Source organism: Amblyomma americanum, chromosome 11 (genome assembly GCF_052857255.1).
Source record: "Amblyomma americanum isolate KBUSLIRL-KWMA chromosome 11, ASM5285725v1, whole genome shotgun sequence".
Classification (NCBI taxonomy): Eukaryota; Metazoa; Arthropoda; class Arachnida; order Ixodida; family Ixodidae; genus Amblyomma; species Amblyomma americanum.
In genome coordinates this window covers 56,990,766-57,116,069 of record NC_135507.1, presented here as the reverse complement: position 1 = coordinate 57,116,069, position 125,304 = coordinate 56,990,766, and the positions used below count along the sequence as shown (strand labels likewise).

Below are 125,304 nucleotides of genomic sequence, written 5' to 3'. Positions count from 1 at the left end.
GTTCTTAATGCGACAAGCCTTTTCGAAATGCCCAAACTTCTGGCAGTAAAAGCATTTTTTGCTGTTTCGCTGGACAACTAGTTCCCGGGTGCGTTTAACCTGCTCAATAATTGCAACTTTTTGGAGAAGCGTGCTTCGGGCGACACGCAGCTGTAACATTTCCTTCTCTTTTCTGTTTTCTTCCTCTTCTTCATCACTGCTGGCACGTATGCTTTGGCACTCGTACCTTCACGCCCTATCAAGTCTGCTTGCTGCCGCTTTACTGTTTCGCTTGTTCTGCCTTTCGCTAGTGCGGTGGCCAGTGTTAGCTTGGGATCCATTTGAAGCTCTTCCGACAGTGCTTCGTCCAGAAGGTTAACTACAAAGCGAACCCTAATTAAACGATTCTTCATGATACTTAATTTGCATCGTTCTGCTAACTTGTGGAGCTCGGTTGCAAACTCGGGTACAGTTTCCCCTGGCTGTTAAAGATATTGACTAAAACTGGAGCTCTCATGAACGGTATTCTTTGTGTGCACGAAATAGGCTTCAAACTGAGGGTTTATGATCATGAAGGACTTCAGGTTTTCGTCTCTGACAGCTAGGCGACCGAAGAACTTCTCTTGCCTTCCGGCCTATTGTGTAAAGAAGGTTCCTTACTTGAATTTCTTCGGTTTCCTCGCGGAGGCCGGATGCGAAGCTGTAGTCCTAGAATTCCTCAATCCATGTGGGCCAGTCTTCGGCATTGTGGAAATCAAATGGCTGCCGAGGCTTTATCCCCCCCCCATGGTGATTTGATGCTTGCTGCTGCCGGTACTTCCGTTAAGACTTGCACCGCATAGAAGCTGCTGCTCCGCCCCGCCGGAATGCATATGCCACTGACGGTCTATCTCGGGAGCGAGCCTCCCACTTCTGACAACATTTCCGACAGGCATCGTTGGACGGTGGTAAAGAACTGCCTTTTCGTTTAATACATGACCATTTTTGTGAAAGACCTGTTTGTTGTTTTACATGGTGGGAATTATGTGTGCTTTGTTGATTAGTTCTAGTACTGTTTTCCTTGAAGTATTAAGTGTTTGTTGTAATGCTCCTTTATTATTTCTTTGTGTAATGTTCTTATAGTGCTGTATTTGTAGTTGCTGCAATGGAATTCTCTAGGTTCGATGTCTGTATTTTTTTTATCTGAAAAAATGCAGTTTCCGAACAAAGAAAGGGTACAGGGACCTAGTCAGGTACACAGTACCTTTTGTCCCTGATCCTTTAGCTTTCTGTACGCAGAAAGGTAAGAACAAATGAAATGAAATGCTTAATATATACAGAAGCGCTGGTCACACGACTTCTGTGATAACGCTAATGTCAGAGCGAAAGAAGCGTGCTCATTCTTATGAACAGGCTGACGTCACAACGATCAGAAAGTGATACCGAGGGATCGCTAACGCATACTTTCGTTTTTTTTTGTGCGCTAGCTCTTATAGTGGCCATTCCCAACATTTAGACGTTGTGTGTTTGTCTGTCTGAAGCCGATTTTTGTGGCATTCTGATCACGTGCCCACGAGGCCTTGTGCAACCTGCTCACCGTGTCGGGAACAAGGAGCCCATTTAATCGTGGGATTCTGCTTGGAAAGAGCAACCTGGGTCGCTTCCAAACGCAAGCAACCCAAGTCACATGAAAACACCTGCCATAGCACCTGCCCTGCGCCACTGTGCCACTGGTCACCTGCCCACCGGGTGGCTTACGTGTCAAGGTGTAGCCGGTGGCAACCAGGCGACAACCTGAAGTGCTAATCAGGCGGCACCGCCCCTAAGCGCAGAGAGCTAAGCGGAATGAGCAGCAGCGGTTAGGAGGAGAACTTGATTCGAATGATGCTTGTATACACTAGCTAAACGGAAGAAATTGGGGTAGTAATTAGGTGGTAACCTGTCACCACCTAGTAGGTGGTAGCTGCAACCTACAATTGACGTCATGCTAGCCCACGTATCCGCATTTGGCCCAATTACCCGAATCGACTCGCATTATTTTTATTTATGACATACCACCCGAACACTTCCTATGTACGACAGCTTTAATTCCGGTATAAAACCTTGGTTTTATCGGAGAGCGGGACGTACAACCTAAGGACGACGCGATGGAAGGCCGATTCTAAATATATTCCCTCAAACCAATGTTAACAGAGAGCCTTGCGTGACCGACACAAAGGCACCGGCACGAGAAAGGAAATTCGTACACGACAGCGCACAGTGTCCAGATATTCGCATGGAGCACAGCGTACATCTGTACAATTAGCCTCGGCGCGTGGCTTAATCCTGGCCCTCCCTTCGTCGCCGCAAATAAGGTTCGCAGCCCGTTGAACGATGCCACGCTGCAGGATGTACCCGGCAGGTGGTTCTATGCTGTGTCGCGACAGACTTCCCAAGGTAATCAGTTTCCCTCTCACGCGGTAGCGTATACAGCGCCTTCGGCCGAAAAGCTGTTGGCGTGGTATAGTAGTCAACACCGGGTGTCGGAAATAATCGGGGGGCTGCGTAACAAAAATCGTATCACGGTAATTTGTGGTTCTAGCGATTGATGATTGTCTAGTGGGTGATAGTTGATGGCGAATTAATGATATTGTAACCAATCGATTAATTAAAGAAATAAAATAATTGAAAAAGGCGGGTTCAAAGCTGTCGGAATGCTAAAAATGAAAAGGCAATGCTTGATGATGCTAAATAAGAAAATTTACAGACTTTAACTAATCAATTAATTAATGGAAACAATAGTAAAAAATGAAAAATGCGTTGAAAGGTGCCAAACTGTTCATAATGGAAAGCCAATGTGATGCTAAGGATCGGTGTATATCGTCGTCCTAATAAAGGAATCTTGAAAAAACAAGTTCTGAAGAGTTGCATCAGCTTCAGATGGCGCACCAAACAGCGCAAACTATAGCGTCAACTCATGAGCGCAGCATGGGAGTCCTCCTTCGTTTTTTCTAATCTCTTCGCTGCATGTGGGTCACCGGGTGTGAGCTATACTTTACCGGCACTGGTTCCATGTGCAGTTCACTGCCCGTTCCCGCAGCATTGCCCGATGGCTCAAGTATTCTGACACTGTGTTTGGTGTGCTCGACAATATCGAGCTCCCGTTGTGTAGTTTCACAGGCCAAACGAGCGGAAAACGAAAGCGAACGCTGCTGTCGCGATCGGGTTCGAACCCGACCGCGGAGGCCGCGTGTTGACGGAGGCGAAACGCTAAGGCGCCCGTGTGCTGTGCGATGTCAGTGCACGTTAAAGATCCCCATAGTGGTCGAAATTATTCCGGAGCCCTCCACCACGGCACCTTTCTTCCTTTCTTGTTTCACTCCCTCCTTTATCCCTTCCCTTACGGCGCGGTTCAGGTGTCCGCCGATATGAGACGGATACCGCGCCATTTAATTTCCCCAGAAACCAATTATTAATTATTATCACACGCACTGAAACTGTTCACCTTTTTCTGATACGGACCTCTACACTTCTGCGTTTTACATTCTTCTCTAGGGCAAGAATTTTGTAGCGATAGTTATATTACGATAGCATTTCGAGCCTTCAGCGTGGCAGCGCCGCCACACTGTCACGTGGTACGGAGCACCTGCCGGCGGTGCGGCGCAGTGGCTGATCACGTGGTTCTTCACGTGGCTGGTCATCAGCCACGTGGTGCGGAGCAGCTGCTGCTGCCGGCGGCTGGCACTCGGCGAGCTGTAGCTATCGCGTTACTCCAGGTTTAACCAGAGCTAAACCACCGCTAATTTTTTATTAACGTCGCACAAAAACTATTCCGGAGGTTTGCCAAGGAATACGCAGAATGAAAAATAGGTACGTTATCGTTAACTTCTCAAGGAGTAGTTATAACCTTTCATTAGTGATACCTATTGTCAACTGCAATAGTGACTTGTTCTGTGTCGTACATACAGAAAAGATACCGTTACTGCAAGTAAGGTGGTGGAGGACGGTGTAGAACCGTCCTGTGCTCGTCTTTCTTTGTCCCGTCTTAACGCTACGTTTTTGTTAAGAGCGGCCGATGAAAGGGGATAGTCCTCTCCCCGCATTGTCACGCCAGCCGGGCCACGAGAATTGGCCAACACCAATGGCTAGAAGGGAGTACTTTGAATTACCCGCCGCGGTGGCTCAGTGGTTAGAGCGCTCGGCTACTGATCCGGAGTTCCCGGGTTCGAACCCGACCGCGGCGACTGCGTTTCGGAGGCGAAACGCAAAAGGCGCCCGTGTGCTGTGCGATGCCAGTGCACGTTAAAGATCCCCAGGCGGTCGAAATTATTCCCGAGCCCTCCACTACGGCACCTCTTTCTTCCTTTCTTCTTTCACTCCCTCCTTCAACCCTTCCCTCAGGGCGCGGTTCACGTGTCCGCCGATATGTGAGACAGATACTGCGTCATTTCCTATCCCCCAAAACCAATTATTATTATTATTAGTAGTAGTAGTACTTTGAAAGGGAAAAGCCGTTGTGCGCCTTTTTTAGAAATGCGTAACCGAGACAGAGAGCTAGCTTCGTTCAGTATATGATTGTTGCAAATTTCTTAAGTCAAAAGCGTTTAAGGTTTTTCGAGTTCGTTCTTCATGCTGCTATGAATTTCAGCGCGCACAACAGAGAGGGCATCAAAACAAATTTTCATGTTATGTCTGTTGTATGCCACGCAGCTGGCAATTCTACTTCTGCATGGCTCGCCGCCGTACCCCTTCTGATTTGCTCCGCTTTAAGTGCAGGACGCGATAGCTAATGGGTTAATGCCGACACATGCACAATTGATGTTTTTTTTACTTAACAATAATACATCTACTACTCCTGGCGCAGTTGTGCAGGCGTTAAGCCATGCGGCACTGCTCTGGGATGGCAGGTGCTGCCGCCAGTGGAATTTGTGCGCTACAGGTTGCTCTTCCCGAACAGCCTCGCGCGACCAATAATTAATTTAACCGCCACCTGCCAGGTTGCATGACGACGCCATTTTTTTCGAAGCGAAAGCTTCACTACGCCATGTCTTCACAAGAGGGTACCGTCAGTGCATCCTTGAACAACTTGGGTCGCAGAATATCTAGTGTGGCTGTGGTAGCAGCAGCCATTTGCCACTCAGTGGCGCATTACTTAACCGTTGGCCCACTGGCTGGCAGTGGCATGAGGACTGGCCGCCATTTTTGAATATTAAGTGGAGAATTAGCAACTCTGCGAATATGGAAATAAACCGCAAAATACATCGCGCCACGCCCTTAAGGCGGAGCTTAAGTGTCTCCTGCAATTGAAGAATCACCACCTGCTTTCGCACGTCTGCTCAGTTTAACTAATTTAAACCCCTACCTATTTGTATGGGTACCATTCAGTCTTAACACACACATACAAAGGGGTTCTCGCTCAATGGGGCAAGTAATGATGACGGCTTAATACTCTATTCTTGATTAACCATTTTTTCTGCATAGCCTGTCAGTTCCGTATTTTTTGTGAAATTTAGTTATGGCTGGACATCGCTGCGCTTAATCCCCTCATTGAGACTGGGACGCAAAGCAGAAGTACACAGGAATGTCTCGGCGCTATATTCTATGGCTGCGCCCGATTTTTGCCCTCAAAACCTCAAAAAAAGGTTTGGCAGCCGTGGTGATGGTGCTTGCACTGATCAGTGAAGCTGCTTTCCAGTTTTGAAATGGGTCGAAGCATAGTTCCGTACTGGAACCATCTGCTAGCAATCGGTGCTAGCTTCTGACCTATAGCAGACGATGCGCTTGGGAAGCAAAACAAGCGGTTGACGACGGCACACATTGGATGCACCGGCATAATCTACAAAGTTATCATATAAGCGGTAGCAAAAAAATCGCAACCTACAAAACTACCAACTAAGCTTGACACACTTCAATCGCTCTTTTTCTTCGCTCGTTCATTGTGTCCTTTGCGCTGTTGTGCATAGCTTAATGCTGTTTAATTCAAAGCGGTTGCCTATCTGGCACGCGATACCGCTCTCATAGCACGTTTTCGCGTCTCAGTATCCTAGAACTTTAACAGAAATCGATGATTACACCTCTAGAAGCTTTGGACAGTGTTGTTGTGGCTGTTGTTGTGGCAGCCAGGGATTGTCACACGGGCTGTGCACATTTATCCACCTCCACTGCAGGACGCGTGCCTGGCTGTGTCGTTACTTTTAACAATGCTCTTGCGAATTTCTTCAATATGCGCCTACTACAGTTCACAATGTAGTGGATATCCTCGCTCCACATCATATTCTAAGGACTGCGGGGTCATGTACACTTCGTCTGGAATTTATGCTTCGACCGTTGATTTATACCATTCCTTCCTACCAGGCTACGTTATGCGGCGAAGTAAAAATTCTAATAAAAACTTTCATAATCGGTAGTCGAGGCTTTCATGCTACTTCCAGAGGAGTTAGCTCCCACCAAACTATACTCTTCTCTGGCCACTGTGGATTCGGTCCTTTGATTACCTGTGACGTTTCGTCGCAAGCAGCAACTTGCTCGTCGAGCTAATTGGGCGAATATTAACGCAGCAGCGTTAAAAGGAGCTTGTCTCGTAGAAAGTCCGGCGTCGTCGCCGCTTTAGTTGGCAGTGAGCGAATATAGATAGACAAAGTTAATGAAACGAAGGCAAAGACATTGGCCAGAAAGACTGAAATTTGGCCTAGGAGGCAGGGCGGGCCCACGATTTGTGAGCAAGCTTACTACCTTGGCAGGTGGCAGTTAAATTGATGATTCAATTGAATTCATTTTATTTTACCGGAAGTTTGGAAGGATATCTGGGCTAAAAGCTTTGAATCACAGCTTGACATGGCCCAGACAACCTCTACAAGACAGTGCCGACATAGTTTTTAACAATAGTTACGAAAGCCAATGGATAGATCTAGAATAGCAGATACTATTGATCGCGATAGATTGATCGCGAGAGATCACTCAGGAAAATCAACCTGGGTCGCGAAGCCCGTTGACAGCCCCTCCCACTGCAGGGCAGTTGCGCATCACTAACCGCTGCACCACTGCGCCAAGAATGGTACCAGGAATCCCAGAAACCTATTAGTGTTAAGTAGAGAATGATTAATTCTGTATATATGGGCATTACCATGCTAAGCCTATCACGTCATACCCTTAAAGCGGAGCTTAAGCGTTCCTTCCAATTTTTTTTATTGATTTGTCTGGTCTCGGGGAGTCTTCACCTCTCCTCATTCGTGGATAGTCGATTACCAAACTTCTGCAGCATTTCTCTGATACCTCCTATAGCGCCATTCGCTGCATCGTCAAGCAGGTATATTGTCAAGTGGTGGAAACAACATTGCGAACATCAGACGAGTGGACTGAGGTGTCATTGAAACGAACTTTCTTTATTGGGCTCACTTGCGCCTACAATAATAATAATTGGTTTTTGGGGAAGGAAAGAGCGCAGTATCTGTCTCATCTATCGTTGGACACCTGAACTGCGCCGTAAGGGAAGGTATGAAGGATAGAGTGAAAGGAGAAAAGAAGAGAGAGGTGCCATAGTGGAGGGCTCCGGAATAATTTCGACAACCTGGGGATCTTTAACGTGCGCTGACATCGCACAGCACACGGGCGCCTTAGCGTTTTGCCTCCATAAAAACGCAGCCGCCGCGGTCGGGTTCGAGCCCGGGAACTCCGGATCAGTAGCCGAGCGCCTAACCACTGAGCCACCGCGGCGGGTTCGAAATTAATGCGGCTGCGGCGATAGGAAGAAACGCGCTGGACGGTTGTCGAAGAACGGGACCCCTGCCACTGCCGGCTGCGCTAAGTTTTAAGTAGAAAAGAAGCCTTCTAGACAAGGCAGAAAAGTAACTACGACAGTCCAGAACCACTTACAGCTGCGCGTGGCTGGCATCACACGAGACAACTGTCGTTACATGTAGCCTCACAAAGTTATTAAGCCGAGCGCCACTGGCTTTGAACATGAACGGAAAACATTCCCCTCTCGAAGATGCATCGGCTAGATGCTTTAACGAAAAGAGCGATGAGTAAAAATGAACACAGAAAAGTAAAAATGAAAAGGCAAAAGGCAGAAAAAGCAAAAGGCTGCCATTGCCCTAGCGGCGGCAGAGGGCTACCGTGCTCAAAGGTCCTTAATAATTCTAACAGGCTCGCAAACAGCGTGCAGAAACTACATGAATGGCAAAATATGGACGCAGCGCTCCACATCCTAAAGACAGGCAAATTACCGCCGAAGGAAAAATAATTGCAACACATAATAATGTGGGCACCGTTACACACAGGCATCGCGGGGAATGCCGAGGCGGATAGGAGAGCTCGACAGCTTAAAAACCGAGCCTCCAACCAAACCAGCCTCGAGCAACCCGAGGCGGAACCAGTACCCTTAAGATACTCAGAAATTCTGAATTACTATAAGGGGGTCAGGATTAGATGTCCCCCACTTCACTAAAATCTCTACCAGCAGGAAGCGGTCGATTGGAGACAGCTACAAACGGGAACTTTCCCGAACCTAAACATGCTAAGCACGATCCACCCAGGGCTATACAGCAGCAAATGCCCGTGGTGCGAGGACAAAGCCACGTTAATTCATACAATGTGGTGTGAAAAGAGAACAAATGCGGCTTCAATAAACAGAATCCCGAGTGCGGAGCAGTGGGAGAGGATGCTTTCCAGCGAGGATCCGGCGCTCCAGGCAGAACTGGTCCGGAAAGCCTACCTGGCGGCAAGACTCAGTGGGGCCCTGGGCTAAGGGCTCCAATCCTGCCACAAGAGCCACAGACCACGGCAGAAGATGTGAAGAGTGGCTCGAAACCGAGACCCACCCATATATTTCTATGAATAAAGTTACTACCCCCACCCCGAACTTCCTCGGCAAATGGAGGAATTTTTTTCACTATCCGATGGATGGAGGAGGAAGACGAGAAACTTTTATTTCGGCCAGCAAACAGTATGCAATTGACTACAGTCCGCTTCCAACGGTTCATGCAACTGCAATCCTTGACTCACGAGCCTCTCCTTGCTGCAGCGGGCTTTCAGCATTTGGCTTTCTCTTTGAGTGTGCGCATATGTTGTTCACGGACATGCGAGGTGTCTGTGTCCCTCTTGCGGTGTACAATTCCACGACTAAATCTATATTTGTTCCTATCGGGGTTCTCCCTGTCGAACCTTTGTGCAGCATGCGGTGAAATCGAAACACTAGGTCGTTTTCTTCTCTCCTGTCGATCGTTTGCTAATCTGCAATTCCCGTGGCTCGATTAGGGCTTCCCTTTCCTAGTCCGGTTCTTCTCTTCTTTGGGGCAAGCGCCACGGGATCTGGGAGACTCATTTCTTAATTATAGTTCACAATTTTTTCCCAAGCCCAAATTTCAACCTTAACAACCCAAAATGAGTCTAAATTATTTGACTGTACAAGACACCCTGGTCAATCACCAAAAGTGGGTATGCGCCACTACAATAGAGTACAACGAAGCCCCGATGAAATGAGCGCTTGCTCCGCCAAGGCGCGCTGATAATCTGCAGTGCCCGAATGAAGCCAAGCACTCCAGCAAGGAGAGGAAGGCTAAGGAAAATAAGGAGAGGTAAGGAGAGGTAACGGCATTGTTACATTAGTAGCGCGTACTCCATGGGACTCTGGGTTCGCCGGCTTCTTTACTGGCTTCGCGGGATGGCTGAAGTGCTTTTTAGTGGATTCCAGCAAAAGGCGAGATCTCTAGAACCTGGACTTCCATGGCTTGTCCAGAAGCAAGTCCCGGTCAGGCACCGAGCTCGTAAAAATCGAAAACTAGCAAGCAGTGGTCAGGCCTTTACGGACCGTTAGGAAGAAACCACTGCATATCCGCTGTACACTTTTTTCGCCGCCCCGGAAGCAGCGTTCGCACGTGCCGTGCAATGACCATCGCACAGCACGCGGGCCTCTGGAATTTCGCCTCCATCGAAATTCGACCGCCGCAACCGGGACCGAACCCGCGTCTTTCGGGTCAGCAGCCAAGCGCCACAACCACTTAGCCACCGCGGCAGCAACTACTAGCTATTGAAGAACGCCGGCTGTTCCTTAGAAAGAAAAAATCGCCTGCTGCTGAAAGTGGACCGCTTTGCACATGCAGGCGTGGTAGGAGCGGCGCCCGTCCAATATTAAGACCGAAGATAAGTGCCTTTGAACTTTGTGAAAAGCAGCGAGAGTGGTACCACGATTACGTGACGGGAGGTAGAAATATTACCGAGCGGTAATCGCTTTTATTCACACCGTCATTATGTAGCAACGATGGAAATAAATGCCATTGAAATTTTTTGCACATCACACTCCTTTGCAATAGCTTTAATTGGAAGGCCAATAAAATCTTCTCATTGCATTCCCTACAATGTCTTTAAAATTGAACTCTGCCAAAAATCTCCCACCAACCTAAGTTACAAGCGCTCGGTGACTAAGAAAAAAAATGAATGTTACACAGTTCCTTCGGAGAGAAGCGACTTTACCAGTTACCTGTTTGCTCCATTATGATAATTCAAACCGATTTCTTTCAAATGGTATCATGCCAATATTTTAGAATTTATAGAGTACACTATCCAATAAATGCTATTTATTTGTAGATTGCTTCCTCTGAAGGAAGGAACTCTCCTAAAGGGTCGAAAGCTCCCCTTCGCGTATCTAGATACGCACCAGGACAAACTCACTATCTTGAATTCATTTACATTAAATTCTTTACCATCTTCTCTCGACTATTTCGGTTATTTGGGTCAAAGGTTATTCATGGAAGGGAATATTGCTGTCAACCATACTGACAGAAAAAAAAATGCTTCAAAAAGCGCGGTGTTGGTTCTTTGCCTACCTTCATTTTTTTTTCAAGAAATTGAAAAAACGCTGGAGGACACTTATGCTGTGCTTATGAGTTGACGCGACAGCCTACGCCGCTCGGTGCGTCATCTGATGCTGCTGCGACTCTCTAGATTTGTTTTTCTTTGAAGCGATAGCTTCACTACGTCATGTAAAGCCAAGGTCACTGGGCCGAGCCGGAGCCGTTAATGCGCATGCGCCTAGCAGGAGGCGCGCCGCACGTGACGGTATTCGACTCCGCAGCCTCGCTGCGCGCGTCACGCATGCGCAGTAGCTAGAGGTACGCTGCGCATGCGCAGTTGGGCAACAGATGCGCGGCAGTGCTCGGCCACTTTACAAACAGAGGGTGCGAAGCGCTCGTTCTTCAGATGAGACATGAGTGAAGAAGCGGAAAGTTAGCGTGTATACTGCAACCTTCATCGACGGCGACTGCGGGAAGCCGCGTCGACGGATCCCGAAGCTGTGGCGTGGTATAGGGCGAGTCGACAACGAGCCCAAGAAGCCAGGAATGCCAAGCCGAGACAACGATAGGAACGGCTCGCCAAAACGACGCCGTCAAGAAGCGAAGAAAAGACATCGACATGCCGCGAGCGAAGCTACGTCAGCTTCGTGTCAGATATCGCGTACGCACTAGGTTTAACAGGAGCTAGACCATCAGCATTTTTTACAAGATTATTTTAAGGCGAAGGCCTTTAATGGCTCGTGCTCACGCCCGTCCGTTCGCTACGCTCTTCAACACGATAAGAAAAAAAAATCCTTATGCACCGCGTGATTCGAACCACTATCCCTCTGTTCTGCAGCCGAGCGTGCTAACGACTACGCTCCTTCCTGCCGAAGCATATGTAGTTCTCCTTGTCTAGGATGCTGGAGAGTGTTTGCAGAAAGGCGTCGAATCAGACGGATGCCTCCCAGAAGCCCTCCAGTGTCTCCAGCATTCAAGATTCACAAACAATTAACATCTTAACCACACATCAGTGGCACAAGCAGCAACACCGCACTAAAGTTTTTGGCCTCACCGCACTTTAGGTCAACGAAGTCCCCCCTGAATTTTTTTAGGACGACGATATACACCAATAGTTAGCATCAGAAAACATTGGCTTTCTATTCTGAGCAGTTTGACACTTTTGAACGCATTTTTAATTTTTCGCTTCCTTCAATCGATCACTTACGCACTAAATTTTAATTCGCATCATCAAGCACTGGCTTTTCATTCTTAGCATTTTGCGACCTTTGAACCCCCTTTTTCCGATTTTTTCCTTCATTTATTTATTCAACTAATGAGAATTTCATTCAGTCGTCATCGCCTGTCACACATCAATTTATCATCACTAGAGTCACAAATTACCATACAATGTTTTACACAGCCCCCGATTACTTCAGACACGCAGTGCATACTACGCCGACGGTTTTTCGACCAAACAAGCTGTACACGCTATCAGGTGAAATCTTAAAAAAATTCAGCATCAATAGGCAATATGCACTGGGTGCCTAGATGTCCGCGCCCCCGCGCAAGGTGCTATCATTCTTTGAAGAGCCCCACGCCGCCTCGGCCAGCTGTGACCCATAGCAACCACCATTGCACACCCCAAGCTCCTAGACAGCAACAAGCCGCTGGTCGCTGGGGACGCGTGCATTGATTCTTATGGGGCAAGATGACGATGGTAATGTGTGTCGCATTGAACGAACTGCTCCTTTATTAGCTAAAGGATGTGTAGTTTCCCAGCACAACCCAAAGGTGCGAATGCACTGGCTGTTGACGTCAAACGTCTGAATCTGCAGACACATGTTAGGCCTTGGGTGCGAAGAGCAATCTATACGTGTTACGTTAATTTACATTGAATTCGCGGGTATATGACCTAAAATTTACCTGTATACGTATTCTCGATTGCTAGGTGCATAAGCGTGCGTCCGGCGTTGCTTTTTAGAGGGAGTAGCTACTACAGAGATGGCCTCCGTAGCTTAATTGTAGCCCCGGCCCAACGCTCCCAAACAATACTCAGACTCAACATCCAAGGTCAAACTTCACAGTACGCTACTGCCAACGTGACAGCTTAAAAAAAAGCAATGTCAACTGCCCGCTGGGACATGTCCATTCCAGGTCGCATCACCGGGGAGACCTGGAATAGAGGGGGCACAATTATCGACCAGGCCCTGTCTCAGCGATGGTCTGGAGCAGTGGTGCCTCCATGTCTGTGTCCTTGCATTGCTTGCGGGGGTCATCGTCCAGGAATACGTCGAACACCGCCACGGGTGCCTCGCCAAAGCCTTCACCGTACGACCTCAGCATGCGACGCTTCAGCTCTTGAGGTCCCGCCAGAGCCGCCACCTGCAACCACACAGCAGTCCATCAAAGACAGCGTGCGCTGGACAGAAACATGCAGCGAAAAAGTGTATCCGTCCATTCATGACACATATTTCGGCAACGTGTAGTTGCGAGCGTAGTTAAGCTGCGAGTTCCTGAAGATCTGACTTTGCTGAAATGCAAGCCGTGCGGTAAGCCTAAACATCGTGTAGCACTGAGCAGCGTAACACCCAGGCTACAAGGAACTTGCCTACGTGTTTTTCTCAAAAGGCTACTTTCATGCTCGTTGTTAACCCTCAAACAAAATTACAACTTAAGGCGCTTGTAAGAAGTTCTTGGTAGTGAAGAACCGAAGAGCTTCGCGGGTGTTTTTTGTCACGATTAGTAGGGACTCCGGAACTTTTTTTGAGTTGGGTGGGGGGCAAGACTTCGAGCTTATTTTATTATTTATTTAATGCTCATTTACATATTATTTTATATTTTCATTATTTAAGCTGCCGTGGTGGCTCAGTGGTTATGGCGCTCGGCTGCAGACCCGAAATAATGGTAATTTAGGAATGTTTTTCATCACCGGAAAAATTCAGATCTGACTTCGGTTCGCCTTATTTAATTCGAAGGGCGAACATATTTAGGCAAAGGAAGAGCCATAAAATATACATACTGTTCGGCCAGGGCGCCCCATTGAGCCCAAGAAGGGGACGGGACAAGAACTTGGAAGCAAGCCCTGCCCACGCCAGCTGTACACCCCAAATATAACTCTCTATGGCGTAACGCACGGTAGTCCATAACACAAGGTTAATAAAAGCAGCCAGGAAAAAAGGAAAGAACCAAGACCGGAGGATAAACAGGACAGCTGTAAGAAAGGCTCAAGTCTGGCTACAGGTATTCAAGAACGTCTAACGAGTATATAAAACAAATGAAAACGAGTGAATTACATGCCGCAGCTGGCCTGCGGACATGGGCTATGACGTGATGGAATCTTTCATAGCAGCCAGGGCTGAAGGCATTCACTCTGAGCATCACCCACCTCCTCAAGAATGCCGTCTATTCGGCTGAAAGTGCTCCGGCCCTTCACGACCCGACACTCTCCATCGGCGTCTTGATCCTCGGTCAACAGCTCACACACGTCCTTGTAGCTTGTCTTCCCCCACATAATTTCTCTCCCGTTGAATACTGAGGAGATGCGCAAAATTGGCGCTAGGTATCTAACTTCCGTCTCGTGGGCCAGATGGTAGATGTCTGCGCCCACCTGGAAAGGGAACAATTCTCAGCAAGTGTAATCTCGCGAGCATGGAACAGCGGCACCTTAAGTGTTCTTTTTTCGACTAATCAGCGATCTCAATGCTAGAGATTATAGATTTGACATGCATTGCAACCTTTGCTGCTTATCACCCTCTGAATGATACTAATATAGCAATATATAATACTTATATAAAGCATTCTAGTAACCACCTATAGTGCCAGTCTAGCCTTCGGTGTAGGATTGTACTGGACAGCTAATATATCTGCTGTATTTCGAGGCCTATTTGAGCGCACTAACTGATATGGCTATTACTGACAGCCAGCTACAAATCTAACTGCAATGAAGCGCCTAAATCTAAGAGTTAAAAAGTTGATTATTGAAAATAAGTGCTGCGTTTTTATGGAGCCAAAACGCCAATGCGCCCGGGTGCTGTGCGATGTCAGTGCACGTTAAAGATCCCCAGGTGGTCGAAATTATTCCGGAGCCCTCCACTACGGCGCCTCTTTCTTCCTTTCTACTTCCGCTCCCTCCTTTATCTCTTAACTTACGGCACGGTTCATGTGTCCAACGAGATATGAGACAGATACTGCGTCATTTCCTTTCCCCAAAACCAATTATTATTATTATTATTGAAAATTAGTGAACCAGCTTGGTTAAGGCGCTCGTCTACTGAGCTGGAGTACCCGGGTTCGAAGCCGACCGAGGCCGCCGCGTTTCGATGGAGGCGAAACGCAAAAGGCGGCCGTGTGCTGCGATGTCGGTGCACGTTAAAGATCCCCAGGTGGTCGAAATTATTCCAGAGCCCTGCACTACGGCACCTATTCCTTCCCTTCTCTCAGTCCTTCCTTTATTTCTTCCCTTACGGCGCGGTTCGGGTGTCCACCAAGGTATGTGAGACAGTTACTGCGTCATTTCCTTCAATTCTAAAATTTTCAAATTTTAAGCCTGGAACTCAGCAAAAAGGGAGGACGATTGCTAAACGTATGAGGCTCGTCGATGGAAAAATGAAATTAGTTGTTGGGGAAAGGAAATGGCTCTGTATCTGTCACATATCGGCCGACATCTGAACCTCACCACACGAGAAGGAATAAAGGAGGGACTGAGTCAGGGGAAGAAAGGTGCCGTAGTGGAGGGCTCCGGAATTATTTCGACCACCTTAGCATCTTTAACGTGCACCGACATCGCATAGAACACGGGTGCCGTTGCGTTTCGCGACCATCGAAACGCGGCCGCTGCGGTCGGGTTCGAATCCGGGTACTCCGGATCAGTAGCCGACCACACTAACCCCTGAGCTACCGCGGCGGGTGAGCTTTGGTTGAAAAATTGGTTTTTCGAGAAAGGACACGGCGCAGTATCTGTCTTACATATAGGCGGACACCTGAACCGCACCGCAAGAGAAGGGATAAAAGCGGGCTGAGAGAAGGGAATAAATAGGTGCCGTAGCGGACTCCGGAATAATTTCGACCACATGGGGATATTTACCGTGCATTACCATCGCACAGCACACCGGTGCCTTTGCGTTTCGCCTCCATCGAATAGCAGCCGCTGCGGTCGGGTTCGAACCCGGGAACTCCAGATCAATAGCCGAGCGCTCTGACCACTGAGCCAGCGCGGAGGGTCCATGGCAGTAGCCAAGTTAAGCCGCTGCCAATTTTTTATTTTTCAATGATATGATTGAAATGACAAAAGGGAGCCCCTATACCCCAGCCCCGTAAGGCCAGGAAGCTACACCAGTCTTGCAGGCCAACCCATCCTTCATGGGTTTTCAGCACCTTTCTGGTGTTCGTGAGAACCCTAAGACCAAAGGCTGCTCAGGAACACCCTTAAAGTGTTGAACACAGTCGAAGGATGCTAGCCCTGGGACAAGACCGATGCGCCTTTAAGACTTTATGGTGTTAGGATGTTCATGAACACCTTAAAGTTTATAAATCTAAGTGTGTTAGCCCTAGCACACTCTTGTACACATTTTTTACACTTTTAACAAGTGTAGGAAAGTACATGTAGTTTCCTGCACAGAAGCTTCCATGGAAAATTCTAACTTCCAAAAAGGTGATTGAGCTAATCTGAAAAACTGAAAATTGATCATTTGTTTTTTTTTGCGAAACGATAAGGCGCCCATGTGCTGTGCAATGTCAATGCACGTTAATGATCTCCAGGAGGTCGAAATTATGCCGGAGCCCTCCACTACTAAACCTCTTTCTGCCTTCTCTGTTTTTGTTTTCCCCGCCGCGGTGGCTCAGTGGTTAGGGCGCTCGACTACTGATCCGGAGTTCCCGGGTTCGAACCCGACCGCTGCGGCTGCGTTTTTATGGAGGAAAAACGCTAAGGCGCCCATGTGCTGTGCGATGTCAGTGCACGTTAGATCCCCAGGTGGTCTAAATTATGCCGAAGCCCTCCACTACGGCACCTATTCTTCCTTCCTTCTTTCACTCCCTCCTTTATCCCTACCCTTACGGCGCGGTTCAGGTGTCCAAAGATATATGAGTCAGATACTGCGCTATTTCCTTTCCCCAAAAAACCAATCATTATTATTATCCTTCTCTGTTTCTCCTTTACCCCTTCCCTGACTGCGCTGTTCGGGTTCCCACCGAGGTGTGAGGCAGATACTTCGTCATTTCCTTTCCCCAAAAACCAATTCTTCCTCAATTTTTCGCTCGCCGCGGTGGCTTAGTGTTAAGGGCGCCCGGCTACTGATCCGGAGTTCCCGGGTTCGTACCACACCGCGGCGGCTGCGTTTTTAAGGAGGCTAAACGCCAAGGCGCCCGTGTGCTGAGCGATGTCAGTGCACGTTAAAGATCCCCAGGTGGTCGAAATTATTCCGGAGCTCTCGACTACCGCACCTCTTCCTTCCTTTCTTCTTTCACTCCTTCCTTCATCCCTTCCCCTATGGCGCGGGTCAGGTGTCCAACCATATATGAGACAGATACTGCGCCATTTCCTTTGGCCCAAAACCAATTAATATTATTATTATTATTATTATTATCAATTTGTCTTTGAGGGAAGGAAATGACGAAGTAATGGTCCCACATCTCGGTGGACACCAGCACCGCGCTGTAAGAGAAGGCAGGAAGGTGGAAGTGAAAGAGGAATGATGGGGTGCCGTAGTGGAGGGCTCCGGAATAATTTCCACCACATAGGTATCGTTAACCTGCACAGACGTCGCACAGCACACGGGCGCCTTTGCGTTTCGCCTCCACCCCTTCCGACTAAAACCCGCCGCGGTGGCTCAGTAGTTAGGGCGCTGGGCTAGTGATGCGGAGTTCCCGGGTTCGAACACGACAGCGGCGGCCACGCTTTTATGGAGGCAAAACGCTAAGGCGCCCGTGTGGTGTGGGATATCAGTGCACGTCAATAATCCCCAGGTGGTCGAAATTATTCCGGAGCCCTCCACCACGGAATTATTATTATTATTACTTCACTCCCTACCCCGCCGCGGTGGCTCAGTGGTTAGGCGTTCGACTACTGCTCCGAAGTTCCCGGGTTCGAACCCGACCGCGGCGGCTACGTTTTTATGGAGGAAAAACGGTAAGGCCCCCGTGTGCTGTGCGATGTCAGTGCACGTTAAAGATCCCCAGGTGGTCGAAATTATTCCGGAGCCCTCCACTACGGCACCGCTCTCTTCCTTTCTTCTCTCACTCCGTCTTTTATCCCTTCCCTTACGGCGCGGTTCAGGTGTCCAACAATATATGAGACAGATACTGCGCCATTTCCCTTCCCCCCAAAAACAAAAAAAAAACCAATTATCCTCTCTCTCCTTAAGCCTTTCCCTTAGGGCGCGGTTCAGGTTTCCGCCGATATGAGACAAATATTGCTCCATTTACTTTTCCCAAAAACAAATTATTATTATTATTAGTTCCGACTAAGATGAACAAGGAAAACCATAATGGTCGATGCCTGTCGCGGGCGAATGCCCTGTACCACCACTATGGCTGAAAGAAACACTTTACGTGCACATTGCAGGCCCCTACCACTTCAGGGGGAATGGTACACGGCTGCAGTCACACACGAAAGAAAACAGGTAGACGGCCTCACGTTCAGAGCGCCCAACTCAACGCATGCGGAGGAGGTAGCGATCGCCCTCGAAGCCTTCCATGAAATGAAAATTAAAATGGCTGTTGGGGAAATGAAATGGCGTAGTATGTCTCACATATCGGCTGACACCTGGATCGCGCAGCAAGGGAAGGGATAAAGAAGGGAAAGAAAGAAGGAAGTAAGAGATGCCGTAGTGGAAGGCTCCGGAATAATTTCGACTACCTGGGACCTTTAACGTGCACTTACATCGCACAACACACGGGCGCCTTAGCGTTTCGCCTCTATCGAAGCGCAACCGCCACGGTCGGGTTCGAACCCGGGAACTCCGGATCATCAGTAGCCGAGCAAGCTAACCACTGGGCCACTGCCGACTCTAAATTCATCCTCACAGTCTCCCACGGAGCCTGTCGTAACCTTGAGCTCGGTTGGAACGCTCCCCTTGCTCACCAAATCCTTCGCCACAGTACTCGCGACTGCGACTATCGCTCAATCACATGGGCCCCTGGCCACCAATGCATGCCAGACAACGAAGTCGCCCATGAGGCAGTCCGAGGACTCACCGGGCACTAGGCATTCCTTGGGAGGACCTTAACCCAGATCACAGCCCCCTCCTTTCAATATTACTAAGCACTATCGTGCCGAACACCGGCGCGACCCTGCTCCTATGAAGAAAAATCCTTTTCTCCCCCTCAACGCCCCTTCCCCTAGCCGAGAGGACTGGGAGGCGGCCCTGCTGGGCTGCCGGGAAATACCGCCCCAACAGGCCTTGGTTAGGTGGACTAGTCAGGACCAACGGGATCCCGGAATGCGGACTATTGTAAGTGGCGAGACCCACTAGAGGCCTCTCCCCGAGCACGTCTCTGTAAATATAGTAAAAAAATTTGCAGTGGCTTAACTTGGCTAACCCTGGAGTTCTGCGAAAAGCAAGCCCGTTTAATAATCATCTGAGGCTCGCCCATGGCAGCTCCCCTGCATGCTCGCGACAGCCGTTCTATATATATATATATATATATATATATATATATATATATATATATATATATATATATATATATATATATATATATATATATATATATATAACTACACGACCACGTGGCTATGACGTGGTATCACATGGGCTTACGACAGTCTTATCGGATGTTATCACGTGGCTCCACATCAGCCTATCGGATATTCTTAAGGTAAAAAGAATAACCCAAAGGTAACCCAATGTTAAGGGTCAAAGGTGAACTCAAGGTCAGAGGTCAACTGAAGGTTATGGGTCATGGGCAGACATCAAGGATTCGACCCCATAACTGTGCCACATATGGTCATACACGGCTAACGTGGCTGGGCTGAAGGTCGTTCAAGGTCATTCTCCGGCCTACGCGACCACTGCTTTGCCTGGCGTAGTGAAGCTTTTCGCTTCGATAAACGCTTTTCACCACCACCACCACCGAAACGCGGCCGGTGAAACTGGGAGTCGGAACGCTGAAAATGCGTAATGAGCCCGAGACTACTCGGCAGAAACAAATTCCTTGGACACAGAAGCGTTACATGCGCGGAGTACATGTGCTACGACGCACCGATATGCTGTAGGCAAACTTTCGGAGCGTCTCGATGTCGTCTCTCGATTTGACGAACTGGTCCCTGATCTTGCGGAAGGCCACCGCTGCCAGGGCCCGTTCGCCGGTGCACGTGACCACTCCTGGCCGCCGGAGCTTGTGCGTCGCCACGACCACGTACTGCAATTTTGGCAGCACAATCGACAAGTTGTAAGCTTCTATGAATTCGGGCAGCGGCGGCACCGTGAACATTATCTTGTACTGCTTCACTGATGAAACAAAGTCGATCAGTGATTGGCTCCTTTGGAGCGAGTTTCCGTGTCCGACGCATGCGTCTCCCGGCCTGTTCCAGTCGAGATTGATGCCCTGCGATAGGGGAGACAACAGAACAGATGGCAGTGGGCTCACGCTGAAAGCGGTGGACAATCAGTTGCTACCATCCTATCAGTTTATATGCGGTATAATTGAAAGTCCCGATATTAGACAGCTTAAGTATCACGTACAGGGTCGGTAAAAAGTTCCCAGGCCAAAGGGTCTGCTCTTGAGCAGTACAGTAAGCCAGTTGCGACTCCCCTGCAGCTCAAAATCTGTAGAGGATAGAGGTTGTGTCGGTACAACATCTCATAACCTTGACAGCTTTCGTCATCATTTATTTTGTGAACCAATACATCAAATCTTTATTGAACCCACAGGCAGCTCGGCTAGTGAACGGTCCAAATACAAGATATTTACTGCCAGGATATACCAGCGAAAAGCAAACCCTTTGGCCTGAGATTTTTTGACCAACCCTGCACGTAGAAGCTTCGCGTACGTAGCGCTCTTACGTATGACCATTGCGCATGCGCAGAATGCAAATGGACTGCGTAAGTCTCACGCACGTACGTGAGAAATGGATTTTTACCTTGCGGTCACGGGACAAGCTCACTGTTACACCGTGGTTGCGGTATTTGCGTTGCTTCCGTACGTAGCCTTGACATCATGGCGGCGCCCCACCCGCCCGCTTCATAGTGATTATAACAGCTTCGTTGATAATTCTTCGACTCGATTTCGGCATTTTAACTGTTGTATTCGCCCTCAATTTGCCCATTCTTACGCACGCATAAAGCTTCAAGCGACGAATGGCTTTTGTTCTTCCAGACAGAAGGGCGAATTCTCAGCTGTGAAGCCTGGCGAAGTACCGTTTGTAGTCGTCATAGCAATGCTCCGACGCAGTTCGACAAACTTGGTTTTGACTCGTCTTGTATTAGACTGGCTACAGCAGTGCCTGTATCGTTTAGTGTATATTACTAGGAACACGCGGCGTGCGTTGCGTACGTATAACTGTAAGGGATTCAAATGACATGCGTGTAGCCTACGTAGAAAATTAAAAATCGGTTTTGGGCGATCGCCCCGCCGCGGTGGCTCAGTGGTTAGGGCGCTCGACTACTGATCCGGAGTTCCCGGGTTCGAACCCGACCGCGGCGGCTGCGCTTTTATGGAGGAAAAACGCTAAGGCGCCCGTGTGCTGTGCGATATCAGTGCAAGTTAAAGGTCCCAAGGTGGTCGAAATTATTCCGGAGCCCTCCACTATGGAACCTATTTCTTCTTTCACTCCCACCTTTATCCCTTCCCTTACAGCGCGGTTCAGCTGTCCAACGATATATGAGACAGGTACTGCGCCATTTCCTTTCCCCAAAAACCAATTATTATTATTATTATTATGAGGGGATGGAAATGGCGGAGTATCTGCCTCACGTCTCGGCGGACACCTGAACCGCGCCGTAATGGAGTGGATAAAAAGGACTGAGAGAAGAAGGACAGAAAGAAAGGAAGAAAGAAAGAAGGAAAGAAAGGAAGACGGCCCGTAGTGGAGAGCTCCGGAATAATTTCCGCCACCTGGGGATCTTTAACGTGCACTGACATCGCACAGCACACGGGCGCCTTTTGCGTTTCGCCTCCATCGAAACGCGACCGCCGTGGACGGGTTCAAACCCGGGTACTCTGGCTTAGTAGACGGGCGCCCTAACCACTGAGCCACCGCGGCGGGTCCATTGCAAGGCGCACATCTATGACTAGCATTTAAGGTACGATGAGCTAAGGCATCATTCATTGACAGGCTTCAGGCACTCCTGAGGGTTTCAAACAGCCCATGTATTGCGAAGGCTTTAAAAGTTAACAATTACAGGGTGTGTCACCTGATATGTTCTGAAATTAAAAAAAAAATATGTGTCTTGCTATAGAAGAGCACTTTTTAAACATAGCATTTTTTAGCTTTTTAAACATAGCTACAGCCAAAATGTGGTAAATAGCAGGCTGGTTGACTAATATTGAGTAGTGAACTTTTATCTCGTACTGTTAGTCGCCTTAGTTGTTGAGGGGTGCATATTTGAAAATAAGTAACTAGCCATATCAGTCTTTAGAATTTCGATAACGCAGTTACAATCGGCACTGTGGCCCAACAAATTCTGGTTAAACTGTGCCAAAATAGATGCACTTTCGAAAAAGCTTTGCAGGCAAAGCAACTCTTCCAGTGCACGTAACTCATGGAAACATCCAAAACTTGTTGGGCCACAGTGCGAAAGGTAACTGCGTTTTCGAATTTCTGAAAACTGATATGGATATTGCGGTGCTATATACGTCTCTCGATAATTAAGGAGGCTGACAGCAATATCATAAGTACTCAATATTAGTTAACCAACCTACTAATAAACAAGTCTTAGATGTATTCTGATGCGCTATATCGCTGACAATGCTAAGGCGGAAAAGCCGGCCTTGTAACTCAAAAAGCGTACTTTTAGAACTTGCAGAATAAGAAAAGATACGGTATATCGCTTGTCACAGATTGGTTGGTTTATGAAGAAAGGAAATAAAAGTATCTGTCTCATATATCGTTGGACACCTGAACCGCGCCGTAAGGGAAGGGATGAAGGAGGGAGTGAAAGAAGAGAGAAACAGGTGCCGTATTGGAGGGCTTCGGAATGATTTCGACCAAGTGGGGATCTTTAACGTGCACTAACATCGCACGGTACATGGGCGCCTTTTGCGTTTCGCCTCCATCGAAACCTGGCCGCCGCGGTCGGGTTCCAACCCGGGTACTTCGAATCAGAAGCCGAGCGCCTTAACCACTGAGCACCGCGGCAGGCGCAGTGCTAATACTCCTTAGTCTAACTACTGACAGCCGTGAGATCGGATTGTCAGAAATTTCGTAGCAACCAGTTGGTGATTGACAAGAAGGTTGGGCGTTGTGCAGAACAGATATAGCGGTCAGCCGATGTCACATGCGCCCGGCTAATGCGAACATAGCTGGACTCCAAAACAACGGTGCAAAGTGGCCGCCGATTTCATCAGCTGTCGAGGGGTGCCCACCGCAAAACTGCACGCCACTTGCCTGAACACCTTGAGCGCCAGGAAGAAGTTCAATGGACGTATGCAACATGTTCGCCTTCAATGCTTCAGAGATTCCCGTGCTGTCATTCCGCGATCCGCCGACGGTCAAGTAGACGGGAATGCTCTGATTGCGGTGGCTGCGTCTGGCTGAGTACACGAGCTCCTCGAGGGCATCTTTGGCTCGATTCCTATCCAGTTTGTACTGAGCATGGTATCCGTGTGAAATGCCCACAGAGTAGTAGACCATCGCTGTGCAGTAACGATTGGGGATGGCCTTAAGGCTGTAGTGGAAGCCGTTGCTGGATTGTCGACTGAAGATGTACCTGCGGCAGCAAGAAGAGAAAACGCGTGTCATATAGATCGAGCCCATAGACCGCGATCATTACTGCAAGAAGGTCGTAGTGAAACACGAATTTATGCCTGCGTTTACACACATTTCAAGATTTACCAGAGAAGCGCGCGAAAATTGTAGGTGGCGACGAGGCTTATGGCTGCATTAGTGCGATGGCACTTAATATATATATATATATATATATATATATATATATATATATATATATATATATATATATATATATATATATATATATAAACTGACACACGCTTAAAAAGTAAGAAGGATTTAGTGACGCTTCGACTGGTGACCAGCCTTCTTCAGAGTCGACTCGTCCGCAAACCATTGTTATGCTTTAAAGCGTGTGTGAGTCTAATGTGTAAGTCTATAACTTCTGGTTCATAGTGCCTTCCTTTCCTCACAACCATATATATATATATATATATATATATATATATATATATATATATATATATATATATATATATATATATATATATAGCCTTCTTTAGAGTCGAAACGTCCGTAAACCATTGTTATATGTTTTAGAGTGTGTGAGTCCACTGTATAATTGTATAACTTCTGGTTCATAATTCCCTCCTAACAATATATATATATATATATATATATATATATATATATATATATATATATATATATATATATATATATATATATATATATATATATATATATATATATATATATATATAAAGAGCACCGGACGCGATATTCGGAGGTCGTGGGTTCGGATCCCACAGGCGGCATTGTTGTTTGTTCTGCTGCTTTATAAGTATTTTCTTTAAGCGATAGATTAATAGAAGTAATATCCCTCAGATCATCACTACACATTAAAAAAAATTAAACATTCCCCTTTGCATCTTGGTTTCGGTGACTGTTGGCTTCCGTCATGTATTTGTCAAAAGAGCCCCTCATTTCCCTTAACTTGTCTGCTAATAGCTTAACAAGGGTCTCGGTTATGACAGTCTTGATGCCATAGGTAGCATAAGAGGGCTCTCGCACAGTGTCCGCCCTCGCCGTTAGATGACGTTCCACGGCACATTTGCGATAATACAGGACGTGCCACGTCCGCCGCTATGGACGAGGGTGGCGCTGGCGAACACTCCCAAGGTTCGCTTACACGCAATAAACATAAATACCCACGAGAACAGCAGATTGGACGGCCGTCGCCGTAGCTCAGTTGGTAGGATCACCGGACGCGATATTGGGAGGTCGTGGGTTCGGATCCCATCGGCGGCATGGTCGTTTTTTCTGCTGCTTTATAAGTAGTTTTCTTTAAATCAAAGCCTAAATGAAGTATTTTTCTCCCACTAATCCGCACAATAAATTAAAGAAAAAAAGAAAACATTCCCCAATGCACCTTGGTTTCGGTGACTATTGGCTTCCTTCATGTATTTGTCAAACGAGCCCCTCATTTGTCTTAACTTGTCTGCTAATAGCTTAACGAGAGTCTCGGTTCTGGCAGTCTTGGTGCCATAGGTAGCATAAGAAGCCTCTCGCAGTGTCCGCCCTCGCCGTCAGATGACGTTCCACGTCACGTTCGCAGTAATACAGGACGTGCCACGTCCGCCGCTATGGACGAGTGTGTCGCTGGTGAACAGTCTCAAGGTTCGCTTGCACGCAATAAACATAAATACCCACGAGAGCAGCAGATTGGACGGCCGTCGCCGTAGCACTGTTGGCAGAAGCACCGGACGCGATATTCGGAGGTCGTTGGTTCGGATCCCACCGGCGGCATGGTTCTTTTTTCTGCTGCTTTATAAGCAATTTTCTTTAAGCAATAGATTAATCGACGTAAATTGTCCCACTGATCACACTAAAAAAAGAATTAAACATTCCCCTTTGCACCTTGGTTTCGGTGACTGTTGGTTCCCTTTATAAGTTTGTCAAACGAGCCCGTCATTTCCTTATATATATATATATATATATATATATATATATATATATATATATATATATATATATATATATATATAGTATAGAAAGATAAACGTATTTGGTTGCTAGAGGCAAAAATTCAAAGTTGAAAACGCTTCATTTAGCCATAGATTTATTTTGAGTCGACGTTTCGGACAGAGCCTGTCCTTTCTCAAGACTGAAGTTACAGGGGTCTTCTTCCTCTTCTTAAGGAGTTGGCACTGGCACACATGTACGAGACATGAACAAAAGAAACAAACGGTGGCAAAGAATACTAGAAAAGATACAGATAGAAAGGGAAAAAAGGGGGAACAAATAAAAAAGAAAAAAGAAAAACGTGTTGTACCCCGCCGCCCACCCCGAAGCCGCGGGGAGCCGACCCCGGACGAGGGAAACAAAAAAAAAGGAAAACACGGAGCGGGAGAGGATAATGGCTACCCATCAAGGCAACAGAGCGGCGGCGTGTAAGGTGGACAGGAGCAGACGGTGGCGGGATCGCCCTACACACAAAAGTTAAAGACGCGTGCACTCGCGTGCCCCGTACACAAAGAGTAAACAAATAAACAGAATAAAATGCAGACAGGGTCGGAGCTTCCGTCATCTTGAACCACTTCGGCAGCCAGAGCCAAGGCCGAATCAGCGGCGCCGTGAGCTTAACTAAACACACGTGCACTGTGCATGAAAGCACCCAGACACACAGCAGTAAAACATCCGAGCTCATGCCAGTGTCGTGTGGCGGCTAAATGACAATGGCGGGAGCATTTAAGCGAGTAAGGTGTACAGAAACAGATGGTGGCGGAATTGTCCAACATATATAAATTGGAGATGCTTGCACTCGCGTGACCTGGCCAGAAAAAGTAAACAAATAAACAAAACAAAATGCAGACAGGACAGGAGACTTCCGTCATCTGGAACCATTTCCGCAGCCCGAGTCAAGGTAGAATCAGGGCGCCGTGAGCTTAACTACACGCACGTGCACTGTGCCTGAAAACACCCACAAAAGAAAAAAAGTGGAAAAACATCCGAGTTCGGCCAAGTGTGGTGTGGGACGTAAATGTGAATGGCGTGAGCAATTAGGCAAGGGTTCTTCAATTGCACCCCGTCGTCAAGGTAATCGAACTGGGAAGATAGGGGCAGGATGGGGTAGGGAATGAAGAAATTTGTGTGAGCTTGAAAAAGATGTCGCTGGCAAGAAACGACCGAGGTATGTCAAGCTGGCTCTCGTAATGTCAGCAACGGCCCTGCAAGGGGCGGATGGAGGACAATACACCTGGACTTTCATTAATGCCGTGAGGAATTGTTTCAAATTTGTAAATGAAGTACGACTCGCGTTGTTCTCTTTCCCGGGTGTTGTGGAACCCACCCTGTAGGACTGTTAACTTAATTGCATCAAATGGGTGGTTTCGCTCATTAATGTGTTTTGACAAGGGAAGGTTGGGTAGGGATAAGATATGCGCGCGGTGGTTATTAAACCGAATTCGTAGAGGGTTGACGGTCTGTCCAATGTACTGCATACTGCACACACTGCATTCTAGGAGGTATATTACGTTGCAGGAATCACAATCAAAGTTGCCATTAATTTCCCATTTGAAGCCTGAAGCTGTGCTTACTGCACAGCTTGATGTTTGTATGTGTTTGCAGACCTGGCATCTACTTTTTCCACAGGGCCGGCACCCCAAAACCGGCTGGTTATTTGTTTTTGAGTGTACAAGAATATTTTTAATGTTTTTTGGTCGTCTGTAGATCACGTGAGGGGGAGCAGTGAAAATTTTGGTGAGGCGCTCGCTTTGTTCGAGGATGTTGAAATGTTTTCTGAGGATTTTGTTTACGTTAGGCGGGTTACTGGTGAAGGTAAGTACGAGATTGGCCCGGTGGTCTGTTTCGTCGTTGTAGCGACATCCCTCCAGTATTTGCTCTCGGTTGAGTTTAGATGCCTTTTCAATGGCATCGTCGACAATGGCGGGGGGGTATCGTTGCTTAATGAGGACTTCTCGCATGCGTTTGGAATTTTTTACGAAGTCCTCGTCTTGGGAACATATTCTTTTAAATCGATGTGCCTGAGAGTATGGGATGCTTGTTTTAGAGTGACGAGGATGGCAGCTTTGGAAGTGTAGGTATTGTTGGCGGTCCGTCGGTTTTCTATATACACCGGTGGTAAGTGAGCCTTTGTTTACCGAAATCTCAACATCTAGAAAGTTAATTTTGGTGTTGGAGTACGTGTAAGTGAAAGATATGTTGGGGTGGACGAGGTTGAAGTTTTCAATAAAACGTACGAGTTCTTGCTCTGTGTCAGTCCATATTAAAAAGATGTCATCCAAGTAGCGTTTGTATAGGGTGGGCTTAATGGGGCAATCTTTCAGAAATTTGGATTCAATACTATGCATGAAGATATTGGCGTAGGTTGGTGCCATCCTTGTACCCATGGCTGTGCCATTAATTTGCAAATAGTGTTCATTGTTAAATTCGAAGTTGTTATATTCGAGTACGATTTTTGCCAGTATTTCTAAAACACGTGGGGTAGGGGTTTCCTCCTTTCTGTTTTGTTCATACGCTTCGATCAGAGATTTAATGCCATCGGAATGAGGAATGTTTGTGTAGAGAGAGACTACATCTAGTGTTGCCAGGAAGGCTCCTTCCGGGAGTTTGAGACCTGCTATTGCGCGAAGGAAATGGTTTGTGTCGCGTATGTATGATGCGTGTGTTGTTGGAATATGTCTAATTAGTGTGTCAATGTAACTGGAAATTGGTTCTGTAATCGTGCCAATGCCAGATACTATAGGGCGGCCAGGATTATTCTTTTTGTGGATTTTCGGTAACATGTAGAATCGGCCCGGCGACGGGTGTGGTGCGGTGAGGGCTTTAGATAACCGTAGGGATATGTCCCCATTCTTCGCAAGTTGACCCAGGGTCTCCGCTACAAAATGTTGGTATTGCGCAGTTGGGTCTGCTTCAAGACGTTGATAGAAACTAATGTTAGAGAGTTGTCTCAAGCCTTCTTCAATGCATTTTTCGCTGTCCATGACAACTATACCACCTCCCTTATCCGCTGGTTTTATGATTATATCTGTCCTTCTGCTCAGAGCCTTCAATGCATCCCGTTCGTTTTTAGACAAGTTCTGCCTCCCTGGAGTTTGGTTCTTGTAGGCGTAAATAATGTCTTTCTGGACGGCGTTAATGTACATGTCCAAGTGTTTGTCCCTTCCTATACTAGGAGTCCAGTGGTGGTTAGTAACGACGAGTTCTCTGCTATCCGCGGTAACCCGCGCCCGATCGAAGAAGTATTCCCGGAGTCGCAACATTCGTGCAAAGTTGTCCAAATCTTTTAACACCGAGAATTCGCTGTATTTACCGGTGGTAGGGCAGAATGTAAGGCCTCGAGAAAGGACGGATATTTCCTCTGTCGTTAAGGCCCTGGTTGATAGATTAATAATATTGTGCTGGAAAGCAAAGTCGGCGCTTGGAACCGCAAGATTATTATTAGTAGATGCTGTCATTTCAGATCGTTCTACGCGTGTTTCTTGAACTGTTGACGTTTGTGTCGTTCTACTGGATTTGTTGGAGTTTATTATAAAAGTGGGGTTAATATTTGTAGCTGCCTCCGTTCTTGATTCTTTTTCGCTTGTTATTGATTTTGACCACACGTGTTCTGGAACCCCGTCTCGAATAAATTTTTTGTGTTTGGTCTTGCGTACCTCAGTCGCTCTCTTTTCTTCAAAGAACATAAGCTCTGTGGCCTCCAGCGCGGTAAGGGTAATTTGTTGATGAGCACGACTCTCTTCCATTCTCAGAGCCACCAACGCCTTCTCAAAGTGGCCAATGGTAACTACAAGCAAATTTAAAGAGGCAGATTGTAGTATACGATTCCAATTAGCCTTCTCCTCTTCACACAGGTCACCCATTGATGGTGTTAGCGACACTTGTAAACCTTTTGGTACGATTTTTGATTCCAGATAGGCCTTTAGGCTATGAATATGTAGTTCATGCCTAATTCGTTTATCCACAATTTTTCTTAATTTTAAAAATTTAGAGTTATTTGAGGAAGGCTGTAGGTAGGATGAGTGAGAGAGAGTCGGCGTACTCACGCGGCCTGAATGTCACTGTTGACGAACCCGTTGTGCCGAACCGCAGCGCTTTCGAAGATCGTAGCGTGATAGAGGGGTGCTGGGAAGCTCTTCTTTCCGGCTGGATATCGTATCAACCTGGCCCTCCACCGTGGAAGCCAGTTGACGCTGCGCTGCACTAGAATGGCCTGATGCTCCGCCTGGGCTTGCTGGAGTACTGGCGCCGCTCGCTCCGGATTTCGGTGTTGTGCTGGGAGTGGTGGGGGTATGTACATGGTTGGCCTTAGATGGTGGTTGTTGTCGGTGGGTTCCAGCGGATAAGCTGGTTGCTGAGGTGGATCTCTCGGCGGTGCTGTCTCGTGTGGTGTCCCTGGGCGACTTCGGGATAGCAGGAACAACTTTACTCTCCAATTTGCGAAGATGTGGTGGCCGCGTTGGTGTTGGCAGTAGAGCCCTGCGTTGGGTCACGGTTCATCTTGCACCGGCCATCTCGGAGAAGAGCCCTGAGTTTTCTTGCGGTTTTTTGGGGCGGCACCCTTGTAGGACCCCTGTTTTACCCTCCTCTTCCTGTCGCTGCGTCTCCGCGATGGTCGGGAACCGTTGGTCTCCGGCTTGCATGTATTCTTCCTGGTGGCTCTTGAGAACCTCTGAGTAGGTGCGAGGCACCTGGGTGTGACATTGCACGGGGAACCGGCTGAAATCGTCTCCTGCCGGCAGGTGGTCTTGCCATTCTATCAGGAAATGTCGCTGGTAGTCAAGGAGCAGGTTATAAATATGCCATGACAAGATGGAAACTCCACCAAAACTTGGATGAACTCCATCTGCTGCGAGGACACTGGATGGTGGATAGGTCTCCAGCGAATGGTTGAGGAAAAACGCTTTCGTTTCTCGTCGACAAAGTTCAGAAAGCTGGTAGTTGAACCTCTCAGCCCGGCGATTGAATTTATCAACGAATCGCCAGTTACTGGACCGTCGCCGGCGGTTAGGGGCGCGGGGTAGTACCAGCGTTGCATATATTACTTGAATTTTGGGTCGCTCAGTGCGGATGATGTTGAAGGCTTCTGCGTACCTTTCGATCGTGGTCTGGATGTCGTCGCTGCTGAGATCATTTGTTCCCAAATGCAGAATCACACCGATCACACTTGAAGGAACGAAGTCCAGTAGATTCTTGAGGTCGCTGATCTTGGCTCCAGGTTGGGTAATGAAGGCCGGGGAGCACCGACTCGCGGCGTCAAAGTGGTTGAAGAGGTGCTTAGTCTGTGAATCTCCAATTACTGCCCATTTTGGCGGATGAAGAGGAAATTTCCAAAAAACTGTTTTAGAAGCGTTACTAGCAGCCATCGATGAAATGCAGTATAGAAAGATAAACGTATTTGGTTGCTAGAGGCAAAAATTCAAAGTTGAAAACGCTTCATTTAGCCATAGATTTATTTTGAGTCGACGTTTCGGACAGAGCCTGTCCTTTCTCAAGACTGAAGTTACAGGGGTCTTCTTCCTCTTCTTAAGGAGTTGGCACTGGCACACATGTACGACACATGAACAAAAGAAACAAACGGTGGCAAAGAATACTCGAAAAGATACAGATAGAAAGGGAAAAAAGGGGGAACAAATAAAAAAGAAAAAAGAAAAACGTGTTGTACCCCGCCGCCCACCCCGAAGCCGCGGGGAGCCGACCCCGGACGAGGGAAACAAAAAAAAGGAAAACACGGAGCGGGAGAGGATAATGGCTACCCATCAAGGCAACAGAGCGGCGGCGTGTAAGGTGGACAGGAGCAGACGGTGGCGGGATCGCCCTACACACAAAAGTTAAAGACGCGTGCACTCGCGTGCCCCGTACACAAAGAGTAAACAAATAAACAGAATAAAATGCAGACAGGGTCGGAGCTTCCGTCATATTGAACCACTTCGGCAGCCAGAGCCAAGGCCGAATCAGCGGCGCCGTGAGCTTAACTAAACACACGTGCACTGTGCATGAAAGCACCCAGACACACAGCAGTAAAACATCCGAGCTCATGCCAGTGTCGTGTGGCGGCTAAATGACAATGGCGGGAGCATTTAAGCGAGTAAGGTGTACAGAAACAGACGGTGGCGGAATTGTCCAACATATATAAATTGGAGATGCTTGCACTCGCGTGACCTGGCCAGAAAAAGTAAACAAATAAACAAAATAAAATGCAGACAGGACAGGAGACTTCCGTCATCTGGAACCATTTCCGCAGCCCGAGTCAAGGTAGAATCAGGGCGCCGTGAGCTTAACTCCAACACCAAAATTAACTTTCTAGATGTTGAGATTTCGGTAAACAAAGGCTCACTTACCACCGGTGTATATAGAAAACCGACGGACCGCCAACAATACCTACACTTCCAAAGCTGCCATCCTCGTCACTCTAAAACAAGCATCCCATACTCTCAGGCACATCGATTTAAAAGAATATGTTCCCAAGACGAGGACTTCGTAAAAAATTCCAAACGCATGCGAGAAGTCCTCATTAAGCAACGATACCCCCCCGCCATTGTCGACGATGCCATTGAAAAGGCATCTAAACTCAACCGAGAGCAAATACTGGAGGGATGTCGCTACAACGACGAAACAGACCACCGGGCCAATCTCGTACTTACCTTCACCAGTAACCCGCCTAACGTAAACAAAATCCTCAGAAAACATTTCAACATCCTCGAACAAAGCGAGCGCCTCACCAAAATTTTCACTGCTCCCCCTCACGTGATCTACAGACGACCAAAAAACATTAAAAATATTCTTGTACACTCAAAAACAAATAACCAGCCGGTTTTGGGGTGCCGGCCCTGTGGAAAAAGTAGATGCCAGGTCTGCAAACACATACAAACATCAAGCTGTGCAGTAAGCACAGCTTCAGGCTTCAAATGGGAAATTAATGGCAACTTTGATTGTGATTCCTGCAACGTAATATACCTCCTAGAATGCAGTGTGTGCAGTATGCAGTACATTGGACAGACCGTCAACCCTCTACGAATTCGGTTTAATAACCACCGCGCGCATATCTTATCCCTACCCAACCTTCCCTTGTCAAAACACATTAATGAGCGAAACCACCCATTTGATGCAATTAAGTTAACAGTCCTACAGGGTGGGTTCCACAACACCCGGGAAAGAGAACAACGCGAGTCGTACTTCATTTACAAAATTGAAACAATTCCTCACGGCATTAATGAAAGTCCAGGTGTATTGTCCTCCATCCGCCCCTTGCAGGGCCGTTGCTGACATTACGAGAGCCAGCTTGACATACCTCGGTCGTTTCTTGCCAGCGACATCTTTTTCAAGCTCACACAAATTTCTTCATTCCCTACCCCATCCTGCCCCTATCTTCCCAGTTCGATTACCTTGACGACGGAGTGCAATTGAAGAACCCTTGCCTAATTGCTCACGCCATTCACATTTACGTCCCACACCACACTTGGCCGAACTCGGATGTTTTTCCACTTTTTTTCTTTTGTGGGTGTTTTCAGGCACAGTGCACGTGCGTGTAGTTAAGCTCACGGCGCCCTGATTCTACCTTGACTCGGGCTGCGGAAATGGTTCCAGATGACGGAAGTCTCCTCTCCTGTCTGCATTTTATTTTGTTTATTTGTTTACTTTTTCTGGCCAGGTCACGCGAGTGCAAGCATCTCCAATTTATATATGTTGGACAATTCCGCCACCGTCTGTTTCTGTACACCTTACTCGCTTAAATGCTCCCGCCATTGTCATTTAGCCGCCACACGACACTGGCATGAGCTCGGATGTTTTACTGCTGTGTGTCTGGGTGCTTTCATGCACAGTGCACGTGTGTTTAGTTAAGCTCACGGCGCCGCTGATTCGGCCTTGGCTCTGGCTGCCGAAGTGGTTCAAGATGACGGAAGCTCCGACCCTGTCTGCATTTTATTCTGTTTATTTGTTTACTCTTTGTGTACGGGGCACGCGAGTGCACGCGTCTTTAACTTTTGTGTGTAGGGCGATCCCGCCACCGTCTGCTCCTGTCCACCTTACACGCCGCCGCTCTGTTGCCTTGATGGGTAGCCATTATCCTCTCCCGCTCCGTGTTTTCCTTTTTTTTGTTTCCCTCGTCCGGGGTCGGCTCCCCGCGGCTTCGGGGTGGGCGGCGGGGTACAACACGTTTTTCTTTTTTCTTTTTTATTTGTTCCCCCTTTTTTCCCTTTCTATCTGTATCTTTTCTAGTATTCTTTGCCACCGTTTGTTTCTTTTGTTCATGTCTCGTACATGTGTGCCAGTGCCAACTCCTTAAGAAGAGGAAGAAGACCCCTGTAACTTCAGTCTTGAGAAAGGACAGGCTCTGTCCGAAACGTCGACTCAAAATAAATCTATGGCTAAATGAAGCGTTTTCAACTTTGAATTTTTGCCTCTAGCAACCAAATACGTTTATCTTTCTATACTGCATTTCATCGATGGCTGCTAGTAACGCTTCTAAAACAGTTTTTTGGAAATTTCCTCTTCATCCGCCAAAATGGGCAGTAATTGGAGATTCACAGACTAAGCACCTCTTCAACCACTTTGACGCCGCGAGTCGGTGCTCCCCGGCCTTCATTACCCAACCTGGAGCCAAGATCAGCGACCTCAAGAATCTACTGGACTTCGTTCCTTCAAGTGTGATCGGTGTGATTCTGCATTTGGGAACAAATGATCTCAGCAGCGACGACATCCAGACCACGATCGAAAGGTACGCAGAAGCCTTCAACATCATCCGCACTGAGCGACCCAAAATTCAAGTAATATATGCAACGCTGGTACTACCCCGCGCCCCTAACCGCCGGCGACGGTCCAGTAACTGGCGATTCGTTGATAAATTCAATCGCCGGGCTGAGAGGTTCAACTACCAGCTTTCTGAACTTTGTCGACGAGAAACGAAAGCGTTTTTCCTCAACCATTCGCTGGAGACCTATCCACCATCCAGTGTCCTCGCAGCAGATGGAGTTCATCCAAGTTTTGGTGGAGTTTCCATCTTGTCATGGCATATTTATAACCTGCTCCTTGACTACCAGCGACATTTCCTGATAGAATGGCAAGACCACCTGCCGGCAGGAGACGATTTCAGCCGGTTCCCCGTGCAATGTCACACCCAGGTGCCTCGCACCTACTCAGAGGTTCTCAAGAGCCACCAGGAAGAATACATGCAAGCCGGAGACCAACGGTTCCCGACCATCGCGGAGACGCAGCGACAGGAAGAGGAGGGTAAAACAGGGGTCCTACAAGGGTGCCGCCCCAAAAAACCGCAAGAAAACTCAGGGCTCTTCTCCGAGATGGCCGGTGCAAGATCAACCGTGACCCAACGCAGGGCTCTACTGCCAACACCAACGCGGCCACCACATCTTCGCAAATTGGAGAGTAAAGTTGTTCCTGCTATCCCGAAGTCGCCCAGGGACACCACACGAGACAGCACCGCCGAGAGATCCACCTCAGCAACCAGCTTATCCGCTGGAACCCACCGACAACAACCACCATCTAAGGCCAACCATGTACATACCCCCACCACTCCCAGCACAACACCGAAATCCGGAGCGAGCGGCGCCAGTACTCCAGCAAGCCCAGGCGGAGCATCAGGCCATTCTAGTGCAGCGCAGCGTCAACTGGCTTCCACGGTGGAGGGCCAGGTTGATACGATATCCAGCCGGAAAGAAGAGCTTCCCAGCACCCCTCTATCACGCTACGATCTTCGAAAGCGCTGCGGTTCGGCACAACGGGTTCGTCAACAGTGACATTCAGGCCGCGTGAGTACGCCGACTCTCTCTCACTCATCCTACCTACAGCCTTCCTCAAATAACTCTAAATTTTTAAAATTAAGAAAAATTGTGGATAAACGAATTAGGCATGAACTACATATTCATAGCCTAAAGGCCTATCTGGAATCAAAAATCGTACCAAAAGGTTTACAAGTGTCGCTAACACCATCAATGGGTGACCTGTGTGAAGAGGAGAAGGCTAATTGGAATCGTATACTACAATCTGCCTCTTTAAATTTGCTTGTAGTTACCATTGGCCACTTTGAGAAGGCGTTGGTGGCTCTGAGAATGGAAGAGAGTCGTGCTCATCAACAAATTACCCTTACCGCGCTGGAGGCCACAGAGCTTATGTTCTTTGAAGAAAAGAGAGCGACTGAGGTACGCAAGACCAAACACAAAAAATTTATTCGAGACGGGGTTCCAGAACACGTGTGGTCAAAATCAATAACAAGCGAAAAAGAATCAAGAACGGAGGCAGCTACAAATATTAACCCCACTTTTATAATAAACTCCAACAAATCCAGTAGAACGACACAAACGTCAACAGTTCAAGAAACACGCGTAGAACGATCTGAAATGACAGCATCTACTAATAATAATCTTGCGGTTCCAAGCGCCGACTTTGCTTTCCAGCACAATATTATTAATCTATCAACCAGGGCCTTAACGACAGAGGAAATATCCGTCCTTTCTCGAGGCCTTACATTCTGCCCTACCACCGGTAAATACAGCGAATTCTCGGTGTTAAAAGATTTGGACAACTTTGCACGAATGTTGCGACTCCGGGAATACTTCTTCGATCGGGCGCGGGTTACCGCGGATAGCAGAGAACTCGTCGTTACTAACCACCACTGGACTCCTAGTATAGGAAGGGACAAACACTTGGACATGTACATTAACGCCGTCCAGAAAGACATTATTTACGCCTACAAGAACCAAACTCCAGGGAGGCAGAACTTGTCTAAAAACGAACGGGATGCATTGAAGGCTCTGAGCAGAAGGACAGATATAATCATAAAACCAGCGGATAAGGGAGGTGGTATAGTTGTCATGGACAGCGAAAAATACATTGAAGAAGGCTTGAGACAACTCTCTAACATTAGTTTCTATCAACGTCTTGAAGCAGACCCAACTGCGCAATACCAACATTTTGTAGCGGAGACCCTGGGTCAACTTGCGAAGAATGGGGACATATCCCTACGGTTATCTAAAGCCCTCACCGCACCACACCCGTCGCCGGGCCGATTCTACATGTTACCGAAAATCCACAAAAAGAATAATCCTGGCCGCCCTATAGTATCTGGCATTGGCACGATTACAGAACCAACTTCCAGTTACATTGACACACTAATTAGACATATTCCAACAACACACGCATCATACATACGCGACACAAACCATTTCCTTCGCGCAATAGCAGGTCTCAAACTCCCGGAAGGAGCCTTCCTGGCAACACTAGATGTAGTCTCTCTCTACACAAACATTCCTCATTCCGATGGCATTAAATCTCTGATCGAAGCGTATGAACAAAACAGAAAGGAGGAAACCCCTACCCCACGTGTTTTAGAAATACTGGCAAAAATCGTACTCGAATATAACAACTTCGAATTTAACAATGAACACTATTTGCAAATTAATGGCACAGCCATGGGTACAAGGATGGCACCAACCTACGCCAATATCTTCATGCATAGTATTGAATCCAAATTTCTGAAAGATTGCCCCATTAAGCCCACCCTATACAAACGCTACTTGGATGACATCTTTTTAATATGGACTGACACAGAGCAAGAACTCGTACGTTTTATTGAAAACTTCAACCTCGTCCACCCCAACATATCTTTCACTTACACGTACTCCAACACCAAAATTAACTTTCTAGATGTTGAGATTTCGGTAAACAAAGGCTCACTTACCACCGGTGTATATAGAAAACCGACGGACCGCCAACAATACCTACACTTCCAAAGCTGCCATCCTCGTCACTCTAAAACAAGCATCCCATACTCTCAGGCACATCGATTTAAAAGAATATGTTCCCAAGACGAGGACTTCGTAAAAAATTCCAAACGCATGCGAGAAGTCCTCATTAAGCAACGATACCCCCCCGCCATTGTCGACGATGCCATTGAAAAGGCATCTAAACTCAACCGAGAGCAAATACTGGAGGGATGTCGCTACAACGACGAAACAGACCACCGGGCCAATCTCGTACTTACCTTCACCAGTAACCCGCCTAACGTAAACAAAATCCTCAGAAAACATTTCAACATCCTCGAACAAAGCGAGCGCCTCACCAAAATTTTCACTGCTCCCCCTCACGTGATCTACAGACGACCAAAAAACATTAAAAATATTCTTGTACACTCAAAAACAAATAACCAGCCGGTTTTGGGGTGCCGGCCCTGTGGAAAAAGTAGATGCCAGGTCTGCAAACACATACAAACATCAAGCTGTGCAGTAAGCACAGCTTCAGGCTTCAAATGGGAAATTAATGGCAACTTTGATTGTGATTCCTGCAACGTAATATACCTCCTAGAATGCAGTGTGTGCAGTACATTGGACAGACCGTCAACCCTCTACGAATTCGGTTTAATAACCACCGCGCGCATATCTTATCCCTACCCAACCTTCCCTTGTCAAAACACATTAATGAGCGAAACCACCCATTTGATGCAATTAAGTTAACAGTCCTACAGGGTGGGTTCCACAACACCCGGGAAAGAGAACAACGCGAGTCGTACTTCATTTACAAATTTGAAACAATTCCTCACGGCATTAATGAAAGTCCAGGTGTATTGTCCTCCATCCGCCCCTTGCAGGGCCGTTGCTGACATTACGAGAGCCAGCTTGACATACCTCGGTCGTTTCTTGCCAGCGACATCTTTTTCAAGCTCACACAAATTTCTTCATTCCCTACCCCATCCTGCCCCTATCTTCCCAGTTCGATTACCTTGACGACGGGGTGCAATTGAAGAACCCTTGCCTAATTGCTCACGCCATTCACATTTACGTCCCACACCACACTTGGCCGAACTCGGATGTTTTTCCACTTTTTTTCTTTTGTGGGTGTTTTCAGGCACAGTGCACGTGCGTGTAGTTAAGCTCACGGCGCCCTGATTCTACCTTGACTCGGGCTGCGGAAATGGTTCCAGATGACGGAAGTCTCCTGTCCTGTCTGCATTTTATTTTGTTTATTTGTTTCCTTTTTCTGGCCAGGTCACGCGAGTGCAAGCATCTCCAATTTATATATGTTGGACAATTCCGCCACCGTCTGTTTCTGTACACCTTACTCGCTTAAATGCTCCCGCCATTGTCATTTAGCCGCCACACGACACTGGCATGAGCTCGGATGTTTTACTGCTGTGTGTCTGGGTGCTTTCATGCACAGTGCACGTGTGTTTAGTTAAGCTCACGGCGCCGCTGATTCGGCCTTGGCTCTGGCTGCCGAAGTGGTTCAAGATGACGGAAGCTCCGACCCTGTCTGCATTTTATTCTGTTTTTGTTTACTCTTTGTGTACGGGGCACGCGAGTGCACGCGTCTTTAACTTTTGTGTGTAGGGCGATCCCGCCACCGTCTGCTCCTGTCCACCTTACACGCCGCCGCTCTGTTGCCTTGATGGGTAGCCATTATCCTCTCCCGCTCCGTGTTTTCCTTTTTTTTGTTTCCCTCGTCCGGGGTCGGCTCCCCGCGGCTTCGGGGTGGGCGGCGGGGTACAACACGTTTTTCTTTTTTCTTTTTTATTTGTTCCCCCTTTTTTCCCTTTCTATCTGTATCTTTTCGAGTATTCTTTGCCACCGTTTGTTTCTTTTGTTCATGTGTCGTACATGTGTGCCAGTGCCAACTCCTTAAGAAGAGGAAGAAGACCCCTGTAACTTCAGTCTTGAGAAAGGACAGGCTCTGTCCGAAACGTCGACTCAAAATAATTATATATATATATATATGTATATATATATATATATATATATATATATATATATATATATATATATATATATATATATATATATATATATATATATATATGAACCAGAAGTTATACACTTATACAGTAGACTCGCACACGCTTAAAAACATAACAAGGGTTTACGGATGTTTCAACTCTGAAGAAGGCTGGTCCCCAGTCGAAACTTCACTAAATCCTTCTTAGAATTTTAGCGTGTGTCAGTTTACTAGGCAAAGGAAATGAAGGGCTCGTTTTTGATAAGCATTTGAAGGAAGCCAACAGTCACTTAAACCGAGGTGCACAAGGAATGTTTCTATTTTTTCAACTTTTAGTGTTGATCAAAGGGAGAAAAATACTTCGATTAATCAGGTTCTTAAAGAAAATTGCTTACAAAGCAGGAGAAAAAACAACCATGCCGCCGGTGGGATCCGAACCCACCACCTCCGAATATCGCGTCCGGTGCTCTACCTACTGAGCTACGGCAACGACCATCTAATCTGGTGCTCTCGTGGGTTTTTATGTTTTGCGTGTAAGCGAACCATGAGATTCTTTAACGGCGCCACCCTTGTCCATAGCAGCGGACTTAGCGCGTCCTGTACAGAACATGTCGAACGAAATACGTTACTCCCACACTGCCTCAGGTGTGCCTCAAGTTCATTTTGCGCAGTGATCCCGGGTAGCTTTCTGCTGTGCTGTTGCCGGTTTGTTTTCATCTTGATGGCTACCTAGCGACTTTAGGAGGCTGCGCTAGAACAGAAGATGCTTCCGCAAGCCTAGTGCGAGCCTCTGCATGCTTACTAGGCAATCGCGTAAAGTGCGAGACCCAATCCAGGCCGCTGTAACCGACATAAATCCAAGCAGCATTGCTGCGTAATGTCAGCTGCGTAATGTCAGGGCAGAAGAAAGAATCTCAGGCAGTCAAAATAATCAGGATTCCTCTACTAAGGATTCTCTCGCGGCCTACCCACGGTGCTGGACGTTAAATCCCATGCACTTCTCCATGATCAAGGTAAAGGCGCTGTTGTGGGCTGCCTGTCCACAACACGTGCTCTTCTTTTTTATCATTTGCCACTCCCTTGGTATCGCCCGAAGAGCGGTAGGTCGTCTGGGTTAACCTGGCACCACCAGTCTTGCACAAGAGCATTTACTGATCATATGACCATTTCATTTATGGATAATAAGTGGTCACTCGTATCGTCCATCAAATTACAGCATATGCGGAGAAGCGATAGGACATGCACCATCATACAAATACCTAAGAATCAGCCGAACACAGGATCTAACTTGGACGCCCACATTATGAATATAACAGCATATATATACCTACCTGAAATGCAACATACGGCTTACCGCAGCCTTTTACCTCACGGCAACCTGAACATGCATCAGCTGTTGGGGACTCCATTAAGTGAATCTTAACAAAGCCCTGGAATCCATCCAGAATCGCGCGCCGAATTTCTTATATTCGTAATTATGTTTTTAAAGCGATGTTTATTGCCTGGGGGAGTAAAAGGGTAGGTAATGATAGATGACGAGGATGCTTAAATAAATAAAAAGGTTCGCCGATCTAATGAAGTCGAGGGGGTGAACGATGAGGTATATGAATCAGGATTGTTCGACGAGAGACCCAGTGCTGTCGGGTGCGAAAATCTCGTCGGCTTCAACACCGGGAAAACCCACAGCAGGTGGTGAATATCGGCCTCAGTATTTCTGGTCTTGCAGACTGGACACCAGGGGCGAGGTTATAAACCTTGAAATTGCGGCAACTTTCGTGTCACGGCGGGAGTTAGGGCAACCCCGACCGGGATCTTCCGAAGCGAAATCTTCTGTGTACGGGTAAGATGGCGAGGGAGGGTTACCGCACACGGAGGGATTAGAGCACGTGTGCGACGCCAGAGGTGTTCCTTTATTGCTAAAAGGAGGGCGGTGTCATCCAGAGCGAGGACTCGACGCAAAGACGAGGTCAAGGCGGGTTGCAGAATCTGCACGGCTTTGTGAGCACAGTGCGTCAAGTGGGAACCACTCAATTATGATTCGCTGCGGGATGCGTGCTGCTAGACGATGGACGCTTTTGCAAGTATCTGGGGTGCAACTGACACGTCGTAGTAGGCGTGTGACGTGAAGGGCGTCGGTGCGAATGACAATGCGGGCTGTAGGTAGCACGGGAATGGCGGCCACAGGGCAAAGTGCCTCTTGAACCACAAGCATCTCCGCACGAGCGGAGGAAGGATATTCTGGGAGGCGAAACCTGGACGTTCTGTTCAGGGCAGGCTTGCAAGGGCTAAAAACTGCAGTTGTTTCGCAGGCCTGGACGCTCGCGTCAATGTACATAACGATGGAGCCATGCGGCAGATTGGCGTCTTGCTCTATAATTCGGTCGCGAATCGACGACGCCGCGGTGATACCGCCGACGTATATCGTTGGTTTTTTTTGTCGCTTAGCTCCAAAAACGGCAGGGAAAGAGAACTGAGAATGAAGTGCGTTGAAGCATATGCCCTGAGTGCACACGTTCTGTGTGTAAGGCTTGACTTTAGGCAGCGAGCATCGCGTCGTTGCTGCACCAGGTCATCTAGCGGATTCCGCTGCGCCTGTTCTCGCAGCACCACGATCGGGGTGATGCGGGGAAGGCAAGCGATTGTCCTCATTGCCTCGATTAGCAGCTTCAAGGCGATCCCATTGAGCCCTAGTCAAATGCTGGAATCGGGTTTGGTAAAGAAGGCGTGGTTGCACAACCTCTCGCACCAACTGCCAGCAGTTGGCCACCGCAGCGGTGGCGGAGTGGTTGAGCAACCGCCTCGCATGCGGGAGGTGCGTGTTTCGATACCCAGTAGCGTCGGGTAGCCGCCGGTAATACAACGGGTACAGGCGTTCCCCTGGTCTGGTGCTCGGTTTCTTTAGAGTGAAATTCTTGGGAAATGGGTCTTTGACCCCTCCTTGAGCAGTCGAAAATATATTGTGCCATGGCGCTCCTTGGCCACAGATGCCCTTGCGCCATAAAAATCCATCAGCAACTGTCCTGCAACATGAGAGCGGGCGCGACCTGTTTTAGTAGCAATGCGTCTAATCAGACGCAAATGCCTGAATCTATTACTTTTTAGCTCAAGAAAGCCAAGCAGACCCTGTTCCTGATTCTTGCATTGTGAAGCCCACTATTTTTTTTTCGATTGAACTTTCTTGAAGTGGGGTTCAGGGAAGGTAGAGACAAATTAGTGTCGCAGAATGTTTACGAAACCGCCAGCGGTTGGCGACTGTGGGGTTTGAATTGGGGAGATAAGTACGTTCTCCCCACTCAATCGCGGCCGACACGGTTGAAAGCCGCCCGGACCCCACCCCGTGATCGCGTACGCTACCGAGCGCACGCCAACCACGGGGGGCCTTGCTCTGAGGGAACAAAGGAACGACACATTGGCTGACACAAACAGCCATTTATTGCTACAGAAACAATAACGCCAGCTAGCAACAAGGTGCGCTAATGAATCGAGGTCGTCTGACTCACCAGCAAGGTTCCGAGCGAATGTTCGCCCGCGCTAGGGCAAGGGATAAATACTCCGAAGGCCGGACGGGACGAGTACGGGAGCCTGTCTCCCCGTCGCTTCCTCGCCCCGCCGGCGAAGAGCGGAGCCGCGAGCGACGCGTCCGCTTGCGCCGACGATCCCTGCCGAAGCCCCTCTGCCCCCTCTCCCGCGCGTGGGCTTTGGCAGTCTCCGGCAGCGATGCTGGCGCCCCCTTTTGCCAGTGAATGGAACTCACAAGGGAATGCGCTCAGCCTCGAGGTGAGACCGCCGCTGCACGGTGCCTCGCGGGAAAGCAAACTCAGGGGGCTGCAGGGCAGGTCCCCACATCCTCCAACCTTAAATAGACCCACGCGCCTGAAAGTACATGCTATGGAGGAGTCTCCTGGTCTTCATGTCCTTCAGGCACGTCTTGCAGCGGAGGTCACGCCGACAGCATCCACGCAGACTTCTGCTGTATTCCGAAGGCGGCGTGAAGGTCTCCACTGGGACGACCCTCATGGCCCACGGACTACCGTGTCCGCAGGCCCGCGAATCGAAGGCCGCTGGGAAAACTGCAGGCCAGGATCCTGCAGTAGTCGCCACTGCAGCAGCAGCCGGAGGTGACTGCTGACTGGTCTCGCCACTGCTGCCCCGGATGGATGCGGCGAACAGGATACAGGCCGCTCCGAAGCAGCAGGTGGCAGCGAGACGATGTGCACCGGACAGCAAGCCTGGGTGGCTCCACCGAGTCTGCAAAATTGCCGAAACACTCTCGGCGTGCCTTTAACGTAGGTCACGGGAGGGCAAACGGCATCTGCAAGGGCCTCGTGGCACAATGCCTTACTCGCTAGCAAAACGTGTCGGCGGCCGTGCAAACGCAAAGTTCGAGTGAACAAAGCCCTTTCTTGAGTTGAACAAGACTGCTCAGTTCGTGAGAGGTTACAAAAAAAACGGGCGGGCAGCAAGTGCGCCCCCTCTCAACGACATGGTCCGGTGGCCATGTCTCTTTTAACGTGGTGCAGGCAGCTCCGAAAAGCCTCAGGCCTAACTACCACTCCGACAACGACCGTGACCACAACAAAGACCCGAAACGGGTTATGTGCGCGCAGCGGCGAGTTGACGTCAGCTTTGTGGGGTGGTCCTACCCCGCTCACTGCACAAAGCAGCTTCTGAGCGGTCGGCGCCCTACGTATCGGACGGTGTCGGAGCGCCCGGTGCCGAGCTGCAATACCAGCGAGCTCGTAGCGGCACCCGTGGCCCCAGGCCACCCGGCTCCCGTAGCCGCGGCTCCCAGAACCGAAAAAGAGGCAGTAGAGAAAATATATACAGAAACTCGGACCACCCATGCGGCTTCCGTACTCACTCGCTTCGGGCTCGGCGACTCCGCGGGCGCTAGGCCTCGCTCTCCCTCGATGCGGACCGATTCTCACGAAGAAACTCCAGGGAAAAAAAATGTGCTGAGCATGCCGAAAAGTTCAAACATGCTGCAGCGCAATAATACACCTCGCACTCAAGAAAGCATGCCGCAGGTCTTAGCGATCAAAATTCATTCTAGGCCTAGCACTTGTCAAGTCCGGACAAAGAGCGTTCCTCGAACCGAACCGACAGTCCAATGTTCCAAGAGCAGGCCCCACGTTGGGCGCCAGATGTGGGGTTTGAATTGGGGAGATAAGAACGTTCTCCCCACTCAATCGTGGCTGACACGGTTGAAAGCCGCCCGGACCCCACCACGTGATCGCGTACGCTACCGAGCGCACGCCAACCACGGCGGGCCTTGCTCTGAGGGAACAAAGGAACGACACATTGGCTGACACAAACAGCCATTTATTGCTACAGAAACAATAACGCCAGCTAGCAACAAGGTACGCTAATGAATCGAGGTCGTCCGACTCACCAGCAAGGTTCCGAGCGAATGTTCGCCCGCGCTAGGGCAAGGGATAAATACTCCGAAGGCCGGACGGGACGAGTACGGGAGCCTGTCTCCCCGTCGCTTCCTCGTCCCGCCGGTGAAGAGCGGAGCCGCGAGCGACGCGTCCGCTTGCGCCGACGATCCCAGCCGAAGCCCCCCTGCCCCCTCTCCCGCGCGCCGGCTTTGGCAGTCTCCGCGCAGCGATGCTGGCGCCCTCTCTTGCCAGTTAATGTAACTCACAAGGGAATGCGCTCAGCCTCGAGGTGAGACCGCCGCTGCACGGTGCCTCGCGGGAAAGCAAACTCAGCGGGCTGCAGGGCAGGTCCCCACATCCCCCCAACCTTAAATAGACCCACGCGCCTGAATGTACATGCTATGGAGGAGTCTCCTGGTCTTCATGTCCTTCAGGCACGTCTTGCAGCGGAGGTCACGCCGACAGCATCCACGCAGACTTCTGCGGTATTCCGAAGGCGGCATGAAGGTCTCCGCTGGGACGACTCGCATGGCCCGCAGACTACCGTGTCCGCAGGCCCGCGAATCGAAAGCCGCTGGGAAAACTGCAGGCCAGGATCCTGCAGTAGTCGCCAGGGCAGCAGCAGCAGCCGCAGGTGACTGCTGACTGGTCTCGCCACAGCTGCCCCGGATGGATGCGGCGAACAGGATACAGGCCGCTCCGTCGCAGAAGGTGGCAGCGAGACGATGTGCACCGGACAGCAAGCCTGGGTGGCTCCGGCCCCTGAAGCCACCTGACCCAGTACCTCAGGGGCACAGCCATGGACCTGGCCTCCAAGCCATCGCAGCCGGCGCCAGGGAGGCGGTCGATCGAATTCACCGGAACGGCGCAGCCGCGCGCACTCGGAAGACTGTGACAGGGAGCAAGATGCCAAGCTTCATCGTGCGGGAGGCCAAGCCCTCGGAGCGAAGCAGCTGATCGGCGGGGGCGTGGCGCGGCCGTCAACCGATGCACCTGCGGGAGCTGAAGAACTTCGATCCCAGGATGGCGGAGAAGATCAAGTAATGTTGCCCCTGTTTCTGTGTTCGGGAGGCTTCTTAAGGAGGGGAGGAGGATGTGGGATACACAGGTATCCCCTCCTCGTCCCCTGCGCCAGCGGCGACCGTGACTTACACGGGTGCGCTGGCCACCAGGAATGTGGGGAGAAGGCACCCCCGCGACTCTGCTCATTTCCGCCCCAGCACTGACGTGACGTCACGACAGCGCGCTGCCTTCTGCGGAGAGGGTAGCACGCCTAAGCTTCATGGCAACGATTTACTGCCAGGGAGGAAATGCCCGAAGGGATAAAAGGGGGGAACGCGCGGCGGGAAGGGACTCTCGCTGCCGGACCTTACCTAAGTGCCCCACGGACCCCTTCCGCTGCCCGCCGGCCCCCGAACACCAACGCCGGTCGACGTCAACGACTTGGTGAGCTACTGAACATCAATTTTACGGATAGAACATTGTTCTGCAGTGTGCTTTACCTCGCGTTAGGATAATAAACTGTTTCCTAGCGTGCCCTGCCGTTGCCTATTTCGTCCGGACCTGCCGTGGCTGTGACTCTGCGCCACGGGTTGGGGAAACGTTTTGCTTACTTGAATAACGCCTGCGTGTAGCTTGCACGGAAGCTCGCCTTTCTGGCCGGCTGGACGCAGAGTGACCCCATACGACTCACTCGTATGCAGTTTAGCACACTGAGAACTGAAGACGAATTGAGGAAGCATAAGTCGACGTAATATTCTCACGGTGTTGGTGACGAGACAGGGACCCGGCAAGAGAGGGCTCGGTAGCACGTCCTTCGGTGCGAGAAAATGGCAAACTTCAACGTCCTTCAATCCGCGCGACCAGGTCCGAGCGCCGTCGTCTAGACTGAAGTAGAGGTTCACGGGCTGGGCGGCGTCATCCCACTGGTTAAACGCGGAAACTCGCTCGTAGTGCTGCAACCAGTTTTCCACGTCCTCAAAGATGTCGACGTGGAGGGACTTCGTGATGCGGGAGTTCTGGAGCGTGAAGCAGGGTGTGGTCGCGCCAAGCATTGGGGGGGGGGGGGGGAGTCGCGGCAGGCATTGAGGCGGCGCCAAAGTTGTTCCAAGGACATACCCGATGGTTCAGGCTCAGGTGGTAAGCCTCGAATCCGGCGGTGAGCACGGTGGACGGGCGTCTTGACGGGTATAGGACTGTAGCGCCGGCTAAACGTTGGGGTATGGGACACGAGATCGATCTCACCTCCACCAGAATATCTTTGACTGACTGTAGGGCGGCGGCTTGAGTCAGCAGGTCGTGGTCAGTGCTCCACACCGTGATATTCAGATTATTCGTACCACTCTAGCTTTGCATCACTAAAATATCAAGTTAACCTCTCTTGCCTTGAATCTCGCTGCATTATAACCAGACTTTGCCTTTGTCATAAATTCTACCATTCAGCCCTGAGCACTTCCGTCATCTCCCCAGTCCACCGTGATTCACGCCGTATTAACCACCCGAAATTTGTGCATCCACCTCTGCCCATCTCAAGTCATTCTTAAGCCAGACTGCCAGAGAATGGAACAGCTTACCAATGGAAACTGTGCCATACAGTGCCCACGATTGGTTCGAGGCACCACTACAGGAACTAATTACTTAATGCTGATGTAGGCCTACCCCTCATGTGATGCCCTTGAGGCAAAAATAAAATAGAGTGCAATTATACTCCGACTAATTGAAATACTAGCGATAATTCGCGCAGCAAAACAGGTGAAAGGCCAATGAACCAGGGTCGTTTACTCACATGGCATCCACAACACATATAACCGGCCTGTACTGGGGCTTAAATGTGCTGGTGGTGGTAGTGGAGGGCTCGGGCGGCATCGTTAAACTTGCATCGCTGGGTGCAATCTCGGCATATGTGCATGCAGGCAGAAGTCCCGTCTCGTCCTCGTTGTAAGCGTCTTCCTGCAGTGTGAAAATTGACGCACCAACAATATGCACACAGTAAGAAGCTCGCACGTAAAAAGCGCACCCTATATGAGCAACTATTGGTACTGCGCAATTATAGTACTATAGTTGCGCAGACTATAAAGTATTGTGCATTTTTATCGTGAAGATTTTCAAAAGTTTCCCCGCCTCAGCCGGTGGCTCAATTGAGATGAAACTGCACACAGGGCTTGCGTATTATGGTAACTTTTGTATCGTAGCAAGATTGACAACGGTACTTACTTAGTTGAGCCGTGCATGATGCGAAAACGTAATCGTCTACGTAGAGATCGGCGAACTAAAACCCGCAGACGACGTTTTTCGCTGAATGGCGGCAGCGGCGCCACCTGTTTTTGCAGTAGAAAATTTCACAGGGCCGCCGAGGCGAACATTGCAAGAAGCGCGGGCTGTTTGATTATGCCGTTCCGGCCGTTTCGTCTGCTTCAACTGAAGCGCTTAGAACATTTTGGGCGAATTGAGCGGGAAAAAAATATTAGAACGACTGCTTTCACCTTCAAAGAGTATTGTTCGCAATGCTCGCCTCTGTGGCCTTGTCGTAACGTTTTCCACTGCAAAAACAGATGGCGCCACTGCCGCTCTTCAGCGAAAAAACGTCGTCTGCGGGCTTTGGTTCGCCGACCTCTACGTAGACGATTACGTTTTCGCCTCATGCACGGCTCAACTAAGTAAGTACCGTTGTCAAACTTGCTACGATACAAAAGTTACCATCTGCGTGCAGTTTCACCGCGAATGAGCCAGCGGTTGAGCCGGGGAAATTTTTGAAAATCTTCACGATAAAAATGCACAGTACTGTACATGCGCCTTCCTACGTGACCTGGCATACGAATACTGATGTCGCATTTTAATGTAATAAAAACGCTGTCTAAGAAGTTGAAGCAGTGCAGTTGTAGATGCATTGGAGAAATGGAAAAGCATTTGCGTTTCGACGTCAGAAATGTTTTTAGAAGTCATCTTTGACACGTGACACTTACCACGTGACCCTTGGATGATGTCAGCAATTTTTCTACGTCATCGTTGTCACGTGACACTTATCACGCCACCCTTGATCATCGTTGTCTAAAATCAGTACACATACATTACACTGTGATACACACTACAACGCGTCCACTTCGTCCCCCTCTAACGAGCTTGAACCAACGACCCTTCGTGGCACACGCGAGAACGCAGAAGGCCTGGGTTTGAACCCGAAATAATAATAATAATTGTTTTTTGGGGAAAGGAAATGGCGCAGTATCATTCTCATATATCGTTGGACACCTGAACCGCGCCGATAGGGAAGGGATAAAGGAGGGAGTGAAAGAAGAAATAGGTTCCATAGTGGAGGGCTCCGGAATAATTTCGACCACCTGGGGATCTTACACGTGCACTGACATCGCACAGCACACGGGCGCCTTAGCGTTTTTCCTCCATAAAAACGCAGCCGCCGCGGTCGGGTTCGAACCTGGGAACTCCGGATCAGTAGTCGAGCGCCCTGACCACTAAGCCACCGCGGCGGGTAAACCCGAAAGCCGGCGAATTTCTTTTTTCGAATTAGGTCACGTGAGAGCTAGGTACCACTTCCTGTCGACACGTTTTGTACCCACATTTTTCGGACAACTTCCTGTGACAGTTTTCCTTCACATGAGGCATATATTACTTTCGCATTGGTGACAGCCGCACGATCCTTAAATATTAGATTTGAGGTAAACAACACTTGACGCTGACGAATGGCGGTGATATTATCCTGCATTAAGTTTAAATTTTTATAGCGTTGAACTGCACTGAAATTTTTGTTGGTCGCTGCCAGAAAAAATTTTTTTCCAATGCTGAGAAAAGAAGCCGAGCTGCGCTATATTGGTGTGTTCCTCTCTAAGTGCTATGTACAGTTACATGTATTAATTCACCCACACGAAATTTACGGCCGCGCAATAATCACGTTAAAGCCGTTCTTCTGCTGCGGCCTTCAGGGACGTACGTTGAAGCAGAGAAATAAAACCTTCATTAGCTAAGAGCATGGTCCGCTCGCTGGTGGACCATGATTTAGGACATCCTTGTATTTCGACTTTTGGCCTATAAATAAATAAACTGTATTCCTGTTTCAACAGCTGGTAAATAGGGGCATCAGTCATAGAGGTACAAACAACATGAAAGCAACGCGAACGAAATGAAAGCAGTAGCCAAATGCCACCTCAAGCTTCAGCAGATTTCATGCGTTAGTTTCTTGCGCTCAATAACCTCCGCTAAGGAATGCCTGGTATACAAACACAGAAAAGGTGCGCAAAATGTCGAAGTCCTCACGCCTTAGAAGGAAAAATGGAAAAATGAAGCATGAAGACATAAATCTACTCGATTTAGAAAACATTATGCATACATAAACGTGACTGCTTGTGTTGTGGAAAGAGTGGACACTGCGACTGACTAATCTGGTCAACAAGACTCGGCGCAGTCTTACCGCACATCCAACGGAAGCCGCCTGCACCGAGAGCACAGCAATTCCCCTTCCAATCTCAACCACCAGTAGTAATTATTAAGTCAGAGCCAAATTTTCGCGTTTTTTTAGAGCGAGAGCTCCACTCTTCCGATACGAAGCTGAAGGTCATGTGGCTATGAAATTTGACCTTCAAACCAGGGGGAGTAGAGGCTTGGCTCTGACGTCGTGCCACGTAACTCAGCACAGCTGCGCGCGTTGAGCCGACAGCGCTCGATCTCCTCGCAACTCGCTGAATCACGTGAATCGCTGCGCCTAGCCACAGCTGCGTATGCGGAGCCGACGGCACTCTCGCAACTGCCAGAAATGGAGTGACGCGCCGTTCGCTATGTGGAAGCGTGTGGCGTGTGCTGCGACTTCGACTCCGGCGACTCTATACTCTCTTTCTCCCCTTCCTCTCCTCCTCTACCTATTCTCCTCCTCCCTATCTGCACGCTGGCAGTGGTGGTAGTGGTGACGACACATCAGTCACAGACCCGTGCATTTTTTCTTTCCTCTTCTATTCAACTAGTTACTACCACTACTACTACTACTACTACTACTACTACTACTACTACTACTACTACTACTACTGCTTACCTTCACAAAAAGCCATGCGTGAGCAACGTGCCGGAACTAGTGCTTCGACGATTTATCGTCGCCATCAAGTGAAAGCTGATGACCTTTACAATAAAGAAAGGCGTCAGGTTGGACAACCTTCGTTCGTCCTCTTAGGTTCAGCCGGGTTGAACCACGGTTAATTTTTTTAAAGGAATGTTAGTAACGTCATGCGGTCGTCATCAAGCACATGAAAACAGTTTCGAAATATGTTCTGTAAATAAAAGAGCTGCTCTTGATGGCAACAGCACTAGCCCAGAAATTGGGAAAATGAAATGTGCAATCTGGTGACAAATATTCGAGAAATTTAGGTCAACGCCTCTTTCAATGCCAGTAGAAAAGGCAAGGAAAGGAAGAGGGTGTAGAAAGAGAGAACATATAAGACCATGTGATGAGACTGGCAACACAAATAGCACAGGAACGAACAGCAGTAGAATAAATTGCGAACTCTGGAACCGAAAAGTGACCCTTGGAGCTCTTACATACCCAGCAATTCTAGACAAAAGCATCTTTGAGCGGAAAACCATTAATGAATGGATTTTTTTCCTGTAATGTAAGATTTCACTTTAGCAATCAATATATCTGCAGATCACCCGACGGCAGTATTGAATTATTTTTTCAATTAACGTTTTGCTCTCGTGAATAGAATTCCCCTTTGGCTCTCTACGGCAGTCATGACTTTTTGATGCGACAGGTGGAAACACTTTAAAAGAAAGATTTCGCTACATATCAGAAGAAAGGACCATTATGTTCAATATTGCCGCAAAAGTACGTCAAAATTTTACAATTTTCAAAATTATTTTCCGAAATTGGTGGACTAGAATTGAGGAAAACAGAGTTGAATGTTTTCTAATCTTTTTTAAAATGTGGTCTTAATCGATAGCCGAAAGACAATTTCTTAGGAAGTAAAGTAAAAAAAAGAACACTTAAAGAAAAGCAATATATATATATATATATATATATATATATATATATATATATATATATATATATATATATATATATATATATATATATATATATATATATATATAAAGATAAACGTATTTGGTAGCTAGAGGCAAAATGCAAAGTTCGAAACGCTTCATTTAGCCATAGATTTGAGTCTACGTTTCGGACACAGCCTGTCCTTTCTCAAGACTGCGGTTACAGGGATCTTCTTCCTCTTAGGAGTTGGCACTGGCACACATGTACGACACATGAACAAAACAAACAGACGGAGGCAAAGAATACAAGAAAAAAAAGAGAGAGAAATGAAAAAAAGGGGAACAATTAAAAAAGAAAAACGCGCTGTCCCCCGCCGCCCACCCCGCAGCCGCAGGGAGCCGACGCGGGACGAGAAAAAAAAAGAAAAACAAGGAGCGTAAGAGGATAATGGCCACCCCTCAAGGCAACAGAGCGGCGGCGAGTAAGGTGCACAGGAACAGACGGTGGCGGGATCGCCCAACACAGAAAAGTTAAGAGACGCGTGCACTCGCGTGCCCCAGCCATAAAGAGCAAACAAATAAACAGAATAAAATGCAGACAGGGCCGGAGCTTCCGTCATCTGGAACCACTTCGGCAGCCGGAGCCAAGGCCGAATCAGCGGCGCCGTGAGCTTAACTAGACACACGTGCACTGTGCATGAAAACACCCAGACACACAATGGTAAAACATCCGAGCTCATGCCAGTGTCGTGTGGGGGCTAAATAACAATGGCGGGAGCATTTAAGCGGGTAAGGTGTACAGAAAGAGATGGTGGTGGAATTTTCTAACAAATAAAAATTAGAGATGCGTGCACTCGCGTGCCCCGGCCAGAAAGAGTAAGCAAATAAACAGAATAAAACGCAGACAGGACAGGAGGCTTCCGTCATCTGGAACCATTTCGGCAGACCGAGTCAAGGCGGAAACTTGGAGTTCATCCAAGTTTTGGTAGAGTTTCCATCTTGTCATGGCATATTTATAACCTCCTCCTTGACTACGAGCGACATTTCCTGACAGAATGGCAAGACCGCCTGCCGACAAGAGACGATTACAGCCGGTTCCCCGTCCAGTGGCACACCCAAGTAGCTCGCACCTACTGAGAGGTTCTCAAGAGCCACCAGGAAGAATACATACAAGCCGGAGACCCACAGTTCCCGACCATCGCGGAGACGCAGCGACAGGTTGAGGAGGGTAAAACACGGGTCCTACAAGGGTGCCGCCCCAAACAACCGCAAGAAACCTCAGGGCTCTTCTCCGAGATGGCTGGTGCAAGATCAACCGTGACCCAACGCAGAGCTCTACTGCCGACACCAACGCGGCCACCACATCTTCGCAAATTGGAGAGTAAAGTTCCCTCTATCCCGAAGTCGCCCAGGGACACCACACGAGACAGCACCGCCGAGAGACCCACCTCAGCAACAAGCTTATCCGCTGGAACCCACCGACAGCAACCCCCATCTAAGGCCAACCATGTGTACACCCCCACCACTCCCAGCAAACACCGAAATCCAGAGCGAGCAGCGCCAGCACTGCAGCAAGCCCAGGCGGAGCATCAGGCCCTTCTAGTGCAGCGCAGCGTCAGCTGACTTCCACGGTGGAGGGCCAGGTTGATACGGTATCCAGCCAGAAAGAAGAACTTCCCAGCACCCCTCTATCACGCTACGATCTTCGAAAGCGCTGCGGTTCGGCACAACGGGTTCGTCAACAGTGATATTCAGGCCGCGTGAGTACGCCGACTCTCTCTCGCTCATCCTACCGACAGCCTTCCTCAAATAACTCCAAATTTTTAAAATTAAGAAAAACTTTGGATAAACGAATTAGGCATGAACTGCATATTCATAGCCTAAAGGCCTATCTTGAATCAAAAGTCGTACCAAAAGGTTTACAAGTGTCGTTAACACCATAAATGAGTGACCTGTGTAAAGAGAAGGATAATTGGAATCGTATACTACAATCTGCCTCTTTAAATTTTCTTGCAGTTACCATTGCCCACTTTGAGAAGGCATTGGTGGCTCTGAGAATGGAGGAGTCGTGCTCATCAACAAATTACCCTTACCGCGCCGGAGGCCACACAGCTTATGTTTTTTGAGGAAAAGAGAGCGACTGAGGTACGCGAGACCAAACGCAAAAAATTCATTGGAGACGGGGTTTCACACCACGCGTGGTCAAATTCAATAACAAGCGAAAAAGAATCAAGAACGGAGGCAGCTACAAATATTAACCCCACTATTATAATAAGCTCCAAGAACAAATCCAATAGAACGACACAAACATCAGCCGTTCAAAAAACACGCGTAGAACGATCTGAAATGACAGCATCTACTAATAATAATCCTGCGGTTCCAAGCGCCTACTTTGCTTTCCAGCATAATATTATTAATCTATCAACCAGGGCCTTAACGACAGTGGAAAGATCCGTCCTTTCTCGATACCTTACATTCTGCCCTACCACCGGTAAATACAACGAATTCTCGGTGTTAAAAGATTTGGACAACTTTGCACGAATGTTGCGACTCCGTGAATACTTCTTTGATCGGGCGCGGGTTACCGCGGATAGCAGAGAATTCGTCGTTACTAACCATCACTGGACTCCTAATATAGGAAGGGACAAACACTTGGACATGTACATTAACGCCGTCAAGAAAGACATTATCTACGCCTACAAGAACCACACTCCAGAGAGACAGAATTTGTATAAACGAACTGGATGCATTGAAGGCTCTGAGCAGGACAGATATAATCATAAAGCCAGCTGATAAGGGAGGTGGTATAGTTGTCATGGACAGCGAAAAATATATTGAAGAAGGCTTGAGACAGCTCTCCAACATTGGTTTCTATCAACGCCTTGAAGCAGACCCAACTCCGCAATACCAACATTTTGTAGCGGAGACCCTGGGTCAACTTGCGAAGAATGGGGACATATCCCTACGGTTATCTAAAGCCCTCACCGCACCACACGCGTCGCCAGGCCGATTCTACATGTTACCGAAAATCCACAAAAAGAATAATCCTGGCCGCCCTATAGTATCCGAAATCGGCACGGTTACAAACAAATTTCCAGTTACATTGACACATTATTAGACATATTCCAACAACACACGCATCATACATACGCGACACAAACCATTTCCTTCGCGCTATAGCAGGTCTCAAACTCCCGGAAGGAGCCTTCCTTGCAACACTAGATGTAGTCTCTCTCGACACAAACATTCCTCATTCCGATGGCTTTAAATCTCTGATCGAAGCGCTATGAACAAAACAGAAAGGAGGAATCCCCTACCCCACGTGTTTTAGAAATACTGGCGAAAATCGTACTCGAATGTAAAAACATCGAATTTAACAATGAACACTGTTTGCAAATTAATGGCACAGTCATGGGTACAAGGATGGCACCCACCTACGCCAATATCTTCATGCATAGAATTTCTGAAAGATTGCCCCATTAAGCCCACCCTATACAAACGCTACTTGGATGAAATCTTTTTAATATGGACTGACACAGAGCAAGGACTCATACGTTTTATTGAAAACTTCAACCTCGTCCACCCCAACATATATTTCGTTTATACGTACTCCAACACCACAATTAACTTTCTAGATGTTGAAATTTCGGCAAACGAAGGCTCATTTACCACCGGTGTATATTGAAAACCGACGGACCGCCAACAATATCTACACTTCCAAAGCTGCCATCCTCGTCACTCTAAAACAAGCATCCCATACTCTCAGGCACATCGATTTAAAAGAATATGTTCCCAAGACAAGAACTTCGTAAAAAATTCCAAACGCATGCGAGAAGTCCTAATTAAGCAATGATACCCCCCGCCATTGTCGACGATGCCATTGAAAAGGCATCTGAACTCAACGAGGAAACAGATCACCGGGCAAATCTCGTACTTACCTTCACCAGTAACCCGCCTAACGTAAACAAAATCCTCAGAAAACATTTCAACATTCTCGAACAAAGCGAGCGCCTCACCAAAATTTTCACTGCTCCCCCTCACGCGGTCTACAGACGACCAAAAACATTCAAAATATTCTAGTACACTCCAAAACAAATAACCAGCAGGTTTTGGGGTGCCGGCCCTGTGTAAAAAGTAGATGCCAGGTCTGCAAACACATACAAACATCAAGCACAGCTTCAGGCTTTAAATGGGAAATTAATGGCAACTTTGACTGTGATTCCTGCAATGTAATATACCTCCTAGAATGCAGTGTGTGCAGTATGCAGTACATTGGACAGACCGTCAACCCTCTGCGAATTCGCTTTAATAACCACCGCGCGCATATCTTATCCCTACCCAACCTTCCCTTGTCAAAACACATTAATGAGCGAAACCATTCATTTGATGCAATTAAGTTAACAGTCCTACAGGGTGGGTTCCACAACACTCGGGAAAGAGAACGACGCGAGTCGTATTTTATTTACAAATTTGAAACATTTCCTCACGGCATTAATAAAATTCCCGGTGTATTGTTCTCCATCCGCCCCTTGCAGGGCCGTTGCTGACATTACGAGAGCCAGTTTGACATACCACGGTCGTTTCTTGCCAGCGAAATCTTTTCCAAGCTCACAATAATTTCTTCATCCCCCGCCCCATCCCGCCCCTATCTCCACAGTTTGATTACCTTGCCGAGCGGGGTGCAATTCAAGAACCCTTACCTAAGTGCTCATGCCATTCACATTTACCTCCCACACGACACTTAACCGAACTCGGATGTTTTGCCACTCTTTTTTCTTTTGTGTGTGTCTGGGTGTTTTCAGGCACAGTGCACGTGTGTGTAGTTAAGCTCACGGCGCCGCTGATTCTGCCTTGACTCGGGCTGCCGAAATGGTTTCAGATGATGGAAGCCTCCTGTCCTGTCTGCGTTTTATTCTGTTTATTTGCTTACTCTTTCTGGCCGGGGCACGCGAGTGCACGCATCTCTAATTTTTATTTGTTGGAAAATTCCGCCACCATCTCTTTCTGTACACCTTACCCGCTTAAATGCTCCCGCCATTGTTATTTAGCCCCCACACGACACTGGCATGAGCTCGGATGTTTTACCATTGTGTGTCTGGGTGTTTTCATGCACAGTGCACGTGTGTTTAGTTAAGCTCACGGCGCCGCTGATTCGGCCTTGGCTCCGGCTGCCGAAGTGGTTCCAGATGACGGAAGCTCAGGCCCTGTCTGCATTTTATTCTGTTTATTTGTTTGCTCTTTATGGCCGGGGCACGCCAGTGCACGTGTCTCTTAACTTTTCTGTGTTGGGCGATCCCGCCACCGTCTGTTCCTGTGCACCTTACTCGCCGCCGCTCTGTTGCCTTGAGGGGTGGCCATTATCCCCTCCCGCTCCTTGTTTTTCTTTTTTATTTTTCTCGTCCCGGGTCGGCTCCCTGCGGCTACGGGGTGGGCGGCGGGGGGCAGCGCGTTTATCTTTTTTAATTGTTCCCATTTTTTTTACTTTCTCTTTCTTTTCTAGTATTCTTTGCCTCCGTTTGTTTCTTTTGTTCATGTGTCGTACATGTGTGCCAGTGCCAACTCCTTAAGAAGAGGAATGAGATCCCTGTATCCGCAGTCATGAGAAAGGACAGGCTGTGTCCGAAACGTCGACTCAAAATAAATCTATGGCTAAGTGAAGCGTTTTCAACTTTGAATATATATATGTATATATATATATATATATATATATATATATATATATATATATATATATATATATATATATGCCCATCGTACAAGATACTACGATGTAGCAAACAGTCCCGAGGGGGAAAAACATGCCCACGATTGTTGTGTGAAAGATTTCAATGGGACAGATGATGTGAGCATCCTCGACTACTTAGAATTAAATTTGGATTGTTTTAGTGCTGAAGAAAATGTAAATGCATTGTGGTGAAAGTTAAAAATAATTGCCATCATTGTATTGCCATGCTTGTTCCCGAAAGAGTTAAGAAAAGAAAACATAATGCCTGGGTTTCGAGACACATAATTCACAGGAAACGAAAGCATTAGAGAATGAGGCGCTCAGGTCGGCCTCGGTATTCTGTTATGAACACGCTAAGTACCGCGCTGAAAACGGAGATGAGAAAAGCTAAGGACACCTTTTCCACCGTCACTTTAGGCAATTTTCTTAAAGAAGCGCCAGATAAATTTTGGAGGCGCTTAAGCGGCAATAGATCTAGCAGTATTTCATTATTGGTTAACGGCTCACAGGTTTCAGATGCTATGCTAAAACAGGTACCGATGAATTGAACAAGTACTTTCAATCCGTATACGATTCGAAAGATAACAGTGCTATTACTGATCCAGAAGAGTTTTTGTCTCCCATGTCTGATGTTGTTTCCCAGGAATGTATTTTTAACTTACTTCTTGATCTTGATGCTAAAAAAGCAGATGGCATTGATAAGATACCCGCAGTTATCTGCGCCGCTATGCTGAATGGATTTCGCACTATTTGTTGATAATATATAAGGCCTCGCTAGAGCAGTGCTCTGTTCCGTCAGACTGGAGGAATGCCAGCGTCATTCCCATATACAAATCAACCGATCGCAGGTCCGTTTCCAACTACTGCCCGATTTCCTTGACTTCGACAAACTGTAAAATACTAGAACACCGTTATCTTCCGCCACTTGACTGCATTTCTGGAGGAAAATAATCTCTTATCAGACGCTCAGCACGGGTTTCGACATGGCTTGTCGACTGTGACACAAATATATGTATTTGCATTCACACAACTATTAATTGCGACACAACTGTTAACTTGCATTCACAGTACCTCCGGTGTTCGTGATTTGAGTTGCACTCGGCGGACCTGTTGGCAAGTTAATCCACCTCTTACGCTTTGTAATAAATGTGCTGCTACCAAAAAGCACTTTTTATACCTTCATAGACCCTGCGTCTTTGCCCTATATAAAAACACTGAGATACCTGCGTAGCAAGCAGGTGACGAGATAGTTATGCAGCTAAACAGAACTGGTTGACCGTCTGTTCTAATGCTTAATTTGGTTTTCATTTTATTTGGTCGTCCAATGTTCGGGTGACGTACGCCGCGAAGTTTGACTTCACCTTGGTCATGGCAAAATCTTGACCCCCATGCCACTGAACACAATAAACGCTCCATCGCCCTCGCAGAACTGACGGATAAGCACCGACGACTGACGGAACGCGCCGACATATTTTAGACGTCGGACCTGCTTTTTGTGCCCGCCGCGGTGACTCAGTGATTATGGCGCTCGGCTGCTGACCCGAAAGACGCGGCTTCGATCCCGGCTACGGCGGTCAAATTTCGATGGAGGCAAAATTCTGGAGGGCCATGTACTGTGCGATGCCAGTGCACGTTAAAGAACCCCATATGGTCGAATTTTCCGGAAACCTTCACTATGGCGTCCCTGATAGCCTCAGTCGCTTTGGGACGTAAAATACAATAAACCAAACCTGCTTTTTCTGAATGAATGAATGAATGAATGAATGAATGAATGAATGAATGAATGAATGAATGAATGAATGAATGAATGAATACTATTGTCCACCGAGAAGGAGCCCCCGAATCCCCGGTCCCGGCACGCAGGCCTGGGACGCGGGTAGGGGATGCTTAGGGACAAGTGAAGATGCATTGCTTCTTCACGGTCTCAGCTGCCAGGCGGGTGGCTTGCTGCTCGATGGCGGGGTCCTCGCTCTGCAGGGAAACTTCCCAGGCTTCTCTACTGATGATGTTTAAGCCGGCGCCCGGAAAATCGACGAATTCCCAAATTATGTGATGAAGAGTGCCCCCTTTCACGGCAATTTTTACATTTTGAATCTCTTTCATCCCCGGTCTGTGTCAGGTAGACGCAGACTGGGCAGATGTAATTTCCAGATTGTAACCGCCTCCAAATGCGCGCCTCATTATTGGAGAGAGACCGATCCGGGGGTGCAACTATCCTTCTATGTAATTTGAAGTGTTCGGTAAGTTCGTGGTATGTAACGATGCCATCTTTGATACCCTTGCATCCGGGCTACTTTTGTCTGAGGCCTTTCCGTTCATGGAAGCAGACTAAACTTTGGTTTTGGGACGAATCTGCAAAGCATAGTTCCTGCGACAAGGCCACACTGGAACCACCGGCCATGAATGTGATCGGCCATTTGTTGTCCCCACCTCATGTTGGTTTCGTCACGACATATAACTACCATGTGAAAAGGATACGGAACGAACAGTTTCCAAACACAATCCTGCTTGATTACTGTATCAGGGTGCACTAGTTTGTTGATCCCCTGGTGATCAAGGAAACCTCCACATGGCTGTCATATCGTCTCACCAGAGGGATCATGGGCGCTCGTGGCTTGTGAGGCGTCACTATATCCCACGAGTCGCTGGTCTGCGTGTCGTTCTCAGGCCGCTCGCGTGGGTAGACTTGTCCCTTTTGGCCCATCAGCAGGAGGATGAGGGGCAGCACTACCACTATGGAAAAGACGACGGCGCCCAGCCACGCGTTGGACCAGGTACACCACCACCACCAGCCCTCGGCCTCTTCCACGTCAGTGCCTCCGTCGTCTTCCCCCAGAAGCTGGAACGCACGCAGCGTTAATCATACTTGGGGTTCCATCAACAAGTGTATCAGTAGACACCTTTAGCATACCGTGTACCGTGTTAGCGTTACCGGAGTACCGGGAGCCCGCGCGCAGCCAATCCGCATGCGTAAATCACCTTGACGGCGCCAGATGGCGCCAGGTACCAGGCAGCTACGCGCGCGCCTGCAGCATCGGGACCAATCAGCGCGGGTTCCCGGTACTCCTGTAACGAACGGTTGTCTCGATTGTAACAGACGACGCGCTTTTTCGCGGCACCGCTCAGATGCGAAAAGACCGTGAATTTTTGTGCCAGCTATGAACGAACAGTGCTTTAGAATATGAATTTGAGGGGACGACAGAGCTTAAGATTAGATGCCACGGTCTCTCCTCAAGACGTATTCGCTGCCTCTGCCGACAGGGGGCAAGAAATTGTGATGCAGCGACATTTTCTTGATGTTTCAAGATGCGCTGTGATGTGTAGTCATACAAAAAGGCTACACATTAGCAGAAACCTGTGCTGATTAGTCGAAAAATAGATCTTGTTTTTCCTATCAAGCTCCTGTGTCCAATAAACACAAAGCTAATAAAAGTACAAACGATATTTTTTTATGACTCAAGGGCCTCTCCAGCCACGCAGCTCCGAATACAATGTTAGTGTTAAACTTAGTGTAATAGCTCAGGCTGCGGTAGCATTTTTAAAGGTGTAAAAAAAAACCGTGAGTGTGTCGGGCTTAAAAGTATGTGAGTGGCTTACGGTGTCCAATGATGATCTTAAGTGCAACCAAATTAATAAAAAGGCAGTGCGCACGACTTATAAAGTGGTTAAAAGGAATTGAAAAACTTGATTGCAGTTGCCGTCAGGCAACCTAGGCCACAGTCCTTATCAGGACAAGATCAGCTATAGGACCATGACGGGTAGTATAGAAAAAAAGTCATCAGCAGCACTACTGAAAAAATGAATAAGTATGTATAGCCCAAGTCAAAGTTTAAATACATGGGCAGGATAACATGCAGATGTTAATACTAACGTGGTAATACGCTAAAACGCTAGTATGCCTTCTCGTTTTGGAGTTTTCACATGGCACTGATTCCATTCCAAAAACTGTAGCGCCAACTTCCTTAAACATTAAGGCCCTTGGCTGTAGAGACAAATGAAACAAAAACGAATAGACTTCGAGCTTCATCTGATACATCCTACGAAATTTTTTGGCGCGCAAAAAAGCCCCATTTTTCAGCAAATATTTTGTAACTGGTTTCAATTTTCTGGCATTGATGACTGACAGTTCTGACGTCATGACTGAGACATAAAAGAGCGGTGTCAGTAGCCGGCTGCGGCGCCAAAATGGTCGGTGTAGGGGGAGAGGGGTGACCAACTGCAGGAGAACAGAATAGCCGTTCTCTAATGAATCGCGACAAAATACATCCCAACGTGTCATTTCAATGTCAGCGGGTTCTCTTCTCGGGCGAGATTCGTCCACTGTGGAACATTATAGTTATAATGTATCGCAGGCAGTTTTTTTTTTGCCTCACACTGGTAACATCCATTAAATACACGCTTGGTCTGCTTCTATTCCTGTCTGTCAGCAGCCTGACGCAAAACTGGACGAATGTCCAACTCGCATCTATCTCTTGAGTCTCCTTTGCACTCATCACATGCTTCCTTGGCATCTTACATTTTGGCGGTCCTCGCATTCTTGCCGAGAAGTTGTAAACATTCCAGTTTTTTTACTGCGACTAACCCCAGTACACAGATAAACATGCGCTCAGACAGCAACGCAACTCTGCAATGCTGCCTGCTTGCGTTTACGCTTCGTATTCTGTATGTGCGGTTGGCATGGGCATATCGCCTGGCATGTCCTATATATCTTTGTCTTCCTCAGCACTCGCCGCCTCACCGCCTGATTATCTGCGACAAAGTCACCCAAGCGCGGAGGCTAACGGCGAAAGAAATACCTCTGCCGCTACGAAGACACTTAAGGGCCGCCGCGGTGGCCGAGTGGTTATGGTGCTCGGCTGCTGGCCCGAAAGACGCGGGCTCGATCCCGGCCGCGGCGGTCAAATTTCGATGAAGGCGAAATTCTAGAGGCCCGTGTACTGTGCGATGTCAGTGCACATTAAAGAACCCCAGGTGGTCTAAATCTCCGGAGCGCTTAACTACCGCGTCTCTCGTAGCCTGAGGCGCTTTGGGACGCTAAACCTCCATAAACGATAAACCGAAGACACACTTAAGTTGGTACTTTTACATAGAATGAGTGGATGCGCTAGCTGCAGGTACTGCCGCGAAATTATAGCAATTTGACGACTGCGGAGTCAGCGCCAATGACATAGATAGGGTGAAGGCCTAGTCACTAAATTCAGCCTGCAGCTGGGCATGCTGAGCCAGTTTCCATACGCTCGGCGGAATAGCACTCGGAAAATAAATTACGAGAGTGGTGTCTCAGTGTGCGTGTGTGAGTGTGGGCGTGAAAAATTCTCTCTAGTGAAAGAAACGAGTTGTGCAGTCTAAGCCGCACAAAGTTCATCACTATCTACGCAAGTAATACTGCCCGACAGACTAACACACAGGTTCAATCAACACCTATTTTTATAGTTACCCTTGCAGACATGAGATTACCCGCTCTGAAAAGGTATGCACAGCGCGGATATGTTCGTGAAGTTAAAGAGCACCCGGAGGTGCATAGCCAACAAATAATCTTCTAAAGGGCACGCCGCGGTGGCTCAGTGGTTAGGCGTTCGGCTACTGATCCGGAGTTGCCGGGTTCGAACCCAACCGCAGCGGCTGCGTTTCGATGGAGGCGAAACTCTAAGCGCCCGTGTGCTGTGCGATGTCAGAGCACGTTAAAGATCCCCAGGTTGTCGAAATTATTCCGGAGCCCTCCACTACGGCACCTCTTTCTTCCTTTCTTCTTTCACTCCCTCCTTTACCTCTTGCCTTACGGCGCAGTTCAGGTGTCCAACGATATATGAGACAGAAAGTGCGCCATTTCTTTTCCCCCAAAACCTATTATTATTATTATTATTATTATTAATATTATTATTATTGTTATTATTATTATCTAAAGGGCCCCTGAGCCGCTTTATCGCTTTGTTTGTGATGCAAGATGCGACCAGATTTATCTAGATTGATCGCAACCAGGCGCAGCCGATTCTACGTCGTTCCGGAATGTTGTAACTTTGCACGCCAAAACTTCGAAAGTTCGCTATCACCTTTAAATTGAGCACGGCCGAGAGCGGCGGGCATTCCGTTCGACGACCGCCGAGCACTCTTGTTTTCGCCGCAGCCGAGTCATTCAGTCCATTCTGGGCGCAGGTCAGCCCAATAAACAGTTTTCTGCTAGAAAAACTTTCGGCTTCTTCCTCACTGCTTCGACTGCTGTCACCACTACGTGACATCTGGTGCAGGTGCTGTACCGTGGGCCTGCACTGCTACCGAAGATGGAAATCATCATCGCTCGTTCTTCAACAGCCACGTGATGCACCTGAATTCAGTGGTCTACCCCTTGAAGACGCCTGGGAATGGTTGGACCAGTTTGAGCGTGTGACGACATTCAACCGATGGGACGACCAAACAAAACTACGGTACGTCTTTTTCGTCCTGAATGGCTCAGCTAAAACCTGGTACGAGAGTCATTAGGCTTCCCTGCGAACATGAAAGGAATTTAAAATGGAACTCGTGAAAACATTTACAAGCATTGTCCGCCAAGAAAAGGCCGAATTACTGCTCGAGACTCGCATTCAACTGCCAAATGAGACCTACCTAGTGTACGTCGAAGAGATGTGTCGTCTGTTCCGACGCGCTGATGCTCACATGACAGAGGAGAATGTGCGCTTCTTGATGCGGGGTGTCAGAGAAGAATTTTCCACCGGACTGGTCCGAAACCCGCCCAAGACCGTAGCCGAGTTCACATAACTGAAGCGTCTACGATCGAGAATATTCTCGACATCAGAGATCGGCATTACGACCGGACACCACCAAGCTTCGCTATAAGGCATGCAGACACCTCAACGACCACCAATGTCAGCCTACGGGACATCATCGATGAGATCGTCCGCGAAGAGCTACGGCGACTGCTGCCATCCTCCTCCCTGACGCAAGCAGCGACTCTCATGGATGTGGTACGCGAAGAAGTGCGCTAGGCACTTGGCAGCCCGGCTCCGACGACCACAGAACCCCAGGCCATGACATACGTCACCGCACTACGCAATCCTGCGCGCCGACGAGACACCCCAAGCCCTCTTTGACGGGAACCATCTCTACAAGAACGACTTCCCCTAGCTTCTGGAAACCCGCTTTACGAGCGACGCAACGGCTACAGGAAATGCGACGAACGGAGGACTCCGGACCACCGCCCACTGTGCTTCCATTGTGGCTATGCTGGCGACATACTTTGTCAATGCCCGTATACAGACTCATCGGCCTGCGCAGTTTCGCCATTGACGCCCCACGACCGCTCCCCAGACAGCGACCACGGGAAAATGACAACTACCTTCGCAGAGGGGAGTACGTGTCGTCAAGTTGTCAGTACCGCTCTCCGTTGCCGTCCACCATACATTTTGCGTCGCTGGTCTCCCCCAGCACCCGCAGGGGAAACCAAAGAAGGCAACCTTTGGAGGTGAGGTTGCTCACCAGCGAAACGACGAAGATCATCCACTGACCACGCCGCATGAAGACGCTGCACTCGCTACACCGACGCCGCACACAACGAGAACCTCGACCACGACGCGAACCGCCGTCAAAACGACGCCGCCACCCAGGAAGGCTTCGACGACACGCCCTGAAATGCACAAGCCGAAGTGCTGTTGACTAACTTCAGCGAAGAATATCGGCACGTTAACAAAGGAACGATGATTCCTTTCTGAGACGAACTATGCGACGTTCGCGACGCCATCGTTCTCTCTGATGGAGTCCCACAAGATTCACCTAAGGGCGACTGCCAGCACGTTTTTGACATAAACACAGGTCTGCCCCGCAACAGACAAGACCAGATCCGCAATCTGCTTCGAAGCTACAGCGAGGGCTTTTTTGTCATCGCCGAAGGTCCGACAAACGCCGATTGCCAAGCATCGCATTATAACAGACCAGCACGCCCGACCTCTCCCCCGGAGCCCCTACCGTGTGTCGCCGCGAGAAAGGCAAGCCATCCGGGACCAAGTGGAAGAAATGTTTCGCGACGGCGTCATTCAGCCATCGAAGAGTCGCTGGCTGGCACCTGTTAAACTAGTGAAGAATAAAGACGGCGCACTTGGATTCTGCATTGATTACCGCCGCTTGAACAACATAAAAGGAGGACGCCTACCCGCTCCCCCGCATCGACGACACACTGTACCGGCTCTGATACGCCAAGTAGTTCTCATCGATGGACCTCAAGAGCGGCTACTGGCAAATTGAGGTCGATGAAATGGATCGCGAGAAGACCGCACTCATCACTCCGGATGGCCTCTTCGAGTTCAAGGTGATGCGATTTGGTCTCGCTTCCGCATCAGCGAGGTTTCAGCGAGTAAGGGATACTGTGCTGGCAGGCGTTAAGTGGCAAATCTGTCTAGTATATTTAGATGACGTCGATGTCTTCACCCGAGCTTTGAAGACCGTCTTGGCTTCGAACAGTCCTGGAGAAAATCAAGTCGTTCGGCCTAACCTTGAAAGCAGAGAAGTGCTACTTTGCCTATGAAGAGCTGCTGTTTCTAGGCCACATCGTTAGCAAGGAGGGAATACGCTCAGAGCTGAAAAAAAAGCTGCTATCGCACTGTTTGCAACGCCGGCCGATAAGAAAGCTGTGCACAGATTCCTCGGACGCTGGGCGTATTACCGATTTGTCAAGAACTTTTCGCGCATTGCTGAACCTCAGACCCACCTGAAACAGGCAGACGTGCATTTAAATGGGAAGCGCCGCAAGCAGGAGCCTTCAAGGAACTTCAGCGCCGTTTACAGTCCCCAGCGACCCTCGCGAATTTTGATGAAAACGCTGATACTGAAGTTCATACCAACGCAAGCGGCGTGGGCATAGGCGCTGTGCTCGTTCAGAAAAGCGACGAACTCGAGAAAGTAATCGCATACGCTAGCCGTTCCCTTTCCAAGGCCGAGGCTAACTATTCGAGAATTGAGAAGAAGTGCCTTGTCATCATCTGGGCTACGTCAAAATTCCGCCCCTACATATGCGGACGATCGTTCAAGGTGATCAGCGATCACCACGCACTGCCCTGGCTTGCCAGTATAAAGGAGCCCTCCGGCCGCGTAGCTCGATGGAGCCTGCGTCTCCAGGAGATTGAAGTCACCGTCGTTTACAAGTACGGACGTGGGGACTCTGACACCGACTGCCTGTCACGAGCCCCTGTAGATGCACCGCCGCCGGACGACGATAAAGACACCTTCCTGGCACCCATCAGCTTCATCTCTTTTGAACAGCAACAACGCTCGGACCCCGACCTAAAACGCCTCATCGAGTACTTGGAAGGCAAGGCCTCGTCACCCCCCGCCTCGTTCAATTGAGGATTGTCTTCCTTTTGTGTACAAAATGATGTCGTAGTGAAAAAGAACTTCACAGCAAACAAAACAGCCGACCTCCTTGTTGTACCTGCAAGTCTCCGCGAAGTTCTTCAGGCTTCAGAGGACGACTCGACAGCTGGACATCTCGTGTTTTCTCGCCCCCTCCGCCGAATTCAAGACAAGTATTACTGGACCCGGCTGTCTGCCGATGTTGCATATTATGTGTAAACCTGCCGAGATTGTCAGCGACGAAAGACCCCTCCCACCCGAAAAGCAGGATTTCTGAACCCTATTAACCCCCCCCCCCCAAGACCTTTTCAGCAGATCGGCATGGACCTGCTTGGCCCGTTCCCGAAGTCAACGTCTGAAAATAAGTAGATCATCATAGCCCCAGAGTACCTGACCCATTACGCCGAAGCAAAAGCACTACCGAAAGGAACAGCGGCAGAAATCGCCGTTTTTCGTGGAGTGCACTCTTCTGAGACACGCACCCCCGATGCGCTCATCACGGACAGAGGAACAGCATTCACGGCGGAACTAACGCAAGCCACCCTGCGTTACAGCTAAACCAGCCACCGGAGGACAACTGCCTACCATCCGCAGACCAGCGGACTGACCGAGCGCCTGAACAAAACCATCGACGATATGCTCGCCATGTATGTCGATGCCGAACACAAAACCTGGGATGTCATCCTGCCTTACGTCGTCTTCGCCTACAACACCGCAGTGCATGAGGCCACCCAGACTACGCCTTTTAGGCTCGTCCATGGCAGGGAGGCCACGGCCACGCCAGACGCCATGCTACCCAACGTCACCGAAGAAGAGAACGTCGACGTCGCCGCCTACCTTCAACGCGCAGAAGCAGCCCGAAGACTTGCCCGATTAAGAATCAAAGACCAGCAGCGGACCGACGCGAGACGCTACAACCTACGAACGCGCAACACGGAATACAAGCCAGGAGACCAAGTCTCGGTTTGGATGCCCATTCGCCGCCGCGGGCTGAGTGAGAAGCTTTTGCGCCCTTATTTCGGCCCGTACAACGTCCTTCGTCGGCTAGGTGAACTGGACTTTGAAGTCATCCCTGACGCATCTCAGCGGCGCCGCGTACGACCAGGAATTGTCCATGTCGTCCGTCTAAAGCGCTATTATGCGCGCTAAAGGTCGCAGTGTTTTCACACTTTGTGTTAATTTTTTCACAATCCATTTTATTTATTCCTAGTTGCCTTATGTTTTTAAAGTATCGGGCCGATGCTTTTTGAGAGGGGAGTAATGCCGCGAGCATTCGTAGTGCTCGTTTGTTCATTCTTCAAAGTTGCCGGCACTCCGCTTTATCGCTTTGTTTGTATAAGGCAAGACGCGACCAGATTTATCTCGATTAATCGCACCCAGGCGGGGCCTATTCTACGTCGTTCCAGAATGTTGCTAACTTTGCACGCCGTATCTAGAAAGTTCGCTATCAGCTTTAAATTGAGCACGGCCGAGAGCGCCGCGCATTCTGTTCGACGACCGCCAAGCATGATTGTTGCTTTCGCGGCCACCAAGTCATTCAGTCCATTCTGGGCGCTGGTCAGCCAAATACGCAGTTTTCTTTCAGAACAACTTTTGGCTGTCCTCCTCACTGCTTCGACTGTCGTCACCACTACGCGACAATATTGAGACCACTGCTAGCACGCGTTGCTCTGCACTGTGCACAGCAGTGTCGATAATCGTTTTCTTAAGCGTGGAGCTAAAGCAACATAACGCACTGTTCCCACCCGCCGGATGATATCCGGGATGCTTTTGAATCAGGCACGTACGGTGGGGCCCGTTCCAAAGTGAAAACGACTGTGAACTTCCTAATCCCAAGGATGAACAACGCATCCGCCAAGAACTTCGAGTTGCAAAAAAAAAGCGCACAGAGTATGGAAATGCCACCGGGAGCGGCTCCGCAAATACTCCCGGCAGCAAAAATAGAAAAGTATATTTGTAAAGGCGAGTGATAACGTAGGCACCTGACGTACGCCTATATCCTGTCTCCCCCTAAAATCGGACTGAGTGGAGAAATTTTGCCTGCGTTAGCTCGTCGACCTGATGAAAAAAAAATCTTCCACGACTGTGTGAGAAGAAAAGGCCTCTCGAAATCACTTGAATGCGACGGCTGCAACTCCGCTGTTTGTTAGTCTTGAGGAAAGATTTACGCCCACGCATCTCCCGTTTAAGGTCAACAGTCCACCAATCGTTGAAGAGAACATTCACTGACGGTTCAAAGCTGATAGAATCACTTATAATAGTGCACAAAAACATGTTACGGACGTCCCCATCACCGCTGCCACTTGGCAGTGAGGTCAACCTACCGACTCGCTCTCCAAGTCCCTCGTGTGCACGCTCAGCGGTGTGTCGTAAGGCTGCACGTAAGACGAGGACTGAGAGCGGCTGTGCTGTCGGCTATGAACAGCTTCCCCGGGCAGCTGCGGATCCCTCTCCACCTGCGCGGCAATGTCCGGAGAAAGGGCACATTATGTTGGAGCAGCAGAAGTATAGTTCGACAGTTCCCGCTTCAGGCAGTGAAAACCGGTGGTGCATCTGTCATCATCATCATCAGCCTTGCTTCGCGCACTGCAGGAAAAAGGCCTCTCGCAAATATCTCCAATTAACCCTGCCTTGTACCAGCTGCGGCCACCATATCCCCGCAAACTTCATCTCATCCGCCCACCTAACTTTCTGCCGCCCCCTGCTACGCTTGCCTTCCCTTGGAATCCACTCCGTTACCATTAATAACCAGCGGTTATACTGCCTTGGCATGCCCTGCCCAAGCCCATTCCTTCCTCTTGATTTCGACTAGGATGTCATTAACCCAAGTTTGTTCCCTGACCCACTCTGCCCGCTTCCGGTCTCTTAACGTTAAACCTGTCATTTTTTTCCATATCTCGCTGCCCAGTCCTTATGTTGAACCCTTTTCGTTAGCCGCCATATTTCTGCCCCACAGGTGACTACCGGTAAGATAGAGCTGGTATATGTTTTTCGCGGGCATACTATCTATGGTGTATATCCTAACAAACACCAACCTAGCCGCCAGTATTTCGCACCAAAGAGTCAGTGGAAGCAACAAATGTCTTGTAGTGCACCTGCACCTGTGAAATACCTAATTCTTTACTCAAATCCTTTACTCCCATGCAGCCCACAGTGGTAACCTTGTTAAGGACACCTTCCTAATAACGGCCGCTTCGGTGGCTCAGTGGTTATGGCGCTCGGCTGCTGACCCGCAAGACGTGGTTTCGATACTGGCTGCGGCGGTCGACTTTCGATGGAGGCAAAATTCTAGAGGCCCATGTACTGTGCGACGTCAGTTCATGCTAAAAGAACACCAGGTGGTCGAAATTTCCGGAGCCCTTCACTACGGCGTCAATCATAGCCTGAGTCGCTTTGGGACGTTAACCTCCATAAACCAATTAGATTGATTTCATTAACCAGTCATTGCCTATCACACACTAACCAATCACGAGAACCACAAATTGCCATGATAAGATTTTTTTTACGCGGCCACCGATTATTTCCGACACGCGGTGCCGACTACACTACGCCGACGGCTTTTTGACCGAGCGAACTGTATACGCTATCGCGTAAAATTATAAAGGCGAAAATGACTGACAACACCAAGACTACATGCAAGAAAATTAGCTGCGGTTTAACTAACTACTGCTGAAACTGGTTGGAGACCGAAAGCTGTGGTGTATCGGGCAAGTAGATGTGGCCTGGAATCAGTAACGTTGCGTGCGTTCGGCACACTGCATGGATAGGCAGCGCACCTGCTCTGGCAGATGGCAGTTAAATTAATGGTTGACCGCGAGATGTTGGTCCCCCAATGAACGCTGCAGATTATTCTACCACCATCTACCGGCGAATCTAAAGGTCAAGGTCAAAGGACAAGTCTTGCGACTCCATAGTGGACCACATATGGTAAGGCATATCACCACACTTGACCTCTGGCTCACTTGCAGGTCAACCGGCAACGCACGGTGAAATCGGCTTTACCTAGCGTAGTGAAGCTTTCGCTTCAATAGACAGCCTTCCGAAGGACTACGTGTGCAAAAATGAGGCATGCGGGAGCTGTTCTCGCATTGCATGGGAACGGCAGCCTGGGTCTCTCAAGACCCATCGGCGGCTGTACTTGCCATCTGCCAGAAAAGTGGCCCGCTGCCACGGTAGTAGCATGAGTACGCCCCGCGATATATCAGTGTGACACGAGGTGCACAGTTGCGCACTTATAATTATAATAGAATAAGATTTGGAAAAGGTTAGAAGGAGGAATAGAATTGAATGGAATAGAACGAAGAAAGCCATCGCTTTTCATCCCTTTTAATTAAATTATCCGTCCCTAAACGGTGCTTTAGGGGTTTTAAAAAGTTCTCTTTTTACATATCCCTCATAATGCTCATTTCGTAACCAACAGGGCCTTTTAAAGCTTGCATGTTTAGTGGCATACATATGACTATTCGTTGGTCACGCCTGATCTAAGGGGGTAGAGAAGCTGCAACATTTTGGTGTGACGTACCTTGAGGTCGCTCTTGGCCGGAACGGCCTTCTGGTGGCCCACCCTGGGACCAGGAGTTCCCGCTTCGCTCTGGGGGACATCTAGAGGGGCAGGAGCGGTGCCACGCTGCAAGCAAATTGAACAGTTATCTTTACCGGACTGTGGAAGATCGCGGCAACATTGCATTTGTCTCAGTCTTATCAGCGTACTCAAAAGTTATCCACAAATCCAGCCAGAAAAAAATAGCGAAAGGAATCAGATGCTTAGAAAACATCCCTCCGCCCATGAAATTCGTCTTCTTGTTGGAGTAGCGGTTTCAGGAACCTGAGCATAATTTGCCGGAATTTAGCCTGATTCAGATTTTCATAGCTTTCAACATGGCGTGTACAGTGAAGAATCGCATGGAAAACCGTTACACTCGGTGACGCTTAATATAGAGGAAAAATCAGTGCGTTAGTCGCACCAGCCGCCTAGAACTGGGCGTGTTGCTAGGCGCCAATATAAAGGAGCGTTAATTGCTGAAGAATTTCGAGATGAGGGGGGAAGCAGATATCACATTCCCACGGGCCTCATATCGTGTGGCCGACTGTGCAGAAAAATATGCCGGAACTATACTGCCACTGTTTTCAATTCCAAAGGAGTGCAGGAACCGAAACCGAAGCCGACGGTTAGTGAAGGATGAGTGGTAGACACATACCAAAATGTTTAGCCATCCACCAATGAGTTGCGGCTCTGGTTTCTCGTCGGCAGCTTCTTCGTCGCCTTCGCCCTTAGGTGTAGTGGGGGACGCCTCCGAGTGCTTCGGAAGTGATGCGGGAGAGCTGCCTTTCTTTCCTTGTGAAGAACCTTTTCCAGCCGCGCTAGGTTTCGGTTTTGCGCCTGATGGACTCTTTTGAGGGCGTTCTTCCCTTTCGCTATAATTGCTGACCTTTCCGGCAGCATTAGCGGGGCTATCGGACGCCGGGGATCGCTTGTCTTCGTCTTGTCTCGGCCGTGCTTTTTTGCCGGCAACCGCTGAAGCAGCAGCCGGCACGCCACGGTCCGAGCGGATGCTGTTCTGGCTCTTGTCCCTTTCGAGTCCCCGTTTCTTCTGGCCGACAGGGGCACCACGGCCGGGCTTGTACGATGCAGACTTAGCCAGGTTTCGTCGTGCAACAGGCTCCCCGTCGGCGTCCGCGTTGGACTGCCTCCGCGACTTGTCCGGCTCATCTGGGCCGGGTGAGGCAGCGTTCTCAGGCCTTGAAGGGCTCGGCGAGGGTGGAGTTTGGTTGCCGCCGTCACGGCCCGTGCGTTCCACGCTGCCGGCTTCGCTGCCGGACCGCGAGTGCTCCCGTTCCTCCTTTCGGTCGTAGCTGCGTGCCTTCGATGGGGCCTTCGGACGTTCAAGGCGGCTTGCCTCGACGCTGTCGTCTTCCTGTCGACCACGCCTCTCCATGACCTCCGGGGATGGTTCTGAGGCTTCCTATAGGTGATGGACCTCGCCTCGTCGCTGAGTATTAGTCCTATAGCAGAAAATTCTGGACGAGTGTGGATGCAGTGACCAGTCTCTCGGTAGAACGCCTTCTTCTGCGTGACGCTCGAGCAAGATCTGGCTCTTCATCTTCTTCGTCCGATGTGGATGAGTGGCACGCGATATTAAACCTTGTCCATGACCCTCTTGGACTGCAGAATGCGGCGACTAAAGCTTTATTTAGGTCGATCGGGGTTATCTATGACCAAGCTTTGTAAGTCTTGTGGCGAAATTGAGTCCATAAATCACTTTTTTTTCCTCTTATGCCGGCGATTTGCTTCTCTCCGTAGAATTTAGTTGCAGATCCCCCTAGCTCGACTGAGGCTTCCTCTGTCTAATCCGATTCTCATCTCCTTCGGGGCAAGCGCCAACGGATATGCCCTGAAATAGTGTGTGCGATTATATTTACGACTATATAATTGCATCAGGAACATTTCTGTCCTAGAATGAGAATTCACTGCTTTTTTTCGTCTTTTCTTTCATTTTTTGCTACAAATTCTAGTCCAAGACAAGAAGTTATCCAAATACTCCACTCTTTCTCCATGAGTGCGTTTGTATCCGCACTGCAGCCTGGCCACTCCCCCGCCGTGGGTATGTGTCATTAAGCCTGAGGATATCATCATTATAAAGTACTAATAAAAGGTAGTCTTGCGTAGACCTTGTGACTCTAAATTAAAGTGCCACATACAAGAGCATATTGAATAGGGCGAGTTGTATTGCCTTCATATTGCCAGGTGGCGCTCAGGCAAAAAGACGTAGACGCTGGTGGCTCACGGATTGAAGGACGTTGAAGTTATCATCTGATAACTTGGATCGCGTTCACAAACTTCTCTATCCCGTGTTAGGGGCCTCTGAACGTTCCGTGTTCACGGTGCAATCTACGCTGAAAAACAAACAGCCTTCCCTGTGGTGGAATGGTGAGTGTGAGAGAGCATATCGACTATTAAAAGATGCCTGGAAAAGCCTGTCTCATAACCATTGCCCGCGGATTTGGATAAATTAGAAATTTTTAGCGGTTTCTTTTAAAAGACGATTGGTAAGGTGGAGTACAATGCGAATTGGAACAGTTATCTATCAAGCCCAAATAACTGTAAAGCCTTGCACCGATTTATGGAACCCAACCATAATACACCGTCCTCTCATGTTACACAGTCAGTGGTGTTAACAACCGAGGATGCAAAAAGAAAAACAATTTGACCAGATAGCACAAGACCTTGCTCTGTGCTTTCAAGCGCGGTTGGTGGTTCCATTCGTCCTACCCCCTCCGCGCGCACACTTCACTGCGGTTACCCTCTCTGAATTATTTGCCATAGTTGCTGGCCTCAAACCTGCAGCTCCTGGATGCGATCGCGTCTCTATCGGTATGTTGAAGCCTCTTGTGGAAGAATTTACCTCTGATGTATTGCACGTAGTTAATGTGCCCCTGGAGACAGCTTGGCTCCCTCCTCAATGCAAAATTGCGAAAATCATCTCACTTCTCAAAGATCCAACAAAATTTTCTGTAATTGATAACATTCGGCCAATTTCCCTTTTGTCTAATTAAACTTATTGAATGTATTGTTCACAGCCGTATTACAGATCATGTTCTTGCAATACAAGCCTTAAGTGCTTCTCAGGTAGGGTTTCGTCGGGGGTTCTCGATTTGGACTGCACATTTAGATTTGGAAAGCAGAATTAGGGTTGCAATGGAGAAGAAAGAGGTCGCGGCTTTAGTCACTTTGGATATCGCTTAAGCATATGACAGCATAGAGCATTCAATACTGCTTAAATCTTGACGAAATTCGGATCCCTTTTTACATTCTTGCATGGGTGCAGGAATACCTACAAAGTAGATGTTCCTTCTCTTCTGACGGTTCCTTAACTTCCGAAACCTTTTCAGAGACTAGAGGGGTGCCTCGGGAATCGGTTCTGTCTCCTTCAGTTTCTAACATACTAATTCAGGGTGACGTCAAAGTGTTTGTGTATGCGGACGACATCAACTTTTTTGCTTCTGCTAGAGACATTCATTCACTTTTCCAGCTATTGCAGGCCTACCTCAATGTCCTGGAAGTATGGCTGGGCAACTTAAATTTAATTCTCAACGTGAAAAAACCTTCCGTTCTCGTTCTTTCTCCCGCGTCCCCTTTTTATATGTGTCTACTGTATTGTGGCGCCCAAACCCCGCAAGTTGAGTCCTGAAAGTACCTAGGTGTAATATACGACCCTCATCAAAACTGGCGACCTCATTTCACGAGTATGGTTCTCAAAGGTGAACGAGCTCTCGGTCGCCTGACGCGAATCAGCGAAAAGAAATTTGGTATGCTCAAAGACACTCTCTTATTTCTCTGCAAGACTTCCGCAAGAACGATTTTGGAGTTCGGTTGCGTTCTGTTCTCCGGTTGTCCCAGATGCAAAATTAGACCTTTGGTTCTTTTGGAGAGGCGCACTGTACAGCACGTACGGGAGTTGCCGTAGCGCACTTTAAAGACCCACAGACCACCTGTGGACCTTTAACGTGCACTGACATCGCAGAGCTCACGAGCGCCTGTCGAGATTCGACACCATCGAAACGCTGCCTCAGCCGACTGGATTGATCCCGCGTACTCTGGCGCAGCACTCGAGTGCCCTTATCAATGAGGGGCCGAATCTTCGTGGACATGACTGCAAAATTCTTCGTAACCCTCGCCTCATATTCGCACTGTAAAACATTGTGTCTGCCTCTGACATCCTCGCATTAACTTTCAGTTCTTTAGACATGTCGATTGCTGTTCAATACCATTTGAATTAAGGAGCAATACACTAATGGCGAGAATCCTCAATCGATACGTGAGAGAAATAATCAAATTAGCTTATCATGCGAAGGTTGCATTCATAAATTGAAACATGCATTCTTGCAAATCGAAGAACCTGAACGCCTACAATGCATTTAATGAAGCTAGGTGGATCACCACGAATGTAAAGAAAATTTATTTAATGGAAAATTTTGCAGCCGAGCCCAAGACGCGAGTTGCATGGCAAATTCACTGATTGAGTGACTGTATTCAGCTCCGTATTCAGCTCCGTCCGTAATGATGCTCTGGGTTTTGGCGCTGGCAGTCATCACCATCAGTGTTTCTTTTTGTCCAAAAATTCACAGCAACTCCTCCTGTTCATTAAGGAACGCGAAATTAGCGTTGAGCGCTGAATATACCCTACAGGGAAAAAAGACTACAATGATTTATAATACCACAGATAGCGGGATAAGCTGAACAAAAGGATTTCTCGATGCCAGAGTAGCACAGCTTGAATCAGCAAACTTACCATAATGATGCAACGTGTTCACTGAGGTAATCGCTTGAAAAGTTTGAGGAATCTCACACTTTCGATGACCAAACAAGGTGGGTGGCCTTTCACACGGTGAAGCTTGTGCTAATCAGGAAAACTCTAGAAGTAAGAACGCCGTCGGCAACAAAATGGCGCCGGCAGCACTTCCACGCTCTTCTCAAGAAATCCATATCCAGCGAAGAAGTGGCTATCTGCATAAGTGAACTGCGAAGTGACGAAATAGTTATGGAATATCTTACGGATTGGTTGGACACGACCATGAATTACTTCAAAGGGACTTTAGCATAAGCCGGCGTTAACTGTACGAAAAAACATTCAGTGTTTCAATGCATCGAAAAAACGACGAATTGTAATTCGGCATGATTCGGCAATATCGAATATAGAACAAAACCTTCCAGCGGAGACGGAAACACAAGTCAAAAGTTGGTTAACGCTCCAGATGTACACATTTATTATATGCAGTATATAATATGAGTATCTATATAGTGTAAAGATGCAAATCAAACAAGAAGTGTGGACGGCCACAATCTTTGTTAGCACAGCGCAGCTCACTAGTCTAGCGTCCGTGAGCGCCAAACTGTACTTCGTCAGCTTCGTTTTCCGTCTGCTTTGTCTCCTTCGTCGGAACTGGCCACTGGTGTATCAAAGCCCAGTTTTGTCTCACAATACCACCGGGGTTGAAATGCGCCGCCCTGGTGGCCTAAGGGCACGAGATGATAGCGGGGTCGAAGTACTGCTTCAGGCGGCCGAAGTGGACAATTATCACGGTCGCGGCGGCGATGATCAGGTGAAGGCGTGAGGGGCTCGGCGAGATAATTAAATAGAGATGTCTGCTGAACTGCGCGATGGGGGCCCCGGTATTTGCTCAGCAGTTTTGTAGACAGGACCGAGCTTGAGTAGGGCACAAAAAGCGAAACCAAGGATTCAGGAAGGTAAGCCGGCGACAGACAGATATAGAAGTGGCATGGCGGGGTGGCGAAGTGTGGCGAAGCTGACGAAGGTCGGTTTGGCGCTCACGAACGCTTGACTACTGAGCTGCGCTGGTCTAACAAAGACTGTGGCCGTCCACACTTCTTGTTTGATTTGGGTCTTTACACTTGTGGAGGGGTGGGGTAGAGGCTGGGGAGTCAGTGGCAGTGTTGGGGTGGCCCGCGGCTGAAGGAAGACGGCGCCAGGTATTGCATAAGCAGGACCAAACGGTTCAGGTTGTGGCCGCGCGTTTCAGCGATGCGTCACTGCCCTGCGATGGCAGGTACTTCCAACTGCGGGCCTTGCGTGACCCTGGTTGCTGTTTCCGAGTGACCAATCATTAATTTTAACTGCCACCTGCCACGGTGGGCAGCTTGATCATTCGCCGGTGGGCAGGTTGCGATGACGCCGCAATGTCACGTCACCTAGGTGGCCCACCTGCCTCCTAGGTTTCTCTCTGAAGACTACCTGTCTTAGCCATTCCCGTCATTCTTCGCTCATAACGCCGGTGCCGACAACGCCAACACCGGATTTTCAGGGGAACGGGCCTTTAACACTATCGCGTTATTAAGCAGCAGAACGCGCCTACGTAAAGCGCAAATGGGATAATGCCAGCAAATAGAATTTTCCAATTAGCAGAGAACCGGCTTCCTAAGGAAGCCAAGGAGACCGAGGAAGCTGCCAAGCTTATACTAAATAGGACCAAGAGGCCGGCAGGAGGTCCAGCACTTACAAACATTTTTTAGGCGGTCTATGTACTTCTGTCTATAAAGTCTATATATTCTCTACAGACAAACCCTGTTGAACATTGTGTATCAATACAAATGCTATATACAATCTATAGATCTATAGATAAGCAGCGAAATCCAGCAAGCAAATGTGCCTTGGCTAAAAGGCTCTGACAGCCCGCGACCAGCGTCAACTTAGCGCAGTCCTGGATTGTGCTACGCCCTTCATTATTGCGTTTCAAGCTCACCCCTATTTTGTGGGGCGATATAATCCGCAATTTCTCGATGTGCTAAGCAGAGCGCGTTAAGGAGTTCAAATAATTTTTTGCGAAGAAATATTTTATTTCTTAAACTTAACCTAGTACGCCGCAACGTCCGTTTATACATTAACCACCTGGTTTCCTAAAATACCTACTTTTAGCAGCATCCAACTAGCGACGGCCACAGGTTCACCAAAGAAAATATCGACTAGCTGTTTGCGCATGTGTGCTTTTAAGGTTTGGTTAGCTTACTGGGGTTTAACGTCCCAAAGTGACTCGGGCTGTGAGAGACGCCGCAGTGGACTCCGGAAATTTAGGCCACCTGGGGCTCTTTTTTTAACCGCCGCGGTGGCTCAGTGGTTGGAGCGCTCGGCTACTGATCAGGAGTTCCCTGGTTGGAACCCGACAGCGGCGGCTGCGTTTCCATGGAAGCGAAACACTGAGGCACCCGTTTGCTGTGCGATGTCAGTGCACGTTAAAGATTTCCAGGTGGACGAAATTATTATACCGGAGTCCTCCACCGGAGTCCTCCACTACGACACCTTTCTTCCTTTCTTCTTTCACTCCCTCCTCTATCCCTTCTCTTACAGCACGGCCAACACCACCTACACATTTAAGGCCGCTCCACGAATTCTCCTCCGACGCGTGACGTCACCGCACTACGACGCGGGAGCAGCCACCGCCGACCGCTGCGGCAGCACCTCCTGGCGGCCGCTGCCGCCGTTCTCCTCCCGCGCTGTTTCAAATTGTTGAAGTGCGGAGTACTCTGAGGCGTATTTGCGTATAGCAAATTGAAGAAAATGAATTTCACCGTTTTAAATGACATGAAAGATATCTGGTTCAATGTAAAAATCTTCGTTCGCACTTCTGGAAACTGTTCAATCTTTTAAAAGCTTACTTTGTGCAGTTTTTCTAGAAAATTGTTGAAAGCAATCATTTGAAAGGAGACATCGCGACTGCTGTAAACATCACTACCGTCGTGTTTGAGCATGTGCTGCACGTGTCGTGTGTTACATGCTGTTCCTCCGCCGTTCTTTCTTTCTGTGTCATTTGCTGAAGCTTCCTTGCGGGCTGTGAATACTCGAAGTGCAATCCTGGGAAACGTCTGTGAAAGTGCTGTGCGCGTGTGACAGTTCCTGGGCCATTTGTTAAAATGCCAGGACACTGTTGTGTTCCCGGCTGCCGCGGGAATTACGATGGAGAAAAGACTGTGCGCGTCTTCACTTTGCCAGGTGATGCTGACAGAAGGAGGCAATGGTTGAAAGCCATTCCACGTGCTGATTTCGAACCCGGAAAGCGCTCAGTGGTAAGTCGAAAAAGCGTGATATTTATTCCGCGACGTAGCTGTGTGTACATAATGCGTTACAACATGGCCTAGTGGGCGAGCTGGAAATATTCTAAATTTGAAATATTTCACTGCGCTAATTGCTATTGCACCCATGGAATTAATCATCTTAAATATGCTAACCTTATCTGCGCTGGGCTTTGCAGGTCTGCGAGCGGCACTTTAAAGAATCAGACATTCGGACTTCTTCTAAGTATGTGGACTCAAAAACGGGCAAAGTCGTCGAGGCAAAATTGAAGATCGCTCGTCTCAGCTCCGACGCCATTCCCAGTGTATTCCCGAACTGTCCCGCGTACATTTCTGCGCCCGCCACTACGTCCCGAGAAGCACCGACTGAAAAGAGAATGCGTCTTGAAGCAGCTTCTTTACGAGATGCCATCGCCATGTCACTCCAGACACACGAGGAGGAAGAAGCAAAGAACAAGATTGACACTTTCCAAGTTCTACTGGAGTGCCTTCCTCAAATCAAGCTTTCTGATTTTTGGAATGTTATTTCTCGACCTGCCTGCGTCCTTTTTCTCAATCTTGCTGTTGATGACGTCCCTCGTGTTTTGTCGTCAGTCACGGTCTTAGAGAACCTCACGGTGAAAGTTCATTACCGAAATGTGCAGCTGACTACAATTGATGGCATAGATACCATCCCTCACACAGTACATGATATCCGTTGCTTGATAGGTCTGCTGGATGCTGTAGAGTCGTTTCACGAAAAATTGTTCTCTAGGCATGAAGAAAAAATTGATGGTTTGCTCAAGTTTGCACTTTCCCTGCTTGAAGATGCCTTAAATTGTGAACTGGCAGATGTTGAACAACCGAATGCAGTTAGTTTTTTGAAAGAGCAAGTTTCTCTTCTTCTTGTCAAGCATAGCAGGTCATCCCGGTATTCTGCAGAGTTGCTGGTATTATCAAGCATTTTATTTACAGTTTCTCCGCATGTTTATAGGTTTCTTCATAGTTCCGGAAACCTTATATTAGCCCATCAATCTACAATACGTCGTATATGTAACTCCTACAGCGTAAGCCCGGCAGCTGAACAGCAAGGCACTTCTTTCCTATCGTATGCAAAGAAGCTTGTCGCAGCAATGACGTAGCATGAAAATATATTTGTACTCATGATGGACGAAATTCACCTGCAGCCGTATTTTGATTATAAGTGAGGAGTAATTGTTGGTGCGGATACAAATAGCCCTAATGCAGCAAAAACAGCCCATGTTTTTATGATGCAAAGCTTGCTTTCGCGTCAGAAGAATGTTGTGCACATACTGGCAGTATTGCGCATCAACGCACAGCAGCTTCACACTATTCTGCATAGCATCATTACTCAGCTAGAGCATGTTGGGTTGCGTATAATCGCAGTCATAGCTGACAATAACTCAATCAACCGGAAAACAATGTCACTTTTTGGGGCCCCCAACAAACTTCAGAGTGTATATCCACACCCTGCAGACTCTAAGCGTCCTCTCTTTTTTTCTGATTGATCCTGTACACTTAATAAAATGCGTCAGGAATAACTGGATCAATCAGCGAAATGCTTGAACATGCATGTTCTTTCGTAGCCCCACAGGACCTAATATAAAGTCACCTATACTTACAGCTTCATTTAAAACACTTCGAGAACTTCACTCGAAAGAAGAGGGTCAGCTGATTAAATCAGCACCAACACTTTCGTCTAAATCTCTGAACCCATCGAATATTGAGCGACAGAATATCAAGCTTGCGCTAAGGATTTTCAGCCCGTCTACGGCAGCAGCTCTGGGTGCATGTGGGCCCAGACTTGAGCTAGATCATGTGTCTGGTACTGCACAGTTCCTTGAAACAATAACAAAGTGGTGGAACATTGTCAATGTAAAGACATGCAACAAGGGTACTCGACTTCGTGATGAGCTGCAGTCACCGATTACATCAGCGTCAAGTCCACAGATCCAGTTTCTGTTAAGTATAGTGGAGTGGCTAGATCTGTGGCAGTCTCTCAAATTTGACACAGGTATACTTACAAGAGAGACTCACAGTGCGCTCCGACTCACGACAGACACCTTGGTAAAGGTGACTAGGTATTGCCTAGATGAAATGAACTTCGAGTATGTACTTTTAGGAAAGTTTCAGACTGATTGCTTGGAGGAGAGGTTTGGCAAATACCGCCAACTCTCCGGTGCGCAATACCACATTTCCATAAGACAAGTCTATGAGTCGGAGCGAAAGCTTCGTCTGCAGAACATTCTGAAGCTCCCAGAGTTTGAGGCTGCAACAGATGCGGTGGCAGTAAACGATGCAGTACTTGAAGTGTTTGACATTGAGGTAACGGACGACGATTATGCGAAGGCGCCAAATCTCCCAGCAACCACTTACGTTGCTGGCTATTGTGCCCACGCTGCGTCCAAAAAGCTGTCATGCATGACTTGCAAAGGAAATTTAATGCTAGAAGATGAAGTAGAAGGTGGGGAGTTAGTCAAGGCCATGACTTGTGGTAGTCTCAAGTTTCCACAGCCTGCCATAGTAAATGCTGTTCTTACTGCTGAGATAGTTCTTGACAAACTGAGAAGCGAACAGCATGCGACACAGTTTCATGCACTACCAGATCAAAAGGAGGCTCTCTTGGCACTCACACATGATGTGTTAAACGACAGCATTGACTTTGATGTGTGTGAGAATGGGCACACTCCACAGTTGGTAATGCACTATGTCCTAAGTGCAACAGCAAACACGCTTCTAAATAACCTTTGTAAAAGAAAAAATGATCAACTTATAGTTGAAAAGGCTGCAAAAGAAAAAGAGAGAAAATTGGACATTGAAGAATTGACTACTCTTTGTGCTTGTGACTGTTTTTGTTAGTTTGTTTTTAGTTTCGAAACCAGTTTTTGCGTTGTATTATTATATATTCTGCATATCTTTTGTTTGCTCTCCGTTTACAGCTTTTCTGTTGTTGGCTTCACTTACTGCATTTTATGATTCAGTGCTGTAACAGTTTCCTTACCTCCTACTCCTACTGATCGTGTTTCTCATCTGAAAATAAAATACGACTTGTGAAAGTCCTCTGCGTTGTTCATTTTAAATAAAAAAACATTACGAACGTATCTTCACACATGCGCGCTTTGATATAAAGTCAGTAAAAGTCCGCTAAAATGTAACTCCTTATACTTTCAAAGAAACAAGAACAAAAAAAAGCATTTGGTTAGGGCGTGGGCAAGCAAAACACGATTAAAAAAAAGTAATTTTCTTTTCGAGAGACATAATCAGCACTTTGAAATGCGCGAAATGCGTGCGAGCGCGGAAGCCGAACCTACTGGGCCGTCGCAGTGCGGTGACGTCACGCAAACGTAGAGAGGCCTTAAAAAGTCTAGGTGGTGTTGGCACGGCCCAGGTGTCAGCCGATATCTGAGACAGATACTGCGCCATTTCCTTTCCCCAAAACCCAATTTTCATTTTCCAGAGATTCTTTAACGTGCAATGGCATGCTACAGTACGCTGGCCTTTAGAATTTCGCCTCCAGCAAGAAGCGGGTTTAGAGAACATTTCTCGACATGTTGATATTTCGAGGCTCTTTCTGCAATATAGTGTAAAACCTGAACTAGTAGTAGAAATAAGTAGTTTGATTAAAATAAAATAAAAGGAATGAAACGATATTTGCTAGCCCCGGTATCTGCCATCGACACTGAAGCACCTGAGTTGGGGCAGCGGAAGTAAAGGATAGCAGGCAGAATGGAGAAATGAAATGAAAGAGGTTAGTGGGCAGGAAGAGAGGATAAGGGGAGAGGTAATATGAACCTTACGAGAAGATTTATTTTTTCAGCCTGTTTGTGCATGTAGAAAAAATTGATACTTTCTGGTAATTTAGCATCATGTATGTTCCAAAAAGGATGCTTTTTTAAAACTAGCAAACAAAGTAAGTGCACAAGAATATGGGTGCAGGTTATGAGATCCATGGGCAATGACTCATATCTGTAAATTAGAAAGGGCACAGAACAAGGCAGCATGCTTTGTTTTCAATATCTTAGCGAAATATTTTATCTGTAACATCTGCAATACACAGTCTCGGCTGGGAAAAACAAAGAGAATACGATCGTTTGAAAGTATTCCGCAATATGTTTCATTCTAAAACAGGTATACTACCCCGTCCATACATGCTGCGTTCCGAATTCATTTCGTCACGTCTGGATCACATAAACAATCTCAAAGATACAATGTGTAAAACAGATCTCTTTGAAATGGCATTTTCCCCAACTATTCGGGAATCAAACCGAATTGAATGTGCTGTTGCAGTTGTATCGAAAGATTCATTTGTCATCAAGGGTGAAAATATAATCTTAAAATTTTCCGATTTTTTTTGTAAATCACATTCACTATGTTCTTGCTTTGGATTACCTCTACACCCCCCCCCCCCCAGCCCCCTAGGTTAAAGTGGTACTGTCGTCTTGGGTATACTAGTAAATAAAGAAATAAATTATTTTCACATAACAGTAAGCTTCGATGCACGCTCTCTGCAATTTAGCCGCCAGTAATAATATCACATTTTTCTCTGAATCTCGTGTTGTTTCTATCTTGGCAACATAATCTTGGCAATAAAAATTACTTTCCGCTATCGGGAATGTTTATTATACGTCGGTATTTTTCCTTTCAAGAACCGACGTACGTCTACTGTTTATTCTTGGGAATACATTTAGGCTGTAAAAGTTTTGATAGACATGACGAAATGCTCCTGAAATCCTTGAGGCGAACTGCGTCCCGCAGCTACTTAGACCCTGAAGGTGGCCTTGTAGGTCAAACTGAACCCGAATTGTCATCTGAAGTATTCCTAACATTCTTTCTGCCACAATGGTTCCCAGCGCAAACTTCAGTCCATGTAGGCGACTAACCCGAGCTAAGAAACAGCCTTTGGTTGCTTTCAAAGGCCCGTTCAGGTGACGGATTCAAAATTGGAAATTGGTTCTGGGGAAAAGGAAATGGCGCAGTATCTGTCTCACATATCGGCCGACACCTGCACCGCGCCGTAAGGAAAGAGATAAAGCAAGGAGTGAAAGAGGAATGGAAGAAAGGTGCCGTAGTGGAGGGCTCGGGAATAATGTCGACCACCTGGGGATCTTTAGCCTGCACTGACATCGCACAGCACACGGACGCCTTGGCGCAAACTACAGACACACACACTCCCCTCACCCCTGACCCTAGCCCACTATAACCCCTCCTTCCCCACTCCTGCCTGCACCTTGTGCCCAGAACCATTCGCCTCTTCCCTTCACATCCTCTCCCTTTGCCCGGCGGACCCTCCCCCGCGCGGCCTAGAGTACCTCAAGACCTTGGAGGACTGGGAGACCCTGCTGCGCTCGGAGGAACCGGCCGTGCAGACAATCGCCACCGGCCGGGCTTCCAGTGTTACGGACCTTAGGGACATAAACACTTGAGTGCAGTGGGGTCGTGCGGAGACCCAGGGGCGTGCCCCGACTTCCTCTCCAACAATAAAGTTTTTCTCATTCTCTCTTAGCGTTTCGCCTCTGTCGAAACGTTTACCCGCCGCGGTGGCTCAGTGGTTCCGGAGCTTCCGGGTTCGAACCCAACCACGGCGGCCGCGTTTTTATGGTGTAAAAACACTAAGACGCCCGTGTGCTGTGCGATGTCAGTCCACGTTAAAGATCCCCAGGTTGTGTAAATTATTCCGGAGCCCTCCACTACGGCACCTCTTTCTTCCTTTCTTCTTTCACTCCCTCCTTTATCTCTTCCCGTACGGCGCGATTCAGGTGTCCAACGATATATAAGAGAGATACTGCACCATTTCCTTTCCCTCAAAAACCAATTATATTAAATAAACGCGGCCGCCGCGGTCTTTCTATCCCATCTTTCAACTCTCGTACGTGCTGCACGTGGTAGCGACTGTGGCTCGGCTACAGCCAGTGAGCAGGCCTGTGCACTTTCCTTTTCTTTCTTCCTGGCAACAACAGACAGACAGACGGTCGGGTTCGGACACGGGTTCTCTGGATCAGTAGCCGTGGTGGTGGTGAGAGTTTTATTGCTTCGCAGGAAGGCATATTCGCAGGAAGGCATGATTTGACCGGCTTCTAAGGGGCCGGCCCTCACAAACACTAGGTTCAGTAGCCAAGCGCTCTAACCAAATAGGGATTGGCCGGACCCGTAGAGTATCCGTTACGAGTCCAAGTTGGACTTATGTTGGAAATGTGGTGGAGAGTTTGAAGGTTGCTTCACTCCCGCCCCCGGATGGCCCGGTATTGCACTACCTCCGGGATCGGCCTTGTCTTTAGCGCGTCTTTACTGTCCTGTCTTTCTATCCCATCTTTAAACTCTCCTACTATCTGCACGTGGTAGCGATTGTGGCTTGGCTAGAGCCAGTGAGCAGGCCTGTGCACTCTCCTTTTCTTTCTTCCTGGCAACAACAGACAGACAGACGATCGGGTTCGGACACGGGTTCTCTGGATCAGTAGCCAAGGTGGTGGTGAGACTTTTATTGCTTCGAAATATACGCAGGAAGGCATGATTTGACCGGCTTCTAAGGGGCCGGCCCTCAAAAACACTAGGTTCAGTAGCCAAGCGCTCTAACCAAATAGGGATGGGCCGGACCTGTAGAGTATCAGTTACGGGTCCAAGTTTGACTTATGTTTGGAAATGTGGTGGAGACTTTGAAGGTTGCTTCACTCCCGCCACCGGTTGGCCCGGTATTGTACTACCTCCGGGATCGGCCTTGTCTTTAGCGCGTCTTTACTATCCTGTCTTTCTATCCCATCTTTCAACTCTCCTACTATCTGCACGTGGTAGCGATTGTGGCTCGGCTTGAGCCAGTGAGCAGGCCTGGGCACTTTCCTTTCTTTTCTTCCTGGCAGCAACAGACAGACACACAGCGCTCTAACCACTGAGCCACCGCGGCGGGTGATTCGCCGAAATGCCGAATCCGTTTGCGCTGCCTTGGTTGCAAAGTGCCGATGTGCCCGCACGCTGACGTCGCACACATAGCGGATACTCTTTAAGCAGACGCTCAATGGCCTCAAGGAAGCAATGAGTCGCGGTGGCTCAGTGGTTAGGGCGCTCGGCTACTGATCCGGAGTTCTCGGGTTCGAATCCGACCGCGGCAGCCGCGTTTCGATTCAGGCGCAGCGCATAAAGCGCCCGTGTGCTGTGCGATATCAGTGCACGTTAAAGATCCCCAGGTGGTCGTTTACAGCGAAGCTGTATCCATCTACTATGCAAGGAAATTTTTGTGTCGTCATCAGCAAAACAAATCCCGAGGAGTGAAAAGTCACCATACACCATTGAAATCGTATATCATACTTATCATGAAAAAGTTATGATTTAAAAAAGGAACGAAGAAAAAATCGATTGAAGTGTTTAAAAATTATAAAAAAAAACGCTTCAGCTTGATCATTAAGGGCTGGACGCGACGTGTGCAGAGTTTGAGTTTGTACCACTCTGAAAAATAAACGAATTGAATTTATTTGAACGTGTTGCAGAGTTGTCAATGTGTCCACAAACCCCATCGTCCTTTCTGCGCGACGTCTTCCTTACGCGTTCCACAATTTCAGGAAAGGAAATATTGTCTGTCTCACATTTCGCAGTGGACACAGAAACCACGCCACAGGGCAAAGAATATTTCAGCCGCGCGGTGCCGTAATTACAACTACACGTTCCGGTGAACATAGGTTTGCAGCTGCTTCGAAAGGGGTTGACGTCATTCGAAGCCCGCTGAGTATGGTAAGAACACGATCACCTTCGCGGTCGTGAATAATAAACTACTCAAAATAAGTGCCTCAATACTCTTTCAGGTAACCCAGAGACTGCAGAGGAAGCTGCCATTGCACTGGCTTGTGTAGGCGCAAAAGCGAGGTACATCATCAGTCACTAAAAATTTGCGATACTAAATTTCAGCAGGGGCCGGGTCTCCCCTATAACGAATACAATTCTAAGCTGTCATATAATAGACCGGAAATTTACGCTAGTCTGGAAACCAGCACATGCATCCCTGTCTGGCAATGAGATGGCCAATGAGTTCGCCAGAGGATTTTCCTTCAGGGCGGACCCGAGAGAGGTGGTCTTCACAGACAGGGATCGCATTTCGGGATACAAAGACATTACAGACCACTATAGTTTGCAACGAGCTAGACTTCCTCCAGCGAACAGATCTTTGACCAGATACCAGGCCATCAACTGGCGCCGGTTACAAACTTACACATTTACAAACTCGGTCCTCTGGAGTGTTATGCACCCAGGGCAATTTTCAGACAAATGCGCAAACTGCGACCTTAGGGCCGCTTTGGAGTACATACTATAGGAATGTCCTCATGCCCACAGGTAGGGACGAGGCATAAAGACGAGACACCATTGGGAGTCCTTAGTACTGAGCTTCGACCCCACGACTCAGCTACAAGTCGTCCGACTGGCCGAAGCCGCCGCCGAGGGTCAAGACCTTTCTGCCGTCGTCTAGGCGGGTAGCCATCTGGCTACCCTCTTTCTGTTGGACATTAAAAGTTTTCCTATCCTATCGATGAAGGAGACACGCAAAGGCGCCTGTGTGGTGTGCGATGTCAGTGCACGTTAAAGATCCACAGGTGGTCGAAATTAATCCGGAGCCCTCCAACCGGCACCTATTTTTTCCTTTCTTCTTTGACTTCCACCTTTATCCCTTCCCCTACGACGCGGTTCAGGTGTCTGCCGAGATGTGAGAGATACTGCGCCATTTCCTTTCGCCAAAAAACGATTCTTAATAATAATAATAATAATAATAATAATAATAATAATAATAATAATAATAATAATAATAATAATTGGTTTGGGGGAAAGGAAATGGCAATTTTCAATTTCAATTTTTTTGTAACAGAGTCCATTCCTAAACCGGGAAAAGACTGGAGATTGAGAACCTCCGCCAAATTTCTCGTACACCATGTCTAGGAAAGGTCATGGAGCACGTTGTCTTAAGCATGCTCCAAATGCACGCTTAAAGTTGCACTAAAGAGGAATCTGGACTCGTCTTTTTACCGCGGGAACACTATCTACACGTTCCTGCCATTCTTATAAACTTCGAATTATTGTTCTGTGTGGCCGATTGCCCTAATTAAATCGGATTAAACATCCCTGCACCTGTCACTTTTTGAACTGAACGCGGTAGGTATGAGGAGTCAACCAACGCGTCAGCCAGTCTTGTGGCGACTTGCCTCTTTGCCATTTGCGGAGTGATACGCAAATCAAAGAGTCCACGTGTATTTTTATTCCCGTGGGCCGAATTTGCGGCTATATTGTCTGTGACGGAAACTGCTTATTCACAGAAACCTAAAAAAACAAACAAAATAAACGAGAAAGAAAAGCCGCCACTGGACTGGCTGAAAGGCACTCCACCGGTTGGTTGACTCCGCCTACCTATCGCTTTGAGTTCAAAAAAAAGGTGGGAGCCGGGACGTTTAAATAGATTTAATTAGGAGAACCAGCCACCGAGAACAATAATTCGAAGCTTCTGAGAATGCCCGGAGCGTGTAGATAAAGTTCCCGCTGTAAATAGAAGAGTTCATTCCTCTTTAGTGCACCTTTAAGTGGAAGACACGTTTCTCTCGTCCGTGACTCGATTTCGAGCAGGTCTCTCGAGTGAGGACATTATGTGGCAGATACAGCAAGACATTCTTCATCCAAAGAGCATTAGATCCACACGTACCATCCTGGTACTCGATGCGAGTAAAGCCTGTGACAGAGTGTCATACGCTTCCATCCGCTCTCACCTGTCGCTGACGAACGTATGCAAACGGACATACGACTACATCGCCATCTTTGTGATCGAGCGCGCTGCTACGCTGAATTCCGGGGGCAAAACTAGCGAAGAAATTACACAGACACTGAAACCGTACTACAAATATAGATACTTGCTAAATTTGCTACCTCTTACGTGTGGTATACCAAAAAACTTTTAAAGTCTACTTTAAAATGATTGTTGCCCTCACGCGCTGTGGTTTTCCGGCGACAATGCACAAAATTATTTGTTTTTCTTGCAGAATCGCAATGGGGTCAGTCAACTGCAGCCGGTCCATCTGAACGGCCACAACACACAAAAGTGAACACATACATCTCAACCCTTGCAAGGAGAACCTTTAGAGCCTCTTGAACCTACGCCAACGGGCACAACGTTTTACGCGATAAATTTTTAGAGTTACTGCGCAAAACAGCGCTGCCCTACATGTAGGACGCTAGGAATATAAGGGTTTCATTTCACCTAATTTTATTACCTCAATAGCCACGAAGGGGTGAGTACATATATATTGGTGAGCACGTATTAACACAACGAATCATAACCGGTAACATTATTGGACAAGTTGGATGAGCACTTGATGGTTGCTATGCCTTTGGGTAGGTATTTCCAGTCTGCTGCAGTAGGGGGAAAAATGATGCGGCAAAGATAATCCCACCAGGATACACGCCACACGTTTTTATACAGCCAATGACGCTTCACGCGATTTCTGGCAGTTGCGAGACTGCTGTCGGCTCCGCAACTCAGCGTCACGTGATTCGACAGTTGCCGTCGGCTCAACGCGCGCAGAGGCGGCGGGGCGTGGACAGTCGCGTGGCATAACGTCCGAGAGAGCATTTTAAGGCGAAAGCCTTTCTTGGCTCATGAGTGGCGTGGACGGAAGTTGCAGACTGAGTGCCGTCGACTCTCACGAACTCTCTGTCATAAGTTGTGTGGCAAATAAAACAGAAATGTGAAAGTTGATTAAGCAACAGTTCTTAAGCAACATATATTGTGACGGGCTAGAAGAATACGAACTGTGCAGTGGCTCGGGCACCTAGGAGTTCTCGCGCAAGGCCGTCCGCCAGTAAAATCATCCTGTAACCATCTGTGATCTCATCTCATTCACGCATCTGCTTTCCGTCAAGTAACTATATGTAATGAAATAAACCGGAAATTAAAAATAAAAGCAAAAGTAAAAATACATAAGAAAGATAAAAATTAGTTATAAGAAATAACTGAGAAGAAAACAGAAAAACAAGCCGAAAATTACTGAAAATAACAGAAAAAGAAAAATTAAGAAAGAATGAGGACAGGGAAAAGTTTTTGCATTTGCGCCCTTAAGGAGACATTTTTCTTCTGGAGAGTCACGGACGCCTGAACCAACCAGCCACTGCGTCCTTGTTCCGCATCGCACGGGAAAATAGGTTTATGGGGGTTTAACGTCCCAAAGCGACTCAGGCTATGAGAGACGCCGTAGTGAAGGGCTTTGGGAATTTCGACCGCCTGGGGTTCTTTAACCTGCACTGACATCGCACATTATACGGGCCTCTAGAATTTCGCCTCCGTCGAAATTCGACCGCCGCGGCCGGGATCGAACCCGCGTCTTTCGGGCCAGCAGCCGAACACCATGACCACTCAGCCAACGCGGCGGCATCACGGCAAAATAACCATTGCTCCATTTTGTTTGGGGAAGCATCCATGAGAGCAACGGCGTGCTTTCTTTCGCAAGTCAGCATGAAACTAGCGGCCTATGTTATTTACCCATCTGAGACACGACAACCATCCGCGCAGGTATTAGACACCTTTAGCACACCGCGTACCGGGCTATACCTGTACCGGAACACCGCGAGTCCGCGCGCAGTCAGAGCGCATGCAGAAATCGCCTTGACGGCGTCAGATGACGCCAGGTAACAGGCTGCTGCGTGCGCGCCTACCGCCGCATCGGGACCAATCAGCGCGGCCGCAGAGGCCATGGGCGGGCTCCCGAACATTAACACGGTATGCTAATGGTGTCGAAAAGTTTTCCAGTTCGACTCTCGCTCGAGCCGCTGGGGAGGCGCCCACCACCCACATTACATCGATAGCGCGGAGAGGACAAGGTGTCCAGGATTTGCCAGCATAGTTGGCGTTTACTGAAGTGGTTCTTGAAAGGACTCTTTATTGGGCTTACTTTCGCCAACAAATACCCGAACAATAGGCGGCGAAGTTAGCAAGAAATGTTTTCGGTGGTCCACGGAAGACAGCATCCCCGCTTCTCTCGTTCGCGGTGAATTTAAAGTTGGCAAAGAGCCTCCGATTAAGTCCCAAAGGTAACTACGCAATCTCGAGCAATGTAGAAATCTTTGAAGGTGGCTGCGGTCAATCTAGATAAAACTAGCTGTCTTTCGTATCAGAAAATGTTGAAGCCGTGTACCACCGGCTTTGTGCAAGAACGAAGAAACATTAAGAACCTTCCCTGAATTGAGTCCTATTCAAGAAAAATCGATCCATTGATTATCAACGGTGCGCAAAAAAATTTGCAGTGTCTTAGCTTAGCTATGCCAGGATATATATTTATAGCGATAGGTACATTTCCCTGGCTGGGCTTGTTGTGGTCACTGTATGTTTAGCAATGGGAGGCATTGGGTATACACATCTTTTTTTCATTTTGCTTGACAGTAGACGAAGACTGGCCGATGATCTGCGAAGTAGCATGCGGCGGTCTCAATTTGGCTATACGGTATTTTAATCTGATAGAGTCTCTTTGGTATACAAGGCCTATATTCGTTCCCCACTGTGAATTTTGGACGTGAGGGTCCGAAGCTAAATAAAGTCAACCTTTTCTTTCATACAGTGAATAAGAGATTAATGTTTCCTGTGAAAATCATCCAAAGTCACACACAACAGTGAAACCGTGCCGTAGGCTGGTATACACGGGGCCACCACATCAATCGTCTGTATTACAGATGTCCCGGTGCCACGTAGACTCCTTGGATGATAATGCCACTTTCCATTATTCACCGCGATCGAAGGGAGATGTCTGACGGCGGTGATACCTTATTTCACGTAAACACAGACTCCAGCCTTCTTATATGGTTCAAGCCAACTGAGAGGCGACAACCTCAGGATCAGAAGAGTTAATCTTCTCTTGTCAATACCGCCGTTTAGCAGCGGCTGAACTCTCCTTCTTTGCACGCATGACAAACGTTGCGATATAGCCGCCCATTACATCTCTGCCTTTTATATGAAATGCTGCGCATGCAACGGGCGTTTCGGGTGATAGAGCGGCGTGCGGCGAGGCTGCGCCTCCTCTACTTTTACAGAGGAGGCGCTGGGCGAGGCGGCGACGAAGAACGCGGCGCCGCTGTGGAGTCTCTCTCGTTACTATGGTATCGGCGCGTGCGCACAGCTGCTCATCCACGTAAAGTCACGCTCGGCTACGACGGCGAAGTGGGCGCGCGGCCGCCGAAGAGCATGCTGCACCCTGCTCCTCTCCTGTTGCCATGGTAACGGCGCATGCGCACGACTGGCTTCTCCCATGCACCGCGAAATGCTCGGTTGCTAGCCCAGTGTAGCGCTCGCTACAAAACTTCGCGTGGTGTAGCTCTGGTTAAACCTCGAGTGACGCGTAGCTACAGCCGGCCGAGTGGAACTTGCTTAGCTGAATTGCAAAGTCAGTCTTTCGCCGCTCCGTTTCGCTGGGCGTTCCTTCATCATCTCCGTCCCACTTGACACGGCGCATGCGCACAGCTGCGGGAGCTTGGTATCGCCGGCGTGGCAGCTCCTCCGCACCACGTGGCTAGTCACGTGACGAACCACGTTATCAGACACGGCGCTGCGCCGCCGGCTGCTGCTCCGCACCACGTGACCAACCAAGTGACAGCGTGGCGGCACAGCCACAGAGTGGCGGCGCCGCCACGCTGCCGTTTACGAGAATTCGAAAGCATTATAGTCCCACGACGTTGACGAATTGCCCCCGCTTAATGTCCGCTTCTCGCTTGCGCAGTTAAGTCTCAACCGTTAGAGACTAGCGTTCCGCGCTCTTACCGTAGCGGTGACCATCGTTGTTGCAGCCTGCCTCTGCTGCCGTCGATTTATTGGCTCCTGTGCCTTGGAGCCGGTAACTTACATTCGTGTGCGCCCTCGTCTTCCTGTTGCCGTATAGACGCGGTCGCCTCGTTGGTCGCAGACGTTGACTTCGTCGCCGTTCCATCACACTGCATCGCACACACACCATCGACAAGGGGGTCTGAAGAGACAGTGACGCGCGCGCAGCCACGAAATTCTTCGAAAAGAATTATGACTCCTATCGCGTGAGCGCTGGCGCGACTGTCATGCAGCAGGCAGGCTGATGCTGGCACCTGCTGCCTCCGACGCTCCGCCCCCATCCGCCGTAGGTAGTCCCTATTTCGACTGCGACGTCCTCTCCGGTAATGTTTCGTCGCTGGGAAGCTGCTCTAGTCGCTTCCTTCTCCACTCTTGCTAGGTGCACTGCATAGCCGCCTCGTGAAACCGCTACTCAAGAACATGTTCTCTAGGCGACACGACACGCGCCTTCAGAACAAAGCCCAAGAACAGGATGATTTCTATCGTGCCGACGAACAAGCAAAATTCGTGGACGCGGCAAGCTGCAACAACCTACGTGGTCCGAGCAACAGCGCCGCGATCTACCCTTATCTGCGCCGCCATGGTGCGCGCCCTCTCCCCAGCCGCAGCAGAAGAGACAGCGATAGCGCTGGCGATCGCTTACCACAGTACGCGCATAGCTCTCAGTGACTCAACACGAGCAACCCTTGGATCTAGGTATGGAGAACAACAACAACCAACTAGGACAAGTTAATTCTATTACAAAAACGAATTCTTCGTATATATAGCAATTACCATGATCGTTATGCACATCTTGCAACAGCTCCATTATTCCAGCGTTATTCATTTCTTCACGCAGACAAAATTTGTTATAAGAAGCTTCTGCTTACAGTAAACAAACATAAATTCTTCTCCAAAACTTCCAATCCAGATACATCTTGGCACCTTCTACGGCGAAACATCCGACACAAGCCGAAAACGGGAACAAATTACGGAAAGTAGACATTTTTATATAAGTCAACTGAAATATTAAACAAGGTAGATGAACTGTTGGATTTTAGGCCTTCAATTGGTACCTTCAAAAAAGAGCTTACCGCATTGTTACTAGCTGATGTTGTTTCCTTTTCTTGATCAGTGTCATTCTGTTCCCCTTCTGTTTGGTTCTATGAACGTATATTCGTTCCCAAAATGAATATGTAGAGTTTAGTTGTGATATGTATGCATTGCGGCTGTGTAATGTGTATCACAAGTGTAATATGTTTGTACCTATGTAAACTCTGTACTTGTGCCTTTTATATGTATTTCATTCTATTATCACTGTTGTCGAAACTGTTTACTGTAGGGGGCTGGGACCTTTCGTCAGGAAATTGGTACCTTTAGTCCCAGTCTTCACTCGCTATGACGAGAAATAAAGTTCGTTAAAAAAATTACTCGGCAGGCATTATGCGCGGCTCCACCCCGTACTGCAAAATTAACCTAATCTGGGTACGCGCCCACGTAGGCAACGCTGGAAACGAAGGGGCCGACCGACTTGCCCGAGGATTAACAATCCCGGCAGTATAGCCCCACGGATCCAGGCGCCCTCGCTGAAGCCCCCCAGACTTTTGCTAACATCATCAATTTCCACAAAGATACGAGACGCCGTTTTCCGCTTCTACCCCGACCTCCACCGTGCGCAAGCCACCCTTCTTCGCAGATAGCAGACACACTCAACCCTTAGCCATTTCAGGCTATCACTAATACCAATGGGGAATACGACCCCACATGCCCAAATTGCAACCACGCAGAACCCGCCACTCAGGCGCACATCCTCTGGGGTTGCGAAAATAGCCCGCCCCCAACGGGTGTTCCCGCCAGCTTCCTCTACGGAAAGCTGGGACCAACTCCTCATTGAGCCAGACGAGACCACTCAACTTGAACACAGTTTATGAGCCCAGAACGTCGCTTCTACCTGGGGGCCACATAGGACCCACCTGCCCTAATTCCCGACACCTGTGGACCCTAAAGTTGTCACTCTCTCTCCCTTTCTTCACTTCTTGCTATCTCCATGGCTCTCGGAGTTTTTGTGCCGCGACGCAAACTACAGCCTTTGAAGTAGTATGAAATGTAAAGTTTTCGCCTTGAAATAAAGTGCATGAATATAAACACATGGCTACATAAGTGCTCATGAAATGGCTTTCTACCCACGACATGCACCACTTCTTTTCGCGGTCGACGTCGCTCGTATCTTGTCACTCCATCACGAACAACTTCAGAGTCCTTTTGACATAGTAGGCGAAAGAACCGGTACGACCCGAAGTAGGGGCGAAAACATTTTCATTCAGTCCACAGTGGTGAATGTGTGTCCAAACTCCGACTCGGTCAGCAGGCTTGTATTCTGCGTTGCGTCGACGTAGATTGTATAGTGTCAACTGTCGCTGCGCTACTCGTCTTGAATGCGCAACCGGGCGGCGGCTGCGTTTTTATGGAGGAAAAACGCTAAGGCGCCCGTGTGCTGTGCGATGTCAGTGCACGTTAAAGATCCCCAGGTGGTCAAAATTATTCCGGAGCCCTCTACTACGGCACCTAATTCTTCCTTTCTTCTTTCACTCCCTCTCTTATCCCTTCCCTTACGGCGCGGTTCAGGAGTCCAACGATATATGAGACAGATACTGCGCCATTTCTTTTCCCCCAAAAAACCAATTATTATTATTATGCCGGAGTCCTTCTGCACATTGAACACCCTAAACAGAAAAGTGTAAAAATGGAATAAGCTGCCATAGAGCAAGCACACTTCCTTCTATAAAAGGAAATGCGCTAGAGAACAGCTTACTCTCTTTATACTCCCATATAGGCGTATTTGTGTTTAGAGTGGAGTGCAGTAGGCGACAACGTCTAGGTTGTCCGCCTCGGTGGCGTCCTGCAACATTGCGTCGAACGTTGCCGTGGCCTCCCTGCCATGCACAAGATAAAGGGTTTCACGGGGTTGCCTCCTTAACGGCGGTATGTAGGCGCAGCCAACGTACGGATGATCGCGTATCATGGTCTGTGTTCAGTGTCAACGTACATGGAGTGTGCATGCGGTTCTTTTCACTTTTCCCCAGTGACGCTGACGTTGTGTTGCCTACAGCAAGTGTGAAGTACATCCATCTAATTGGGTTTTATAGAGTGAGCGTAAGTTATCTCACAAGAGTGGATTGCAAACGTAGCTACTTGTTACCACTAGTAAGCAGCAATAAGAAAACAAATGAACTACCGTTACGCCTGTCAACTGCCATGAAATATGACCGGTGTCAGCCGCTCTTGATCTGCGAAGACATCACGGCGCTCAGTAACAACGCATTACCCTTTGAAGAAAAACCCTTAATGGTGCCTTTCGGCGGAAAATCCGGCATCGGCGCGTCTGCGAAATTCGGATTCGTCGAATAGGTGGTGTAGTGACGTAAAAAGCACGCTCGCTGCAAAGAAAAAAATTGCTGCGGCTTAGCTCAGCTATCTCTAGCTATGCAAGCGAAAGCAAGCATTACACGTGAGGTCCCTTCCTAAGGTTTTCGTTGCCGAAGCACAGTCTGACAGACAGACAGACCACGTGGGTCCGTGTGCATTCCGCACTGCGAGAACTCTCTTCCAGCGGCTCGCCAGTCGCCGCCTCGGCTGCTAACAAGGCTCGTCGCTGCTGTCTTCATTCGGCATCTGTCGCTCGCCGTCGAGCCAGGCGAAGCTCCCGCCCTCCTTTGACTTCCGCTGGCCGTGTAGCGCGTTTACGCTCGCTGTCGATTGCTAATTCCCTCGCACGGTTGGCAATGTCGACCGGGTGACCAGACTCGGCCCGACGTCTGCGAGTGCGCACTCTCGAGAACGTCGGCTCCGGGTGACTTGCTTCGTACATAGCGAGACACTGGATAGGCAGCGCGAAGCCGCCGCGAGGACGGCGGAGCGCGCCACTGAAGCTTCTGCGAGCCACGTCAGGCGTCGCGGGGTTACTTACGCAGCTCCGCTCCTCCTGTTCCAGGTCCTTCGTGCAGACGCAGCGAAATCGGCGCCGCTAGGTTAGTAAAGCTTTTGCTCCAAAAGGTTCTCAAGCAGAAGTTGTTGTTGTTGTTAGCCTATCAAAAGATGACACATACCCACACTGGGGGATCAGCCAAGAATCGGGTGGCTATTCAAAGTGAACTGGAGACCCTTCGGCAGGGAGCCAGGCCTCTACTTCTTCACAAATGAGGATGTTCGTTCAGGAGGATAAACAGAGAATTTGTAAAAGCAGGTCGGATAGCAGTGCCCGCAAAAGACATTAAAGGAAAACTTAATTTTAAGGGCGAAATCAGCGTCACGAATTATTATGTGCGATGACGTGTAATACAGCAGGATGTGATGTCACGTGAAAAGCGTGCCTATTTCTGCGTAATGGTGCGCCAAGGAGTCCCCAACCGACTGCACGGACAGTTCATAAAAATAAAGAAGTTTATGAAGACATGCTGGCTATTCATAGCTACATACGCTTATTAAACACAAAAAGAGGTTTATTTGACTGCCAGATCAGCAATCAATGTGTACAAAAAAGGGCACATGGAGGCTCATAATATATCGGCCGAGAGAATTAGTTACAAAACCAACTGGTGGCGAACATCAAGACTAGCTTTGTCTCGTATTTATGCACAATCAAATAGGAACCGCACCTCCTCGTGACAGCAAATGGAGCCGGTGCTTACTTGATTAGGTACGGCTAGCTAATGCATTCAGCGCACAAAAAATGATTGGTCCAGTAAGAGGCTTCTGCTCAACAAATTCAACCTGTAAATGGAACCCTTGCTTGCTTTCAATGCTGATTGTGCACAGGCAGCGTTGCATCGAAGTTTTAATCAATGTCGAATTAGAATCTGACATTTAGGCGAAGCGGAGATGATATTCTTACTCATTTTCCTTTACCCTGTTGACGACGCAAAGAAAAAAACAATAATAATAATTGGTTTTTGGGGAAAGGAAATGGCGCAGTATCTGTCTCATATATCGTTGAACACCTGAACTGCGCCGTATGGGAAGGGATAAGGGAGGGAGTGAAAGAAGAAAGGAAGAAATAGGTGCCGTAGTGGAGGGCTCCGGAATAATTTCGACCACCTGGGGATCTTTAACGTGCACTGACATCGCACAGCACACGGGCGCCTTAGCGTTTTTCCTTCATAAAAACGCAGCCGCCGCGGCGGGGTCGAACCCGGGAACTCCGGCTCAGTAGTCGAGCGCCCTAACCACTGAGCCACCGCGGCGGGGAAAGAAAAAACAACAGCCGCGTGCTTTACAATGGAAATTGACATTATCAAAAACGGCATCTGCACTTCGATTGACCAGCCGCGGTGGCTCAGTGGTTAGGCGCTCGGCTACTGATCCGGTGTTCCCGGGTTCGAACCCAACCGCGGCAGGCTGCGTTTTTGTGGAGATAAAGCGATAAGGCACCCGTGTGCTGTCCGATGTCAGTGCACGTTAAAGATCCCCAGATGGTCAAATTATTCCAGAGCCCTCCACTACGGCACCTCTTTGTTCTGTTCTTCTTTCACTCCCTCGTTTATCCCTTCCCTTACGGCGGGGTTCAGGTGTCCAGCGATATATGAGCCAGATACTTCGCCATTTCCTTCCCCCCCCCCCCCAATAAAAACATTTATATATACACTTCGATTGAGGAGAAACGCTAACTTCCTCTTTCCTTTATCCCTTCCCTTACGGCGCGGTTCAGGTGTCCAAAAATATAAGACAGATACTGTGCCATTTCCTTTCCCCAAAATCCAACCAACCAACCAAAACGCTAAGGCGCCCGTGTGTTGTGTCTGTCTGTTGCTGCCACAAAGAAAGGAAAATGCACAGGCCTGCTCACTGGCTCAAGCCGAGCTACAATCGCTACCACGTGCAGATAGAAGGAGAGTTGAAAGATGGGATAGAAAGACAAGATAGTAAAGACGCGCTAAAGACAAGGCCGATCCCGGAGGTAGTGCAATACCGGGCCAACCGGTGGCGGGAGTGAAGCATCCTTCAAACTCTCCGCCATATTTCCAAAAATAAGTCCAACTTGGACCCGTAACAGATACTCCACGGTTCCGGACAATCTGTTACGCAATATGTGTTGTGCAATGTCAGTGCGCGTTAAATATCGCAAGGTGGTCGAAATTATTCCGGAGCCCTCCACTACGGCACATCCTTCTTCCTTTCTTCTTTCACTCCTTCCTTTATCCCTTCCATTACGGTGCGGTTCAGGTGTCCAACGATATATGGGACAGATAACGCGTTATTTCATTTCCCCCCAAACCAATTATTATTACTATTATTATTATTATTATTATTATTATTATTATTATTATTATTATTATTATTATTATTATTATTATTATTATTATTATCATTTTTATTATGAAAAATAGGCTGTTTGATGAAAGGAAACGGTGCAGTAATGTTCTCATATCAGTGGACACCCCAACCGCACCGTATGGAAAAGGAGAAAAGTGGTAGGGTAAGAAGAAATAACGAGTTTCCGTAGTGAGGGCTCCGGAATAATTTAGACCACCAGTGGATCTTTAAGTGCACTGCCTTCGCACACCAAAGGAGCGCCTTTCGAGTTTCGGCTCCATCGAAACGCTGCTTGAGCCGACTGGATTGATCCCGGGTACTCTGGCGCAGCAGTCGAGTGCCCTTGTCACTGAGGAGCCGAAGCGTCGTGGACTTGATGGACTGCAAAATTCTTCGTCACCCTCACCTCATATTCACATTGTAAAACATTGTGTCGCTTCTGAAATCCTCACATTAACTTTTAGTTGTTTAGACATGTGAATTGCTGCTTAATACCATTAGAATTAAGGAGGAATAGATTTACAGGAAAAATCGTGAACCCCCCTACATGAGTGAAATAATCCTGAGCTTATCAAGCGAAGGTGCCATTTATTCATTGAAACCTTCATTCTTGCAAATCAGTGAACCTCAACGTAAACAATGCATGTAGCGAAGCTAGGTGGTTCTCCACGAATGAAAAGTACATTTTTTTTTCATAGAAAAATTTGCTGCCGAGCACAAAACGCGAGATGCCAACTGCCCCTGCCTGGCTTGTCTTCATTCAACAAAAATAGTTCGAAACTTATTTCTTTGAGCGTGACAAATTCACTGGTTTAGTGACTATATTCAGCTGTTTGGGCTGTTATTCAGATGAGGCTACCTGTTCGGCGAGTCTGGAAATTACAGTGCAAGACCAATACACCCCTTTCACTGTTAAATCATCAGAAATCAGTCTGATCTTTCTACGATAGGAATGCGAAAAGAAAAAAAATGCATATTTGTTTCCGGACTTTTAGCGTGGCAAAAGCACTGAGCAAAGGACAGACAAAGGAAATAAAGATGCACACGGCACACGAAGTGAAATTTTCGTGAACATTCCGTACGATATCTTCTCATGCACGTCCGGCGTGAGTGCCGCGGGCAGCTTTCGAGAAGGTGCCGAAAGTGCACCATCATTAGCCGCGCGTTTAAGTATGCGCATATGTTCAATTATTCCACATATGAATAAAATTATTTTAACCGGGTTGTGGTTCTACTTAGCTGAAGGATTAAACGTTGCCGAATTGTAAAAACAATTTCGACTACCACGAGGGTGTGATCACCATTCCGTACGCAATAATGCTCTGTGTTTTGGCGCTGGCAGTCATCATCATCAGTGTTTCTTTTTGTCCAAAAGTTCACTGTAACGCCTCCTGTGCATTAAGGTGCGCGAAATTAGCGCTGAGCGCTGAAAATACCCTACAGTAATAAAATAGTTCAAGATAGATTTCCTGTACCACACATAGTGGCATAAGCAGAGCAAACGAATTTCTCGATACCAGAGTAGCAGAGCTTGCATCAGCAAATATACCATGATTATTCAAGGTATTCACTAAAATAATTGTTGCAAAGTTTGAGGAATCTCAGACTTTCGTTGACCAAAAAGGTGGCTGGCCTTCATAATGGCGACTGGCTGCGGCCCATGTTCACAGCTTGAACCATGTTATAAAGATATACGAAAAATATAAGCAACCACGATATTGCCCTGCGTATAGTAGCAGAAAACGTTTCACTTGTTTGAATCCACAGAAATCCCGTTGGCATTGCCTTTTCAGTGTTTAGGAGATAAATACGTAAAATTGCTGAAAAAAATTGGAGGGCACTTAAGCTTCGCCGTTAAGAGTGGAATGCCACAGCATGTTTCAGCACTGCCAGGGAGTCCACAGAACGCCATCGCCCGTTCCGTGCGAGGCCTTGCCTTTTAGACAAATCGCTCTGCGACGTATACGTTGAGACCGACGCGCGGAGCGGGAAACACACGTAGAAGCGCTGCCAGGCGTCTTGCCGAAATGAGCGGGACTCAGGTTGCAGTCGTAGTTGGTCGGCACATCGTTCTCGACAAACCCGATGCCACGAACGCCAGCATAGCTTCCGCGCCAAACTAACGGGTAGCAAGCCGCAATCTTCGTGGCGAACACGCTTCGGATGCGCGCTGCGTTGTTCGCCGCTCACCGCGTGATTCCTGCGTGCCCGCACGGCCCCACTGCGCCCGAACGAGACGAGCGGGAGGCGCTGCCGTCGCGTGCTATCTGTTGGGGCTGTGGCGTACATTGGGGAGAGGAGGATTTTTCGCTCACGGCGAACGCCGCTGACGCCGACAGCGGCTTTTCTGCGATCCGAGCTCCGGAACCCTGTCGCGTTAAAATACAACTAAAACGGCCGTATAAGTACATTATACATCCCTAATTAAAGTGAAGTGGCTCTAGACATGAACTCCGTCCCTTTGCATCTTCAGTTTTTTTCCTGATTTATTACATTATTATGAAGCCACTCTTTCTTTTTTGGTGACGGTGATGGAAGTGGACGCTGTTGCACTGAAGTCCGGTGGGTCAGCCGATGCCACTCAGAGGAAACGTCTTGACCTCCCGAATGACGCAAGCAGCCAGGCCACCGTGGTGTACTCGGCCACCAGTGATCGCTCTTCGGCTGACGACGGCTTCATCAGAGTCGTAAGCAGAAGGCCAAACAGAGACTGCGCAAAGGTGAGAACTGGTCGTCGTCGAGTACGTCCACCATCACTACGGAGCGAGGAGCATCGGTACATACTGTCCTATTTGTGCCAGAGACTCCCTCCGACAATGTCAACCACGTCAACAGGCAAGCCACGTCTGCGTTCCTGGAGGCTGGCGTCCCGGGAGCAATTGAAATGTGAGGGTGAATCGTGTTAGGAAAGTTGTCGTCATTGATGTCATGGACCGGAACGCGCTCAGAATGCTCGGCGGCATCAGCGTTCGTTCCCATGTCCTTCTAGGCAGCGGCACTACTGCAGGTGCGACGTTGACGTAGCCATTCCTGAACTTTGACCTGCCCATTTTGGTCCAACCTGCTACCGATGGTGTAGCCATAATTCAAGCTCAGCGTCTCGGGAGGACAAAGTGCATCATGTTGATCTTCCAAGGGGACTGCATTCCAACGTACGTGAAGGTTGGACACTCGGCGTGTAATTAGGCTTTTCGTCCCGAAGACTCTCCAGTGCCGGAAATGCATGAAGATAGGACACGTGAGTAGTGTGTGCAATTTCCCCATCGTGTGTCCACGGTGTACTCAGCCACACAGCGGCGATGCTTGGCAGGCAACAGCCCTTACGTGTTCCAATTGCCGCGGCCCTCATGACGCTGCCTCTAAAGATTGTCCTCGCCTTAAAAGGGAACGGGCGATACTCAAACATATGACAAGAGGCAACTATACGCACAGAAAAGCTGTCGCTAAGGTGCGACGACGTCTTCGCCCTCATCACTGGCCTTTTAAAAAGTTTATTGAGCATTAGACAGGCTCGGCCAAGAATTTTCGCAACTTGTCTTCCCCCTCCGCATAATATTTTAAGGAACGGGAGCCATATGACTGGCGAGGCAGAGACACTTGTCGCAGACGGACCTTGGCCATCCCTGCCTGAGCTACACACACCCGCAGTGACCAAGCAGGCACTACGCACCCAGAGTACCGAGCCTATTGCTAATCAAGCACGAAGCCCAACTCCGGTCCAAAACCAAGACTGGCAAGTGATTTGGCCATCGCTCCCGAAGCACTGCACAACCTCAATAATAGAACAGTCACCGCGCACCCAGTGTGTTGAGTCTACTGCTGGTCGGGAAGTAGCTCAGAAAGTGGCCGAAGTCGCAGACGAGCAAGTAATTGCAATGCTGAAGCCAATCGTGAATGTCATACGAGTGCTGCTTTTCAGATTGCACATGTTAGCTGCACAGAATGCACTGCAGATTCTGGATTGGTTGAATCCAGTGCCAGCAGCTCTCCAATGGCTCGCACAGCGCATCCTCCAGCCTCATCGTTCCGAGAAGTACGATGCTTACGTTGCCATCAACATTATCAGCCGCAACAGCAAGCAGCCTCTCTGCACACTGGAACGTCTGCGCTGCCTGTTTGCGTCGTGTTAATGATGGAGGACTGAAGATGAGTTCTACTCAGGTCTCCGCGTTCGGCTGGCCTCAAGATGTGCAGGTCTACAGCTGCAGCGACCTGTGACATTCAGTGCGTTTGTCACTGCCGTGCTAGATGCAGACAACACTGCTCTACTTCTTAATCTTTTACGCCCCCCCCCCCCTCCTCATCCCTCTCCACCGCTGCAGGGTAGCCAGCCGGAACATTCTTCTCGTTTACCGCCCTGGCTTTCCTCTCCCACTTTCTCTCTCTCGCACGTAAAGAAAGTGATAAATGAAATCCAAGTCAGAAAAGACATCAGTCCAAGACAACAGTGTTAATTCAGTATAATTTCCCGCACGTTAAAGTTATGTATTCCGGACCGTAGACTCACAACAGTTAGCGGTAAAAGCTGATCGGTAATACCCGCCGCTGTGGCTCAGTGGTTAGGCGCTCGGCAACTGATTCGGTGTTCCAGGGTTCGAACCGGACCATGGCGGCTGCGTTTTTACGGAGGTAGAACGCTAAGGCGCGCTTGTGCTGCGCGATGTCACTGCACGTTTAAGATCCCCAGGTGGTCGAAATTATTCCGGAGCCCTTCACCAAGGCATCTCTTTCTTCCTTTCTTCTTTAATTCCCTCCTTTATCCCTTCCCTTACGGCGCGATTCAAGTGTCCAACGATATATGATGACAGATACTGCGCCATTTTCTTTCCACAAAAACCAATTATTATTGTTAAAAGACTGAACGCCCAGCTCTGTGTTCCGTGTTTCAATGCGCATCTCTGAACGGGTCATCCCGACCCGCGTCAAAAAATAAATTGAAGGTAATGGCATCTTCCCTCCTAAGGTGGTTTGCTTCAAGCCAGGCCTGTCGACCCAAGACACCTCCTGCTCCATTGAGAAGTGCTCCCCAAGGTCACGAGCAGACCTTGCGGACAGAGGTCAAGAACATCTCATCCTGGCCTTACATTTAAATGGCGCCCTCGACAGCTCGCACGAGGCGATCCCTCAAGACATAAGTGACCTTAACGGCGGCGTGCATTCCTAGCTATCCGCACTGTCACGATAGGCATTGGTCAAACCCGCTCCGACATCAAAGATACGGCACCGAAAGGCGCACCGCACATAGAAAATTCGATGGAGGCGAAACGCAAAGGCGCCGTGCGCTGTGCGATGTCAGGTGGTGGAAATTATTCCGGAGTCCTTCACTAAAGCACCCCTTGCTTCCTTTATTCTTTGTCTCTTCTTTATGCCTTTCCTTAGGGCGCGGTTCAGGTTACCGCCGAGATGTGATACAGATACTGCGCCAATTACTTTCCAACTTACTGCGCTGTTATTTTTTTCAGGGCATGAAAGTGCGCAATATAACTTGCTTACTTCTGCTGGATACTCCATTTCCCTTCCAGAAAACAAGTCTTCGTGACGAACACGTTACCCGCCTTGGTGGCTCAGTGGTTAGAGCACTCGGCTACTGATGCAGAGTAGCCGGGTACAAACCCGACCGCGCCGGCAGCGTTTCGAGGGAGGCGAAACACAAAGGCGCCCGTGTGCTGTCCGATGTCATTGCACGATAAAGATCCCCTGGTGGTCGCAATTATTCCGGAGACGTCCACTACGGCATCTCTTCCTTTCTTCAGTCCTTCTTTTACCCGTATCCTTAAAGGGACTATGGGATAAATTAATTCAGATTACGTAAAACAGACGAGAGATAGGCGTTTCATCACTCGTCACCACAACGCTAGAACTTTTTAACTAGCATCAATAACAACGAAGATATAGACGATTGAAAATTCCGCACCTACTCTCCCCCCTCAACTCGTTCACGCGGGGCACCAGGAAAAAATAAAGAAAACAGTTTCGGGCTGGGCCCCGCCCATGAATACTTCATCAGATGACGTTCGTTTTGCGACTTCCGGTTGTCTCTCCTAGCACCCCAGCAGCAGCGTTGGCTTTGTGGCGGCATCTCTCCGGTCTCTCTTCTCCTTCCTGGATTGCGGCGCGTGTCGGGTTTCTTTGCTTGTCGTCTGTAGTTAGCAGCAATGGACCCGGACCTCGAGGCGCGACTGCTCGCTCTTACGGCCGCGATGGGCATCGATCCCTATGCGTGCACACAAAGAGCCGTGTGAGTGGCTCCAGAACTCGCGACAGAAGGAGGCGGCAGAGGAAAATTGAAACTATATGCGCGAAGGCAATGCCGTCGCTCGCGCTTGCCCGAGAGGGTCGCGCGGCGGCACGAGCAGACGATTTTCACGGCTACCGGAAGTGTGCCCGTGACGTCGTGGCTGCCGCGGCTCCAGCGAATGACAGTGTAGTGGCCTGCTGACGTCATGGGTATAGTGAACTCTATTTTCACGATTTTAGTTTCAAAATCGGTCACTACGAGCACAGCAATCGGCCCACGAAATTTAAAAAAACAAGGTTCTCAAGAATTCATAAATTGCCGGCTCAGTTCTGAAGACTCATACTCGGTGTGAATGCTTCCTAGCATCATTTATAAGCATTGAAAGCATTTATTTACAAGCGACTTTTTATTCATTGCATAGTCACTTTAAGGCGCGGTTCGGGTGTCTGCCGAGATGTGAGACAAATATTGCGCCACATTCATTCCCCAAAATTCAATTTTGAATTCTATGCCGAACACGAGGCCCACTGCGGTGGCTCAATGGTTAAGCCTCTGGTCTACTGAGCCAGAGTCCCCGGGTTCGAACCCGACCGCGGCGGCCGCGCGTTTCGATGAAGGCGAAACGCTGGGGCGCCCGAGTGCTGTGCTATGTCAGTGCATGGTAAAGATCTCCAGGTGGTCGAAATTATTCCCAGGACCTACACTACAGCACCTCTTTTTTTAAGGCGATAGCGTTAAGAGCCCCGTGTCGCAGAAAAGCCGATATTGTCGGTGTCGGCTGCGCTGGCGGTGAGCGAGAAATCCGAAAAGCATTATTTAATAAAACCGAGAAGGAAACAGGCCGAGTTGGGGAATCGACCCAGGGCCTCCGCTGTGCGAGATGACCATGCTAACCACAAAGCCACGCCAGCTCGATGGTGTGGAATTAACAGAAGCGCTTCTAGTAAGTGCGGTGTTTTTTTCCTTTCCTTACGGCGTGGTCCGGGAGTCCAGTGAGAAATGTGACACAGGCGTCATTTTCTTTTCTTAAAACCTAATTTAATTTATTCTTCCTTCTTTTGCGGCCTGGTTCGGGTGTCCGCCGAGATATCTGAGACACGCGTCCTTTCCTAAATCATCCAACGGGCCACGCGTCGCGCCGAAAGGGCGATGGCGTTCCGTGGACCCCTTGGCAACTGTGCAACATGATGTCGCGTCTCACTCTTAAAGACGGCGCATAAGCGACCTCAATTTTTTTTCTTGCACTTCTTCCTTTGCTCCTTCCCCTACGGTGTTGTGCGAGTGTCCACCGAGATATGTCGACAGTTACTGCGTCACTTCCTTTCTAGAAAACCAGTTATATGGTTCATTTTTTTTAAATACGAGCGGAAATGATACTGCATGGACTGACATGGCACAGAAAACCCTTTTCAAGCGAAAAGCTTACCCGCCGCGGTGGCTCAGTGGTTAGCGCGTTCGACTACTGATCCGGAGTTCCTGGGTTCGAACCCGACCGCGGCGGCTGCGTTTTCATGGAGGAAAAACGCTAAGGCGCCCGTGTGCTGTGCGATGTCAGTGCATGTTAAAGATCCCCAGCTGGTCGAAATTATTCCGGAGCCCTCCACTACGGCACCTATTTCTTCCTTTCTTCTTTCACTCCCTCCCTTATCCCTTCCGATATGGCGCGGTTCAGGTGTTCAACGATATATGAGACAGATACAGCGCCATTTGCTTTGCCCCAAAACCAATTATTAATTACTAAGCGAAAAGCTTCACTGCTCTAGTCAACACCGCGCTTCGCGCGAGCCGGCGTATGTCGCAGCACGCGTGACGTCACGCGCGGCGCAGGTGGCCACTGCAGCGCACTTTGCGTCATCGTTTGACGTTCACTGCAAGCCCGTGTTTATTGCGGAGGCCGACTATACAACTGCTTGCCAGAGAATAGGCGTGCGCATTCAACATGGAAGGAGAAGAGAGTGATACTACCGATGCAGAACTGCTACCAAGGGAGTTGGCTGATAATGAGCGAAGAAATAAAAGGCATAAAGCTCAACGAGCGTCCAAGACACCCGAACAACGAGAAGAACGTCTCGCTAAACGACGCAGCAAAGCCGAGTCTGAAACGCCAAAAGTATGACAGGCTCGTCTCGCTAAACGGCGTGAAAAGGAAGCTGAACAGTGACGTTCCGCCATGCCAGCTGAGTAGCCAAGATGGTGAAAGATCGGGAATTGCGGAGTAGTTCCGAAGGAAGAATGAAAAGGCCAGAGCAAAACGAGCTTGTGAAACACCCGAGGAACGAGAGCGTCTTGCTAAACGACGACTACAAGATGCTCACCATTTCGCCTCGAGATATCCAGGCTTAACCCTAGCTAAGCCCCAGCCAATATTTTTTTTCTTACGCGCGCTATTCAGCAATCATAGTTTAAAGAAACAACGAAAGTAATCATTATTCTTCTCAATTCTTATTTGCTTTCTACAGCTTGATGAACATTTCGCTGCAACGACTGTAGCAGAGCGGCATCGATGACTGCAGGCCTGCTTTCCAAAAAAAATGTCTTTAAGCTAACGTACTAAACATTTCTGCTAAACGATTACTTTTTTGGCCACCGAATACAATAACATGGAGTGCCTTGGCAGTTGTGCATCGGCTTTGTTTGCAGTGTGTGTGTTTTCGCAGTGTGTCATCAAATACATGGCAGTCAGCTTCTCCAATTAACGTTTTTTTTGGCTAAGATCAGAGCCGTCAGGCTGCTGGTTTTCGGAGAGGCAAACCCACGCGCCTGGAGCGTAGCGGTCCTGGGCCCGCTCCCGGAAGGAGGCCCCATCCCCCTGGAGGATCGTCGTCCCGGCGCCGGACTTTTGGCCCTTCGCCCGGGAATCCCGGCCGCCCAGCCTACCCCGGAGCTTGGTGGAGGTGCTGACCGCGGCCCCCCACCCTCTACGAGCTGCCCATCTGCTGATCCAGGTCCCCGGCCCGGCTCAAGCATGGTATCTACCGGTCCCGCTGGCGGATCAACCTTCCGCGCGGCTCCCCCGAAGGCGCACTGCTTCAACTTCTCGTTGACGACCGAGGCCTCGGCCGACGACTTAGTCGACGGCATCGAAGCTGTTGTGGGCCCGAAGGGGCTGGAGTCGCTCCAGCACCAGGGCGGTTACAAGTTACCATATTTTAAAGAAACAACAAGCCCCGCCGCGGTGGCTCAGTGGTTAGGGCGCTCGACTACTGATCCGGAGCTCCCTGGTTCTAACCCGACCGCGGCGGCTGCGTTTTTATGGAGGAAAAACGCTAAGGCGCCCGTGTGCTGTGCGATGTCAGCGCACGTTAAAGATCCCCAGCTGGTCGAAATTATTCCGGAGCCCTCCACTACGGCACCTCTCTCTTCCTTTCTTCTTTCACTCCCTCCTTTATCCATTCCCTCACGGCGCGGTTCAGGTGTCCAACGATATATGAGACAGATATTGCGCCGCCATTTCCTTTCCCCAAAAACCAATTATTATTGTATTATATCCTGCTGTGGGACGCGTCTCCGTCGCGAATCCTAGCGTGGCACATTTTGGGCGCCCCTTTGCGCTTTTTGAATCCCTCGGTCCCTGTTAGTCATGGACCTCAATCAGAGCAGCGTACCGCATTCTATGCAACGTCAGTGGCCTTTTTTAGACATATTAGAGCAGTAGCACCTGATGTCAAAGTCGTTGCGGACCGTGTAGTGGACATTATGGTCTCGCTCTTGTTGCCTGTTGTGCCGGCTGCTCGCCGCTCACCGATGCGCCGCGTTCAATGGGCGCCCATAGCGTCGACGCCTCTCCCAGACCATCTACGCGACTTTGTTTGGAAACTTGGTTGGGCAGTGCTGCCTACTTGTGATCAGCTAGAGCGGTGGGGTGTTTTACGCTCCAGTACCTGTCCGAATTGCCTGCTTCCGGAATCCAATCGCCAAGCTACAGTCAGCTGCGTGGTAGCGCGTGTCTTTTGGCGCGCGGTTCATGGGGGATTCCGTGGGCAGGGCATTTCGAGCTTTGTGTCCTTCGGAAGCTTCCCCAGCGGCCGTTTTGCTCGCCTGTTTATTGTTGTTGGTCTTCTTAGCTTATGGCGCAATCAATGCACCGCGGTCGCTGGTGGCTTTCGACGACGCGCTGTTTGGCCAACACTTGGCCGTCTTCGAAGGGAGCTGATCAGTTTCTTGTCAGGGGAGCTGTTTTACTTGAGAGAGGAAGAGTTCTTCCGACAGTGGTCGTGCCCATTTATTTCTGTTAACAACGATAGTCTTGTTCTGGTCTTTAGACCAAACTGGCGCCAAGATCTCCTTTTTTTCCATGTCATATTATTGCTGTTTCACTCTTCTGTGAATAGATATACTATCCCGTCTTAAATCGCTCACAAGCAGTTCCTATTAATTGCTCAAAGCTGCTTATGGCACCTCTTTAATTGGCTCGCGTTACATGCTTAGCGACATGTCTACTTGTGAATGTCAATGTATCCGGTAAACTTGGCATGTGTATATATGCAAGTAATTTTTTTTAATCATGAGGTCTTATTTTTTAATCGGCTAGCGTTACATAGCATCATGTCTATTTTTGAAAGTCAGTGAATCCGGTAACCTCGGCATATGTACGTATGTAAATAGCTTTTTTTTCTAATCAGGGTTTTATTCTTTGTGTCATACAGTTGTCTCCGCAGTATTTTCTGTATAAGTTGCCTGTGCTCTCGAATCCTTTTAAGGCAAAAGCATTTGATGGCTCATGCTCGCTTCCGTCCGTCCATTACGTTTTTCAACTAGATAGGAAAAAAACCCTTGTGCACGATGGGATTCTAACCGCCATACTTCCGTTCTGCAGCCCAGCGGGCCAACGACTACGCTACTTCTTGTCAATGCAAATGTAGTTCTCCTTGCCTAGGGCGTTGGACAGTGTTTGCAGAAAGCCGTCGAAGCAGACGTACGCCTTTTAAACGCCCTCTGCTGAAACCAGCATTTAAGATTCACAAAGCCCCGCCGCGGTGGCTCAGTGGTTAGGGCGCTCGACAACTGATCCGGAGTTCCCGGGTTCGAACCCGACCGCGGCGGCTGCGTTTTTGTGGAGGAAAAACGCTAAGGCGCCCGTGTGCTGTGCGATGTCAGTGCACGTTAAAGATCCCCAGGTGGTCGAAATTATTCCGTAGCCCTCCACTACGGCACCTCTCTCTTCCTTTCTCCTTTCCCTCCCTCCTTTATCCCTTCCCTTACGGCGCGGTTCAGGTGTCCAACGATATATGAGACAGATACTGCGCCATTTCCTTTCCCCAAAAAAACCAATTATTATTAAGATTCACAAACATTTGTGTGCTTAACATCTTAACCACACATCAGTGACAGAAGCAGCAACACCGCGCTAAATGATTTCGCCTCACCTGCACTATAGGTCAACACAGTGACCTCTGAATTTTCATGTTAATCCGCTGTCCTACAGTGAATGTTCATGTATCGCATTCCTGTTTCAATTGGAGATGTGTAAATATACTTTTTCAGCGAAAGCTACAATAGGCTAGTCAGCGGCGTATTTCAGTTAAGCGTTGCTAGTGTACTGGGCATGCACCACTAATTGCACCGAGCCACAAGTGTTCCGCCGCTGTGCCTCTCCGCGCCTTTCCTCAAATCCAGTTCTAAGTCCTCTTTCTTCCTTTCTTATTTCCCTCTCCCCTTTACCTCTTCCATTATGGCACGGTTGGGGTGTCCACCGAGATATGTGAGATGGTTACTGCGCCATTTCCTTTAATCAAAAACCAAACAACACAAGTGAGCAGCCGGCGATCATTGGGTTCATCGGCGTTACCAACGTTGGAGAGGCTGTTTTTTTTTCACGAATTGGGTGATTGGAGACCTCAGTCAAGCTTTCATGTACGTGGCGTTGCTGTCCAACTGCAGCAACTGGCTTTTATTGCGTTCCGCACACTGGATTGGCAGAGCACCCATAACTATCCTTTTAGATTATATTAACTGAGTCTGGCTTAAGGAAGTGGCACTTTCCATCGACTGCAAGACACCATGGTCACCTTTATTCTTAAAGATGGCAAGGACATCAACACGGACAACCCCGTCCCATCTCTCTGACTTCCTGCGTGCGCAAACTCATGAAGGCGTGAAGGGGTTGGTATGCGTCAGGTTGTCTGAGTTCATGCAATCCCAACACCTTTTCGCAGGCACCAAGTTCAAGTTTCCCCACACAGATCTGCACAGGATGTCCTGCTACAATTTATGCGGGCTGTCCTCGGCCCCGTTGAATGTCCCTCAATGACAAGAACGTACTCGCCTTGGATTTGAAGGGATCATTCGGCAATGTTACCCAGAAGATCATTCTCACCCACCTCTCTAAAACTAGCTGCGGTGCGGTGGCTCAGTGGTTAGGCCATCAGGAAACTAATCCAGAGTTCCCGGGGTCCGAAGCCTACCGCGGCGGCTGCGTTTTGATAGAAGCGAAACGCATAGGCACCCGTGTGCTGTGCGATGTCATTGCACGTTAAAGATCCCCAGGTGGTCGAAATTATTCCGGAGGCCACCACTACGGCACCTCTTTTTTTCTTCTTTCACTGCCTTCTTTATCCCTTCCCTTACGGTGCCGTTCAGGTGTCCACCGATATATAAGACCTTTGCCATTTCTTTTCCCTCCAATAATAATAATAATAATTGGTTTTTTGGGGAAAGGTATTAGCGCAGTATCTCTCTCATATAGCGACGGACACCTGAAACACGCCGTAAGGGAAGTTTTAAAGGAGGGAGTGAAAGAGGAAAGGAACAAAGAGGTGAAGTAGCGGAGGGCTCCGGAATAATTTCGACCAGCTGAGGATCTTTAACGTGCATGACATAACACAGCACACGGGCGCCTTAGGGTTTCGCCTCCATGAAAACGCACCTGCCGCGGTCGGGTTCGAACCCGGGAACTCCGGATCAGTAGCCGAGCGCCCTACCCATTGATCCACCGCAGCGGGTCATCCTTTCCCCCAAAAAATCATATTCAATACAATACTTTCTTCTTTCACTCCCTCCTTTATCCCTTTCCTTACGGCGCGGTTCAGGTGTCCAACGATACATGAGACAGATAGATACTGCGCCATTTCCTTTCCCCCAAAAACCAATTATTATTATTGATACATTCGGCAATATTTGACCAATTATATACAATATTTGACCGACAGAAAATCTTACATTCGAATCCAAGGGCTGTATTACGGAACTGGCAAATAGCGAAGTTGTCAAAAACTTTTCATTTAGCCTCGCTCCTATTGGTCGGTCGTGGCCCGTGGCCATATTGCTTTTTTGCGTCAAGGGTGACTGAAGATAACGTCACCGATGTTGCAGAAGTTTTAACTCTGCACTCCTAATTATGCAGGCGCTAATTGACAGTATTTTGTGACAGCCTCGAGGCGGTCAGTTTGACCGTAGCATTTTTGACAGAAAATGGCGGTGGTGTACGCGGTGATAACCGTGAGGCGGCTGCGCCGGCGCGAGCAACGGCGAAGGAGACCGCACGGAGACACGTTTGACAACGTTTGACTTTGCGGACAAGCTGTTTCGACGCCTTTCTCGACTGGAGAAGACTGCGGATTGGCTGTGCCTCGAGGTCGCCGATGAACTGGGAGGTTTGCCTGCGAGCGCGCTGTCGGTGCAGTGGCAGGTGCTGTGTGCACTGCGGTTCTTTGCTAACGGCGGCTCCCAAGCTGCCGTTGATTACGAGGCGCACGTCAGCATCGCACAGCCGATGGTCAGCAAATGCGAGCGCCAGATGTTGGAGGCAATGTGCGAAGTTAGTGCGCAGAAGCGGTGGGTTCCGGCGGTCACCTCTGTGCCACAGCTACATATAAATAAGACACGCTTATGCTAGCAAAGCACTTTATTTTTCCGCAGCAATTCGCACTTCGTGGCCAACTTCTGTTTCCCAGGGGAATAGAAACAAACAACCACACATCACATACTGCAACACCTCACCTTTAGGTATTTTTGCCATCGATCGAAAGAGCCGAACAAAACAAACAGACTTGAACAAGTTGTTTTCGCCGGTTTCGTACCAGGCGGTTCTTGCAATTTCGCTCGGTAGGCACGTAGCCTTCACTGCATTCGTTCAAATGTTTCGGCGCATTTAGGTCAACCACACAGTAGCTTCGTTTCAGACGCCGGGTAAAAAAACAATAACACGTCGTGGAATTGGCTGATTTCGTGCAAAGCGGCTTGACGTTTTACTGCCGTCAGCGCATGCCCGCGGCAGCAAATGTTGCCCACCAGCCCATTCAATAGCACCACACCGAACGCCGCTTGTTGCCCTTAATATTTTCGAACTTTAAACGCAATGCTCTGGCAAAATAAAATATTAATGGTCGTAATTTTCATAGCCCTTCACTACGGCGTCCATCATAGCCTGAGTTGCTTTGGGACGTTAAATCCCCACAAATCAAATCAAAATATTACTTATTTTGATCGCTGCGCATGTCTTGTCCATTTACAAGAATTTAGCAGACGGTTTCTCGCTGTACAAATAAATGCCTTACGGACGCCGCCCTGCTATAATTGGCTGATTCCTGGTTGCATCAAGCGGTGACGTCCCATCGGTTCATCATTTTGACGTCCCTGTCAATAATTTTTGAGAGAATTTGTAGCAGTTCCGTGCTACGGCGCCAGGATAACAAACGTGGTCCTTTTCATTCAGGAACCAGGGGTACACCACAGGGCGCGGTGATCCCACCCCTGTTATTCAGTCTGGCTATGATGCACCTTCCAGCCCAGCTGGGTGCTGTCGCCAGTGTGCAGCATGATCTGTATGCCGATGACATCCCCCTGTGGGCCACGCAGGGCTCCCGCAGAGACACTGAGGCCAACCTGCAGCACGCGGCGACCATAGCGAACCGTTATGCTTGCCACTGCGGCCTCCAATATTCTCCCCAAAAGCCTTAATTTGTGCACATAGGCCCCTGACCAAAGTGTCCAGCCAAAATAGCTTTGTCTTTTGAGACACGTCCGGTCCTTGAAAATACCGAAGTCGGAGTACTGGGCTCTTTATACATCAACACAGACAGTCAGAAATGACATTGGCCAAACTCGGTAAGGTGTGGAGTCCGCCGGGTTTCTAACAAGCGCGGGGGTTGCGATGCAAGGACGCCTTGCGGCTGGCGCCTGCCCTTGTAACCAGTCGGATTCCATATTCGGCTCCGTACCTGCAATCGAAGTCATCCTGCGCAAAATTATTAGGTGGGCTCTCGACCTTCCCGCGAAAGCCTCCAAACAGCGCTTCCTGGAGCTGGGCATGGTGAACACATTTCGGGAGCTCTGGGAAGCCCATTTGACCAACCAATTCACACGTGTCTCGAAGACATCGTCGGATCGCCACCTCCTTGCCCGACTACACATTCAACACAACACTCTCATGGAACAGCGCTTACGTATTCCATCCCAGTACAGATGTGCCCTCCACGCACGCCCTCTTCCCGCGAACATGAACTCTTAGGATTATAAAGGCCGGCGCCTGGGGCGGGCGGAAACCCCGGCCTGCCAATGTGGATCAAAACCCAGCGTATTATACGTGGAAGCCTGGATAATACGCGGAAGCCTAGAGAGTGGGTGGGGCCAGTCCGAAAAAGAGTCGTCGTCTGAATACGGCAATCGTAAACTTGCTTGAATATAGAAATTTTTTTTACCATTACACAGTATTGTCCCCGTGTGATTTATCCGCTGTTATTCGAAAGCTAACGTAAAGTTGTAGTGTAATCGTTCAATTCTAAAACTACTACAAGATATTGTGTATACAAAGGCAAATTATTGCAGCCTTCTTATTCTTTTTCTTAAGCTAAGTAAATATGGCGCATACCTACGCGGGGGGGCGGGGGGGGGGGAATTGGCCAAGGTACAATGGAGAATGCCAATGAAGTATTTGTGCGGGGGAAAAAGACGTGAGGCGGCGACGTAGAAGACTGAATCAAGATAAAATTTGGAAATTTTAAATTTTCTAAATAAATATGGATTACCAGAAAGAGAATCAAGCATTTCTCGGCATGCGACAGAATTTTTTATACAGCTAACAATCTAACCGATCAGTTCCACTTATGTAATCATGAAGGTAGCCGCAAACACGGCTTAACGGGAATCCCTTTGCGCTCGCACCGAACGAGAGAAGAACTGGAAGAAACAGAGGGAGTCCTAAACTCGAAAGAGGGACCTCCAAATACTGTTTTCTCTGAACTGCGAACCGCTGGAAAGAGAGGAGAAAATGATCTATTGTTTCAACTTGACCACATGAGACAAAGGTTTGCCGCAGCGAACCCGCAACTCCATAAGTACGAATTTAAGTGAGGGATTCTGCATCGCAGGAGCGTCATTGACACCTCACAATGCGTTGACTAACACCACTGGACATTCCATGGGTACTGTAAAAGGAGAAAATCCGCGGAACTGAGCAACGAATCACTCAAGCTAGCTGAAATATGTTGGAACCGCTGGAAACGTAAAGTTTCCAACGGAATGACGTGAGCGACGGGATAGATTGCCGGAGAGCCGAAAGCTGACCTTGCTAATAAATCAGCCACCTCGTTAAAATAGACACCTGAATGTCTGGTTAACCAGACAAGCCGATCTCACGCTTTCTGCGCGGAACAAAAAAAAACCTAAACGAACGATTCAATACAGATTTTCCGGAAATTTGGAGAGAGACTACAACTGAAAGAAAGTCTGCAAGAAAAAGAACCCTTGCTACATGCCTGGGAATTTTGAGAGGAGCCAAACCAATAGCCAATAACACTGCAGAGAATATAGGAGCATAATCAGGAATACGGAGCGGAACAGCTCCAAGCGAGATCCTGCGAATATATCGCAATCGCCGCCTTCTCACAACTGCCTGAGGCATCCATAGAGAGAACAGTATGATGAGGAAAATCCTGTAGGTGTTCAGAAAGAAGACCATTTGGGATATTTGCGGGCTTATGTTTCGCATGGGACGGAAAAATATGGTCGTAATAGAAGACGCGGGGTCAGCCTGCGTATCAGCAACTCATTGCAGCCTTCATCGCATTCCATCGTTCTTTAGTGCTTCGGCCTTTGCTCCTTTAAAACAGAATAAAAATGCTGTGTTCTTTCTTTTTGGCAGCCTTGGACGTTTGGTCGCTTCGGCAGGGCTCAGCCAGGAGCATGTATTTGCGGCGTCATACGATAAGGGCTAATTGGTTTGATCATAGAAGGTTGTGGCCAAGTACTACACCAGCTAAATTACACCAGTGGTACCCTACACTATACTCTCCACAGTGTCCACATTGTGGAGCGGTAGCTAACCTCTACCATATGGTGTGGGCATGCCAATATAATCCCTTAGTTGACCCCATTCCCAACCCCTCGGAGGAGCAGTGGGAGGCTATTCTGCTCAGCGATGATCCTGACCGTCAGCACTGGCTGGTGGGAAGGGCCAGCGCAGCAGCAGCAGCCAGTGGACTACCGGACTAGGCGGTCCACCCACATGTTCGGAGAACATTGAAGAAATAAAGACGTTTGTAATCAAAAATCAATCAATACCGACGTCATTTCGACGCTGTTGTGTTTTTAAAACGTCGCAACTGTTGCGTGTTGTGACACCGAATGCATTAGAAGAGGCGTTCCAGCCTCTGCAGTTTTCCTGAATTGTACAATCTCCTGACCCGCCGCGGTGGCTCAGTGGTTAGGGCGCTTGGCTACTTATCCGGAGTTCCCGGATTCGAACCCGACCGTGGCGGCAGCGTTTCGATGGAGGCGAAAAGCTAAGACGCCCGTGTGATGTGCGATGTCAGTGCACGTTAACGATCCCCAGGTGGTCGAAATTATTCCGGAGCCGTCCACTACGCCACCTCTTTCTTCATTGCTTTTTTCACTTCTTCCTGTATCCCTTCTCTTACGGCGCGGTTCAGGTGTCTGCCAATATGTGAGACAGATACTCTGCCTTTTCTTTCCGCAAAAAAACAGAAAAGCTCCACTTGGTGTCCCAGATCAGGCCGCGTGCGTTATATTAATCCCAGTTAAGTGCAATGGCTTCTCCCATATCCCCCAATCTAATCGTATCATTTGACAAGTTTGCCCATCTTATCCCCAGAAACTGATTCTCATCTGTCCATCTGCCCATCTGATTTTCTGCCGATGCCTGTTTCGGTTGCTTCCTCCTACGATCCATTGCCTCCATTACTCTATCCATGGTTGTTCATTACGACCATCTGTTATCTGGCTCCACGTCATATGTGCTTGGAAATACATTTGTTCTTGGTTCAAAAACGCTCCCATTTAGCCTACTTTGTTCTCTGGCCAATTCTCCTCCCTTCCTGGATCTTAACGTTCCATGTATAATGGGGATTTGCATGGCCAGCGGTGCTGTCCGCAACCTAATTCCAAGGCCCTTCGTAAGTATAGGGTAAGTAAATGGAGGCGAAACTCTAGAGGCCCCTGTGCTCTGCGATGTCAGTGCATGGTAAAGAAACCCCAGGTGGTCGAAATTTCCGGAGCCCTTCGTTACGGCGTCCGTCGTAGCCTGAGTCGCTTTGGGAGGTTAAACCTTCGTTATCCACAAACCTTAAACCGTAACATGCATACTCTAGGCAAAACTGCGTTTGCGATATTTGCTCACTTGGATGATACATGAATCCGCTACTGTTATCGCAGGCTTACGCTAAAGTCCTTTTGGTTTAATTCATGGTTGTGTCAATCCAATCGGTAATATATTCCAAAACTATTTCGGCACTTCGCATATGCTGATAGCCACTTGTTCGATGGACAGAGATTTCTTGAGAAGAGCGTGGAAGTGTGGCCGACGCCATTTTGTTGCCCACGGCGTTCTAACTTCTGGAGTTTTCCTGAATTTCACAAGCTTCGCAGTTAGGAAGGCCAGCCGCCTTCTTTGGTTGAAGAAAGTGTAAGATTCCTCTAACTTTTCAACGATTACCTTAGTGAATACCTTGGATGATCATGGTAAGCTTGCGTATGCAAGCTGAGCTACTCTTGTATCGAAAAATTCTTTTGTTCAGCTTATCCCTCTATATGTGGTATAGGAAACCGATCTTGAAATCTTTTATTACCTGTAGTTTATTTTCAGCGTTCAGCACAGATTTCGCGCTCCTTAATGCACAGGAGACGCTGCAGTGCATTTTTGAACAAAAAGAAACACTGATGATGATGACTGCCAGCACGAAAACCCAGAGCATTATTACGGACGGAATGGTGTTCGCAGCCTCGTGGTAGTCAGTAGTGTTGTACAATTCGGCATGGTGGAATCATTCAACTGAGCAGAACTACAACCCGGTTAAATATAATTTGATTCGCATGTGGAATATATTGAGCGATTGCCCATACTTAAACGCTCGGCTACTGATCGGACACTTTCGGCAGCTACTCGAAAGCTGCCCGCACCACTGACGCCGGATCTGCATGAGAAGTTATCGCTCGGAATGTTCACGAAGATTTCATTTCCTGCGGCGTGTGCATGTTTATTTCCTTTTTCGGCCCTTTGTTCAGTGATTTTGCTCGGCTAAAAGTACAGCAAAAAACGCATTTTTTTTCTCATAGAATTACCATCCGCGGTGGCTCAGTGGTTAGGGCGCTCGACTACTGATCCGGAGTTCCCGGGTTCGAACCCGACCGCGGCGGCTGCGTTTTTATGGAGGAAAAACGCTAAGGCGCCCGTGTGCTGTGCGATTTCAGTGCACGTTAAAGATCCCCAGGTGGTCGAAATTATTCCGGAGTCCTCCACTACGGCACCTATTCCTTTCTTCTTTCAGTCCCTCCTTTATTCCTTCCCTTACGGCGCGGTTCAGGTGTCCAACGATATATGAGACAGATACTGCGCCATTTCCTTTCCCCAAAAAACCAATGATTAATTATTTCTCATAGCATTCCTATTGCTGCAAGACCAGACTGAGTTCTGAAGCATGAAGAGTGAAAGAGGTGAATTGTCTTCACTGTAATTTCTAGAGTCCCCTAACTGGCAGCCTCAGCTCAGTGACACTCCAAACAGCTGAATACAGTCAGTAAACAAGTGAATTTGTAATGCTTAAAGAGATTAAGTTTCGAGCTATATTTTTCGGACGAACACAAGCCACGCAGGTGAAGACGGCCTCTCGTAGCTTGTGCTCGGCAGTAAAATTTGCCACTAAAGACATTTTCTTTGCATTCGTTGTGAACCTCCCAGCTTCGCTACATGCCTCGAAGACGTTCACGTTCACCGATTTGCAATAATGCAGGTTTCAGTGCCACCTTCGCATTAGCTCAGGGTTATTTCACTCGCGTAGCGGTTGCGGATTTTCGCTATAAGTCTATTACTCCTTAATTCAAACGGTATTAAGCAGAAATTCACAAGTCTAAACTGATCCAGATTTCCCGGGTTCGAACCCGACCGTGGCCGCTGCGTTTTTATGGAGGCAGAACGCTAAGGCGCCCGTGTGCTCTGCGATGTCAGTGGACGTTAAAGATCCCCAGGTGGTCGAAATTATTCTGGAAAACTCTCCAACGGGCACCTCTTTCTTCCTTTCTTCTTTCACTCCTTCCTTTACCCCTTCCCTTAATGGCGCCGTTCAGGTGTCCAACAATATATGAGACAGATACTGCGCAGTTTCCTTTCCGCAAAAGCCAATTATTATTCTACAACTGAAAGTTAATGTGAGGATGTCAGAGCCAGAAACGTTTTACAATGTGAATATGAGGCGAGGGTGACGAAGAATTTTGCAGTTCAAGTCCACGAAGCTTCGCCCCTCAGTGATAGGGGCTCTCGACTGTTGCCCCAGAGTACACGGGATCAATGTAGCCGGCTGAGGCAGCGTTTCGATGGAGCCGCAACTCAAAGGCGCTCGTGTGTTGTGCGATGTCAGTGCACGTTAAAGACCCACAAGTTGTCTAAATTATTCCGGAGCCCTCCACTACGGCAACTATAAATTCTTCTTTCACTACCAATTTCCTCTTTCCCTTACGTTGCGGTTGAGATGTCCACCAAGATGAGGCAATTACTGCACCGTGTTCTCTCCTCAAACAGCCCACTTTTCAAAGGCCAATTTTCACCCGCCGCGGTGGGACAGTGGTTAGGTGCTCGGCTACTGATCCGGAGTTCCCGGATGTGAACCCGACCGCGGCGGCTGCGTTTTTATGGAGGCAAAACGCTAAGGCGGCCGGGTGCTGCGCGATGTCAGCGCACGTCAAAGGTCCATAGGTGGTCGAAATTATTCTGGAGCCCTCCACTACGGCCCCTCTTTCTTCCTTTCTTCATTCACTCCCTCCTTTATCACTTCCCTTACGGCGCGGTTAGGGTGAACAAGGATATATGAGACCGATACTGCGCAATTTCCTTTCCCATGAAACCAATAAAGGCCAGTTTGCATTGTAGAGGGACCCGCCGCGGTGGCTCAGTGGTTAGGGCACTCGACTACTGATCCGGAGTTCCCGGGTTCGAACCCGACCGCGGCGGCTGCGTTTTTATGGAGGAAAAACGCTAAGGCGCCCGTGTGCTGTGCGATGTCAGTGCACGTTAAAGATCCCCAGGTGGTCGAAAATATTCCGGAGCCCCCCACTACGGCACCTCTTCTTCCTTTCTTCTTTCACTCCCTCCTTTATCCCTTCCCTTACGGCGCGGTTCAGGTGTCCAACGATATATGAGACAGATACTGCGCCATTCCCTTTCCCCCAAAACCAATTATTATTATTATTATTGTAGAGGACGCGGCATTTTTTTTGCGGTTCGTCATCAACAGGGTAAAGCAAATTGAAGAGCAAAATATCTATATTTCGCCTAAATCTCAGATCCTAATATGACATTGATTAAAACTTCGATGCAACGCCGCCAGTACACAATAAGCATTGATAGCAACAGGGGGTTCCGCTTATACATTGAATTTGTTGAGCAGAACCATATCACTGGACGACTATTTTTTTGTGCGCTGAATGCATTAGCTTGCGGTACCCAATCTAGTAAGCATGCCTCCATTTGCAGTGTCATCCCACGAGTTATCGAATTAGCTATTTTTTGTTGTGCATAAACAGGAGCTTAAATTTTTTCGCCGCCAGTTGGTTTTGTAACTAACTGCCTCGGCCATATATATTATGTGCTCGTGTACCCTTCCTTTTTCGTAGGCAATGTCCGGACCCCGTAGAGTTTCTGATACGGGTCCCAATTGAACTTATTTTTGGAAATGTGGCGGTGAGTTTGAAGGATGCTTCACTCCCGCCATCGGTTTGCGCGGTATTGCACTACCTCCGGGATCGGCCTTGTCTTTAGCGCGTCTTTACTATCCTGTCTTTCTATCCCATCTTTCAACTCTCCTACTATCTGCACGTGGTAGCGATTGTGGCTCGGCTTGGGCCAGTGAGCAGGCCTGTGCACTTTCCTTTTCTTTCTTCCTGGCAACAACAGAGAGACAGACCTTTTTCGTACACATTGATTGCTGGCCAGGCGGTCAAATAAACTTCCCGTTTTGTATTTAGTAAGCATATGTAGCTATGACTAGCCAGCCTGTCTTCATAAACTTCCTTATTTTTATGAACTCTTCCAAAACTTGGGATCACATAACGTCACTTTGCAAATTTGGCGCGACAGTTTCAAATTGTCCGTGTGGTCGGTTTGAGGATTCCTTGGCGCACCATTACGCAAATATCGGCGCGCTTTTCACGTGACATCACATCCTGCTGTGATACACGTCATCGCACATAATAATCCGAGACGCTGTTTAGTGGCCCTTAAAATCAAGGTTTCTTTTAATGTCTTTTGCGCACACTGCTGTGCGATCTGCTTGTACAAACCCTCTGTTTATCCCCCTGAATGAACATCCTCATTTGTGAAGAAGTAGAGGGCCCGGCTCCCGACAGATGGGTCTACGGTTCACTTCCGCTTGACAACCTTTTGAAGCAAACGCTGTACTAGCCTACCGGCGCCCGTTTCGTTACGCCTGCACGAATGACCTTGAACAGGAGGATCGGAGCAGCGTTTTTAACCACGTGACTCGCAGCAGCTGCAGTCGCGGCGGCTGCGCGCTGCCTATCCAGTGTCTCGCCATAGACGAAGCAAGTCAGCCGGAGCCGACGTCCTCGAGAGTGCGTACTCGCAGGCGTCGGGCCGAATCTGATCACCCGGTGGACATTGCTAACCGTGCGAGGGATTTAGCAATCGACAGCGAGCGTAAACGCGCTAAACGGCCAGCAGAATCCAAGGCAGGTCGGGAGCTTCGCCTGGCTCGACGTCGAGCGAAACATGCGGAAGGAAGACAGGGACGAGACTTGTTAACAGCCCAAGCGGAGACTGGCGAGCCGCTGGAAGCAAGTTCTCGCAGTGCGGAATGCACAACGACCCACGTGGTCCGTCGGTCTGTCAGACCGTGCTTCGGCCATGAAAACCTTAGGAAGGGACTTTACCTGTAATCAGTGCTTTCGATTACATAACTATGGTTAGCTCAGCTAAGCCGCAGCCATTTTTTTCTTTGCAGCGAACCTACTTTTCTACGTCACAACACCCAATCCAGGAATCTAGTGACCGAACGCTCCGCGAGAGTTCTACCTTGAACGATTAATAACTGGACGCCCCACTCCAGTTGTAACCTGCACAGTGCTGTGCGCGTGTGTGATTTAATTCGTCTAAAATGAATTATTCACGCGCACAACCTGGACACATTTCTTATTGTGTAAATAGTTTGTACATATTACTTCTCCCCCTGTCCTCTATTCCTGTCCCCTCACCTCTTTCATTTCATTTCTCCATTCTGCCTGCTGTCCTTTATTTCCGCTGCCCCAGCTCAGGTGCTTCAGTATTGATGGCAGATGCCGGGGCTAGCAAAAATCTTTTCCTTCCTGTTTACTATTATTTTTAATAAAACCACTACCACCACCACCAGTCGCACCGATGCGGGGTTTTCCTCCGAACGGCACCATTAGCGCTGTTGCTTTAATGGGTGGTGGTGAAAAACTTAATTTAGCGAAGGCCAAAAAAGAAAAGAAAATTATGATGCTGCCGCTCGTGGCCTCCAAGTCATGCTTGGCGGAGAATTCCGCTGCCCAGATCGTAAACCGTAGTTGAATATACGGCTCCGAGATGGCCAAAGATGCCTCCCACGGTTGCGGACTGTTAGGTTGACATCTTGGATGGCAACGCGTTTGAAAAGACGTTTGAGGACAAGAAAGAAATCACCCTGGAGGTTAAACAACGGTATTCGGCAGGAGTGACCATTGCCGAATTGATGACGGCGTGTGAGTCGGTCAGTCGTGCTCAGCAACAATGTGACGTTGTGGACGGTGGTAGCAAAGAAATTGGACCTTCCACCTCCGCTGATAATAGTAACACTGTAGTCAGCCAGGTGGAGACGAATGATAACAGTGAGTTGCTACCAGGGAACCTGCCTTCGAAAGTTGTATCAGGAACTTCCCCCGGTGTTCGGCGAAGAGATGATGTCATTCCACTTGAAGACTTCAATGCTCGAATGAGAATGGTTAACGGCAGACAAGAGTTACTGTTGTGGCAAGACATTTCTTCTTCGGCTGATTATAGGTGCGTATAATCGCTACTGCCGAAACCGTACGATAACGTATGGACATGGTCACGATAACAGTGCTATTAATGCACATGTAGCCTGTGCAACCACCGGCAAAGCGGCCGTGGTTTTGAGTGGAGGGACCGTACGCTCAGCATTTAGAATTGTGATGACAAACAAGAGAGAGGAAAATGGCCTTTCGGCCCACGATTTGAATACGTTTAGGACGATGTTCAGAGACGTTCGCTGTATCATTATTGAGGAGGTTTCCATGGTGGCATCAGGCTTGCTAAGACAAGTGGATCTCCGCCTCAGAGAAATTCGCCTCTCGCGTATGACCGAACCATTAGGAGGCTTTGATGTGATTCTCGGTGGGGACATGAGGCAGCTTCCTCCTGTGCGTCCCAGTGAGGTGTGCAAGAGGCCGCGTAAAGGCGGGAGCGTGTACAATACGGGCGTGCTCCCCTGGCACCATCTGTCCTACTTCCCCCTGACAGAGGCGATGAGACAGAGTAACAGCACGTTCTCTTCGTTACTCACCAAGATTTCTGGTGGTAAGAATTTGACTAGAGAAGAACTACAGATGCTCACTGGATGCTTCGTCCCTCGGGAAGTGGCTGCTATACAGTGTCGCACTGCCGTAAGTCTCTTTTTCAGCAATAGAAACGTTGACGAGCCTAACAAGCTGGTCGCCGAAGAATGCGAATTTAGCTTTACCAACAGCTCCAGGCATGTCGTAGTCGGCCATCGGAGCAGGCAGCAAGAATGGCAAGCTCTCAAGAAAATTTAAGAATTGGGCCGGGTGGACAGTGGGAACCTACCATTGGTCGCCACCTTCTGTGTCAACAGATCGTACATGCTCTTCAAGAATATCGATGTGACAGATGGCTTGGTCGACGGCATGAATATGGAAATCGAAAGGGATGTGGATGCTTCAGTGGAGAGTGTGGTCGGCATGTCCTGCAGGGGTAGGCCATATAACCAAAGCAAGGATAAGTAGCTGTGTGCGTGTAAGGCGGTACGGACCCCGGATTCCCAATCGAACCAATAACAATGTCCTTTGCAGTTAAGAGTAAGGCATTGAGGCACGTTTCAATATAAAGGATGCAGTTCAGTTTGATTCTTGCCAGTGCCATGACCATCCGTAAATCGCAGGGTGGAACCTTTGAAACGGTGGTTTATGAATACTGCAAGAACCATCCTCACAAGTTGGTTTACGCGGCGG

General features: G+C 48.6%; 1 protein-coding gene and 1 pseudogene across 1 annotated transcript; one reads left to right on the top strand and one right to left on the bottom strand.

Annotated features, from left to right (window-relative positions):
* Positions 1-12,740: 12,740 nt before the first annotated feature.
* On the bottom strand, positions 12,741-72,666 carry LOC144109647 (uncharacterized). The gene is made up of 9 exons (XM_077642459.1): positions 71,907-72,666; positions 71,231-71,335; positions 69,033-69,164; positions 59,963-60,211; positions 47,452-47,615; positions 23,257-23,578; positions 19,911-20,255; positions 14,095-14,316; positions 12,741-13,091 (listed from the first exon to the last, which is right to left on the bottom strand). The coding sequence occupies exons 1-9, from the start codon at positions 72,642-72,644 to the stop codon at positions 12,903-12,905; spliced, it is 2,466 nt and encodes an 821-aa protein (XP_077498585.1). The 5' UTR covers positions 72,645-72,666; the 3' UTR covers positions 12,741-12,902.
* A 6,312-nt stretch (positions 72,667-78,978) lies between these two features.
* LOC144109646 (uncharacterized) lies at positions 78,979-82,150 on the top strand (annotated as a pseudogene).
* The last annotated feature ends 43,154 nt before the right edge of the window (positions 82,151-125,304 follow it).

Excerpts from the sequence above, each read along its gene's own strand:
- LOC144109647 (XM_077642459.1), bottom strand. The coding sequence starts at position 72,644 with ATGGAGAGGCGTGGTCGACAGGAAGACGACAGCGTCGAGGCAAGCCGC. Across the intron at positions 23,579-47,451 it reads ATATGTGTTGTGGATGCCAT|GTACATCTTCAGTCGACAAT; the intron begins GTGAGTAAACGA and ends TTGCTGCCGCAG. Across the intron at positions 13,092-14,094 it reads TAGACGGCATTCTTGAGGAG|GTGGCGGCTCTGGCGGGACC; the intron begins GTGGGTGATGCT and ends GTGTGGTTGCAG.